Source organism: Ammodytes marinus (assembly GCF_949987685.1).
Source record: "Ammodytes marinus genome assembly, chromosome: 2".
NCBI classification, from domain to species: Eukaryota; Metazoa; Chordata; class Actinopteri; order Uranoscopiformes; family Ammodytidae; genus Ammodytes; species Ammodytes marinus.
Genome location: NC_137231.1, coordinates 11,969,389 through 12,111,247, shown reverse-complemented (window position 1 = coordinate 12,111,247; position 141,859 = coordinate 11,969,389). Strand labels below are relative to the sequence as shown.

At 42.4% G+C, this 141,859-nt stretch overlaps 11 protein-coding genes across 14 annotated transcripts; 7 read left to right on the top strand and 4 right to left on the bottom strand.

Annotated features, from left to right (window-relative positions):
* Positions 1 to 1,395: 1,395 nt before the first annotated feature.
* On the top strand, positions 1,396 to 25,869 carry grk5l (G protein-coupled receptor kinase 5 like). 2 transcript variants are annotated; one of them, XM_080051573.1, is made up of 16 exons: positions 1,396 to 1,968; positions 17,064 to 17,147; positions 17,251 to 17,363; positions 20,666 to 20,743; positions 20,968 to 21,065; positions 21,334 to 21,426; positions 22,547 to 22,610; positions 22,694 to 22,834; positions 22,922 to 23,112; positions 23,298 to 23,335; positions 23,481 to 23,570; positions 23,672 to 23,880; positions 24,196 to 24,333; positions 25,155 to 25,292; positions 25,423 to 25,554; positions 25,649 to 25,869. In XM_080051573.1, the coding sequence occupies exons 1-16, from the start codon at positions 1,917 to 1,919 to the stop codon at positions 25,730 to 25,732; spliced, it is 1,743 nt and encodes a 580-aa protein (XP_079907699.1). In that variant the 5' UTR covers positions 1,396 to 1,916; the 3' UTR covers positions 25,733 to 25,869. The 2 variants fall into 2 exon arrangements, with proteins under 2 accessions (XP_079907699.1, XP_079907698.1); XM_080051572.1 differs by having other exon boundaries at positions 17,064 to 17,159.
* An 8,306-nt stretch (positions 25,870 to 34,175) lies between these two features.
* Positions 34,176 to 36,011, top strand: star (steroidogenic acute regulatory protein; the record flags this gene model as incomplete). The annotated part of the gene is made up of 7 exons (XM_080038032.1): positions 34,176 to 34,246; positions 34,517 to 34,624; positions 34,791 to 34,921; positions 35,075 to 35,233; positions 35,346 to 35,530; positions 35,659 to 35,752; positions 35,892 to 36,011. Exons 1-7 carry the CDS (start codon positions 34,183 to 34,185, stop codon positions 36,009 to 36,011), a joined length of 861 nt encoding a protein of 286 aa, XP_079894158.1. The 5' UTR covers positions 34,176 to 34,182.
* A 3,917-nt stretch (positions 36,012 to 39,928) lies between these two features.
* elmod3 (ELMO/CED-12 domain containing 3) lies at positions 39,929 to 48,533 on the top strand. Its single transcript, XM_080046301.1, has 12 exons — positions 39,929 to 40,132; positions 40,902 to 40,973; positions 41,079 to 41,153; positions 41,264 to 41,333; positions 42,161 to 42,223; positions 42,306 to 42,394; positions 42,913 to 43,036; positions 43,160 to 43,282; positions 43,416 to 43,546; positions 43,815 to 43,891; positions 44,014 to 44,141; positions 44,493 to 48,533. Exons 1-12 carry the CDS (start codon positions 40,097 to 40,099, stop codon positions 44,741 to 44,743), a joined length of 1,239 nt encoding a protein of 412 aa, XP_079902427.1. The 5' UTR covers positions 39,929 to 40,096; the 3' UTR covers positions 44,744 to 48,533.
* A 4,916-nt stretch (positions 48,534 to 53,449) lies between these two features.
* aebp1b (AE binding protein 1b) lies at positions 53,450 to 68,073 on the top strand. Its single transcript, XM_080045296.1, has 22 exons — positions 53,450 to 53,913; positions 55,002 to 55,172; positions 55,262 to 55,324; positions 56,875 to 57,219; positions 59,246 to 59,320; positions 59,840 to 59,902; positions 60,309 to 60,413; positions 61,490 to 61,561; positions 61,653 to 61,762; positions 62,167 to 62,306; positions 62,396 to 62,480; positions 62,581 to 62,725; positions 62,817 to 62,905; positions 63,253 to 63,376; positions 63,630 to 63,826; positions 63,995 to 64,171; positions 64,415 to 64,578; positions 65,057 to 65,550; positions 65,895 to 66,034; positions 66,603 to 66,702; positions 66,832 to 66,998; positions 67,115 to 68,073. Exons 1-22 carry the CDS (start codon positions 53,670 to 53,672, stop codon positions 67,490 to 67,492), a joined length of 3,648 nt encoding a protein of 1,215 aa, XP_079901422.1. The 5' UTR covers positions 53,450 to 53,669; the 3' UTR covers positions 67,493 to 68,073.
* A 151-nt stretch (positions 68,074 to 68,224) lies between these two features.
* pold2 (polymerase (DNA directed), delta 2, regulatory subunit) lies at positions 68,225 to 71,217 on the bottom strand. Its single transcript, XM_080045308.1, has 11 exons — positions 71,071 to 71,217; positions 70,622 to 70,854; positions 70,408 to 70,529; positions 70,195 to 70,318; positions 69,947 to 70,061; positions 69,639 to 69,837; positions 69,420 to 69,500; positions 69,060 to 69,217; positions 68,809 to 68,936; positions 68,613 to 68,714; positions 68,225 to 68,455 (listed from the first exon to the last, which is right to left on the bottom strand). The coding sequence occupies exons 2-11, from the start codon at positions 70,845 to 70,847 to the stop codon at positions 68,295 to 68,297; spliced, it is 1,416 nt and encodes a 471-aa protein (XP_079901434.1). The 5' UTR covers positions 70,848 to 70,854; positions 71,071 to 71,217; the 3' UTR covers positions 68,225 to 68,294.
* A 271-nt stretch (positions 71,218 to 71,488) lies between these two features.
* On the top strand, positions 71,489 to 73,496 carry LOC307261654 (non-POU domain-containing octamer-binding protein-like). Its single transcript, XM_080042234.1, has one exon. The coding sequence runs from the start codon at positions 71,606 to 71,608 to the stop codon at positions 72,887 to 72,889; it is 1,284 nt and encodes a 427-aa protein (XP_079898360.1). The 5' UTR covers positions 71,489 to 71,605; the 3' UTR covers positions 72,890 to 73,496.
* A 6,009-nt stretch (positions 73,497 to 79,505) lies between these two features.
* Positions 79,506 to 91,062, top strand: npc1l1 (NPC1-like 1; the record flags this gene model as incomplete). Its single annotated transcript, XM_080050591.1, has 21 exons — positions 79,506 to 79,547; positions 80,968 to 81,129; positions 81,569 to 82,483; positions 82,979 to 83,272; positions 83,374 to 83,597; positions 83,725 to 83,825; positions 83,933 to 84,105; positions 84,228 to 84,356; positions 84,679 to 84,861; positions 84,973 to 85,087; positions 85,459 to 85,724; positions 85,836 to 85,925; positions 86,031 to 86,221; positions 88,246 to 88,376; positions 88,473 to 88,602; positions 88,776 to 88,831; positions 88,933 to 89,083; positions 89,255 to 89,486; positions 90,276 to 90,389; positions 90,540 to 90,702; positions 90,830 to 91,062. 21 exons carry the CDS (start codon positions 79,506 to 79,508, stop codon positions 91,060 to 91,062), a joined length of 4,095 nt encoding a protein of 1,364 aa, XP_079906717.1.
* A 1,174-nt stretch (positions 91,063 to 92,236) lies between these two features.
* Positions 92,237 to 113,837, bottom strand: LOC307255900 (rapamycin-insensitive companion of mTOR-like). The gene is made up of 37 exons (XM_080034721.1): positions 113,762 to 113,837; positions 113,589 to 113,636; positions 112,308 to 112,405; positions 110,171 to 110,235; positions 109,747 to 109,878; positions 109,508 to 109,571; positions 108,347 to 108,473; positions 108,074 to 108,243; positions 107,610 to 107,677; positions 107,092 to 107,159; positions 106,889 to 106,971; positions 106,374 to 106,461; positions 105,984 to 106,074; positions 105,806 to 105,872; positions 105,584 to 105,664; positions 105,315 to 105,415; positions 104,968 to 105,133; positions 104,397 to 104,498; positions 104,254 to 104,300; positions 103,998 to 104,133; positions 103,701 to 103,900; positions 103,476 to 103,602; positions 102,793 to 102,957; positions 102,252 to 102,328; positions 102,052 to 102,130; positions 101,805 to 101,914; positions 101,629 to 101,716; positions 101,405 to 101,497; positions 101,203 to 101,309; positions 100,376 to 100,605; positions 99,136 to 100,216; positions 96,157 to 96,416; positions 95,837 to 96,046; positions 95,550 to 95,702; positions 94,952 to 95,075; positions 94,710 to 94,848; positions 92,237 to 94,040 (listed from the first exon to the last, which is right to left on the bottom strand). Exons 1-37 carry the CDS (start codon positions 113,808 to 113,810, stop codon positions 93,960 to 93,962), a joined length of 5,175 nt encoding a protein of 1,724 aa, XP_079890847.1. The 5' UTR covers positions 113,811 to 113,837; the 3' UTR covers positions 92,237 to 93,959.
* Positions 113,838 to 115,440: 1,603 nt separating this feature from the next.
* On the bottom strand, positions 115,441 to 119,710 carry cUnh5orf34 (chromosome Un C5orf34 homolog; the record flags this gene model as incomplete). Its single annotated transcript, XM_080050580.1, has 11 exons — positions 115,441 to 115,622; positions 116,096 to 116,142; positions 116,260 to 116,357; positions 116,462 to 116,531; positions 116,679 to 116,770; positions 117,164 to 117,284; positions 117,800 to 117,898; positions 117,996 to 118,270; positions 118,647 to 118,976; positions 119,077 to 119,166; positions 119,507 to 119,710. 11 exons carry the CDS (start codon positions 119,708 to 119,710, stop codon positions 115,441 to 115,443), a joined length of 1,608 nt encoding a protein of 535 aa, XP_079906706.1.
* A 1,165-nt stretch (positions 119,711 to 120,875) lies between these two features.
* On the top strand, positions 120,876 to 129,213 carry rnf34a (ring finger protein 34a). Its single transcript, XM_080043955.1, has 7 exons — positions 120,876 to 121,007; positions 121,765 to 121,983; positions 122,917 to 123,303; positions 124,335 to 124,397; positions 125,022 to 125,223; positions 125,394 to 125,426; positions 127,386 to 129,213. The coding sequence occupies exons 1-7, from the start codon at positions 121,002 to 121,004 to the stop codon at positions 127,574 to 127,576; spliced, it is 1,101 nt and encodes a 366-aa protein (XP_079900081.1). The 5' UTR covers positions 120,876 to 121,001; the 3' UTR covers positions 127,577 to 129,213.
* Positions 129,214 to 129,952: 739 nt separating this feature from the next.
* On the bottom strand, positions 129,953 to 140,067 carry kdm2ba (lysine (K)-specific demethylase 2Ba). Of its 3 annotated transcripts, none has more exons than XM_080050885.1 (10): positions 139,928 to 140,067; positions 136,468 to 136,692; positions 135,871 to 136,014; positions 134,970 to 135,056; positions 134,281 to 134,571; positions 133,112 to 133,929; positions 132,731 to 132,894; positions 132,453 to 132,614; positions 132,098 to 132,316; positions 129,953 to 131,112 (listed from the first exon to the last, which is right to left on the bottom strand). In XM_080050885.1, exons 1-10 carry the CDS (start codon positions 139,979 to 139,981, stop codon positions 130,931 to 130,933), a joined length of 2,346 nt encoding a protein of 781 aa, XP_079907011.1. In that variant the 5' UTR covers positions 139,982 to 140,067; the 3' UTR covers positions 129,953 to 130,930. The 3 variants fall into 3 exon arrangements, with proteins under 3 accessions (XP_079907011.1, XP_079907013.1, XP_079907012.1); XM_080050887.1 differs by having other exon boundaries at positions 134,281 to 134,562; XM_080050886.1 differs by having other exon boundaries at positions 136,468 to 136,689; positions 139,928 to 140,031.
* Between the last annotated feature and the right edge of the window lie 1,792 nt (positions 140,068 to 141,859).

Here is a 141,859-nt window from a genome sequence, read left to right as displayed (position 1 = left end):
CTGGCAGACAGCCTTATTATTATTTTTTTAGGGAAACATTTATATACATGCCAAAAACGTTTTTCGGCTGGCCCCCTCTGCAACAGTGCAATGCTGGAATATGCTAAAACGACCTCTCCCCCTAACAATTCAAAATTATTGTGCTGAGCGCCATTTCCATTAGGTAGCCGACTAACTATGCATACGTACCTCATACAACCCATTAAAAACTGAACTATCCCTTTTAAAGAGGGGAGCATGGGGGGCCTAAATGAACCTATACGCCAGGTGTTATAATGTTAGATAAAGGGTCTGTTTATTTTCTATCTATGCCACATTAAAATAGGAAATATGATTAGTCTCAAGTCAACAGTATTTAGTAAACTGCTAAAGGTTCATTCCCTTATGTACCACAGCTGCAATGTCCACTTTTTTAATCAATACATAACAATTATAATGTAGTAAAGACTTGAACTATCACCTGAGTACGATGGAAGACCACTCAAATCTAAAACTGTCTTACAGGTTGTTGAGTATTGACACTCCTTGAGAGTTCAGGGTTTGTTTGCAAATATCTCAAAGGTCACATGGAAGAGGCCAACTTTCTGAACTGAATATGGCCCAGCTAAATAGATGTAGCCTAGTTGAAGATATAAACTTGCTACCAGACCCATTTAGCTTACACTCGTTGATTCAACAGAATTAGCAGCAGAATGGAAAGGCCCTCACCTGGGCTTGTCAATATGAAAAAAGCCAGTAAACACGTCAAATCACAAGGTGCATAGCCGCATAACGCAATGCAATATCAAGCAATTAAGTAATTCACACAAGGGCAGCTCTGGTTTTACGGTGCATGGAGACATCCTGCCACCAGAGGGCGACTTTACCCTTTCCCTCCTACTCGGCAGTGACAGTAAAATTCCAATTCTACTCTCGTCGTTATGTCGTCGCAACTGAAACAACAGTGTAGACCATGAGGAGAACGAGAAACTAGCATTGAATGGTATTGCACCAAAAAGTTTCAGCAAATAGGCATTTATATCTTATAATGAGAGACCCTCACATATTCTTTCAAATATACTGGCTGGTTGAAGCTTGGGTCAGATCTCTGCGCAGGTTGTGATTGGACCAATCTATGCTGGGAGATTGCTTACGTCACCCAATCCCAACCCACGCACATCCTGAGAGGAGGACTAATCAGGTAACAAGTGGAAACACCTGTGTCACAGGAGGACCATGGTTAAATGGAACAACTTTAGTGAGAGGACACGTGTCTACGCGTGTGTCTAGGCACTTTATGTTACATGTAGTGCACCACGAGTCACTGCCAGAAAGAAAAATTGTAGCCTACTGGTCCTATGCTTTTATTTTTCCGACAAATTAGTTGAACTTCTGGTGTAGGCTACTACCGTCTGTGGCTTGACGCAGCTGTGGCAGAGAGAGGCCCATCCCATTTTGATTACGCACCAACAGGGGAGGGGGGTCGCTCTGATGTCCTCTCCGGTGCGCTCGGCCAACCCCTGCTGTTGTAATGTAAAGCTGGAGGTATCCTGGTGTAGCCTACCTCCGTATAGAATCCGCTCAAAAGGACCCGGTTCGCAAACGTCGGTGCCTTCGACTTGAGTCGTTTCTGCATCGGAGGGATTCCACAGGCCAAATTACGCATGGAATGGTTTTGGGGGGATTGGAGTAGAAATGCAGCGCCGCACTTCCAGCCCACAACAAGAAGAACCATGTTCAGCTTACATTGCAAGCAAATCTATGACATTCCGTTTTACCCCCTACGACATTGATATGAGTGAAATTTGCTCGGATACCGACGAGGAGTGAAGATAATATAACAGCATACAACACGCTGAAGGACGTTGTTTCCGCTGCGGGCGCCAGTGAACCGAAAACCCCCTGCATTTAGGATTCCTCTTTTCCTTTATTTTTTGATGGAGCTGGAGAACATAGTAGCCAACACTGTACTGCTAAAAGCGAGAGAGGGTAAGTTGACACACGAAGGAGCTTTACGTGCAACTAGTAAGTAGCCTAGGCCTGGCTGTGTCACAGTTTGCGCTCCATATGCAGAAAAGGTGGGAATAATCGTAATGATGACGGCACTAGGTAGCCTGCGGTCTGTCTGAACGGCTACAGCAGGTAAATCCTATACTGATGCAAGAGAGAAGGGAGTATTATGCAATATCACGGGCAGCGTGAACACATCTCCTTCAAATCAATACATATTCACCTAAAAACCAATTAACGGATATTTTTTCTACTCGATTGTGACAGATCATAAGCGTTTTCCCACATATGTAAGGGGGGGGGGTCTATCTGCCTCCAACATCCGCTTTCGCTGTCTGTGCAAATGAATGCACTCTTTCGCAACACATTATACATGCTGAGGCACACACACTAAAGCATGCAAGAAGTATGTTCGCAGAACGGAATACATGTGTAGCAGGCTGGCTGGCATTTGAACGGTGATGTGATGACGTGACCGCTGATTGAAATATATGTACGGGGCTTGCACGGAGGAAGAGAGAGACTGGTTATCAGTGTACATGAACCAATGTCTGAGAAGGCCAGATGCAGCTTGACTTTGAAGCCTGAAATATTAAGGTGTCATTAATGGCTCTTTTTGAGGAAGACTATGGTGGGACGAAGGCCTGCAGTTAAACACCATGCAGTCTTACTGCCATGATTGTTTCTCTTAGAGTATCCTGGAGGTCCCGGAGACTGAAGAGTCATACTTGTAGCTTTTCCATACTAAATTAATTTACCTTTGTATATTCTAAAAACTAAGTACATTTTCTGTGCATGTCAAACATGAACACATCCCACAAGTGCTGCACAAGTTTGGTTGCAGGCAGCACATGGTTTCATGTGGCAACAGTCTCTGTGGAGTTGCGGGGGTGACGCAGAAGATTGCGCGCCTCTGGCAGCTCCTTCCATTTATCTCCCAAGTCCCAATGATGACATATTTGGAGTGGAGGAAGTCTACGGAGATGGCAGGGAATCTTTAATGGGAATAAAATAATAATAAAGTCGAACCGGAAGCTGACATGTTGTCAAAACCCCCATAAATGAGGACGCCTCTCGCCTGCGGGTCAATCTGGACGCTTGTTTTATGGGAATAGAGCACGACTGGGTCCGGGTGAATTAAGCCTCATGAATTAATAAGAGTGGTTAATGACCCATGACAGATCTTGCTTGTCCCAGCTGCTCCATTGGTGCTCATCCAGTCTGCACCCCGACAGTGTGCGAGAGAAAAGGGCAATTCACAATTCTCATTAAGGGATGAAATGGTTCTTTGAGTGGATTGAAGCACGCCTTTCTCAGTGGCCCTACAAACACAGCTATTGGAAAGCAGATCAACAGTTAAGAGTTAAAGACCTACTTCACTGGTGGAAATATGAAGGTGTATTGAACTCTGAGATCCTATGTAGTATAAATGTGCAAACATTTTAGAAATCGGTTCATCCTAGCCTGAGAAAAGGCAGAAAGAGTGTTTTATGTTCGCACTGTCTAACCCTACATTCTCCCATCTGTGACATCACACATGTTAAATTGTAGGGTTAGGATTAACAGGACAGCTTGGCTAAGGGAAGACAGAGGAAAGACTGAGGGAAGAAACACCCGTTGAAACATGTTACAGGTTGTTGTGAAAGTATCATTGGTTGTGTGTCCTTTTTAACCGTGTGAATCATTAGAGGTTTTATCTTACAGGGCCCAGTGCCAAAAACGGATCCCTGTGTGCCCGTGGTAACCCTCCCCAGCCACCTCTCTCACTCACATGTACGGTGGCGTACAGTATGGCGAGACGGCAGAGGCTCATTTTAGGTCACATACCAGCAACAGCGAGCGAATGTGAATGGAGCCAATAAGTGTGTTTATTCCTGTTTGTGTATGCGAGTGCATCTCGAGCCGGAGCTGAAGCGAGAGGCATGCATCCTCCGTCCAAAAACGCTCATGGGGGAAGCACAACAGGAAGGCCCCAGCTTACATTGCGATCTTCACCATGTTTTGAGCCAGTGTCCACACACACTTCCCAAAGCAGCAAAACAAGTGTGAGTGGCAGCGAAGAATAGACATAAAAAGCTATTGACGTCTCCAGGCCAGGAGCGGCCAAGTGAGCCCTGTGCCAACCTCACATGGCTTTTTGGCTCTTCTGTGTCAGCCATGACTGATCTGACAGTAGGCTACTGGTCTAGGGTTCACCGCCAACATCTTGTGAAAACTATACAGTATTGTCATATGGGTTAAACCCTTTACTTTAAAAGGATTGACTATCAATATGATCCTTCATAAGAGTCACGAGTGGAAAACATTACTGATTGATTTCCATAGAAAAATAGCAGTTCTGATCACATCCAACCATACCCTTAAGTGACCGCTTACATAAAGCCAAATGTTATTATACCCAGTGAGATGCAGCCCATAAGCTATTTAATCAAATTGATTGTTACATAACCAAATGAGTGGGCTACTGCCATCTGAGCTCCATCTTCCTGTGGAGCTGCTCTCTGGTCTCTGCGGAAGATACTTTATGGATGATGAGTGTGCGGTGAAATGAAACACCCATCTCCAGCTTGGTCATCTGAGTATCATCTCACCGCTAACGGCACTATGTTAGCCATGTCAGAGAAGTACAGGTGTGTTTTGGGATCTTAAAATGCTATGCTGTGTGAATATGTCAGCTAAGCAAATTGGGAAGGGGGGGGGAGAGGGTGGTGGTCATTCAAGCCTGATATGGTTGTTTGGATTTGCCTTTTTTAAATGTGTGCTGACATAAATGTAGATTGAGTAAGCAGGTTTAAAACCAGGGTATACTCGAGGTGTGTGTGTGTGTGTCGGTAAACAGATGAAGGGTGTGGGGATGAATTCCTTTGTTACAATGTAACTTGAACCAAGCCACTCTGACGAGAGCAACATCAGTGCAGTAGACCCTGAGCTTATTATGTGTGTGTGTGTGTTTCTGCCCATTCACAACTCTCTGGCAGCGGTCGCGGATTCCAAGCCAGGCGAGCGAACGTCATCGGCTGTCTAAGTGAATGAGAGTAAGGGGGAAAAACTGCATTGCTGCATCCAGATGCCTCTCTTGACTCGTGGAGCGGAGATGGGGTATTTGGTTTGGGCTACAACACAGAATTCCACTCTGATGCCTGCTAGCTCCGCGTTCGGTCTTTCGTGTTTTTGCAGGTTGTAGTTGCACAAGAAAAAAAAATACCCTCTGTCACATTTGGTGTACAATTCAGGACAGGGAACGGTTTCATACAGTTCATGAAAAATGATACAAACATTGATCTCCATGGTACAAAGACCCGAGTGGGAAAGTATTAGTTTCTTTTCAGGTAATGAAATCGAGACATGATAGTGAAGGAAACATCGCAGCTGCTCTCTCCATTAGATTTGCCTCTTTTTTCTTTTCTCCTTCAGCATTTTCACAAGCCAAATGTCATTTGAGAACCAGCCTTGTTGAAATATGTTTTAGAAGACTGTCAAGCCTGTGATCCTCTACATTGGTTATCAGCCTGTGGACTCGTTCTTTAAAGAGTCAAGGACCTAGTTTGACAGCCTTTAATTACAACAATTAGTCGATAAAAGAAAATAGTGGAACAAACGAGAATCAAATGGAAACTATTTTCATAATTATTTTACAAGCATTTGATGTCAAATATGTGATCATTGCAGTTTCTCCATATGGGATGTTGCTGTTTTTCTCTGTTCGATATGATTGTAAACTTGGGAACATGTTCAGGTTTTGGACTGTTGGTCAGACAAATCAAGGCATCTAAAGATGTATTTGTGATCTGAGAAACGTAAATGGGCTTTCTTTCACTCCTTTTTAACTTAGCAGGTATCTGAAATTGGTCCAGAATTATTGGGCTTTTTATATATGTTTGTGCTGAAGTGTAAATGGGAAAGTACATAGAGCAAAGTTCCTAAATATGGTGGTATCCAGTCATTTGGGATTGTTCAGTGCCCAGACAGCAACAAACCCTGAATGGATTTCGTTGTGTGTGTGCGAAACCAATGATATTATCTTTTGCAGTTGTTTTTTTGATCCCATTGCACTCAAGAGTGCTACAGGCCATCTTAACAGTTATTAAAAGATGCTATGCATGATACAAGATAAGCCTAGTTAACAGACATGAGGTACATTTCTGTACAAGCGATTTGTGTCGGTGGCTTCGAGTGCCTGCTGCAAGGAGAGGGGGGGTTGCTTCATCATGTGATGCTGCAGCAAGTCTCAGCAGGCCGGGGAGCCGCTATCGATAGGAGTAACAGTATTCTAGGGAAATGAGCTGGGTAACCTGTTTGAATATGCAACCCAAACACACAACACAGATCTTTGTTGTCCCGTCTGATCCTCCACCTGTCAGCTCAATGGTAATGTCAGTTTGAATAATGTAGAGTAGACTCCTCCACTCTGTTGTCACATACAAACTTTCTCTCCCACTTCCACTCAAACAAAAACACTTGCCTGCAGCGCTCATCCCTCAGGACCTTTCTGAAAGGACGGACCCAATGACATAATGCTGTCGTCTTTCAGTGGTTAGAGAGCCTTAATGGAGGGGAGAGTAAAATGCATGAGAGGAAAACCAGCTTGTCATTTCCTCACTGGATTCTTCTTATGGGAAAGAAGCAGAGCTGTTTGGGACCCATTCTTACACATCTCATTTTTATTACATCTTTCAGAGATGATTCACTTAAATTATTGAAGAAGCAGTTGAGTTTATTTTCATGTTTTAACTTCCTGGCATGTGTTTTAGGAGCACTCAGCCTGCAAACGTAGTCGTAGACCCCCAAGTGTTTACTGGCAGTCAGGTTAACTGATAATAGTGATAATATAAAGTTGGGAAAACTAAAATGTTAAGCCATGCCAGTGAAATATTTCAGCTGTGAGATGGATTTAAATTCATACAGACATGTATGGTCCCTCTGACTCCCCATGGGATGAAGCCTACTGACTTTGGCTCTCCTGTAGTTCCACCAGTGGGTTGACATTTATGGTTTTGATGGAAATGTCTAAACAACGAATGGATGGTTTGTCATGAAATTTGCTTCATTCATTCAACCTTTATGCATACTCTCTAGGGATCATTGAGGGCTGACCCTCATTACTAATGACCTCACTGCAAATAAAACGATGATGTTAAAACAACACAAATACAATGCAAAGTTAAAACAACCACAAAGAATAGTATAAACAAAGGAAGGCTCAGACAGGATGAACTGTAATCATTTTGGTGATATGTTAAATTTTCATTGGTAACACTTCACAATAAGGTACACAAAAGAGTAGTTACTGTTCCAAAAGAGAGTAGCTACTCTTCCAAAAAGAGTAGTTACTCTTCCAAAAAAGAGTAGTTACTGTAGTAGTAGTTACTGATCCCAGAAAAGTTTATTTGACAATTACATGCAGAGCGGGTGACTTAGAGATCGGATTTATGAAATGCGCACCCTATATATGTGATCACTGTATAAATATAGAGCAATTTAACACGTATAGTAACATAAATATATCACTTACTTCACCTTTAAATGTGTGTTTAATGTTGTATAGCAAATGTTAGCATGCTAACAAGCTAAACTAAGATGCTAAACACAAGCATGTTAGCATTGTCATTGTTTGTAGCAGTGGCGGCTCGCCCATAGAGGGCGATAGGGCGCCGCCCTCCTTGAGCCATATCAGCAAAAAACGAAAATATAATAATGAATAATAATGATTTTTTTTTAATAATCATAATTTATGATTTCAATACAGTTTTTACCTGCATCTAAGTCTGAATATCATTGTACAATCAGCGTCTGTGCTCTGTACCGTCACTCTGGGGCGATGTCGGGCTGGTTGAAAATCGCCCCCAGCGCTCTCATAGACATCAATGTAAAACTTTTTTTTTTCAAACTGCAAGCCTCGCAATGCAATCTCTATGGGTTCCGGGGGTGCTCGCCCTAACGTGTTGTCGTCATACGTACAGTAAACAATAAACCAATTACAGTGACTGATACAGTCACATGTCCAGTATGCAGCCCAGAGCGGTCATATTCAAGACCAACACAACTTTATATCAACTCAGGCTAGGCTGGCAAGCTACTTACTTGATCGGACTCGGACTAGGTCTTTCCCAGACAAAATGTAACCATCAAGCAAGTATCTACCAAGATGGATTGGGGGATCTTATAAACGCGGATTTTCACGGGGCTCGTTTGAACGGCTAACGAGGCTAGCAGGATGCTAATGCGCTAACGCTCTGTCCTGCTGCCGCTGCATGATGATATGGACTGTATACTGGCTTTTTATCCATCCTGATGGCAGCACAGAGACCGCATGAATAACTTTGGGTGTCACCCCTATGCATCATCTCTCAGAAAAGGTAAAACAAACATTAAACATCAATCTGCATATACGAGCCAGCGCCGTTCAACAGCTGATCGGCTATTGAACGGCGATCAGCTGTTGATCGTCGTTTAGCTGACAGCTGCTTTCACCGTCCGACATAAACCCGCCTACCAAGTGCTGTAGACAGTAGTAACCCAAACCAATGTGATGATTAGCACTGTTAATGTTGCACATGCTATGCCAGCATCCATTTTTGTCTCCTAACTTTTAAAGGAAGCCTATCTGAGGAGCACACTGGTAGATGACAAGTTATCTGTGATGGCCACAGCCGGATAATTAAATCATTTTAGAGCTAAAATAATTTTATTCAAGAAATTAACTAACTTAATTTCCAAAAATACTGTACAGTGCAATGCTTGTCTAATGTTGCCAGAGTGGTTATGCCAGATGAACAGGAAAAACAAACAGTTAAATGCAATATGACATTGTCATATGCTATCTGATTTAGGTTAATTTTGGGTCATATTTCCCATCATGGCAACAATTGCCCCCCCTGAGATTATTGTCAGGAGCCGCCACTGGTTTGTAGCCTATGTTTATGTTACAGCCACACGCTGCTGTTAGCATGTCTTGCTGAGGCACATTTGGTACTGGGCACAGAATTTTGATAGAAGAAGTTGAGAGTGAAAGTGTTTGTCGTTTTTTGTTTTGATAGTTTAACATTTGGATGCTGCTACATGGAGATATTCCACCCAATTCAACGATGGCAATGGAACTTCACTGGGAAATGTTTAAAGAAGAGCGTTTTCAAATTGTTGCTCCAATTTTGTATGCAAATAAATATTCCATACTGACAAGTTTTCAGCACTGTTTTCAAGTGAAATGGAAAGAAACCTGTCCACATCAACAGTTCTAAGTCAGTTTTTGTGTGTGATTTCTAAAGAAGTATATTGCACTGGCTTTTTTCTTGGCTCTCCGTCTTCTCCCTGTAGCTGATGTGCACGGAGAAATTAACCAGAGAAGAAGCTGAGATACCCATCTCTCCATCCACAACGTGCCACAAGGCTCGCTGTGTTTTGAGTAGGAGTGTGATCCATTTTTTCACGAGTGGAAAGATTCAGCTCCCTGGCTCTTACTATCTCTATTGTTATTGCTGCCGCCACTACCCACACATACAGTATACATAACTCCACTGGATGCAACAAGTGTACGCCTGTTCTCTGGGGGTTGTTGAGTGGAATTCTGGGAAATATAGGAGATAATTATCTAAAGTAGAAGTAGACAAGGTGGGCTGAAGCAAAGTGGATGCTGAAAAAAAATGTGAATTTTAACAGCTCTTCACTTAAGTACTCCAGGAATGCATTGAACAGCCAAACTAGTGATATCAATTTTCCCTGTGTCAGACAGTTGATTAGCTATGCAGCATTTTATCCTGTCTTGATGCACTACACGGCCTGAGATTGGCTTCCTCTGCTCTGCATTGCTGCCATATCTCTTCAATGGAGCATTCAATAAATATTTGATGCACATTAATCAATACTGTATCTGATGAAGCTTCCTGAAGTATGAGGAGCCAAATGTTAGACTGTGCACCTTTTCTGTATATCCATGCAAAGTCATGTACCCACACACCCACACACACAACATGGTCAGAAATTATAGTGCTCAAAATTTGAAGAGGCCTTATAATTTATGATGTTAACATTTTTAATGAGGAAATGTAGTCATGTATATTAATAAGACAATGGTTTTGTATGAGAACCTATAGCCTGAGTACGCTTTAAAGTACATTCTGAGAGAGAAATAGGGTAGTTTAGAACATCTAATATTATAAAAACTAATAAATAAAACTGTTCAAGGCTTGCTGTGAGTTTTCAAACAATTTTTAAAATTAAAATTTCACCCAGGTATGACCAGAATGCCCCCTAAAGCCAGATAAACTTGGTAAAAGCTGAAACGGCAACTTCCTCGCTGTAGTTAAGCTCAGTTAAGACCATAACACACTCTTTGATATCTTTTTTTTTCTTTCTTTTGAGGGATGTTGCCATAACAGGGACAAAAGAACATGGAATGTCAACAAAGAAGCAAGAAGTGGAACAAACGAATAAAGAGTGTTTGTTTCTGCACAAAAAGGAAATGGAGAACAGAGAGAATAGAGAATGCTTGAGAGGAGCAATGTAATCACTTTAACCCTATATCCAGGATGTGTGTGCGTTCGTGTGTGTGTGTGTGTGTGTACGTACAAGGCCTTGTTCAATACTATCTATCTACATATAGTGCACCATGTGTTTCATCAGTTTGATTAGTTGGATATCTTGTTTTCATTGGAGGCACTTTCCTCAATGTTTGCTCCGACCGAAAGAAGAAATAAAATCCTCCCCCCCTTCAGAGATTCAGGATTACATTGCCATAATGTTCGCCCTATCAAAACATTTATGGAGGTGAACAAACACGCCAACACGGCGGCAGAGCCTAGGAGCGTCCTATTATGGCCAGCTTCATGTGGACTATGCTCTGTCCTGCCATATCTTTATGGATGAGCAAACAGTGTGTATTACCTAGCCTGCCCTGCCCTGTGTGTGTGTGTGGTTGGTTGTGTGTGTGTGTGTGTGGTTGGTTGTGTGTGCAGTGCTTTGATCCGACACCCTGGTGGGTTATATAATTTTAGTTTATTGAATGCCGCCCCCCACTCCCCTCCTTCCCTCAATGTATCCAATATTTTATATATTTTTGGAACAGGAAACATGTGGCACATGACTCTTCCAAGACAGGAAATGTAGCCTGCCTTCTGCTGCTGTTGTGAGATTTCTGCCCTTGCATGCATGTTTTCACACTGAGTATCTCCTTGCATATGGTTGTTGAACTCTTATGAACACACACACACAAACATACACATACACACACACTTGCAGACACAGTTACTCTAGTCTCTAGCGACAACTGTCGCAGCTCACCAGCTCTGAGGTCATGGACCGGTTTGATCACCTTGGTTTGTATGAACACAGCTCGTGCCCTTGGGCTGGTTGCTATTTATAGAAGTAATGTTTAAAAGGACATAAAGACAGGAAAATAGTTGCACTTGTTTACTTTTTCTGAAAGCTTTTAAGCAAAGAATTTGCCCTGAGAATACATGTCTAAATAAATGTGAAACACATGGACAAGTAGCTTGTATGCTAAATACAGCAACGTTGTTAAGGTCAAGTTAGAATCATGTTTTATTGTCAATGCAGAAACCCTCACTGTGCTGGGACACAGCTGTACGCTAGCATCAATAGTGCTGATAAGATCTCCCTTTTATTGTCTATGGCTGATTTTGAGTTTATGACCCCTCATTAAGTGGTTTAACATGTGACCTCGGTTCCCCCCCACCCCAGCAGCCAAAAGAATAGTCGAGTGTTGTCAGGTAAAAGGTGTACGTCACAGATATTTGCTTTGAGTGCGTTAGCAGATGTTACAGCCGGAGTTATTATTGTGATGATAATAATAATTAGGACTATGTGGACTGAGAGGCTCGTTCAGGATGGCAATAAGGCGGCTGGACAGAGGGACCGACATGACATCATGTTGGAACAGGACAACAAAGAGCTTCTTCCTGCTATAGTCCTCCCCTTCTGCTCAGGTCTGGGCAGCGTTTCCCGCAGCTTCCTATGGCACACAGGCCACACACACAAACACACACTTGCTGCAGTCAAACTAAACCTCAGAACTAACCATAAAATGTTCCCCGTTTCAATAACAGGTTTTTCCCACATAGAAAAAAGAGGAGGATGGCGCTACTGCTTAATAAGGCCTCAACAGTTCAGTGTTGGAGTTGAATCATGAACAACTTGATTGGGATTGGTTCATTATCTTTATTTACCCCTCTTACTTTGTACAAGCAATATGCAAACATTCCGACATGTTTTGCTGTACAACCCAACACAAGCTCATCTGGAAAGGTGTCATTTATTTCCATGCATCTCTATCTCCATTTCTCTGTCTGGCTAGAGATGGATATCTAGCACTGTATCATCTAGATGATCCTTCCAATAAAGTAAAACCCAATGAATCTCACTGCAGAGAAGCAGGAAGAGGATGTTTTTGCCAATGCAAACCTCTCTCCTTTGCCAGATAATGATCTTCTTGTGTATTTATCACTCGTGTTTTGCATACGCAAAGACACTGGCCCTTACCTGCAGCTGTAATGCAAATGGGTTCCACGTAACAAGCATTTGGGACATTGTGGGAGAGGAGGAAGACTTGGAGAACAAAGGCATTTGTATCATTGGCTGGTGGCGGTTGGCTTCACTGCATTGGTACCTCGCCGACCACCATGGTGTGACTCAAGCGCAAGGCTGACATTTAACACATCACACAATTGAGAATGAGTGAGAGATGGATGATCAGAAAGCAATAATCAGTTGTTTGATGATGGAGGAGATGAGCATAAAACTTCACAGATGTCGACATAAATGAAAGTGTAAGTGTAGACAATAGCACACATTCAGAGCACTCCTCCCTGCCACTTTCACACACTCTGTCGCGGATGCTGCTGTTACATATATGCCAGATGCACAGTGAGAGTTTCAGGATGTGGTTTCGTCTGGTTGTCCATAGCAGATCTGACTGCATATCTGAAGTGACAGTCTAGGTGTGTGGGTGTGTGTGCGCACTCACTCCAGACGTGGTAATGGATTGACTTCTTTTGTGTGTCAACACTTAATGAAAATAACCTCACAGCTAAGCAGGGCGATTTTGAATGTGTTGGTGGATGCGGCCTGTAGAACTGCCCTGAGTTGGTTAAATTAAGCAAGAGGACATTACTAGAGAGAGGTCACAGTGGAAGCACTGTGAGCACGCACGCACGCACACACACACACACACACACACACACACACACACACACACACACACAGATGTTTAGGATGCCGGTAACCCCCTGGTGTCGTGCCAGACGGATGTCGTTCCCCCTTGGCCTTACTTTTTGCTTCCCTTGACATGCCTTGATGATGTCAGAGCTGCTGAGCAGAAACATAAATAATGGGCGGTGACCACACTGCCCTCATGGAACAAATTAGACTGACAAGTTCCTGTGTGCACTGTAGCCACGGTGCAGGGCATAGTTCTACTCATGTGTAAGTGACAGACCATGAGAGAATGAGAATTCCTTATAGATGAAAAAAAATAAATGGGGTTTCAAAGACAAGGAGGTTTATGGAGGAATATTCCTAAGTTTTTATGTTTTGTTAAGCAGGAACGCCAAGTTACTGATCTGGACGTGAAACAAAAAAAAACATGTAAATGGAGTTTTGTTTTGGGTTTATTCCTGCAGCATCTTACCATGATTTTAAAAATGTGTGCCTTTTCTAATGTGGATGTTGATAATCCTTTTATTAGCTTCCCCCTCAGATCTTGTTTGTTACATCCCGCCAGAATATTTCCCCTCCAGCGTGCCGATATGCAACAGCTGACGCCAGCCACTGACAATGCAAAACAGAGTCTGAACCCATTGTAACAAAATAAAAGTCCTGTTTGTTTAACCAGAGATGTCTGAGGACTAAGACCAGATGTATTCGTATATTGCATCGAGGCGGTTAATGTATGCAGACTATTTGCATGTTTGTGGGGAGCGGTTGGGTGTGTTTGTGTCTAGATGTTCAGATCAAAATTGCACCCAATAGACGTCTGATGTTCCTTATATTCATCCTGGAATCAGTCCTAACGTAGTATGTTATAGCTGGACCAATTATATGTATATGCTGACAGGGGTACTTGTGAGAGACTGCTGCTCGATGATTTCATCTGCACTTACTTTACCACACCCTATTTTTTTATTTATTTAAATAATGACGTTAAAGGTTTTATTCAACATGAATATGGAAAGAGTATGCAAGATATGAGGCCCCTTAATAATTGAACACCATCTTCACTGACTGGTAGTAACAGAAATCAGAGGGTTGTGAAATGAATAGCAAAAAAATAAAATATTGTGTTTCTCCTTCTTGATTTTCCTTCATACACTGGTCCACTGAAATACTGTAGCAGTCACCCAGATTTGTGCAACCTACTACAATTAGCCCATAAGTATACATAACATTGTTTCAATGGTCATGATGATGCTCAAAAAGTACAGGAAACCACTGACCTATAAGGATGTTCTGTTTCTATGGCCATAAAGCTGTAAACTCGTGACCTTATCCAACCCTAACGCAAAGGGGCTTGATGGGCCTGAGGCAGTCATTGGCTGGCAGCAACTTTATGGTGATGATGGAGTTGATGTTGACGGACAAAATCCCCAACGGAGTCTGAAAATGAAAGAAAGGGCGCTGGATTGCAGGAAACAGAGAAAGATTGAGAGGTGATGGCAGGAGAAAAAGCAGGAAGGGGGAGAGGAAAATGAGAAATAAATAGGTTTGGAGAGCAGTAAGAAGGAAAGAAAACAGGACACTGAAAGAAATAGGAGGAACTGCATTATTTGTGGTTGTCTCAGCATTGTGTCGGAGTTGAATGGCTGGGTGGAGCAGCGATGTTTGGTACAATTATTTGACTTGATGTTGACCCTTCACAGGAAATCAGTGCCATTTTGGTGGCCGCTTTTAGCCACAAATGCATTACATTAGCATTCATTTTTAGCTGCGAGGCCCCCGTGGGAGGATGACCTTCTCCACTCACTGTGCTCTTGCAGTTTTTGGCAGACATCATGTTTTTATTATAAGAGATTAAAATATTGGAACACACAGCAACGCGGCAGAGTGTGGTCATGGGGCATAACTTTACCTATTAGCTGGTTTTCAGAGAACAACTGGTGCCTAAATAAGGAGGTGTGCCTGTTTATAGCTTGTTTGGTCTACAGTAATGTTGATGAGGGGCAGGTGCTGGCAGCTAATGATTCTCTTAGGGGGATCCTTTGACTTGAGTTATTAATACATTCACACTTGCTGTTTGTCTGTGGTGATACCGTTCTGTGTGTTCCAACTGTGATGACGCGGGGTCCTTTGTCTAAAAGCATATCCCACACAAAGTTATAATAAAGGTTTCTGACAGGCCTTTTTTCGTCGGATCAAAGGTTTAAAGAGTGGATAGGTCTGCTCTGAAGTAATATGCAACTGTCAGCATGCCTGGCTAACATTAGTGGCCTTGTCCTTTCTTCTTTAAGCCAAACTTGTTACCTGAAAAGTAAAAGTGAATGTTTGAAACATAAAGCAAGGGGGCCTGTGACTCTAATATAAGGATATTGTTGTTTTGTGTGGTTGGAGGAAAGTGGGTGGGTGAAACACGTCTGAAATCAGTGCCGATATTTTTCTTTATTTTTTTTTATATATATAGTTTATTTATACAAATTTAATACAAATTTTTCAACACAACACAGAAAGACAAGGATATTTTTCTTTTGTATTCAACAAAAACATGTAAGTGAATAGACTTGTTATAGTAATGTTTCTTTTTCCTTTGGTGGCAAGTTAGCATCAAAAGCCCAATAGAAAGAAGAATACAATCTACCTTCAGGAAAATGAGACTGCTACGGCACTGTCACTGTACTCAAAATGGTTCCACAAGAAATAGTTACTAAACCAATGGTATTTTTCTTTTCTTTTTTTAAATACAAATACAGCTCCTTATTTCTTGAATGAGGCCTGTATGACATCTTATGTTCCAGTCCCACCAAAACATACCAATTTAAAATGTATTGCGTCGTGTCATAGAATATTGCAAAAGGAATGCGGTATATTTGAGATCAACCGATAGAGAGGAGGGAAGGATGAGGAGTTTTGTGATGCAGGAAGATTGATGGGAAAACTGCTAAAGCTCCCACTCAGAGACTCCAGCATGACGTAGTGCCTCTCGCATTCCTGACTTATTACTTAAAGATGTCTGCTTGTCGTTGCTTCTCCTGCTCTCAATGTTGCCTCTCACATCGGGTGAGCCGCTCGCAGCCAATTTCCACCACAGAGCGTGGCTAAAAGGAGATCCCTGTCAGTTCATTAGCATTTAAAGAGAAAATATTTAAAAAATAAAACCCAAACGTACATGATGTAGGGCAATGCAAACTGGGATGGATGGAAAACAGTGAAATCAGTTCTGAGAGATGTGTTTAATCCCGTGCTGTGGACCAGATAAGAGGGCGGAAAGGCTGAGGTGATTTTAACATAGTTTAGATGGGAAGTGTGGAGGTGGTTGAATGCGAAAGGCAAAGTAAATTGGATTAATGGATGACTGCACCGTATGTTTCCCATTAAAGATGCAAAAAGACATTGTGGATGGATTTCGGTTTGTGATGGTGCCTTGCTGCTGCAGGAAGCTGATGCTCGATTATTCAGAGTGGTGGAATCCAGTCTGGCAAAGTCCAGGGTCCTGATGAGAACTGGGCCGGTCAGAATAGGCTTTCTGACTGTCAGACACACACACACACACACACACACACACACACACACACACACACACACACACACACACACACACACACACACACACACACACACACACACTGTCCCACTTTCAGCTACTGCCACAGAGTGAGGATGAATGTTAGTAGAGAGAGAAGATTTTGAAGGAAGAAGTGAGACGTAATATATGAATTATATATACACACTGAGACTGTGATTTCATTAAGGGGAGAGCCGACACATAACCACCACCACTCTTTCTCCCACTCCTTTAATCCATTAGGCCCTCATTTGCTCCACTCTGATGAAAAAAAAACTTTGACAACTTCATAAAGTTCTTTGGTTATAACAATCACCTCTTGTTTGTTTGTTTTTCTCTGTCACCACAGGTGGAGGAGGAAAGCGGAAAGGGAGGAGCAAAAAATGGAAGGAGATCCTTCGCTTCCCCCATATAAGCCAGTGCAATGAGCTGGGTAACTGCATCGGTACGCATTTTCTCACCTGTTTGTCTATTGGAGTCGCAAGAAAATGTGTTATAAAGTGTGTGTGTGTGTGTTTTTTTGTTTGCTTCTGCAGATATGGACTATGTCAGCATCTGTGTGAAACAGCCTATTGGACGGCTTCTCTTCCGTCTTTACTGTGAGACCAAATTAAAACTGCATCGATGCATCCAGCTACTGGACGCAATGGTACACACACACACACACACACACACACACACACACACACACACACGTGGAATCACCACATCAAAGGGACATATTTTAACCAGATGTTTGACATTGGGAATCTGGGAATATCCTTTTATAATTTGCATCAATATAAACAAGTTTTTTAACCACAATCCCCAGTTGTTTGCAGGGCCGTAGTAAACGAGATACTTGGTTTCTGAACGAGGGTGGTGTATAGTGTTATATTTATCCTTTACAACACCAAAAGAGTAGGAGAAAGGATTGAACAGTCTAGCTCACTAGATTACTACCTAGAGTAGTAGCCTGTTACTTCCAAAACATATGGTCACATCATAAACTATAGGCCTACCACATTATTGTGTGATCTAAAGTGTCACATCATCATACGTCATCATCATCTACCGTACATCAACCCTGTGGTACTATATAATACTGTGTAATAGAGTAATGACGGTGGCTCTGCCCTGCTCTTTTTGTGAATTTCCTAGCCAAACATGCAATCAAGTGTTTCATTTTGCCAAATCCCATCAATCCTCAAATCCTCCTCTCTTCTAAAAGTGAAGCACACTATTGAACACACAAACATTAAGGCATATAGCTAAAGCATGCTGCCTACTTATCAGTATAAAGTATCTGGTAGTGTATATCGACTAATGGATGTATCGACTATGCATATTTAGAACCCTAACAAAGCCAGCTTTAGCTCTTTTTTTAAAGTTTTAGCAATGGCATTACATTACACTAGCTAGCTTTAGCGGATGAATGGAACTAGCAATGGTTGTCATTTCAGACAATAAAATCCACGGTTGTCGGATAGATGAGAAAAACTCAGTCTACAATGGAAAGCCTGACAACAACAATTACAAAGGGGTGAGACGCTTGGCTTATAGTCCCGTTACTCAAAACCTTCCCAGGTGTGACTATGTAAGGGTTAGACGGAAAAGCGCACACAACCTTTCCTGGGTGGACACAGGTCACTCTGACACTGCACTCACTTTCATTACAGCTTAACCCGAAAAGTACTCTGTTGCTGGGTCATGCAGCTAGAGGAGACAATTAAACTGAGTAGTGATTATTCAATCAGCCAGGCCCACCCTCCTCCCCTCAACCCCTTCAATCTCTTTCACATGCGTCTAGACGGAATAACTCCCACATGACACATTTAAGTCTTTATCTATGCCCAGAATATCTTTGTGGGCACGTGACAGGGCAGAAAGGACAGCATTGTTTCCCACACCAGCCCCCTCTTTCCAATCCCGACACCCCCTATCCCTCCCCCTCCTGTGCCCCCTTCAGACGCCCACCCCTAAAATTGACCATCACCCTCCGCGAGTGGGGAAACCACTTACACACTCTAAGTCTGCAATCCATGTGACAAGCTCTGAGGGCGCGCTCACTGTTGAGCTTTACACTCACACATTTTTCTGACAATAAACCAGGCCTCAGGGTGATTACAGCAAGGTGCTTGTATGTCAAGTGATCAAATAACCTGCGAGTCCTGTGCAATGATGAAGTTCACTACAAACTGTTTGATTATAATCTAGTCACAGAAACTACAACATAATAAACCAGGGAGGTTAGTGAGATGGGGAAAATGAGTTACAATCATGATACGAAATAAATATTGAGGAGTGTGTAAGCCATGAGAAAGTATGAACACGAACATCTTGTTGGAAGAGGGTGCGTGTGTATATTTGTGTGTTTCAGTCTGTTCAACATAGGAAGGAATGTGCTCGGGGGTTCCAGCAGTTCCTCTTACATCATGAGATGGTGTGTGCGTACAGTTTTGTGTTTGTGTGTGTGAGTGTGTGTGTTGGATCCCCTCTGCTTCCAAAAGGCTAAAGGGGCGTCTTCTTTTCCCTTTGGCTGACCCCCCACTGGCAAAGGGTGGGATTCAGCTCATTTACTCTCTGTGTATGTGTGTGTATGTGTGTGCCTCTGATAACAAAGCCTCAGTTAATCAACACTTGGCAGCAATCACAATTCGCTACTATTCTCCCTCTCTCTCTCCCTCTCTATCTCTCTATTTTTCAATAATATTACTATAGGCCTATATTTACATTTCTGTATGTATTTATTTCTTCCATCGGCTTTTTTCTCTAGTGTTGTGCTGTGGCCTTTTAAGACGGTTTGTCCTTAAGCTCTAGGCTTGTGTGTGTGTGTGTGTGTGTGTGTGTGTGTGTGTGTGTGGTGTGTGTTTTGTAGTGGAAAGCTGGTGACGCTGGTGTGACACACTGTGACACTCCAGGACCTCAAGGAATCCCGCCGTGTTTACTGTGTGGTTGCCAGGCAACGCAGGAGCATGTTGGAAAGAAGCCACTGTTAGAAAGAGCCAGGGCCAGCATGCAGGGCACAGGGCACCATGTTGCTTCCACCCCCTTTTTGAGAGGTTAAAAAGTGCTGGCTACGAAATGCGTCGGTGTGCTTTTGTCCCTTCTGGGAGAAGTCCAGTGTGTAACAGCCAAAGCTGTTTGTGTCAGCGGCCCAATGTGTTCACCAGCAGCACCATATGTTTATGTCAGAGTGACAGCGACACGCAGAGATACAAAGTCACGGGTGTGTGTTTTCGTCACCACTCAACGGCAAATACATATGAAACAACAAATGAACACGTGTTGTCTCATATAAGGCAGAAACGGAACTTGACAGAAGTTTGGCAGTTTGGATAGTTCACTGTTGGAAAGCAGAGCGAGAGGGAGGAAAGTTTAAGATCCGGTTGGAGTCCCTCTGGTCTATGACCGGATCCTCAGTCTTCATCAGCATTACTTAAGAGGATTGGATTTTAAGTGACATGTCCTTTATCTCAGCAGACCTCCTCTGGATAGATGATAATGAAACATTTGAGTTGTATTTATGATTCATGATTTTATTTATTTGTGTTAAAGTTTTATTTGCGGGCTTAGGGTTGGCCTTCCTGTATCCAAATCAAGGGTTAGAGGATGTTGCTCTACAGACTGCAACGCCCCTTGAGAAAAAAATTATATTTTGTTATCTTCAATGTTTTTTTATTGTATCTTCTTCACAATCACTTACAAGCACAACCAAATGGAATAACGTTCACACAAAAGGACAATTTATATATTGTTATTTTGGACTTGATATGACTAGAAAGGGAGTTTTTTTTTGTAGAAGACATTGTTATAGTGCTAAAGCATAATTGTTGTTTGCGAGAGAGGTATACCCACGAATAAATTACTGAACCTCATACTACAATGTGCACATGTGACGAAGTAAATTCAGTGCTTTCCATTTCATCTGTTCTGTTGTCAGTGATGTGATGATGCCATTGTGTCATTCAGGAAGATTATGAGGTGACGCCTGATGAAAATAGAAAGAACCACGGGGACAAGATCATCAAGACTTTCCTCTGCAAACAAGTAGGTTTCTTCATCTGATACGTTAACTTTTTTGTTTTCATTTTTATTCACATTTTGTTTTAATCGTGAACTTGATAACCCGATACACTGGTAGATAGCTAGAAAATAACAATGTAGTTAATGCACCTAATGCACTGATACCATGTTCGATGTAGTGAGTGTAATTAAACAGTAATGTACGTGTGCGAATATGTCACTGTGTGTGTTTACATGTGTTGATGTAGTCACCTCAGCGTGTAGAAATAGCCGAGGTTTTCGCAGACCAGTGCAGAGAGAACCTTGATCTCAGTCCATGTAAGGAGATCTTCAACAACTGCCGCAAGTGAGTTTTTTCTCCTCTCACCTGTCGGCATACCTTTTTTTTTCTCTCTGCCATTTTCTCAAAACACGTTAACGTATGACACAAACATCAGCGATATTACTAACTGAATTGTGTGTGTGTGTGTGTGTGTGTGTGTGTGTGTGTGTGTGTGTGTGTGTGTGTGTGTGTGTGTGTGTGTGTGTGTGTGTGTGTGTGTGTGTGTGTGTGTGTGTGTGTGTGTGTGTGTGTGTGTGTGTGTGTGTGTGTGTGTGTGTGTGTGTGGGATCAGGGCCGTTCACGACTACCTGTGTGGAGCTCCCTTCGTAGACTACCAGAACAGCATGTACTGTGACAGATTCCTGCAGTGGAAGGTGCTGGAGAGGTATGCAAATAAATCATTATCATCATGTTATCGTTTTCTAATCCCATCCCAATTGAACTATTTTACATACATTAGCAACACCTTTGAACTGAATGTGGTCCTGTACATCACCCTCACCAACTATGACCTCAATGTTAAGACATACAATTGAATTAACATCTGAAGGACTAAGTAAAGAACATCATAAAAGCAGATTATTTTGGATTGCATTAGTTTGTAGGGTATCCAATAAAGTGACCACTGATTGTGTGTAAAAATGCTTAACACTACAATCATTATTAGTCACGAGTACACGAGAAAAAAAGGAAGGTGGGTCAAAGTCTCAACTTTTGTTAAAGGCCAATGCAAAAAAAGTGAGTCTTAAGCAACGTTTTAAACTGTTCAACTTTACAGGGATCCAGGTTCCATTCATTCACACACAGTCATACCGGTGGTGGTAAACTATGGTAGTAGCCTCAGCTGCCCTGTTATACATTTACAATGTAAATATGAATAACACTTTAACCAGTTTTGTTAGAAGTATTTAGATACTTTGCTGTGTACAGTGTAAAAATACTCCATAATGCTAATTAAAATCCTACATTCAAGATTTTACATAAATTAAAGTACTAAAATAGTATCTGTAGAATGTACTTTAAGTCTTTGAACGACCCTGGGATTGATACATTATTAATAATCATATTATTGGATAATTGTCACTTGCATACATGTAGAAGCAGAATATCACTGCTGTCTTTGGTCAAACTGAAGCTAATTAACAAATTCATAATACAATCAAATCAAGCTTTATTTACAAAAAAGGTAACACATTGTGACAACAATTGGCAGGTGAAAAAACACATTTACTTGGATAGAATCACACTTCACTTCCCAGACACTAAACCGTCTAATATCTTCTGCAGAGTGCATACAGAAGGCTGTTGGAAGTAGAGAGCAGGCTCTCAGAGCAGCCTTGATTGTATTTGTGTCTGGAAAAGTGAAATTGCGTACGAAGGGGCCCCACCCATGTGAACAGGAAGCAGACTCAGGATGGCATTGAATTGCGCAGATGATATCTCCGTCCTAATCAATACTTCACGAGCTCCTATTAATGGATTTCGCTGTGTCTGTGTTCTGTCAGGCAACCGATCACGAAAGACACGTTCAGGCAGTACCGAGTGCTGGGGAAGGGGGGATTCGGAGAGGTAAGAGACGCAGTTGAAGATGATGGTGGGAAATGATAATAATGATTCCAGTAATATGTGAGATATGATCCCTCCCTTTTCAGGTGTGTGCCTGCCAGGTTAGAGCCACAGGGAAGATGTACGCCTGCAAGAAGCTGGAGAAGAAAAGGATAAAGAAGAGGAAAGGAGAGTCCATGGCTCTCAACGAGAAGCAGATTTTAGAGAAAGTCAACAGCCGGTTTGTGGTGAGTAACAACATGAAAGGTGTTATCTGGCGGTGTCTCTTTTCTCTATGGTCTAGCACCTTTCGACACGTTCTCCTCTTTCCCTAGGTGAGCTTGGCATACGCGTATGAGACCAAAGACGCCCTGTGTCTGGTGCTGACCATCATGAACGGCGGAGACCTGAAGTTTCACATCTACAACATGGGCACGCCGGGCTTTGAGAAGGACAGGGTCCAGTTTTACGCTGCTCAAATCTGCTGTGGACTTCAGCATTTGCACAGGGAGTCCATCGTCTACAGGTTAGCATTTCTCAACTGCTATTAGAGATGTGGCTCAGCCCAATTTGACTTCTCAAACCAGATTATTTTATTTGGGTTATTTCAATTTCCTACCGAATCAGGTTTCTCACATAATGAGATTAGTTTGACTAGTTGATACTTTAATTCATTGTTTAATGTTGTTTCTTTTTTCTTTTTCTTTGTAGGGATTTGAAACCAGAGAATATCCTATTGGATGACAATGGTGAGACCTTAGAGTTCGCTTTATATTATTGCACAGCATTTTCGGTTTTGCAGCTGATAAACAGTGTGAAAATACATGAATGATCAAAATGTTGAATATGTTAAATCAGTATCTTGCTACCATGCTCTCTGCTGTCATGCTGCAGGACACATCCGTATTTCTGACCTGGGTCTGGCCATCAAAGTGCCTGAGGGAGAGCTCATCAGAGGCAGGGTGGGGACGGTGGGCTACATGGGTGAGAAACACTGGCCGTCAACATTTCCATGAGTACACATGAGCTGTGTGCAATCACCATAACTTTTTAAGCACAACAACCTGTTTCCTTTTTCTGTGTAGCTCCAGAGGTGATTAACAATGAAAAGTACGCTATGAGTCCTGATTGGTGGGGGCTGGGCTGTCTCGTTTACGAGATGACCGCCGGGCGATCGCCGTTCCGTGCCCGCAAAGAGCGAGTGAAGCGGGAGGAGGTGGAGAGGAGGGTGCAGGAGGAAGAGGAGGAGTATAGCGACAAGTTTACAGAGGACACCAAGGGCATCTGTAGAATGGTGAGCATTTGATGGTGCAAAAACACAAAAATAATTTGTGTGGATGGATGGATGATGAAGATAAGGACAGCACTTCAAGTTTATTAATTTATTGCCAATGCACGCTGAGTAAGGGCGTCTGGCCCGAAACGTCCATGTGGCATCTGAATAAATGAAACTTGTAGTGCTATCTTATCTTGATTTAAATATGTGTGCTTGAAGATTCAACACCCAGTGTTTCATTGTGAGTTTTTTCATTGTGAGTTGAGTGTGTCATTTGTTTGGATGGATGATAAACAATTTGATTATTCATCTATGCTGCTGCTGCTCACCCAGCTGCTGACCAAAGACCCCAAGCAGAGGCTGGGGTGCCTGGCAGACGGAGCAGAGGGAATAGAAGTCCACCCGTTCTTCAAACACATCAACTTTAAGAGGCTAGAGGCCGGAATAATGGAGCCTCCCTTTGTGCCTGATGTGAGTTATTCATACTACTGTACACACTGCATGGTTTTTAAGGTTTGAAACTGTAGGTGAATAGGGTCACATTTTTGACTGATAAATTAAATATCATCATGACACTTTGCCAGTTGATAACTTACATTAAAGCAGTTTCTTTTTTATAAAAAAAATTCAGAAATGTTTTAATGCAAATGTGCCAATATCTAACTAATTATGCGTACATTTGTATCTCTTTAAAAGCCAAAAATCTAGATGTTAGAGATAGCCACAGTCATTTTCACAATCATTTTGTTACCAAAGTTTTTCAAAGATTTTGGATACAGGCATTTTTCATTTTATAAATAAAAAAAATTGTATGTGCAGGTCTTAAAATGCATTTTCAGCATGTTCCTAAGGAGAAAATGTATCATAAATCAATACAATTAAACAACATATGGAAGAATCTTTCTTTATTGACATTCAGAATAGTGCTGCTAAGAAGGATCATGGAAAGTTTAGTCGATGTAAGGGTTTTAGAAGTTGAGATTTTTAGTTCAGAGTATTGAAAAAAATTAGTGTTGAGATAATGGCTGTTAAAGATGGTTTTAGGAGAAATATACAGATAAAAAACCAACAAGGTTTAGTCAAACAAACACCTAAATGTACATTTTGGACCTTATATTTATACTGGTATGAAAGAAGACATTTTATGGAAGCAAAATAGCAAAATCTGACATTAAGCTGATAGTCCTACTACAAGGTATTTTCAAGAACAGCAAAAAAGATCCCATGTTTGTAAATGATCTGCTATGATAAACTTGTGTCCTGTTTTTTTCGTGGTCTTTGCCCTCTCCCAGCCTCGGGCCGTGTACTGTAAGGATGTTTTGGACATAGAGCAGTTCTCCACAGTCAAGGGAGTAAATTTGGACCAAACTGACAATGACTTCTACTCCAAATTTACAACAGGCAGTGTTTCCATCCCATGGCAGAATGAGGTAAGTGTGTGCACTTAATATGACATCTTTTCAGCTGCTCGCTCCGTGCAGTTTGTATAACTGCTAGAAGGAGTGACTTAACGAAGTTGTCTCCCCTTCTTGTCTTTTCTCCTCTCCCTCTCTCATTCAGATGATAGAAACTGAGTGTTTCAGAGATTTGAATGTGTTTGGGGCTGTAGGAACGAGAACTCCCGATCTGGACTGGAATCAGCTGCCAGAGCCCCCCAGACGCAGCCTGCTGGACAGGATCTTCAGAAGACATGTAAGTGAGCACACAAACACACACAGAACACTGATGAATCCATATAAATGAACTCACACAAAACCTTATTTATCTCTCTTTTTTTTTGCTGCAGCACCCAGAGGTGTCTATTTCCCACAGCCGTGTGCAGTCTTCCAGTGTAAACTCTGTGGACTCCATGTCCAACTCTGCCCCCTAGTGGCACAGCAACAGTGTGGGAGCCACACACACACACTCAAAGGGAAGGAGCTCCAAGGGGCTTCCCTGTTGCTGATTGGTTCACAGCTGGGGCCCTGAGCAGCAGCCGGAGATAGCCTGTCTAAAAGCCTAAATGGTCAGACCATGGGAGGGTGGGTGGGGGGAGGGGGATGGGGTGGGGGGGGTTTGACCAGGCCCCGAGAACCCCCGGGCATTTGTAGTGGGATGATCAATGTTGCGGAGACGTTTGGAACTATTCGGACAAACCTTACTTACCCTCAGGATTGTTGGACTGTAGAAATAGAGCCACTGATGTTGATGAAAACGGGAAAAGGATATAAAAGAAGCTAATATTCAGGGGATCCACTGTATAAGAAAGACCACCACAAAGGATAGAAGATGGGGTCTTGGTGAATTTTAATTTTTTTCTCCAGAAAAGGAATTTTTTATTTTCATTAATTTTCAGTGCTTTACTTTCTGGCCTGTAAAATTGTACCAGTTTCTCTCCCTCTATACACCCGCAAACCGTATGTGCAAACTCTTCCTCTTAACTTATTCTTTTTCTGTATTTCCACCTCCCATACCTCAGATCACTCCTAAACATTCAAAACACATCACCTCGACAACCTCAACACAAAATGTACAATACATTGCCTTGCGTACACTCAGGCCAAAGATTACAGTTTTCAGTTTTGTGATACCGTTATGTCCTGTTGATTTCTCAGTCGGTTTTTCAGTCGTCGTTTAGAACCACACAGAAGGATCCAAGTGCGCGTTGTACGCTTTATACACTCTCTTTAAATATGAGCCTGCAGACATATCATATCGCTTCAAGCACACACACATACAGTACAGATAGACAAACACACACAGAATTGTGAGAAATGTGTTGTGTTTTCATTGCATGGACAAGTGTAGGCCTAAGTATGGATAGCTGTATCCCTTTTGCTTCTGCATACCTCATTCCACTGACTTAACCACCGTATACCATACACAAATGTCTCCCTTGGTTTACAGTGTCACTTTATATTTGACATTAAGTGGAGTTTGGAAAAAAAAGAAAATAATGAATATGCTGTAGAGAAAAATAAATCTCTTCTTTTTTTAGCTCGATTTTTTAGCACAGTACCCGTGGAATCGGAGAGGAACACATGCACTCAGCCTGACTTGCAAGTTGCACAGTAAAAAATTAAAAATGTCATACTGTTTCTTCACCAAATGAAAAATGTTTTTACCTCTAATCGTTAAGGCACATAATAGTGTATTGATATTGTCACGTGCCGTTTGATTTCTACATCCCAAACATAAGTGTTCTTGTTCTCCCTATGCCTTTCTCCATTTTGAATATATTGCTGCATAGCCCTCGTTGTCACATGTACAGGTTTCTTTTATTTTACATGTTTGCCCCTTTAACACTTACACTGAACATGCTCTTCAAAATGCCTCACAAATCTAAAGGGTCTTCCTCTTGTTTATTTTTCTATTTTTATTTCATGTCCCAAATTTTTTTTAATCGGTCCAGTTCATTCATATCAGAGCAGGGGGGTGGGGGGGGGGGGGGCGGCAGTGGAAGATACCACAGAGGATCCCACAAAACCACCACACAAAGGAGTGGCCTTCGCTCTCTGCTGCACCGCCAATTAAAAGGGAGGAAAAGCTCAATCTCTTCTGCTTGTTCTTAAGAATGTGGTATTTCCCATAATTTAAAGTAGTGAACGCTGGTACATGCCATCATTTTAAATTACCAATCTCACTCAAGCCTGTTTATTTTTATTTTCTCTGCGTACTTGATATGACAAGAATAAAAAGAAAAAAGGATCTGAATCAGACTGAAGTGCCTCCTTGTTAGCATGATCTCCCAGACGATGCCCACACAGACTTCAGCACTTTGTTAGTTCTCTGACTGTCATGCTCTGTTCGTTTTCGCCGGGGAACCTGTCAACACACAACACACACGGACACGCATAGGTCTGTCGGAAGGGAAGAGGAGGAGGGAGTCAGTGTGGGAGTTCTCCTTCTTAATGTGATGTACAGCAAAGTGCTGAGTGCATGTGAAAGCCAAACCCACTGTGTCCTTCAAGTCCCAATAAACTATGTGCTATAGTTTGAGTACCCCAAAGTCTGCCTGTCTCTTTATTTCCTTGTCTCCTCCGTCTGTCCAGCCACAGAACACTTTCCTGTTAATATTCAAATATATTGAAATGACCAGAGAAGTTATTTTCCTACTCCTCGTTTTGCCTTAGTTACCTTGTGTAATACACAACTGTAGACAGACAAGCTCTTAACTTTACTGTGATACTACTACTGTCATTCTACAGTTTTGCAGACATCACTAAATGATGGATAGATAGATAGATAGATCCTTGTAGGTATTTATTGCAGTTGGCAGGAATGACTTTCTATACCAGTCCTTATCAAAGTGAAGCAGAACGAGCCTGTATTATTTAATGTCTTTTTAAAAAAATATATAGGGGAGAACGGGGTAATCTGAGGCACTTTTTACATTTGCTCCCCTCTAAGCGAGCTAAAATGATTTATCACTCAAATGTACACATTTCCCATTAATTCAGGATGTTTCCTAGAAATGGGCATTAGCAGAATTTTTTCAAGACAAAGGGCAGTGAAAATATGATTGTTTAAAAAAAAGTTGTCATGTGGTTCACTTTACCCCAGCTGTGGGGTAAACTGATCCACTTACTTTCTACGTGAATACATTTGCTTTGGCACAACAGTTGATTAAATTGACAGCAAGAAAATTTACTTTTACATGCAAAATACCTATTTTGGTGAAAAAAACATCTTACCACAGCACCACGAGGTCCTCTCTTTCAGGGCCATGGGGAAATGAGAGGGGCTTGAAAACATATATCTCACATGACCACAAATGTTTTCCGTTGCCTAGATACAGGGGGTGGCTCACATTACCCGATGCCTCAGATTCCCCCGTTCTCCCCTATATATATATATATATATATATATATATATATATATATATATATATATATATATATATATATATATATACACTCACTGGCCACTTTATTAGGTACACCTTGCTAGTGATGGAGTGGACATCCTTTGGCCTTCCGAACTGCCTGAATTCTTCATTGCATACTTTCAACAAGGTGTTGGAAACATTCCAGAGGTTTTTGTCCATGTTGACAGGATAGCATCACGCAGTTGCTGCAGATCTGGCGGCTGCACATCCATGATGCAAATTTTATATATGTTTTTAAGTTCAGCCAAAGCTGATGGGATGCTGTTTCAGGTAAACAATGAAAGATATTTTCCAAAGATAGTCTTTTTCAGCAACAAAAACTTCACAATTGTTCTAGGGCAAGAAGCTGATGTTTTCATCAGCCCTTTCTACCAGTCAACATTATGAAGTGATAAATATGAAACACCACTATTTTATCCATCGTATTGAAAATGATTGCCACCAATGACTCAGGTGGAATCATTGAAAAAAACGAGGGGTGTCTATTTCAAGTAACCCTACTGTTGTCTGAAACCAGAGTGCCATAACAAGGTCATATAGGCTATGTAAAATGAGCTACAGTATAGGGTTTTCCTGAAACCCTGTCAGTACTGAACAACCCTTTATTGATATGCATGCCGGTAAAAGAAGAACAACTCAAATCCAGCAAAGTTCTTTGGTCGGTTCAACTATAATACACATTATCAGTTAGTAAAGACTCAATTGGCTGGACATGAAAAATCTAAAGTACAGTCATATGAAAAAGTTTGGGAACCCCTCTCAGCCGGCATTATAATTGACTCTGCTTTCACACAAAAAAGATAAAAGTGGTATGTCTTTCATTTACCAGGAACAGCTAAGTACTGGGATGTTTTCCAAACAAAGATTTTTTGAAAAGCAGTATTTAGTTTTATGAAATTAAATAAAATGTGAAAAACTGGCTGTGCAAAAATATGGGAACCCTTGTGGTCTTGCTGATTTTAATGCATGTAACAGCATGTAAAACTGAGGACTTTTAACACAACATTGGTTGGATTATGTTGTTAAGCCTTGAACCTCATATAAAGGTCTGTTTAATCATGATAAAACTTATTTTAGGTGCCTAAATGCAAGTTCCACTTCTCTTTGACTCTCTGCAGAAGTGAGACAGAATGCGATCATCAAAACAGCTCCCAAAATATCTTAAAAACAAAGATTATTCATTGTCATGGTTTAGCGGAAGGCTACAAGAAGCTTTCCCAAAGGTTTCAATTGTCAATTTCTACTGTAAGGAACGTTGTCAGGGAATGGAAGGACACAGGCACAGTTGCAGTTAAACCCAGGTCTGGCAGACCAAGAAAAGTACAAGAGCGGCATATGCGGCGGATTGTGAGAATGGTTGCACACAACCCAAAGATCACCTCCAAAGACCTGCAAGAACATCTGGCTGCAGATTGTGTATCTGTACATGGTTCTACAATTCAGTGCAATTTGCACCAAAACATCTGTATGGCTGGGTGATGAGAAGGAAGCCCTTTCTGCGCCCACGCCACAGATACAGTTGCATGGAGTATGCAAAAGCTCATTTAGACAAGCCAGCTTCATATTGGAAGAAAATGCTTTGGACTGATGAGACAAAAATTAAGTTATTTGGTCTTTATAAAAAGCAGATGTTTTGGTGCAAATTGCGCTGAATTGTTGAACGATGTACAGATGCACCATCTGCAGCCAGATGTTCTTGCAGGCCTTTGGAGGTGATCTGTGGGTTGTGTGCAACCATTCTCACAATCCTCCACCTATGCCGCTCCTGTTTTTTTCTTGGTCTGCCATGCCTGGGTTTAACTGCCACTATGCCTGTGTCCTTCCATTTCCTGACAACGTTCCCTACAGTCGAAATTGACAATTGAAACCTTTGGGAAAGCTTCTTGTAGCCTTCCCCTAAACCATGACAATGAACAATCTTTGTTTTTCAGATCTTTTGGGAGCTGTTTTGATGATCCCATTCTGACCACTTCAGCAGAGAGTCAAAGAGAAGTGCAACTTGCATTTAGGTACCTAAAATACATTTTCTCATGATTAAACAGACAATTATATGAGGTTCAAGGCTTAACAACATAATCCAACCAACTTTGTGTTTAAAGTCATCAGTTTTACATGCTGTTACAGGCATTAAAATCAACAAAACCACAAGGGTACCCATATTTTTGCACAGCCAGTTTTTCACATTTTATTTTATTTCATACAACCAAATACTGCTTTTCAAAAAATCTTTGTTTGGAAAACATCCCAGTACTTAACTGTTCCTGTGGTAAATGAAAGACATACCACTTTTATATTTTTTTTTGTGAAAGCAGAGTCAATTATAATGCCGGCTGAGAGGGGTTCCCAAACTTTTTCATATGACTGTAGTTAATGAAAGGCACTTGCTTTTTAGAGACACTTTTCTTTTTTTATTATTCCCTTTCACGTTCTTAAAGCCTTGCCGTTCAGAGAAATGCAATCTTCCCCATACATGCAGGGCCAATGCTCATTATAACATAATGCTGCTCTTGCCAAAAAGAGAGCCATCCGAAAAAGGCGCTTGCTTGACCCACTTTTGGCTCCTGAGTTATGGGTCAGATAGTCCTAGGCCTGTGTGTTCCCATATTAAACGGGAGGTCTCACCCTGCACAAGGCCAGAGGGACTGATGGATAATTCCTGCCATCCAGCCAGAGGGACGCAAGGTTGTAGGTTAAGGTGACTTCAGTCTTTCTTTAGGATGAATTCATCATGTCCCTGTTATCTACGCATACATTCCCCTCCACTTATCAGATGGCCTGCTACTTTCTTAACAGGTTTCCATTCCTGTGTTCATGTGCATTGTTGACTCTTGAGTACACACTTTACGCAGCTCGCCGCTGAGGCAATATTACTGTTAGATAGCTTGGATTTTGCTTGGACAGAGTAAGCAAGGTTGTCAAAACATGTGAAAATCTTGATAAAACATGTTATTTACAGATGATGATGTGGCAGTTAATGACTAAGCAGGCCTTTGAGAAGTAAAACAAACTTTGAGAGTTGGACCAGGAGCGACATGGAGATGATCGGATGTACAGTTGTAGGCATTATGCAATATGATTTGTTTAACAGGAATGTTTTTAAACAATGTTAACCCTCACTGAGTTAGTTTGTGTGCACCACTTTGCCACTTGACTTTGAAAAGGGAGGTTTACTGAATAAACTGAAACCTGTTGTCTGTATCATTGGCATCTGTGTCAGTTATCCAAATACATAACACAAATATATCTAGACAAAGTGTTTAAAGAGAAGATTCTTAACTATAAAAAATATTCTTCCTGGTGTCCAGTCAAAATGTCTTTGCACAAAGTATATGATGGAATAACTGTAACCTCAAGGTTACATTTTGCTATTAACTGCCGCTGTCTGGATTCACTTTTTTACTTAATTTGAATTGGTTTACATTAAATGTATTTCCTTAGTGATTTTCCTTAACTTGTGAATCAGAATCAGAATCCTTTATTGTCATTGTACAGTGTACAACGACATTTAAGCAGCATCCAAGTATACACACAAAGACAAAATATAAAAACAGTAAAAAAAATAGTGCAAGGCACTAGTGCAATGTACGCATAAACATAAATAGATAATATGTACAGTGTTTGCCAATTATTGCACATTGTCTGTGTGTGTCCGTGTGTGTGTGTGTGTGTCAGTGTCCACTTGTATTCAGTACAGTGATGGCTTGTGGGAAAAAGCTGTTTCTGGGTCTGTTTGTTCTGGTTCTGATGGACCTGTAGCGCCTACCAGAGAGTAGCAGGTCAAACAGGTGATGTGCTTGGTGGGTACTGTCTCTTGTTATTGCCTCTGCTCTGTTGAGGCAGCGGGACGAATAAATGTCTCTGAGGGAAGGGAGGGGGCATCCGATAACCCTTTGTGCTCTCTTCACCACTCTCTGTAATCTCTTCCTGTCTGCCTTAGTGCCGCTGAAGAACCACAACGTGATATAGAAAGTTAGGATGCTATCTATGGTAGAGCGGTAGAAGGTCACCAGCAGCATCTCACAGATGTTGTTTTTCCTGAGCACTCTCAGACTCTCAATTTGAAGAGAAACAGTGGCCTACTCATACTTACCTTTTAAACAAACTGGACTTTCTCTTTGCTAGGCGATACATAACCAAAATAATAATGGTATAATGTATCATTAAAAAAATAGAAGGTATGGTGATATTAAAAATAATTAATGTTGAATATATTATTTTGGCAATGCCCAAACAAATATGTGTTCCTTTTCTCTTGGAAATGTGTGGTGTGTGAGTCTACATAATGATGGGAATTAAGTTTGGGGTCAATACACTCCTTGTTAGACCTTTTTTATATAATCCAGTAACAAAACAGAAATACAACTTTCCAAACCATTTATTCAGCAGTCTGAGACCCCAAACACAAGTTATGTTATCCATTTCTGTAGCAGACTTCTTAAATAATGTTAAGTATGTTTTTGATGGTAATTTGACTTTTGTGCTGCGGCTTCAAAAGGATAAAGGAGAGGAATACTGGAAAAAATGGGATCGCTACAAACATAAAGACTCTTAATTATATTCCATTCTATTCCAATGTGAAGATATATTTGTATTGTGTACTGTACCTATGCTTTTCTTATATTATATATTGTACCTAGTTTCAAATGTGTGTATTGTCATGTCCTGGCCCTCTTTTGTTTGCTTGTTTCTTGTTTTATGTTCATATATAACAAAAAAAAGTGTTAAAAAAAGTATGTTTTTGAACAATTAAAGAAAGCCTGGAATCTCCACAAGCCCAAACAGACCATCAGGGTTAATGGCTGGTCATTTCCACTCAGTGATAGTGAGATTCTGTAACGCGGACTATGATGAGATGGATGACTCACTCAGGGTCTTTTGCACTGACCTCTCTTTTGGGCACTCTAATCAGAGGCTGCTCTCTCTGATGTCAACCACTGGAATGGAAATGTGTTTAGAGTTAGTGTGTGTGTGTGTGTGTGTGTGTGTGTGTGTGTGTGTGTGTGTGTGTGTGTGTGTGTGTGTGTGTGTGTGTGTGTGTGTGTGTGCGTGTGTGTGTGTGTGTGTGTGTGTGTGTGTGTGTGTGTGTGCGTGTGTGTGTGTGTGTGTGTGTGTGTGTGTGTGTGTGTGATTCTGAGGCATGCTCGTGCTGTACGCAGGGCAACCTTGGCAACATGGCCGTTGGATAAGTGAGGTGATGTGTGTGTGTGTGTGTGTGTGTGTGTGTGTGTGTGTTTATCTGTGTGGTGATAGCAATGCGGCCTTGTGGGCGGTGCTCCTATATATACAAGGCACTTTCGGAACCTTCACAGACAGAAATCCAAGTCCTCCCTGCAGTAACACTGTGAGCGAGTTCCTCCACTTCCTGCAAGAACATTTACAGCTCATCTTAATATTGATTCTATTTGATCATCTTAGTTCTCTTGAAAGCTGCCAGAAACCCCTGCAACAGAAAAATGCTGCCTGCAACCTTCAAACTGTGTGCTGGCATCTCCTACCGGCATACAAGGAACATGACAGGTGAGTGAGAGAATCCTGTCAAGATTGACATTGAGAAAAAATTAGGCCAAGGCAAGACCCATGGCCTAGTTTTTCTTCCTGTTTTACTTTCGGCATAGAGATATTCTTGATGGAGATAGGCACGTCACCCAGGGTCAGAGCAGCTGAATGAATCCATGAAGAAGATATACAGCTATTATTTTCTTGTGGTTTCTTTCTGTTGATATACCATCTGGTTTTACTGGATTTAGAATTGTAGTAACAATGTCCTTATTGGCCTTTGTCTTCCAGGTTTGAGAAAGAGTGCCATGGTCGCCATTCACCATGAGCTGAACAGACTAGCAGGTCCGGGACCCAGTAACTGGATCAGTCAAGTCCGCCGACGAAGCTCCCTCCTCAGTGAGTTGCTGCATATGATCGTTTGAGTCATCGTCACAAATCAAAATAATGTGGCTATACTGGATAACGGACTCAGTATGAAACCTGAAACTGCATATTGTAAATGCGTGTGGCCAAGAACAGGTGTATTGAAGTATTCTGCTTCCTATCCTGTTTTTCTCTATAGGTTCTCGGATTGAAGAGGAGGAGGGCCTAAGTGTGCAGGACATGTCTTATGTGAAGCAAGGCGAGGATGCATTGCAGAAGGCCATCAGCATCCTCAGTGAACAGGACGGCTGGACCATTGAAACTGTGGCCGTGAGTACTGAGACAGGACACACAGAATAGAAATAAAAGACACGTGATTAAATGTCTCAAGATTGATACCTCTAACCCACATGTATGTTTGATCAAATTGTGGAAAGAGAAAGTGTGAATAATTCCTGTGCTTGTTAACATCCCCCTCCTCAGGCCAATGGAGACAAGGTCCTGAGCAAGATGTTGCCTGACATCGGGAAGGTGTTCAAGCTGGAAGTGACTTTGGAGCAGCGCCCAGACAATCTTTACGAGGAGCTGGTGGGAAACATGGAGCAGATGGGGGAGTGGAACCCTAACGTCAAAGCGGTCAAGGTGAGAAAGTGCCATGATGAACAGGGACACCTCTAGTTCACCTTTCATAAAAGAGACGTATACAAACACAAAACCTATCAATCACAGTTAACGGAAGTTCACAATCCCACAGATCCTTCAAAAGATCGGCCAGGACACAATGGTTACCCATGAGGTATCCGCGGAGACACCAGGCAATGTGGTGGGGCCGAGGGACTTTGTAAGCGTCCGCTGTACCAAGCGCCGGGGATCCACCTGCTTCCTGGCCGGAATGTCCACTCAGCACCCGGAAATGCCCGAGCAGAGGGGTGTTATCAGGTGAGAATAAGTGGGAGTCACCTGAGGGGGAAATAATGCACTTGACTATTGTGTGTGCAATAGATGAATGGATGCACCCAATAATGTTGTATAAACTGATGTTGTACATGGAACATTGTATGTTTCAGAGCAGAGAATGGACCCACCTGTATAGTTATGAAGCCCTGTGCTGGAGACCCAAACAAGACCAAGTTCACCTGGTTGCTTAACATAGATCTAAAGGTAAAAGAACACCATGTTCTGCCTCTTCCTCTCCGCAGTCAGCCACAAATGATTTGCATTTGAAATGTATTCAAGAGTTAAAGGAAATGCAGGATCATGTTACCCAATCTAAGAGTATCTTTGTCTGTGTCATCCGCAGGGCTGGATCCCAAAGACAATCATAAACAGAGTGCTCTCACAGACGCAGGTGGACTTTGCCAACCACCTCAGGCAAAGGATGGCTAATAACGTTTCTATGGAGATGGCCCATGTCTGTTGACACAAGATGCCTCTTGAGCCTTGGCACGGTGCACTTGACAGTGGCAGAAGAGCAAACGCTGCGCATTAAAAGAAATCATAGAAATCTGCTTGTAGCTGATGAACAAAAATCCAGAGAGTATCGAGGAGATGAGATGAGGATAATGTTTGACTTGAGATATTAGGAAAATATGAGCTCACACACTGGTTTCACTTTTTGTTTTTCTCTTGCCCCTCTTAGCTGAAAATCTGTAATTAGATTTTTCTTCATGGACACCAATCTCACACATTGTGTGCCCTGATTGTTTCTGATACATTCATCCGCATCACTCCACCTTGGCAGACACATAGAGTCAGTGTGTGAGCAGTAAAACGTGTAACAGACTGCTCATTGTTTTCTTTTGATAACACCCCATTTATTGTTCTTCCCTGGGCTGTGAAATTGCACTTTTATATCCATGTTTTATTTATTGATGTTGCTCAGATGCATTACATTACGATGACTGCCAAGTGAACAAACGCCTGCGATGTCATTGATGTTTATGTCTTTATGCTTTTATTATACTGTTGGAGGAGAAGACATTTGGATTACTCTGATTACTCTGTCCTTTCCTGAAGCATGAGAACCTTAATAAAAGCTCATAAAACATTTCACTTGTCGTGCTTAACTCAATAGAAACGTAGTCCACATGCACATTGGTCAAACAGACTTGAGGCAAAACATGAGAGTGAACAGAGAACCCAAAGCTCGTCTTGGAAACAGCACAGCAATAGCACATTATTCCACTTCAACAGGGAGGAGGCGGATGCATTCCAAGGTTCTTCATTAAACCCTGAAAAATGTAATTCATGATAAATGTCTTCCTCTCCTTGATGGATTTACAGGCCGACAGTTTGCCAGAAGGAGCAGGTGTTTGGCCGTTCAGATGTGTGAGGAGCTCTGCAGCGAGCAGTGCTGTCCTGAGCCAGCCGCACATTCCCTGAGATCAAGTATCAGTGGATTTCGTCCCAAACAGGAAATCTGTCCTCCATTATTGCCAGTTGTGTAACCTTTTTTCCTAACTTGTGTAGTTTCATTCGATCCAAAATGTTTTGGAACAGCTCATATTCTTGGCAAAGTGCAGACTGCAGAGGCCAGGATTCTCACTCTCGGTCTCACATGATCAAGATGGCTACACGATATTCCCCAGCGTTGTTTGGAAATGTTGTTATTATGACATATCACTAACAACCAAATTTCTGAAGGGACCTGACAGTATAACTTGTAATCTTTCGTAGCTATTTTTCACTTCTTCAACCAAACGTTTGGAGATCTTAGGCCCAAGAGACAAACGCCCAGTTTGATTGATCCAAACTCGAAATAAAATAAACTTTAGCAGAATAGTTCCAGGACTCGCTCCAAGGCTTCAGTAATGCAAAACAAACATTGTTTTCCCCTTCAAAGATTGTTCCAGAGGGTAATAATTGACATCTGCTTGAAATCCCTCAAAAAACTGAACATATGCAGATGTGAGGAGGGTTGTAGCCACTTGGAGATCTGGTTCCTTCATTTGTTTAATGAGAGGATGGAAAATCTCTGGGGCAGAGGGAAGATTACCCAGTGAAGATAAGTTGGGTAATTAGACCAGGAAGACAAAACAAGCTATCTGGCTGTCATATCAAATCCCTGGCACTGATGACGTCATTAATTGAATCCCTTTTTTCAATCCAATAAAGCTTTCCTTGTGTCCTTGAATAAAATTCTACTCCAAATATATATATATATATTTTTTGGTGTATCTTTAAAAAAATATATAGCCTAAAATAAAATAAAAAATAGGCCTAGCATAAAGAACACAATTTAGCCTAGATAGCCTACTCATAAGATAATAGTATGTTAGTATTTGTGTTTTTTTTATATTCATGATTGTGGAAAGATCAGTGTTTTCTGCTAGAAAAGGAGGTCAAGGGCTCCCTGCTCTCGGAGCCTGCAATCTGTACAGAGAGAGGGAGAGAGCAATGACGTAATGAAGCTACAGTCCGACAGGAAACCACAATTCCCAAGATGCACTTGAAATTACCGTGGCCACTGGACGGGGGAAGGGAAACTGAGATTGGAGGGAGAAACAGTCAGAAACTGAGGTACTTTTTAAAATGCTTCCTATCGCACATTATGCATAGTATAGTCAGAAATGTCGCGGCACTCAATGTTTCGTAGCGTTTTAAATCTACCTCCACGGGAAAAAGCAGGTTACTCCGTATGCCGCTTTCGGGATCGGGCACAGATTCCATCCCCGTTACAGTTCAATAGAGCGATACTGCTAGCCCGTTAGTTAGCCTGACAGCTGGCTCTTCTTGTGCTAGCCAGGTCTAACCTATTTAATTGCGCTTGACATTCATGACAAAGACGGTTTAGCTGTTTGTGGCATTATTTTGGGCCGGCTTGCATGCAGTATGTGCATTGTCTGAGGGAGCGGTGAAGCTGCGTCTTTGTGCCTGCGGGGTTGCTAGCTGACATATTGCTAGCTGGCTGGTTGCTACAGAGAATGTTGGCTAGCTGACGTTAGGCTGCTACTGTAGCTGTCAAAGCGGCGATAAGTCACAGTGCACTGTCATCTGAATAAGATTGACACATTAGTCCTTATATTTTTGTGGCTACACTGTGCCAGTGTTCTGCTGTGATTGACTTTGATAGTGTGATGTATCACAGTGTCAGGCAGTTTAAAGAAATATTTCCGTGATTCAGATAGTGATGGAGCAAATAGTCCGATATTTTACCTGTTTAAAAGTAACATTGTCAGACTGTAAAAATACTGCATTACAAGTACAAGTCATTCATCGAAAATGTTACTGAAGTGTAACCTGTAGGTTTTATACTATTGTGTTATTGAGTTTTTATTAATGTGTACATTTTGATTATATTACATGATGTTGAGTAGGCCTACTTGACTGTATAACTGTTCATTGAAGTGCATATATCTCATTATTTGTTGTATGAAAAATCTTTATTTCTAAAGTAGCTAGTATAGCTCTCAAATAAATGGGAAGTAAACAGTGAATTGTGCAGTAGTAGAAGCATAAATAAGTAGGCCTATGTCTCAAGGAAAAATGCAACTACATCAAAATGTGTATTTCAGTAGAATATGTACCTATTTAAACTACAAAATGTTGCTTTTCAAAAACGTACTACAAATTAATTATTGTCACTTATCGTTTAGCACTTATGACGTGGTTAAACCCATATTAATGTTGTTTGCATCATTATGTAAGTGATCTTTGATTTGTTTGATGAAGTGTATTAACTTTGTGTAGGTTAATATTTCCTTCTGTTCTAGTTTTCAGATAGTGTGTACATATGAGCGCCCTTCGTCAGGACCCTGGCCATAGAAGAACTCCATCCATGACCCATATGTCACAGGCCCACCTGCCCTTCTCACTCTTGTCGTATGCTGAAGACATAACACAGCTGTGGGGTGCCAGGAAATCAAACTGCGACGGCACAGGTACCTGTAGGCGCGCACCGGATTTGTCTGCAGTGCCAGAGTAATGAAGTGTCTCGGACGGGGAGAGCCTAGCCCCGAAAAGCAATGTCATTGTCCGGCTTGTGTGCACCTCTGATGGGGCTGATGAGGAGTGGACCTACTGGCCAAGCAGATCCGTGGAGGGGAGGAAGGAGGCAGGTTTCCAGGAAGCTGGTCTATTGATGGATAGCCATTTCCTCCTGTCAGCTCTGTTAGTCCGATACCTGCACATTCCTCTCGGTGTTCTACACGCTCAAGGTTAGACTTTTGGTTGGCTAGTAAAACCTGGCTGCCATCGAGAACCACACAACCAACGTTGCCATTACACGGAACAAGAGAATATGATGTGCACAACCCTGGATTTCCTCTGCCACTGACAGTTTTGTGAAATCGCACTGGTGACTGTGGACGTTGAGTTCTCTGTGTATGAGGAGGAAAAAGGAGAAACGCAAAGATATTTGCGGTTGCTACAGATGTGCACTACGGAAACCATGGTGGTCCATGCGTCAGCTCCTCAGCGCATCTCAGTCCATGACTACAGAAGGCTTTAGAGGCCAGGATCAGGAACACACACACACTCGCCAGCCAATACACACACTCATATGCAATGGAAGAAGACACTGAGGTCACATGTCACACTGAGGTAATCTTCAATTTCTTCTTTTGATCTTTTACGTTTTTGAGCAATTTAATCTCGTTCCAGCATCTGGGTTTACAGCAACTTCACACCGTTAAATCAGAGCAACACCTGCCGTGTCCGGCTAACAAAATGGAAATAGGTGCCATCTTACCACTGTTGCCATAAGGAGCCATATTCCCTATTTGTTCCACACAGTTTTTAAAATGTTCAACAATTAAGAGCTTGTTAGTGTAAGCGTTTCCGTCACACAAGTTTAATGTAAGGCCAGAGGTCAACGGTTCTCCCTCAGCTTTAGTTGTAATCACTGCTCTGGCTTGCTAAGTATGATGCCGTACTAGTGGCAGCTGACAGGGCATTTCCCTTAGCCCCAGCAGCTTGGTTTTGTACCGTAACATTACCTCTTGCCCCTTGGCCTCTAGCCTTGTGGGTCATGCTTTGTTTGGTAAACAGTTGGATAAGTACTTAATGACCTCTACCTAATTCGTATGGCCAACGTCTATCAAGACAGGAAGCTTAAAAATGAGACCGGAGAAGTGAAGCATTTGCAAGTGTGCAACTTCCGAGGCATCTGAGATTTTATTTGGCTTCTTGTGCTTGCTTTTTTTTCACAAGTTAGTTTCAGATTTCATTTGCCTAAACTACTAAAAAAATGTAATCACACTGAAGCATGCAGTGATAATGAATGATCTGTCTTAAAAGCATTGAACGCTGCACTGTTTTTCCATTGTGTACTTGTCTGAATCATATGCACTGTGTGGCTGTCCTCTGATAGGGCCTGAATGGTTTGTCCCATGAATGTAAACCATTAGAGGAAATCACCAATGGACACTCCAACCATAAGCCTGTGAGTACAGCTCAAAATGGCTTCTCATTTATCCATTGTAATGAGTATTTCCTTGCAATTCTGTAATTTACTAGTTCTTCTGTTCAAACTTTTTTTTCTTCTCAGGTCATGAACGGACTTATAATTAGTCATAACGTCACAGACCACACCAACGGCAATGCAACACTCAGATCCCTGCCGGTAATGACATTTCATTCTTTGTATCTCACTTCAGCAAACTCGGTCCTCCCTGAATGTAATGTAAGGTACTGTAAGGTAACATACTAATCCATTATTTGGTAACTGTCCAGATTTCAGCACTGAAGCAGAATGGTCTCCTTCAGACCCTGGTAGCCGGAGGGGACCAGCCTAAGCCTACAGGTAATATAGACTCTCACTGCAGCTTAGATCGAGCCCAAAGAATCAAGCCCGACCCTACCTGAGCCTCTGTGCATTCTGTCCCGTCCCATTAACTGTATTTATGGACCCGAGCCCGATTTAAAACCAGACAATTTATTCAACACAGTTGCCTGTTATAATAAAAATTTTAAAATTCAATTCCGAGTTGTTTGAATAACAGACATCTGAAGATGAGAACTAAATGAGTGAAACATGGAAGCATGTATTTTTATCAAAAACAGGGGTTGGGAGGAGACACGCCGTGCACAGTGTTGCAATTGCAAACACTAACATAGCTGTAACTTTAATATGTTTGGAACACGGTATGGTTTTAAGGTAAAGTTGTTAACATTTTCTGATTATAACACCATAGCTTAATCCCCAGTCCCCGCCCCAATTACAGTATGTAAATAAATAAATACATAAAACTAAGACTGGTTTGGGCCCAAGGGGAGATTATCTAACCTCTAACTCACACAACCTCTCTTTTGTCTCACATCCTCTTCCCACAGGAATTTGTGAGTATATCTTAGATACTACCAGGCAGCCGTTGCAAGTAAAAGCTCCCTCAGGAGTGCAGGCTGCAAGTGTGGAGGAACCACACAGTCCCAGTGGCACTCTTGAGTGATGCAAGCCTTTTAGGCAAGAGGGATTCATGAACGAGAATGAACAGGATGGGTGTCAGCTATTGCACTACAGCCTGTTTGCTAGATAGGCAATCGCCCCCTAAAACTTGAGTGTGTGACACAGGTGGAGGTTTTACTTGCTTTTCTTACCTACCTACCTTCTAATTTTTTAAATCCCTACAGAGGAAAATGTGGAGCTGGAAAAGGCCAGAAAGGAGTGGGAGGATCTGGAGAACGTCCAGCCAGGTCAGATGCACTTTGCCTTTTCACCTGTTTGAATGTGACATGTAAATGGCTGTTTTGACTTATATAATATATTATTCCACAGCTCTCACTGAGGACTCGAACCCGACTCCCCTCATCTCCTTCAATGAAGCCCTGCAGTACTTCCAGACCGCAGACCTCGGGGACTTGCTGGTAAGGAAATGCTGCGTACCCAAATTGTCCAATAAATGCCGAAATTTCAACTATTACCAACTCTCAAATAACAGCAGGGGGAGCTGTTTGTTGAAACAAACAAAGGCTGGAAAAACAAATCTAGCTGCACTATAATTACTCCTATGGTATCGCTGAAATAACATTTTCCTCCTGTATCCACACTTTTAGTTTGATGATACCACACTAAAGGTTCCCAGGAACGGGACGATGGAAGCATTTCTTGTTGAAACAGATGGATATAGTAATGTTTGCATAAACAGCGGACACTGGCAAAAGCAAATTTTTTGAATTTGAATTTGAATTTATCTTCAGTGCCATACCAGCAACAGGGAAACCTCACCCACAGCTGAGCAGTGGAATGTGAACACAGTGAAAATAGCATCATCAAGTCTCACAGTCCAGCTGAAAAATAGTGGATGCAGAAGAATTGTATTGATTTGCTCTAAGTGTGATTTTAAAGGTGTAATGTCTCTTTGAACCTCTCAAACCATCTGTAGAAGAACATCCAGCCAACCATTCGCAGGACAGGTCTGGCCGCGATCACACACTTCCTCTTTGGACCTCCGCGGCTGCACAGGGAGCTCCTGGAGGAGAGGGATCTGGTCTTTGCCATCGCACAGTGTGAGTGTGTGTCCGTTGTCATCACCCCCTTCCCCTCCCCCGTTGTGAAGCACAATAGTGTTTCTCACATATACCATTGATTCTCAATTTTGCATATTTGTGTGTGTGCGTGTTTTTCAACAGGCCATGTGGACAACAGCCAAACAGTCCACATGCGTGTCCTACAGACCATTTATAAGAGGCTGATTGGCAGCAGGCTGGACTGTCCTCGCTTTGGGGCGCACTGGGAAAACATCGGCTTTCAGGGTAAGACATCTTTACTATTTATGAAATGGTTCTGGGGCCTCTTTGTACAGAAGTAATGTTATAATAATTAATAATTTTAGAATAAGAAAAAAATGAACACCATGACTCTGTTGGTTTGTTTTCTGTCCTGCAGGTACGGACCCAGCCACTGACCTACGTGGCACTGGTTTCCTGGGACTGATGCACACGCTGTACTTTGTGATGGACCCTGAGACTCTACCGCTGGCTAGAGACATCTACAAGTTATCACAACACCCTACACAGGTATCAATCAATCACTAAAAGGCTTAACATGTGCATGCATGTTTTATTTATTTGTTTTATGTTTATGCTCATTACAGACAACTATTTCAGAGATCGGTGCTCACTGATTATCTCACAGACACACTGAAACCCCTCCCTGCACTAGAGCCAAACATACATTTCCCCATCAGGGATGAATAAAGTCGGCTTACAAGACGAGCATATTTCAGTGGCCTTTGTGAGTATTCCTCGTGGATCTACATTTCCTCGTGTGTCTTCTCTGGTTTAGAACTTTCCATTCAGTGTGATGTCAATCAACATGACCCGCATCGCTCTGCAAGTACTCAGAGAGGAAGCCTTGTCCAAGTGAGTCAGCGCTCTTCACTCTCTGTTTACCAGCATCTCTTGGAGTATATATGCAGAGTGCTGTCTATTTGCTACACATTATCTCCTCTCACAAACGTTCCTCTTGTCCTCGGTCGTACCAGGGAGTGCAATCGTCGTCAGCAAGTGGTTGGTGTGCTGAATGAGTTCTTCGTTGCCACGTATCTGCACCTCTACCAACTGTGGAAGACCCAACAGAAGACCATTGCTGACTCTGGCTTTGTACTAAAAGGTAAATCAATTGTTGCATTGTTTCTACTGTCACTGAGCCCTTTGAAATAATGCGTGTTCGTTCATTTGTAATGAGAGGATCAATCATTCTGCTGCAGATGCAATGTATTGTATTACCATTTGACAGAGCCCGGTTTGCTGTTTTCCTCTCTTTTTACTCTTCCTTCTGAGCCAAGCAAAGCGACTACTGGCTCTGGTTTCACATATACTATAATGGATAGGGGTGTGTCCACTCTTATCTAACTCTTAGCTAGAAAGCCAATGAGTGTATTTTCAAAAACAGAAATGCGGTTAAACACAGATTGTCATCCTGGTATGAGTCCCATAGTGTCTGTGTTTTCTCACCCTTTAGAAGTGGAGCTGTTTGCCAAAAAGAACCCCAAGCAGATGCTGCGCCGACTAGAGGTCTTCCTGAAAGAGAGGCGGACAGGTGGAATCCCCCGTGGGACGTCTCCAGACCTTCAGGCCCAGCAGCCCTCTCCCAGCCTGGGGGAAAGAGGGGCCAGAACCGCCACGGGACAGGGAAGCAAGGAGAAAGAGATGCACTTCACAGGAGTGTGTGATATACCGCTAGACATGGAAGGAGACGCCAGACTCATCTAAGATAGACCCTGTGTGAGTGTGTGTGTGTTTGTATGTGTGTGTTTGTTTGTTTGTATGTGTGTGTGTGTGTGTGTGTGTGTGTGTGGGAAATCCTGTTTGTGAGTATATCTATTGCGGTATGTGAGAGTGGCTTGCTCACAGAGAGCTAGAGTCCCACCAGACCCTGATCTAGGACCTGCTATCTGAACCCATTCAAACACTTCCACTCCTTCCACTGATGCCGGGGTGCTGCACTTTGATCAGATTTAAGCTTGGGGTGGGCTTTCAGAGTTATATTAGATTTTTTTTTTTCTTATTGATGATTAATTTATTTTTTTTAAACTGAGAATATAAAACAGTCAAATACAAAGAGCTGATGCTGGTCAGAAACAGAAGATGTCACAAAAGAAACGAGAAGAAATTAAAAAGTACAGTTTGCACTTCTCTGTGGATTTAGTAGCCAAATCAATAGCTGCCAAATTCTTGTGCTTAAACTCTACTTGCCTAGAAGTCTAAAACGTGCACACTTGTGTCCCTAGGATCTCTCAGTCAGGGTGTGTTAGCGGTGCAGAAACAGGGGAGGAGGGGGTCATGGCACAAAGCGGCTTCTTAACGTGCTTGCTGTTCTCTCTTACTCCAAGATACAGCTCCAACACATGAGCACGCGAACGGCTCATAAGGAAAGCTAAAGGCAGCATCGTTTTAACGCTCTATTAACTTTATGGTGATAAGAGAGAAACAAACCAGTTTAAAGCCCTGCTATGGAGCAACTAAGCAGTTTTCTTTTCTCAGCATGAGTGAAGAGAGGCGGATAGAAAAGCTCTCAGTAGGTAGACTATGAATGCAGCTTGCTTCGAAGGTGCGGTCACTTTGCATTCTCTATTAGAGCGTGAATGAAGTGTACGTCATGTGAAAGAAGAACAGACCCTCAGTCCAGTTGTTTGCGTACTCATGGTGTCTGTTGCCAGGGGTCTGATAGACTAGGTCCAGAGCTCCCGCCTAATATGGGAGAATATATTTTAAATAATTTAAAAAAATAACTATTGTAGTCTTTTCTGAAGGGGACAGCTGTCATAACTTACATAACCGTTATGATAAAAAAGCACTCCAGAACTTTGTTATGAAACTGGTGGGTGGGTGACCAAGAGAAGGATTTTTAACACTGTTAAATTCCACCAGAACATCTTAACATCTTCTGACTTCTCAACTTTTTCATGGTTAAAGCCAAGGAGACACTTCATAACAGAGTCTGTGTGCTCGGCTTGGTCCCAGCTAAGTCAAAGGTCTGGTATGAGCTTTCTCTACATTCCGTTATAAAGCATGTGATTGTAATTTCTTTTGACCAGTTCAAAATTTATTCCAGTGTGTGTGTGTGTGAGAGAGAGAGAGAGAGAGTGTGAAAGGAAATAATGAGCTGATATTGATGAAGGGTGCCTCTCCTAGGAGATGTATGGTACAGTATGCAATCCCAGCTCTCACTCAATGATAATCAAAACGATAGTGCTGTGTGACGATAGAAATCGTTCCTAACTTCAGGGTTTGTGCGCTTGTGCAAGCGAATGTGTTCGAATGGACATGGGTGTGTGTGTGTGTGTGTGTGTGTGTGTGTGTGTGTGTGTGTGTGTCGTGACAGGAACTGACTACAGATGGGGGGCTTTCCTCTGCACACAATAAGCCAGCTTTACTAATAATAAGTACTTGATCCATCAAGCTACAAAGACGGTACTTTGGTCATATAGAAAATGGTACACAACATTTCTGAGGACGAGATTAATCCTGGAAGAACACATTCTTTACTTTCCTTTTTCAAAAGCCAGATGTTGGTTCTGGACACAGCTGCTTTCAGTGGCTCTCTGGCCTGGAATGGGTAGAGCTCCTCAGCAAAGCTGGTTCCTGCTCTGTGCTAATGTGAAACCGTCTCCCATCGTCGTAGTCTCAATCTGTAGCATGTTCAGGTAGCACTAGTACTGTAGCATCCTATAGCCTCCTCCTCTTCGTAAAGCTTGTTGATGTCATGTCTCAGTTACAGTCCGTAGGGTCAATGAGTGTGCAAACTGTTACTACTATAGCACATTTATTTGGTATTTGCATTAAGTCTCCTTCAGTAGACACACATTTAGGTGATGCAGCGTATGTTTCAGAGAGATGTGGGATAGGCTTGACATGTTTTTTGAGCTCAACCTTGTCTTCTAAGAAGGTAACAGTTCAAATGGTGCCTACATCCAGTGGAGTAGCCATGTGGCCATGTGGGGTAGAGTGCTGGTTGGTCCTCACTTCCCTTTTTTTTTTTAAATCCCCTCTTTTTTTTTTCTTTGAGTCACCGTGCCACAGTAGACTTCCTCCATTCATGTAAGAAAAGTAAACGGAGATGATGTGACCCCTAAAACATGCAGGCCTAATGGACTATATACATAAACAACATACACGGGCATGTACATTTTCTACGTCAAACATCTACTCGAATTGTTGTATTTTGCCATCCTCGTTTTCCACCGTTTGACTTAAAACATGAGCTGATGTAGGTTAGCCAATCGTTTGCGAGTGGTTTTGATTGAACAGGAGAATTTGCACTGTTGTAGATATTTGATAGTATGTGTGATGTATGCAAGAGGAAACAGGCCATCTTCAATAGCCATAATGTTCATTATCGCCCACCTCATGAAAACAGGCTTCGTGGAGTCCGATTCCCCTTCCACGCTCTAAAAGAAATTGCACCGTCGTGGAGATGATCTCACATTTAGTTTTATTAAATTTTGAACTGAGGAGCAGTACAGTGTATGTAAATCAGGAAGTTTGTATATAGAGAATTAATGATTGTAACTGTATGATTGTCTGTAGGGCATTATACTGAAACACATTGCTTACCTCAAGTCTTGAGACAAATCTCTCCTTTCTCTCTCCCGATGTTGGTTTGGCCTCTCAGTCAGACTCTTTTATGTTTTTATGTCTCCTTGTACCCAGGCCTTCTCTCATTCCAATTGGACATGTTATATAATGTATATTCAACACCTGAAGCACTACGTAATAGCAAACTAACACAAAAGCTGGTCAATGTTACGTGTATTCTATTTAAAGACACATTTATAGACACTATATAGGCCCCACACACGCTCTGATGCACATTTGCCGATCTAGGGAAAAAAAGGAAAACTTTTAAAACAATCTATAATTGGCTGATGTTTACCATGTTTGAAATGAGCTGGATTTTCCTTGTGGCTTCAGTGGATAGTACAGTATACTTTTGCTGTGTTTTAAGTGTTTGATGTCCGGGAAAAACACTCGGAAACGATCCAATCTTTACAGCTACAGTCACGAAACAAACAGTTCAATATACGATTGTAAAGATATAGGCTTGATTAGCAGTCATAATGCGGTGTATGCTTTCGACCTTGGTATATATTCAGTATCCAAACAAGGCCTGATTTATCCTCTCATGTTACCAAAAGTTATATTTTCAGCCGTTGTAATAGATCATATTCTTATGCGTTGATCATCGTTCGGAAATCTCCTCAGTTGTGAAACCAGAACCAAGAGAAAGCAAACAAACAAACAAACGGGTTCTTGCAGGATGTGGGATGCTCTGAGAGGTGTGGTGTGAAGTTCTGCTTCCCACAGCAGCAGCAGCACGGCAAATACAATCACTTCTCTCAAGATCCTGCTCTTTATATGAAGGTGTTTTACGGTTGCCGTCGTCGATATGTCCCTCAGAGCATTTTATGACTGTACCTTGATTGTAGAAGCCCTATTTTATACTGAAGAGTTATTTCAGAATACAGTATGTGCTGTTGTACATTAAATGTATTGTATGGAGAAAGCTAAATAAATGCTGTTTAAAAACAAAAAGTATTTTCTCTTGGAATCAATGAACCCTTTTATTGAATCAACTCCTATTTATATTTTTTCAGCTATGAGCTGAAACCCTTCACCACATCTCACTGTGGGGTAACAGTGCACATCAGCAGTAGGTAGGCTATACAACACTGGCATTTTTGAGAACTCCCACATTTCAAACCTCAAATTTCCCTGTTGCTTTTCTGCAATTCAGCCACTAGAGTGCACACTTTGACAGATCTGCAACATAAAAGACCTAAACCACAGATTAACATAGTGTGTATACTGTATATATAGGACATCAATTTATAAATTGTGTTGAGGTGCTACAATATATACAGTTTTTTTTCCAAAGTATTGTACCACACAACACTGAGTGAACACAATCGGCAAACCAACGAGGAATCAAGTTTGACTTACACATTACTATACACTTCCATCTATTTGTCCATGCTTTAGCCTTAAATTGGTGTCACTTAACTCCTGTGAAATGTAATCCTAATCCTACTTTATTCTCCTTTGGTTGTTAAATTTTGAGTTCCTCTGGTGCTTCGTCATTAAGGCATATAACAGCACCAATATGTGCAGGCTGTGTAGACGGTCTCGGCTGGGTTCCAGAGCTTTCCAGTCTGCATCACTTCATCTTTCATGAGGGAAACAACGTCATTGAAGCCCTATTAAACATCAATTCTAGTAAACTTGCTTCCCTCATGTTGCCGTAACACAGGACCACTGCTGTACAATGTTTAAATATGTGCAAGTGATGAGAGAGGAGAGGTTCTGCATGGTCCCCCGGTCAATGAAGTTGGGATGTCTCCAAAGGAATCTTGGTGCTGCGTGCTTCTACATCTGTGCTTAATCAGAGCCGTGGCTGCGGTCCCACAGGGCCAGATGACTGGGCTGCGGCGGACCTGCTGAATCACAGCACACACACACAGGATGGAAACATATTTCAGCCAACCTTTTATCACTAATCTGGGCCAAAATCATCTTTCATATATGCTAATAGGGTGGCCTTGCTGTCTGTGCTTGTATTAGCGTTATTCAATGCGCACGTGGCTCAAGTGGAGAGCAAATGCAAGACACAACACCAATTAAATCCCTCAGGGGCCTTTTAAAGGGGTTTTAATCTAACATGCAGACTTCAGTTATGTGTCAGATGTCCTGCTGGAGTGTGTAGAGGAACACATGCCAGTGAGACTGAGGAGGAGAGAGCACTTTTCTAAAACTGTTTCCATTTGTACCTAGTGAGCCTGCTGGAATACAGCAGTTTTCTCTCACTCTTACTCTCCCTTGTCTTCCCTCCCCCAACTCTCTTTCTCTCTCTGTCTCTCTCTCTGATGTCATTGTTTCCTGCCCAGTAGATGCTGACTCTAGTCTGAAGACTTAATATTCTCTGCTAATGTTGACGTAAAGGTGTTTACAGATGCACATAAACATGATGACAGGCCCATTAAAACCCAAGTCTGCAAAGTGTGCTGCTTTTTAATAAAACTATGCCTACGTGTTATGTCTGGCCTACGCACTCCTATTTGTGTGTACAATAGTGGAAGTATTCAATTTTTTTCAAGCATTTGTATCACCACATTATAAATATCAGTATAAGTCATTAGTAATGTTTAAACTTGTAAATGTTACAAGTCAAAGTACTTATTAAACAAGCAGAATGGCCCCTGCCAATATCGGATCCTATATTAGCAGTGTTGGAATGTGAGTTAGTATATTTCCTCAAGTAAATTCTCTAGTACACTTGAAGTAAATAATTATGTAAGGCCTACACCAACACAAATTGCTAGCTGTCCATACTTATGTCTACTCGTTTTATGTCAGTGAAAAATATTAGTGTTAACTCTGTAGTATGCTACAAATGTATCTATTGTAAGTTACTTTATAAATCAATATGTATCATTACATGAAATGCTTATAACCTAGATATGACTATCTAACAATATGTAGCCTAAAATAATTTATAGAACAATGTAACATTAACAGGACTATGGATTGAGTAGAGCATTTTCTACCTAGCTACATTTAGTTGATAAAACTTTTATTGGAGTATTTTTACACTGGTATTGCAATTTTTCCATTAACAAAGAATCTGAATACATATTCCACCACTTTGTTTGATATTAATATGGGCCTAACTGTGTGATAAGAGCACAACTTAGTGGTGTTTGAAAGAACATACTAGCCAAACACATTCTCCTGAAAAGTTAGACACATAGGCTAACATAATAAGATACAAAATGCTCCAGTGTGTCACTCTCTGGTGTGACCTGGAGCATGTCTATGTTCCCACATTTCGAGGTAATCTAACTATATAATAGAGAATAGTATGTCTGTGTGTGGGTGTGTGACACTCCTATTTTAACCTCTCCCTGTCACCTTACCCTAACCCTAACCCCACCCAGCCGCCAGAGAAATGCCTTTAAACCTTATCACCAATTTCAGGAACATGTGGGACCAGGCTGTGGGAATATAGGGATGACCCCATGTGAGCAGTATAGCTAATGTTAGCTAGCTGTACATTGACATTGCTGTAGCTGACATTACAGAGTCAGTTTACAGACTTCATGAGTCTTGTCGTCTTGTGCTATACTTGTAAACTTGGTTTTGTTTTATCTCTTTATATCACTTTTGCCAGCCGTTCAGCAAAGGTTAGGACAACTTTAAATTGCTGCTAGCCACCACACTGTGGGCTACAGGTCCCACAAGAAAAAGCTAAGCTGTAGGCTACGTAGCGGGGAATGTCCTGAATGTAGCCTGACTTGTTTTATTTCTAATAACTTTAAGTTTTTATTTGTAAAAGGAAGCAGCTAATCCTCCTTTACTGTAGTTGGTCAATGTGGAGCTTATATTTGCTACCTTATAGGCCACATATTGTCTTTCATATTTTACAAATTGATCAAATATGTCCTATACGTAGCCTATCTAACTACACCTTCCAAGTAGGCTAAATGAAGAAGAGTAGGCCTAAGTATAATATTTGCATATGACATGTGGTGGGAGCAGAAATATAGCCTGTGTGACATAAATACAATGGCTTTACAATGTTAGAGTATTTTTTGGAAAAGACTCATTCCTCCAGTTTATGGAGCTTCTCCACTACAGAACAGATATTTCTATCGAGGAAGTAGCTGCTCCGGCTTTCCAGTAATTAAACTGATCCACAGACAGAGATTTTTTTCCATGCTTTCATTTGGCTTTTATTACTGAAGGCACTGCCCATATTTCTGTCTGTAGGCCATTGTAAAATAAAATGCTTGGGTTTGGAAAATGTATTTCCCAGCTAGCTCCCCTGTGTGGGTCTGTATCCTCGCCAGTTGAAAAAAAGGCCTTCACTTGACCTTACTGTAGCCTGAATTATCTGCCGCATTCTTTGCAGCCATAGTCATATCCTCCGCTGATATGACTGCATGTTGAAATACAGTTTTCTTGAAAATCAGATCCCCCACAGTGCACTTAACCTTTTTTAATGCAATTCTGCTGTCCTCATTGTCCCCGTTATCTGAGACTGTATGAGCTGAATTATTGTTTTGCATGCACTTGGGGAAATGTGCCTCAGTGTGTTTCTCTGTCTCGTCTGAAAATTCACTCAGTTTGAAACCCATTCACTGACTGGAAATCATTCTTGGACTCTACATATAGGAAGTTAATAGTACTTCAGTGGGCTGTGCAGAGCAGTGCTGTGATTGCATTGCCTTCTTCCAACGTCAGGAATTTCTGGATAATAAACCTCCTCTCTCATGGAAGATTGCAGGTGACGATGGAGTTTTTTTTTAGGAAAACTGGGGCAAAGACTTTAGCTCAGGTCATTGCATTTTGTAGGAATGTCGGCATCAGCGTGGGGTGACATGGTGCCTTGTTCCTCCCTCATACTTTGGCACTGTTTCCTTAACATAATTGTAATGGGATTTTGATGAATTTTGGAAAATTTTATTAAAATATTGTAATGTCTTGTCTTAAAACTTCCCCGGGAGTTACATTTTAGGGCCTGTGATGGATCTTTAAAACTTGTAATTTTTTCATCGGCTTTAACAATTCTTTGGTCATGTGTGTGTGTGTGTGTGTGTGTGTGCGCGCTCCGTGGCCAAAAAGCAGAAAGCAAGCACCCCAAGGAAACCATGACAGAGCACCACGGAGGCGAGGAGGAAAGCAAAGATCCATTCCCAATCCAAACAACAAGTCCTGGACCCGAGAAAAGAATGTATGTTCTGCTCTTGCCTTTTTTCAGTTTTTTTTTCTTTGAATTCCTCCCTCTGATGATTAGTGGTGTTTTGGTTTTGTTAACACACACACACACACACACACACACACACACACACACACACACACACACACACACACACACACACACACACACACACACACACAGTAATACGAAATCCCATATCCTCCCCCGTTTGCCCCGCTCTCCTCTTCCTCCTCCTCTTGCTCTTGTTGTGGAATTCAAGGTCCTCCACAAGTCACTCCTCTCTCCTGCTGTGCTGCTCTGTGGTGAGTGCGCACTTCGAGAAAGCTGCACACAAAAAAGGAGCTGTCTCCCTTCTCTGGTACAAGCCCTGTGGTCTGTAGGCCTCACCTGTCCTCCCTCATCTGTCCCCTCCCCCCCATCCTCCCCCTTGCAGTCTCCTGTCTGAGCCCTGCACCTGTTCTGACTCGTCAGCCAGGTGAAGGGGGATCCTCTGGCCTTATACACTGTTTTTTCAGCTGACCGTGGCTGTGGCAATTAAGAACCCCTGGCCTATTCATTTGACCTGGACTAATGCTTTGCTTTGCTTTGCTATATCTGTCTGTCTCTCTGTCTCTCGCTCTCTCTAAAACCCACCCACCACTTACCTCCCTGCCTGTCCCCACCCCCCTCCCACCCCATCTCTTGTCTAGCCCCACTCTGCTGCGTCTGCTTGACACTGTGGCTGTGTGTGTGGGTCTGTGTGGAGCTGCAGGAGTTTCCCCATTCTGGACTAAAAAGTGTGGATCACATTGCAAGGGAAGAAAAGGGTGAAAAAGAATTCTTCTGGTGGAAGGGACGAACAAAGATTGGATTGAGCATTGGTGCGGCCGGTATAGAGAAAGCAATAAAAAAGGGTTCCTGCAATTGGAATAGCAAGCAGGTATGAGGAGCCATACTGTGGTTGTGTGTGTGGCTGTGCTGGCCCTGTGCTGCCTGCTGATCGGGGAGAGTGCCGGGGGGATCCTTTCTCTCAGGCGGACTGAAAAGGAGAGTCAGACAGGGGATCTGCTGCCAGACGAGTCCCTGGATGACCCAGAAAGTGAGCAAGGACTCGCAGAGGTGGGTCTACTCCCACTGGGAAGCAGCAGCAAGTATAAGCGGGACACAGAGGCGGCTGCACAGGCAGGTGAGTGGAGAAAATCCTAATTGTAAGCATGTAAAAAATAAAAAAAACACTTGATTTGTCACACAGACGAGACATCCAAGCTGTTCAAGTATTGTCCAGAGTTCCAACACGTCATGGAAGAAGAGTAAAAACAGACATAAACACACAAGCGTTCACTCTCTGACAGCTCCAACTGGCAAGAGAAAGTCCAGGCGCTCACCTGTCCACTACTACTATACTACTCCTCCACAGCGAGGAATAAACAGGACAGATGGAATTTATTTTGGACTAGACGAGAGAAGGAGACGCTGAGTCAAGCAGATTTTTATTTATGACATTGATCTTTTCCACTGCCTCTGTTGCTGTGACCCTTGATAATTAATGCTGAGTCGGGTGCTGTGGAACATATCAAAGAGTGTTTGCAGTAAAGTTGTATTCTGGAGCTTACCAACTATAAGCTTCACATGCCAGTCCAAACTAGATCTTTTTAATGAGTCCCACTGATTTACACAGTTAGTGGTAGGATGTTGCTGAGGTGTTAGTGACATATTTATTGAGTATGAGGACATGTTTTGTGTCATTACAACTGAATTGTGCTTAACGGAGCACAACTAATGGAAAAACAGAGGAGTGTTTTCCATGAACGGGCCTCTGAGTTTCAGACAACCTCAGGAGGAAATACTGATGGACCTCAAGCAACCACTGAAATGCAACTGACTGTGTGGATTTTTCCCTGACTGCATTAGCGTTTGAAGAAATACATGCACAACCTTATTCTCCCAATGGTACAAGCAAACAATAACAACAAACAACAAAGATAAACTTTGAATTGTACTTGGCTATAGGCAACATGAATATGTGTTTATAGATTCATAATTTGCTCAGATTGGTATTGGCTGTTCAAAATGATTATTTTTTTACAGCTGAGAAGAGGTTCATTTTAAAACCATTTCGGATGACTGATTTGGCTGGTTGTAGTAGAATCAGGCAGCATTCTTATAGAATTAAGATGAATGACGCATGAATTTCATTCTTTGACAGTGCTACTCGCTTAATTTTATTGAAAAACATAAAAAAAAAACATTCCCGCCTCTCTTGTCTTTTTCCAGGTATTTCGAGCAGGGTGAGGAGAGCGCCAGACGAAGGCAAGAAGAAGAAGAAGGACAAGAAGAAGAACAAAGAGCCCAAGGACCCAAACGCCACCAAGAAGCCCAAAACTGACAAGAAGGGGAAAAAGAAGGACAAGCAGACGACCACCACTCTACCGCCAACAACAACAGGTGAGGACAGAGCAGAGCAGGGCAGAGAGCCACGTTTGAACTTGAAAAGGACTGTTGTTGACCTTGTGTGTCTTGTCTGCTGTCTCCAGCCATCCCAACTGAACCACCCACTGAACCAGAGACATACACAGACTATCCCTATCCTGATGTCGGTGAGTGACGCGCACTTGGGGGTGAATGAAGGGGGAGAATCCTATCTTTCAGTTTGTAGATTTGGAAGGCCACTTCACAGCTGTATTAATGTTTCATTTGGAGCCTACCCGTGCATTAGAAAGACTGTAACATCCTCCTAATATGTCAAAGAGTTGCATTGGGTTGGTACAACTCTTTCCACCATTAACAACTACAAAAGACAAATCATAAACAATTTAAAGAGACTCCACCCATTTTATTAACATGAAAGTCCAGGGGTTGAAGAGTACGACGACATATATGAAACAAGATGTATACAGCCTTCTGTGGGTCCAGCGGGACCTTGTCTCAAGTGATGTCACTTAAGGTTGGGGCTTAAGAGTACAAGTCTGAAAGTTAAAAGAAAAGAGTTTACCAGACCTAGCCTGCTCCTCATCTCTGCTTGAGGCTAGTGTTTAGAGGCTACATTGGCCACTACTAACAAACCTATATCTTCTGACCAAGTTAGCTGTGGTAAAGTTGAATTGTGGGTAATGTAGTGTGATTCATTGAACTTTTTTTTTAAAAACATTTTACAATGCAAAAAGAGTGATTAGGGAAACCACTTTTAGTTTAGAACATGTGTTGTGATTGCATGCTAGAATCACTCCTTGAAGCCTTGTCTTGTTGTCTTATTGTATCTACTTTTATCTATATAATTTCACTTTTCAATAGTTCTAGGGAGGTAACTCTGGAAATCTCCTCTATCCTTCTGTGCTCACTGAACCATTATAGCCTACCTTCTACGTAAAAACAAAAACACATTATCTATTAGAATAGCATTTTTAGTCATTAAAATAATGAGGTTACAAAAAAAAACTGTTCAGTGCTATTCAGATGCCATAATCACTTTCCCTTTTCTTGAAAGGCAATGTGGCTGCAACATGCACGAAAAAAAAACTGCTGCTGTTATCAGTCTGCTTCCAATAACAGTTGCTCGTCTTATGTATATATTTCTGAGAAATCTTTGTTTGTAATTTTGCATAGTTCAGATGCATTCCATTTAAAACAAAGAAAGCAGTGTAAAAAATAAAAGGATTTATAAACAAAAAAAACTCGATACAACCATACAACATATTTGATTCCACACATCTGAGCTTGCCATCTGCAGTGCTGCAAATTTCAGATGGGCTTTATCAGACCCGCTCCACTGCTTACATTATATGTTCCACATGCCCGATCTGAACTTGAGCTTTTAGCTTCAGTGCCCCTGACTCCTGGAACAACTTACAGCAACAAATTAAAATAAATACCTTCATATCTTTTAACAAATCTCTCGAACTCTGCCTGTAACTGTTTTAATTAGGCTATATTGTACTTTCACCCATTTAATTTTAATTGCAGCCATTCTAAATTGCTGTCTAAATGTTTCAATTGTTTTTGTCTTTTTATCAGCTTGTTGTGTATTTAATGTATTTGCATTGTATATTGTGTATGTACTGTTGTTTTTGCTTTGCATTTGTTTGACTCGACATCATTGCGAGTATAAATAATGAAACCTGCCTTGTCATTCCACCTGTTTCTCTGTCAGACACTGATTACTGGAAGCCAGAAGATGACTACTGGGACGAGGCCGAGCCCACGCCATCCAGGCCTCCTCCTCCTCCTCCTCCAGAGACTCAGCCGGAGACGTCCAGCGCTCCATCGTACGATTACTGGGATAGGGAGGAGCGACAAGGGCCGTCCACTCCAGTGCCTGACCCTTACGACGACTACTGGACCGCAGAGGATAAACAACCAGACGCTCCCGTGACCGACAACTACGACAGCTACTGGAAGGAGACGGAGAAGGAGACGGAGACGGAGCCGACGTCCCCAGCCCCCGAGGTGGATGGAAAGGCTGGCACGGATGACAACGATTACTGGGACTCCACATGTATGTCTGACTCTTTTTTATGAACACACACACACATAAAAAAAAAACATTGAAAAAAGGGGGAAAAAAGATCAAATAAAATAAACAACAAACATGACATACTCTACTATATAGGTTTCTATGTCAAACTGAAAATAAAAGGTATATGAAGTGTCAAGTAGGTCCCTTCAGTACTGTCATATAGTCAAGGAAAGGCTGCCATATTTGATTAAACTTCTTTGCTTTCCCTGAGATCTCATGTCAAAATTTTCTCCATAGGCCTATAGTACAAAGTACTGGAGAACTCTATGAGCCAGATGTCAAAACAGGGGGCTATATCTTTGTTCCAAACCTTGACAATAATTTTTTGGATTCACGATCGCGATCATCACCATCCGTATGTCTGACTCTTTTGATTGAGCATGTTTGTGGGGTGACAAGTTTATCAGACATGAAATAGCTGAGATGAAAAGTATAATGATATCTTGGGGGCTATTATTGTTGCAATGATCTTTATTGTGGTGCTGGTTACTAGAACACAGTAAACAAACAATTAGTCCAAACAACTTTATTTGATGAGTTCTGCGAATGGACGCTCAGTCAACTCCACAACACAAGTGAACAGAACGGTTATCATGACTGACTCACTGCTGGTGAAGCAGGTTTGTTGCAGCAACTGAAGAATGTAGTTGGAATTGTGATGATTCATTTTTCTAAGTCCAAACAACATGTTATTGAATGTCAACACAATGGTGACACAATTTTTATTGCAACACATGGACATTCCTCAAAATCCGTTGGCTGGTCGATAGCTTTTTTACCCACGTGTTGTTGCAGAATTTTGCTCGCTGTGTCAAAACTTTACACACTGGCCAAATAAGACACACCTTGACACTTGGAGATAAACGTCTCACTATCAAAATGAAACTCTGTAATCAATTTTCTAACACTCCTTTTTTTAAACTGTATTTTTGAATCAAAATGATTCACAGTCACCATTTGAATTACTCTTTCAAAGCAGCAACAACACACTGATGTGCTTTACATAAAACACAGCTGTTTTTAGTACGTTGTAATGTTTTTGACTGTGAAAATCTCATACAGATTGTTTTTAAAGATTCATCCAGTAGAGTACATCTCCTCACATGAAAACAAAAATACAGTGGCTTCACTTTTCTTTTTTTGCCACTTCAGGTGTTTCCTTAAAGGAACACATCACCCATACGGAATCAGCGATTTATCATTATAAAATCGCTATTATAATATAATGAATGAGGTCTTTCTTCCCTCAGGCTTCCCTTGGCCCAGCTGTCCTGTTAATCCTAACCCTACATTTTACCATGTGTGATGTCACAAATGGGAAAATGTAGGGTTAGACTGTGAGCCCATAAAACACTCTTTCTGCCTTTTCTCAGGCTAGGATGAACCGATTTCTAAAATATTTGCACATTTATACTACATAGGATCAGAGTTCAATACACCTTCATATTTCCACAGGTGAATTAGGCCTTTAAACAAAAAGAAGAGTAACATTTCAATACAGAAAATCAATTCAATATTTACTGTAAACTCACAAAATATTCAGCCCCCTGATTCTCAACACATTGATCTGCTGTTTTATAAATAAAGTGGAAAAGGTGATGCCTGTTAGAATTATCCTTCAGGATCTAATTAGCGGACTTCATGTTGAATGAAAACGTTTAATGATCATTTGCTATCTATCCTCTGTTCACCTTAGGTCAGCACGTGACTGAAGTTTTTTTTTCCACAGGCTCAGCTCAGATGTTGGAAACAGTGTGTCGTGTGTGGCTCTGTGACATTCATCTGGTCCGGATAGACATGCTCTCATTGCTCATGTGTTTCCAGCCTACTGTACCTCTGCTCTTCTCCTCCAACCTTTCCACTCATTCACTAGCACTCGCCATTCCTGCCTGCCATTTTTTTTCCTCTTACTTACTCCAGTTTCTCAGTCTGCTTCTGAAACTTGAATTATCCCTGTGTATGACCTTTTTTAAATATTACGTTTTATTTTTTTCCACCCCCGCAGTCGAGGAGCCGGATAATCTTCCATTCCCTGACGGTGAAGAGGTCACCCCTGAAATCACAATAGAAACTCTACCAGGTAAGTGCTGTCATTTGAACACAAAAAGGCAGATTTGAACCCTAACTAGTAAGACATCTCTTTAGACTTGTGATTCAGAAGAAATGCCTATGCCATCTGTGCCTCGGTGAGTAGTCATGAGCAATTCAACACATGGGAATAACATTATGGTGAGTCTGCGAGGTATCCTGCTGCCCTACTTTTTCAAACGGGAGTGGGTGGGTTTGCTTAGTTCCATAGAGTCAACAAACCTTCCTTAGTTTGATGGGGTTTTTTAAAGAAAAGAAAAGAAGCCCTGTCATCAAATGACAACTCTGTAATGACTTCTTGTAAATGTTATAAGATTTAACAACTTAATTACAAGAGTGGCATCCAAATAGAGAACAGTTGCTGTGGTTGAATAAATTGAGGGTTGTACCAATTGTAAAACTTTGCAGATTAGACCATGTAACCTCATAAAATCTCACATGTCTGAACGTCTGAATGATTGTAAGAGATGTCTGACTTGTGTTTTTGTTGTGTGATTTTTTTTTAACACAGAGGAACCCAAAGCCACTACTCCCTATGAGGAGACGTGGTATGATGATTATGACGAATACGGAGGTGGGTATGCACACACACACACACACACACACACACACACACACACACACACACACACACACACACACACACACACACACACACACACACACACACACACACACACACACACACACACACACACACACACACACGCATACAAACACACACACACACACACACACACACACACACACACACACACACTCACACAACCAAGTGTTTTATATTAGATCCATTAGTTAAGCTGCAGAGAGAGACGGATTTATAACTGATCCTCTGCGACCTTGTTACTCTTTTGTTTTGTATTGTTCCTAATGGTTTGCAAAAACCCAGAAAGACATGCACATACAACACTGCACACAAGACTGGTGTATTTTTAGATTAATTCCATAAAATAATCCCCCCCTTTTCTCATTTTCCACAGAAAGAAGAGTGGATCAGACGGACGATAAATGGGTGGAGAGGGAGAGAGAGAGAGCAGAAAGGGAAAGAGAGAGGGCAGAGAAGGAGAGAGAGAGGGTAGAGAAAGGTAAGAAAACCCAGATGGGGGATATTTCTCTCTCCTAGCTCTTACATCACACCAACCCGCTATGCACAATCATGTCGGACTGCACTGAATCATGTACTTGCCAAATCCAGAAACATGGCCTGTGACCCAGGTTCAACAGTACTAACTGATAATGGCTGTGAGGAATTCACTCCTTCGGATCACATATCTGTTATAAGTCAATGCAGATGGGATCTAACATGCTAAGGTCAGCGGGCCTTTGGTCCTTGCATTGACACGCGAGGCAGGTTTCATAAACAAAAATTAGGAAAAAAAAGTTGGGAAATCCCTTGTGGTCTGGAAGCAAAGCGAATGAGAGAGAGAGGGGGAGAATGAGCCACATGCAGCAGATTGGTGTGAATGATAAATAGGAGACAATAAGGGTGAATTAGCAGGCAGTGGATGTTGCAATGTAGGGTGTTAAGGTATTCTCACATCTATTTTGTTCTTCTCTGCCACGTGTCTGCTGTATGTAATGAGGTTAACTTGTGTTTAAGGCAAACACACTGGGGATGATGATATATAACACTGTCAGGACTGGGGTCAATAGGGCACTTCCCATGGTTCTCTGTGCACAGGGTTCAAGGTAAAAAAAATTGTATAGGTTAATAGGTGCATGTGGGAAAGGTACCCGAGTGTGCTTACAACTTTTTTTTTTTACGTTCCCATTGTCAGTAAGGCTTCTGGCTCCCATTCTATTGCAATAAACTATGTAATGTCAATGAGCCGCACAGTTCAGTCAGTGTGTCAGACTATGAATAATGAAAATGAATGATGGGATTCAGCAGTCTCCTTTAATAGTGAACAGTCCGGGTCAGGATGATATGAGCTTGATCTGAGCTCGCGTTGGACTGGGAGAAGGAAATCACCACATCTGGGTTGTTATTACACAGCACTCCGGCCCTCCAAGACCCCTTTGGGTATTCTTGGCATATTGAAATTGCAAAATAACGAATTAAGTTTCTAGATCATTTCTGGGCAGAGAGAACGAGAGAAACATATTCGGCCAAGACGGCGCAATTTATTTGGCATTAAGACTGTTATTCTGGCTCCGACAGAGAGGGCGCAGAAGCTGAAAGAGGCTGAGGAGAGGGCCAGGAACAGACCACGTGTCTTCAAGGAGCCAAAGAGTAAGTCCACTGTCTCTTCAGATTTGGAAAACGTTGCATACGCTTTTGCTCACACAACTTACATATCGTTTGATTTGTGTGCACGTGGCAGAGTGCCCTCCCCTGGGGATGGAGTCCCATAGGATCGAGCAAGACCAGCTCACAGCCTCCTCTATCTCTCAGTATATCTATGCACCTCAGAGGGCGCGCCTCAACATGCAGGTACACAACAATCAGAGCATGACTGCAGTGGTCTGAAAGCCTACATGCACTACAGCTATATCAATTTACATATTAACAGACATTTAAATGAACAACAGCTAACACAAGATGGAAAATATTGTTATTGCTGAGTCTGTCACTTCCATTAGCATGCTTTGGCAGTTTACGTTATATCTTTACAGTCTAAGAATCTCTATAACAGCTGATACATTTTCTAAATGTCTGCTTTCCTCTGCTGATTTGTGTATTCAAAAGCTCCTTTGAGCAGTACGTACTCCAAGTTAGAGTGGCATGTGTGATGTTTGTACGCGCTGAGTGAAATAACTTGCATGTCAGCGCATGGCGAGCTGATATATTTGTCAAAAAGACCCAGCAGCATGTGTTCTGGCCTCTGTGGCTCCCAGGGCTCGGATGATGAAGATAAAATGAGAGGCGGGGCGTGGTGCGCAAACGCAGAGGACAAGATCCACTGGTTTGAGATCGACGCTCGCAGGGAGACGGAGTTCACGGGAGTCATAACACAAGGCAGAGACTCCTCAAACCAGTAAGGCACAAACACACGGAAACACAAATAAATGCATTTTCCATTTCTAAATTCCACATGTTGCCCATTTACGCATTGTCTGGTTTCAGGAGCGACTACGTGTCGACCTACTTCCTGGCTTTCAGCAATGACAGCCGAGAGTGGACCACCATCCACGATGGATTCGCTGACTGGGTGGGTTCACCTAAAATGATGTCACTTCCTCTGGTGCCACGTTTGATGCCTCCATTTTTATTCACTGACTAAACGTTTCTCCCTCTTCTCTCTCATCCAGTTGTTCTTTGGAAACAGTGATACGGACACTCCAGTGATGAACCAGCTGGCAGAGCCTGTGCTGGCCCGCTACATCCGCATCATCCCTCAGAGCTGGAACGGCTCTCTGTGTATGAGGCTGGAGGTCCTGGGCTGCCCCCTGCCTGGTGAGCCTCATGAACTGTCATGAACACACTTATATAGGTGTACAAAAATCACAAAATTAAAGGATACATTTTGTTAATTTTTGTTTCACAGATCCACTTACTCAGCAGTACAGGCAGAATGAGGTGACTCCGGTGGATTACTTGAAGTTCAAACATCACAGCTACTCCGAGATGGTTTCAGTGAGTATCCGCATGTTTGCTGGCTGATTGAATTCCTCAGGTTATTCCCCAAGAATAAAACAAAATCATTTCACAAAGAATAACTGAACATCAAAACAGGAGGACAACATGACCTTTCCACACAATGCTAATTGTGAACAGTGCCCACTGATGATTTTAGCGCTGTCTCAATTAAATTGACCCACCCTTAACAAAATAAGCTACAGCGACGTTGACCTGCTGTGCCATATCTGTGAGAAAAGGTCCGATGCAAATGGTTTGTATCCTAAGTGGCTAAACAATGTGTCAATATGCGGACGTACAATACTTTGCCCACTGACTGTTTCCATCGTCTCACGTGTGTTCAGCTCATGAAGTCGGTGAATGATGAGTGTCCCAACATCACCAGCATCTACAGCCTGGGCCGCAGCTCCAAGGGAAAGGACATCATAGCCATGGTCATATCTGGCAACCCCACAGAACATGAAATCGGTAGGATTGTGTTTGTAACGACAATAAAACGGACATAAATAACTGTTTTCATTCGAAGCAAATGCAAAACCAGCTGCTTTCTGTCAAATGTTCCAACAGTCTGAAACCGGCAATGGGTGGAAATCAAAACCTGAGGACTGTTGGGGGGCCGCTGTGGCTCCACCAATGATTCCTGTAAATCCTAATAAACACCAGTTGGAAGTCTGGGGGATTAACTACAGTCTTGTCTTGTCTTGTTTTTCTTTCTTTGCAGGTGAGCCAGAGTTCCGCTTTACGGCAGGTCTCCACGGAAACGAGGCAACGGGCCGGGAGATGATCCTGCTTCTCATGCAGTACCTGTGCAAAGAGTACAAGGACAGAAACCCCAGAGCTCAGCGGTTGGTAGAGGGAATACGCATCCACCTGGTTCCCTCGCTCAACCCAGACGGACATGAGGAAGCTTTTGAAGCGGTCAGTGGTTATCATTGGGAATCACGTGTTTCTACTTGACTAGCAAAGAAAATGAGTAATGTAAACAGGACATGCCAGTGAGTAATTCACAACGTGGCATTGCTCTGGACTCTGGATTGAGTTGTCTCCATGTGTTGTTAATCCATTACCCATATTGCTCCCATGCAGGGATCGGAGCTGAGCGGATGGACCACGGGACACTTCAATGCGGACGGCGTCGACATCTTCCAGAACTTCCCCGACCTGAACAGTATCCTGTGGGATGCCGAAGATAAAGGCATGGTGCCCAAACTCACCCCCAATCACCATGTGCCCATACCAGAGAACTTTGAGTCCAACAGCTCGGTAAGGAGTAGGTTGTATTCGTTTTGTTTTACAACCAGCTAATCATAAATACTATGGGCGTTATTTGAAGAGAAAGAAGGTCACCAATTGAAAATAATCAATTTCAACATACTTTTACAATTCCCCCTCAAGCTCCTCTCTTCAAATGCATGTCTAGTTATTCTGGTTGTGGTTCTGGTATGTGCTTACGTTGGTTTTTGCTCCACTCTTTCTCTGATCCTGATGGTCCTGTTTTCGTTCCAGATTGCTGTGGAAACCAGGGCCATAATCTCCTGGATGAAAAGCCATCCATTTGTGTTGGGAGCGAACTTCCAGGGCGGGGATTCAATTGTGGCCTATCCTTATGACAACCTACGTCTCAACAAGCCTGCCGACAGCCAGAAACCCCACAGCCGCAAGAAGAGACAGTATGAATAGTTTCCACCTTTTCCCACTGTATTCTCTTGTTGTTTCCCTCACATTGCACACATAGGCCTATGTGTTCCGTAAACTCTCATTTATCACCCTCTTTTCCCCTGCATAGTTCTCCACAAAACTATCAGCTATGGGGCATGTTAAAGATCTATTTTTCCCTATTAAATAATTTTTTGTATTTTCTGGAGTGGTGGAAAATGGACCATAACAGAAGTTTGATTTTGTTTCATATGTAGACCGTGAGTGAAACAGATTATAAACTACATATGCTTTGGCTGCAATGATGTAGCTGTCCTGCCTATCGTTTGTCTTTGTCTTGTCTGTATATATTTTCATTATCTTATGCTGTGTTATGATATGGTGCTATATTGTATTATGATGTGTATGTTGTAAATTCATCATTGCATCATGCATTCAAAACAACAACAAAAATCATGTTAAAGTTCAACGAGAATAATAATTTTTTCACAGGTATGAGGAGGAAGGGTATGATGTGTCGGAGTGGGGAAGGGGATACCAGGAGGAGCCGGAGGAAGAGTATCGAGGGAGGGGGTACGCGGAGCCGGAGGAGGAGGATAGGGGCCAGGGCTACGAGCATGGTTACGAGCGTGAACGTAGCCAGGGTTACGACCATGGTTACGACCAGGGACGTGGCCAAGGTTACGACCATGGTTACGACCACGGTTACGACCGCGGCTACGACCAGGACCCCGGCTACCATCAGGGTTACGAGCGCAGAGAGGAGGAGGAGGAAGACACAGGGAGAAGCACAGGCTACGGCGGGTACGGTGAGCCCGAGGATGAGCCCCGGGTGATTCCTGACGAGTCGCTGTTCAGGTGGCTGGCTGTCTCCTACGCCTCCACACACCTGACCATGACACACAGCTACGGCTCCTGCCATGGGGAAACTGCTTTAGGGACGCAGGGCCTCGTCAACCGGGCCAAATGGAAGCCCATCACAGGAAGTAAGTAGTGGCTGCTGCTTGGTTTGGTTTGTCATGGGGGACGTTCCAATACCCATACAGCACTTCCCTGCTATTTAGTATGCCAGAAAAATATTTAGCATGTCCCGATATACATGTCAAATGCAGTTTACTGAAAAATACCAGGATACCCTAATACATCCAATTGCATTTTGCAGTAAGAACACCAGCATGCTTTAGTATGTAGTATAATTATGAGAAAAAGTATGGGATTTGGAAAGTAGGGAAAGTTTCGCAGGTATTTTGACTTTATGCACACATTTATAACGCACCCTGGTGGACAACGTGTGAACTGCATGTTAATGTGTGCATACACCCCTCTCTAGGTATGAATGATTTCAGCTACCTGCACACCAACTGCTTTGAGCTGTCCATATTCCTGGGATGTGATAAGTTCCCTCACGAGAGTGACTTGGCTCGAGAGTGGGAGAAGAACAGAGAAGCAATGCTTAGCTTCATGGAGCAGGTCAGTCACACAGCTTGACATACAGAATACTGACAGCTTTGGTCTCTGAGTACTAATGCATCATACTGAACACAGTGAAGAATTGCTCAAATATAACACCAACATTACTTAAGTAGCACTTTTAAAAACTACTTTTAGTAACATTTAGTCAAACGTAACCCATTCTATAGGACTTGTAGAAACAATTGGCCACTGTGAAAGGCCATAATAAGACAACATGACCATAAGCAGCATAGCCCCAGGGATGGCGATGTCAGTCTATATTGAGCAGACATTCTTTTTCCTCAGTGGATGGAGCCATCTGACTTTGGTCTTCTTTTGACTTTTCCTGTATAGGATTGGCATTAAATCTGGTATTCATTCCTTGGGCTATAAAGTCAGCAAGGGATGAATTTTAGACTTGATCCCATGACTTTTGATATTGCGCTATCATCACAAATTAGACTTACCGGTTTTAGACTGTCCCTTAAAAACAGATTTATTAAAATGGTAGTTGGTCATAGTAACGAGACAACTTAGTTAGCTATTTATTTCCCCTCCCTTTAAACTAGTCCTCCTTTCTGTCTAGGTGCATCGTGGCATCAGGGGCGTTGTCATGGATCAGCAGGGGAACGCCATCACAAATGCCACTGTGTCTGTAGAGGGTGTAAACCATGATGTCACTACAGGTCTGTTCAAAGACCTCCTCTCTTCACTTGCTTCAGTGTCACTGAATATTTTACGTCAGGTGCTTTGAAACACAGTATAACTCCCTCTATGCGTTATACTAAATGTCTTCCGACTCTTCGTCATTGTAGCAACAACAGGGGACTACTGGAGGATGCTTAACCCGGGGGAGTACCATGTGACAGTTCGAGCCGAGGGCTTCACCCCTATGACCAAAGTGTGTGTGGTGGGTTACCAGCCAGGAGCAACCACCTGCAGCTTCAACCTGGCCAAGTCCAACTGGGACCGCATTAAACAGGTAACTGGTAGTTGACATCTTGAACTGACTCTCAATACGCGTCTATCTTGTACTTAATAAAGTGTCTTATAATGTCTCTCTGTAGTACTGAATGAAGTGCCTTAATGTCTCTGCAGATCATGGCCCTCCATGGCAACAAGCCAATTCGACTCAGCTATGGCAACAACAGAGTACATCAGCCCGCAGTTGGTAACGGCAACAGGCGTGTGGTTGTTGGCAACAACAGGCATTCACACAATACACAGGTAAGCGCCGAGCAACAGAGGAGAATCAGGATAGCTCGTATCCGCCGCCTTCGGCAACAGAGACTCATGAGGTTAAGATCAACGACGACAACGACGTTACCCCCGACAACCACAATTCCCACAACACCAGAGACAACCACTTCCTGGTATGACTCGTGGGTCATAGGGGAGGGACAGTCCTCTACGCCCGGCGGCTTCACGGACTCTATCCTGGATTATAACTACGAGTACAACATTGATGACTATTAAGCTAAAACACCCACAGTTTAGTAAACACACAACCGCCCTTCTTCTTCTTCTTGTAGTTCTCATCGCTATGTTGTACTTTGAGCAGGTTGATGAAGAATGAATACTGGAGTCCTGTCTTTGTGCAACATAAAAACAATGGGAAATATACAGAATACTACTAACTATAGTAATTGTATAAAGATACTGTATCTTTTACCTAGCAAAATGCCTCTTCACAGAAAATTGACTGATTGATGGTTCTTCAGTTTGACAGTTCACGTTACATTTTTCTGACTTGTAATTCAGTGGAGTTTTTTATGAATGCGTTTTTGCTTCATGAAAATAAGTTTATTGTGGATGCACATTAATAAAAGTCACGTTTTTTTTTCTTTTTTTCTTCTTCACCAGATGTATCATTATACATTGTCTTTATCCATGACAGATATTTTTTTACAGTATGAACAGTTACAGGGTTTAAAAAAAATACATTTGTTCAAAGTTGGTAACAGAGAGTCAGGAGGGAAAGAGTCTTCTGTCATGTTTCCTCAGGCACCACTGGGGTAGAGATGTTCTTTTTCAAATAAAGGCTTGTCAAAACACAATGCTTGTCTCCTACTTTTTTTAAGCACCTTTGTAAACACTGATTTGTGATAGTGAACAGCCATTCATTGACCATAACGATACTGGACGGTATCAGTTTAGCTAATTCCTATCTCAAACTTGATGTGATTAGTCTTTGGTCAGGAAAAATGTATTTGAATAAGCGTGGATATTGTCAGAGAATAGTCAGCATGATGTGCATGTACATGTGGTTATGAAGCCCTCAGTGGCTGACGTTCATCTCACTTTCTTCATCGTCGTCGGCGGAGAAGGCCGAGAAGCTGACTGGCTCACATTCCAGAGTGCGTAAATTAACAAGACATACTGTTTGGGTGCTGTTGAACTCTGGGATGGTGACCAAAAGGACCTCCTGGCCATCGGGACCTGGAAAGGGAGTGAAAAAGAAAAAGAAGAAACATATAAGCACACTGATAAGGAGAAAAAAAGAATACGCAGAAAATAATGCAAAAGTTTTGTCCATCTGGAGTCCAAAGAAAGACTAACATCATTTTATGTGTAAACTAACACGTCACACACTGACCTTTGACAAGCTTGGACTGAAAAGTTGGGGCGTTGCCGCTGAAGTAGACATCGGGACAATCTTCCAAGATGAAAGGGTCTTTTATATAAAATGGGTAACAACCTGTCAAAATGTACCGAAAAAACAGTGTGAACTATTTGAAACGCTATCAGCCAAAGGGTTTGTGTTTTACTCTGCATCTAAACATCTGACTAACCCAGAGTATCAGGTGCCGTAGGGGCCATGTGCCTGAGTCGTAGCGTCTCCTCCAGGATTTCCAGGTGATTGTCCATGCTGCTGTACCTCTGAATGTCACAGACATTCTGGCCTGACGTGCCCAGGAACCTTGGTGGAAAAACACACACACAAAACAGATATACAACCTTTTAAAGATTACATTTTTTTATCTTCTTTGTTTTGAAGCTAAATGCAGACTGGAAGATGGTTACTGTGTATAGTATTGCTTACCTCACTCCGTCAAAGTTAGCTTGGAATGGATTGGAGGCCAACTGTAGTGTAGGGTAGACAGAGGACAAGGGGAACATACAGCGGTGGAGGGGCTGTTGTGGGAGGGTGAAGTTGGTGGGGTCATACTGGCCCGGCATCACATCCACTGGAACTGAGGCCTAGAAAAGCAGGAGGCGTATCATCATCATCATATAGTGAAGAAGAAAAAGAAAGGGAACCCTCAGCTATATTGTAAATGTACCTCAATATATTACCAAGTTAAAATAAAGGTTATGAATGAATGAATGAATGAATGGATATGGACTAATTATACTCATATACTTTTTTTGCAGGATAGGCACATTAAAAATCCAAGCTCACCACCAGCTGACGCAGCATCTCATCCAGCAGACGTACGGCCTCAACGCTGCCAGCCTGAGTCTTCTTGGTGAGGTACTTGGGCTTGATTTGAGAGAGTTATATTTATATGAGGGTTTTTTTTGCCAGTACTGGAGCTACTAGAGTACATGCCTATTTTCCTGAGAAATTCAAACTAATGAGAGATGTATGTAAATAAATGTGTGAACCGGTGGTAGTCACCTTAGTTGCTGCGTCACTGTCCTGGGTGCTTTGGCTCAGGAGGTTTCCCGCCAGCAGGACCCTGGAAATTTTGGCCGCCCCGCTCTGCTCGCCCTGGTCACCGAGCTGACCCGTTACCATGTCAACCATCAACTGTAGCCCCAGCATGCTGTCTGCATTAGTACTGCCAAGACCAAGTCCTGAGGCCAGGAGCACAAACCTGAAAGAAGACAGTCGACGCCGTAAGAATCCATAAATCACAACAGGCTGGGACTAAGGCTGTTAATGCGGGTGCGGGTGCGTGTGCGTGCGTGTGTGTTCGTGTTTACCTGTCTGAGCTGAGCGCAGGTCTCTGTGTCTGTGGAGGAAGATCAGCTATGCAAAAGTCCTCAACTGTGAACTTCCCATCATTCCTCTCCGCTCCATATATTGCAAAAACACTTCCTGAAAGAGAGAGAAGATCTGCCATGACCTACAAGGTGACATGAACACAGCTGTATGCGGGTGATGCAACACTGTGATCCTTTAGTGATGGTGACATCTTCCAAAGTGTCTCAACCTAACGAAACATCCTCACCTGTGACACATCTGTCTCTGTCAATCTTTCCCTCTAGTTTGATCCTCTGGAGCTCGTCCTCAAGGATCAGCTCGTCCGTGTCACTGACGTATTTGGCTCGCGCAGGCTGGGGCAGCAGGTTGTGCTGAAGACAAAAAAGAGAAAGACAAGACATGTCAGCAGCTGATTTCATTTTGTCTGGGATGCATGGTGAATTTAGCATGACTGCCCAACCTCGTCACTGATCTCCCTCAGAATAGATGGCTGCAGGTCCATTCGCTTAAACAAGGTTCCCACAATGCAACACTGCTCCCCCGTCTGAAGATCACACAACTTCCTAATACGCACATCTGACCCTAGCAAGAACAGAAAAGGGACAACAACTTTTAGAAAAAAATATGGAATCATAAATGTGATCATGCGTGTAGGTAAAAATATCTTAGCCTACCCCACTTCTGCTGGGCTCTCTCTGAGAGCAGGGGCCTCATTTGCATGAGTCGTGCTGCGTAAATATGAGCATACTGGCGACTGAAGCTCCGCTCCCCTAGTTTGTAGCGCTCGTTGCAGGGAGTGTAGGCCAGCGACGTCCTCTCGAACACCGGCCCCTGGTCCTCGGAGGCCGGGTGGCAGAGCAGAGAGGAGCCCTCCTTCTGGGCGCTGAGGTCGGAGAACATGACTGACCTGAAACAGAGAGTAAAGTTCAAACTATTCCACCTTGTTACACAAACACACTTAAAGACTGCAGTGCATGTGCATGTTTATGAAGATTGTTTTGTATGATGATAGCACGTTAAGGGTTAACATAGCCTCACTTGTCTTAGCGTTGATGACAGCTCTTCCAAACCATGCCGACATTCAGAAAACATGTCGCTAATGTAGCAGATTTAACCACCTTACCTTAGAAGAGCGGTGTTGAGTTTCAGCTGTTGTCCGTCCAAAGTTAGATGATATGTTATGTTTGCAGAAACCCCTGATTGTATTCCTTGTTTTCAGTCGGAAAAAGAGAAACTATTCCCGCGAAATCATCCGCTCAACATCACTGGTTTAATCAAGGTGGGTGTGTAATCTCGCGAGAAGTGTGTGCACGGAGAGAAAGAGAAATGGTAAAATATCAGAGTAAAAAATAAACTAAACGTACCATAAACCATAAACAGAGTAACCTACATCAACTAAAAGAGGTGAGGGGGGTACTGAGTATATGAAAAATAAGATTGTACAAAAGTAGAGACCTTATTTGTTTTGGCTGCTCTGTCGCACAGATACCGCGTCACGGATTTATATACAACGGTCGCACTGATTTGAGGTCACAATAGCGCCGCGGCAGCACGCAGCCTCGCCATTTTCGCAGCTCTTTGTGCGCCACCGCCTGCGTAGAGTTTGCGTTGTTTTGTCGAGCGATTCGTCGTCTCGGCTCTTAAATTCTGTCGCTAAAATGCAAGGAAACAGAGGCTTTCAGTACAACCATGGCCCAAACCGTCCAGGAGAGCAGAGAAACACCAACGGGCAGCAGCCTGAGTCCGGCAGCGAGCATATTATCAACCCCAACGAGGCCTTAACCCTCGACCTGCAGAGCTTCAGGAAGCCCGGGGAGAAAACCTTCACCCAGCGCAGCAGGCTGTTCGTAGGCAACCTGCCGACCGGAGTGACCGAGGAGGATCTGGAGAAGCTATTTGACAAGTATGGCAAGGCTAGCGAGATTTTCATTAACAAGGAGAGAGGCTTCGGCTTCATCCGGCTGGAGACCCGGATCATAGCAGAGATCGCCAGATCCGAGCTGGATGATGCTCCGTTCAGGGGCAGACCCATTCGGGTGAGATTTGCAACACACGGTGCTGCCTTGACTGTGAAAAATTTGCCAGATTTTGTATCCAACGAGCTGCTGGAGGAGGCCTTCTCGGTGTTCGGCCTGATAGAAAGAGCTGTGGTCATAGTGGACGACAGGGGCAGACCCACTGGGAAGGGAATAGTGGAGTTCACCTCCAAGCCAGCTGCCAGGAAGGCTTTGGATAAGTGCGGAGACGGCGCCTACCTCCTCACAGCTTTCCCCAGACCCATCATGGTGGAGCCCATGGAGCAGCTGGACGAGGAGGAGGGCCTGTCTGAGAAGATCATCAACAAGAACCAGCAGTATCACAAGGAGCGTGAGCAGCCGCCGCGCTTCGCCCAGCCGGGCTCCTTCGAGTACGAGTACGCCATGCGCTGGAAGGCCCTGATGGAAATGGAGAAGCAGCAGTACGACATGGTGGACCGCAACATGAAGGAGGCCCAGGAGAAGCTGGAGCAGGAGATGGAGGCGGCCCGCCACGAGCACCAGGTGGTGCTTATGAGGCAGGACCTGCTTCGGAGGCAGGAGGAGCTGAGGAGGATGGAGGAGCAACACAACCAGGAGATCCAGAAGAGGAAGCAGGCCGAGCTCAGGCAGGAAGAGGAGCGCCAGAGGAGAGAGGAGGAGATGATCAAGAGGCAGCAGCAGGGCTTCAGGGGCAACTTCGCAGAGGGAAGGGAGCAAGAGATGAGGATGCATATGGGCAACCACGGGATGCCCATGAACAGAAACTCCCTGGGTGGTAATCCTGGTGGCCCCACCGCCTCTCCTGCCGAGAACGCTCCGATGGGCCCGGGAAACAACAACATGCCCGTAGGAGGCCAGGGCGGCTTCCCCAGGGGCATGCCAGGAGCCGGAGATTATGGACCAAACAAGCAACGCAGATTTTGAATGTCATGACGTCTATTCTTTCTCCCATTATCATACTTTCTGTATTTTAAAAGTTCAAGTAGCCAGCGTTACTCAACGAACTTTGAAAACTGTTGCATGTATTTCCTTTTTTTTTATGTTTATTTGTACTTTTTTGAGTTACGTTTTAGAGCTAAAAAGTCCTAACTTTCCAAATGAGCCATGTTTTACTTTATATTTCACCTTGATAATGTGTTTTTCATATAGGGATAGAAACAGTTTTTGTCCTGGATATGTTGACTTTTCTGGAATAAATTCATGATTCCCTGAGTTTGATATTTACGTGTCACTATTTCAGCATGTTCTGTTTATTTGCTAAATTGACTAAACTTTTGTCTACATGATGGTTATGAATGCACAGGGTGTGTCTCACTCTGGTTGTTTAGTGTATAATCACTGCTGTCAACTGGATTTCTGACTCTGTATGAGAATTGATTTAATGAACACTGGCGCTAACAAAGCAATGACCTGAAACACAATTCAGTGATTTTTTGGAAGAATGCGGTACGTAGTGTAAATGAGATGCAGCTCATACTGTAACAATGGTTTTCATACATTTTCAAAGTAACTCAATTAAACTTGCTAATTGATTGATCATTGATGGTATCGAGTTGAGCTGTGTCTACCCTGCAGTGATACATTGGTGAAATGGGTCCGGTGGCCATAAAGATGTCTATATCATTATAGGCCTTATGTGTCATGATATTACATTGAAAGAGAACAAGTCTAATTAATATTAATAATTGCACCAATACATTTAGGTGTGTCTGTGTCACAGCGTCGGTAACATAAGGCGTGTTCTGTTGAAATTGATTTTTATGGAATGCTGACTCCCCTGGCAATTCAGAACAACCAAACTAGCAGTATTGTGACTCATCTCCTATCTTGCCATATAGGAGCCTGAGAGAGCAAGTGATCTCAGAATAAATAAACGATCAAAATAATAAAGCACAGCCCAAACACTCGTGCCCACACAGTCTAAAGTCACACTGCATGCCTGCACATTGACAGCCACAACCCAAGCATGAATGTACAGTCAAGAAGTGTCAAAACTTCCTCAGCACTGATTCCGACACCCACTTTTTTCTCCTGCTCAGTTAACAGAAGGGATCAAGGGTTACCACACCAGGAAATTACAACCAATTTCAAGTGAATTATCAATCGTGCAGAATTTCCATGTAAGGCTAAAGCTTTGTGCATTGCTTATAAGCACAGTTTAAAATTCATTGATTTGTGCAGTGTCATACTAGAAGTATTACATGTTTGTAAATGCTGTTTTGGTACGGCTCCATGCCATGTCAGCAGTCTGAAACGCGCATCACGCTCAAGTGTTTGAGTTTCATGAAGAAACCCCCTCATCCAGTGACCTGGGGGAGGTGAAACTCATATAGAAAAACAGAGAAAGTCTGATTTGTGTTGATGAAAGTGGACAAAGTGTGTAGGCTTGCATAATAGTCAAACAGTTGCTGGCTGCACATGAACCGGGTACAGCTCAGTGTAGAGAGCCAGGTTATGTCATCATCATACTTTCTGTTGTCATCTTTGGGTTTTGGCTCCCTGTGTTTAAATAGCATGCACTGTACAAACCAAACATCCATACAGAAAGCTTAAGAATAAAGACAGTGAAGGCAGTCTCCTGCTAAACATCTGTAAAAACATCCAGTTGTAAGATGAGGATTTGTCACCCTGCTTGATAGACTTATGGTGTAAATTGGTATGGTCATTTTACCTAGTTTTGTAATGGTGATGTACTTTTAACATAGACACACACATTGCTTAATTCTCGTTATCCAGAATTAAAAACATAGTAGGTTATTCCGAGGATAGGATTTCTGTGCCCAGGACGGAAAAGTAAAATAATGCCTTCAATTGATTTTTGTTATTGAAATACTTAATCAATGTTTTAACTGACATATATAAGGAAAATCTTGTAATTACCTTTAATTACTGATCCAGATGTTGTTAATAGTTCAGGGACTCATAAGAAAGTAAAAATAAGAGATACATTAAATCATCACTGAATAAATGAATGCACTGTCATGCTTAAAAATGTAGTACATTTTACAAAGTACGTATTCCAAGAGTCATCATTGTGTTTAGTTGTTGTTAGCCTATATTGTATTTAAAGATCAATAAGTGCTTTTACATGGGAAAAAAAATTAAAGCACTAAATCATAACACTTAATAAATTGCTAGGGCATTAGAAAAGGTTTTAAAAATGGCTAGACATCTCACATGTCAAAACATCCAGCTGTTAAATGAGGATTTGTCTCCCTCCTTGATAAAAGAGACAATCTGACGGTTATCGCGGATTGTAGAGGATTGTCCTGGCTATCTCCGGCACGCCAACTACCCTTCACCCGTATCGGAGTCCAAATAGCCAAGATAATCAGCTCGCTCCATCATCCAGCGGGCACAACGAGAGACCCATAAATAATGACCGATAAGGCGCCATCATAAAGAGGGGATCAACAAGGTCTTAAGACGGAAAAGGGATTTAGATAGGTACTTTTTAAACACTCTCTATCTCATGGCAGAGATGGCAAGATATGTCATACAGCTCTCTCTCTCTCTCTCTCTCTCTCTCTCTCTCTCTCTCTCTCTCTCTCTCTCTCTATCTCTCTCTCTCTCTCTGCTTAAGGTTTTCACCCTTTAGAGTTGTTAGCATAAATAAGTACAATGAATTTAGTATTAGGTGTTGGAAGGAAAACATTTCACACATATGTTTATATATTACTAGTCTGGACAACTTTACAGGGGGAAATGCTACACGGCTTCAATGCACATAGTACCATCTCTATCTGATGATCAAATGGGTCAATATCGCTGTAGGGTGCCTTTCCACCCTTACAATACTTGAACATTTTGGTCCTAAATTCCCATATACTTTATGCTTTATCATGAATAGTGGATTCTGCAGTTGTGGAAATATATATTTACGGAGCTCCCACACCTATTTTTAGGTAGCCTAATTATGACCTGTTTTCAGAGGAATGAGTGTAAGATATGTCCACCCTGTCGTTTTTTAAAACAGTAACTACTCTTTTTGGAACAGTAACTACTCTTTTTTGGAACAGTAACTACTCTTTTTTGTGTACCTTATTGTAAAGTGTTACCAATTTTACTCTTGTGTACTGTACAATAAGATGTAATAAAAGTGATTCTGATTTTGATTCTGATGATTCTGCTCTGGGTAGTTTAAACGAACAATGATATTATGTTTTATGAAATTATATATTTAAAACTGTATTCTATTGGATTTCAGCTGTCTGATAAATACCAATTCAAAAATAGTCAAATCAAAAAATACATATATATTTATATATGTCTCTTGAGTAAGTGTGGCAACCTTCATGTCTTATATCATCTTGGCTCTCACAGCATTAACCTATTTTGAAAGAGGGAGCACATTGAAACTCAATGAAAAACTTGGGTGGTTCTTTGAGATGAGAGCAAGTTATGTTTAAATACATTTAGCAACGTTTGTTTAAGTTATAATTAGTTAAATGTTAAGTTTAACTGCATGTAGATTTCATTTGAAAAGGACTGTGGGACATGAATACTATGTTCATGAGTAACAGAACTATACAAATGAACAGAATGTAATTCATATTTATCATACTGTCTCAATAGAAATGTTATAGTCTCAAGGTAAACACAAAGGGAGTGTTTATATGTATACATACTAGTTTTGTGAAAAAGGTATGTATACAAGGGGCGCCCTTAGCTCAGTTGGTAGGGCGTCCCCCCCATGGGCCTCGGCCAGCAGCGGACCCGGATTCGATTCCAGCCCGCGGTCGTTCTCTGCATGTCTCTGCCCCATTTCAACTCTGTCTCCACACTATCGATAAAGCATAAAAAATGCCCAAAAAATATCTTAAAAAATAAAAAATGTATGTAGGGGAGAACGGGGAATCTGAGGCATCGGGTAATGTGAGCCACCCCCTGTATGTAGGCAACGGAAAACATTTGTGGTCATGTGAGATATATGTTTTCAAGCCCCTCTCATTTCCCCATGGCCCTGAAAGAGAGGACCTCATGGTGCTGTGGTAAGCATGTTTTTTTCACCAAAATAGGTATTTTGCATGTAAAAGTACATTTTCTTGCTGTCAACTTAATCAACTGTTGTGCCAAAGCAAATGTATTCACGTAGAAAAACTTCTATTATACGTGTTGATGAACTACCAACATATGAAATCATGTGATGCTGATGACTGAAGATTAGCCTGAAATGCTAAGAAAGGTAGTTTTTTCTCAAATTGTGGTGGTGGGGGAAAGTGAGCCAAATGCTGTGGGGGAAAGTGAGCCACTGTCTCACTTTCCCCCACCATGAGGCACAAGTTAAGTTTAGTCTTAAACATATTTTAATGTAATATTACATGACATATGTTTTATTTTAATGTCATACACATTGTAGAAAAGCCATAATGCCAAGGAAATACACCAGGAAGACGACCTGGGGCAACCACACGGAAATAACACCTTCTCATCTTTCCCTGTAACCTTCAGGGCTGGAATGTAGAGTAGGCCTAGTTGTAGAGTATGACAGGCTGATGTTATAATCCAGTTGGGTCTTCTCCTGTGTTCTGAATCCCAGGCTGTTCTCGCTGGTTCTGATTTTCCTATGCTTTGACCGCCAGACACTAGCTGGCTCCAAGGGTCCTGTGTTCTGACCCCCAGACTGTGTTCTAATCTAACTGGTTCTATCTTTCATTTGAATCTTATTAAAACCTTTTTAATTATAATATGTTGTATTTGATTTTGTTCAGAGTTACTTTCAAGTGTTTAGAACATTTTCTTTGCTTAATTGACCAAACCCCATCATTCTTTTACTAGTCCGACATTAGTTCTAGAATGTGTGGCTAGCTTTCAGGATTCTTACTGTTACAATATGTGTTGTTATGGTAGTTTCAGAGTGGAAAAAGCAAGTGGATCAGTTTACCCCACAGCTGGGGTAAAGTGAGCCACATGACAACTTTTTTTAAAACAATCATATTTTCACTGCCCTTTGTCTTGAAAAAATTCTGCTAATGCCCATTTCTAGGAAACATTCTGAATTAATGGGAAATGTGTAAATTTGAGTGATAAATAATTTTAGCTCGCTTAGAGGGGAGCAAATGTAAAAAGTGGCTCAGATTATCCCGTTCTCCCCTATACATTGTTGTTGAGACCACGATAGCCATGATTTGACACCAACCTCATTATTTGTGGTTTTTGAAGTATCTGCAAAGTGATCACATTACACATTAATCAGGTGTTCCTGTTATGGTGTCCAACCCCTGAATTGCTTTTGTCAATAAATTCAGGTGAAGCAGTTCCACATTAAAAGCTTTAACATACATTTTTACAAATTTGTAAGTTTGCTCCTCAATGACCAACTGGTTATATAGTGGGAATTATACGTATAATGATGATAATAAGATAATAGCTGTAAAGTAAAAAATAAGAATATAAGAAAAAAGTGAGGTACTTTTTAGATGAATGTAACTAAATGCTGCACAGCCACTGTCATGGTGCTTATGTTATTGCAAATTCATAAATGGTAAATAAAAAGATACAAATTATTGAAAAAAATAGATGATTTTACGTTTTGTTTTGTGTGGCACATTTTGGTGTGCAGGCCCAAGTTGCAAAATGATACAGGTTGTCGTGACTTATCTGGTCAAGAAGGAACAAAGAACATCCTCATATCTGCCCCATTTTTCTTGTCTTTTTTCTCATCTCTGTTTATCACAAATCTAAAAGCGTTTGCACCTTCGCCCTGATAGACCTGATGTCTCTGGGACAAGACTCTGGAGCCTTGGATTACATTTTTTTTTATCTTAGCTTTCGACCTTGACAAGTGTGATAAGAATATTAATAACAGAGTGGATCTCAGATTGTAGGCTGTGATCATGTTGTGTTGGCATGGCAGACAGCTGTCATCTTCAGGCTGTAATACTGGGTTCAATTTTCACACCAAACATTTTGTGTACGACAATACAGTATATTAGCAATCATAGCACTGTCCCTGCCCCATTAGACAATGTTCCATATGTCCCGTCCAGGTCTACTGTGGCGTACTGTACTTATATAATGCCCAAACAGCAAACAAGAAAATAAATTCCTATATACTGCTGGCTGTGAGTGGATTTATCTGCTTCAGGTCAATCAATGTCTTTATGTTTTACTGTATATAATAAAACATTCAAAGTTGCAGAAGGTCAGTAACAATGCATGACTCCAGTGAAGATTGTGGGTGCGGTTGTTATTACTGTATAGTTTCTCCCTGATGTGACGGATCTCCACAGAAACCCTATCAGAAGCGCTCACATGTTAATTTTTAGACAGAGAAATTGATCACCCGTGGCTGCAATTGGCCAGCCATAGCATCACACCAGATAGGAGACTCTGACATCACAGGAGCAGGTGTTCCTCCTACCCCAACCCTGACACCGTCAGACAAACAGAAAGAGGACATTTGGACGCCACAGAGCAACTCTCCCTGTCTTGTTTTGCCTCATGTCTTATCCATAAGGGCAACTGTGATTAATATACACTCCATTTTACTGTACCTGTGGACCCTGACTCCTCTGCTCCAGAACGACTCTCAGGAACCATGGTCCGTGTGGCAGCCCTGCTCACTTTTCTGACTTTTGTGGTAAGTTAAGTCGGCTCACTTTTATTCGTTAGGAGCATCCATACCTAATTTTGTGATGTTGTATTTTTTTAACACATTGCTATATTGTCATACTCGACAATTTAAACCTTGTTGGTCTTTCCGAGGATTGGATCTGTGCCCAGGACAGGACGGAAAAGTGAAAGAATGCGTTCAATTGTTTTTGTAATTGAAATAAACGTTACAGCTTGCACACATAGGAAAAGGTTATAATGAACTGTAATTACAATTCCAGATGTTGGTAATAATAAGGATTGCTGTACATTTGTTTTAATTTAGGCATTTCACAACTTCCATACAGCAGGAAGTTCAGATAAATAGTGACATTTATGTTTACATAGTCTAATGTAAACAGGCTGTAATCTTTAAAACATGACATTTCAAAAGTAATGCTCTTTACCTTGTTATCATACTTGGTAGTTTTGGTTGAAGTCTACAAAGTGAAATTGAGAGATAATATAAATCATAAATTATATCTCTCAATAGAACTGAATAGTTGCTTACACAGGTTTTTATACAATTTATAAATAACCATTGGGCGTTCTGATAGTGACGACCATGTAGATAGTTAAATATTTTTTCTAGTTTACAAAGTGTTGATGAAAGTGTAACTATATGAAATATCGATCAAGTATCAATTTTGTACCTGAATCTTGGATATTGTTATCTCCTACTGTAGTCTTAGATGTGCTTCCTGGTTGTAATCAGCATAATCATCCAACAATAAATAAAAGAACTCACGCCCTTGTATTTGTCTTGCAACGTGCAAAGTGGCATAGCTGACATGGCAGGACGTAGTACAGTGCTAAAGTCATTAGGACACAATTATGAAATGTATCAGTGGGGGCACCCATTGCTCAGTTGGTAGGGCTTCCCCACCCTGGCGAAGGCCCTGCAGCGGACCCGGGTTCGAATCCTGCCCAGGTCAGTTCTCTGCATGTCATCTCCTCTTTGCCCCATTTCAACACTGTCTCCCCAATCTGTCTAATAAAGCAAAAATCCCCCACCAAAAAATAAAATAAAAAATGTATCAGTTAATACTGTAATGTAATGTAATTTCTTCGCAAAAACTCTACTGGTGGTAAAACTGATAGAGCTAATCAAACCTCGATACTAGTTGCAACGTTTTTTGTTGTTGAAAATATCAACCTAAACCTTTTGTTTATGTTAACTTTCCATGTAAAATACATTGAGTTGGATGCAAGGTAATGCCAATATATTGTACATAGTATACATCAAAATGACATTCTAATATAACAAAAAAGTCCGTGTAGAGAAGTATCTTTGAGTCTAGTAGATACTGCATTTAAATGTGTAGCTGTTACAAGTGTAACTTTTTTATTAAACCTGCAACATGTTCTTGTGCTGTCATTCATTTTTGCTAACTCTGTCTTCCATGCAGGTGGTGTCAGAGGCCCAGCATGAGCCAGGCTTCTGTGCCTTCTACGAGGAGTGTGGCCGTAACCCATCAGTAGAAGGCAGTCTCCTTCCTCCCAATGTCCCCTGTCTCAACTACAGTCCTGCTCGTCTGCTCAAAGGAAATCACTACAACAAACTTAAACAGGTCTGTAGATCCTGCTGTGCTTCTGATTCAAGCTGGGTACACGACTGAATAAAGTGTGGTAGAGTAGGCGGATTCTTACATCTTCTGTGTCTATTCTTAAGGGGAGACACTGTAGGTGATTTGGGTAAAAGGTTTGATTTATAGCTATGATCAAGGAACTTTCACTGTTTATTAGCCTACTAAAATTAAAACCATCATTTTTTCTACTACAATTTTTTCAGAAATGTTTGAATAACTTTGCAAATTTGCCCATATCTAACATTCAAATAATATCAACTAAATGTACATTGTGGACCTTATATTTATACTTATACGAAAGAATTGCGAAAATGTCTTTGCCTGGTTCGCCTTAAGGAATCCGTAAAGGCATTCTTTTGATGAAAATCGAGATGAAGCTTGAGTCTATCCATTCTTAAAATGGCACATGTTCCCGCTGCAGGTGTGTCCCATGTTGGACCAGGGAAAGGACAACACATATGCCTGCTGCTCCACCAAACAGCTGTCATCCCTGGAACTGAGTCTGGGCCTGTCCAAGGCTGTGCTGGTCCGCTGCCCTTCCTGCGCAGAGAACTTTGCCCACCTGCACTGCATCACCACCTGCAGCCCCAACCAGACCCAGACAGTCAAGGTCACCAAGGTCATGAACGTCACAAACGCACTGAACAAGACCAGGGAGGTCGTCACGGGCTACCAGGCATTCCTCAGCACCACATTTGCGGATGGCGCCTACGACTCATGTAAAAATGTCCGTATCCCAGCCACAGGAGGATTCGCCGTCGCCACCATGTGTGGCAGGTACGGTGCCAAGTTGTGCTCCCCCCAGCGCTGGTACGACTTCCAGGGAGACTCCAGCAATGGCCTGGCTCCACTGGACATCGACTTCCAACTGAGAAAAGAGGGAGACACAGAGGGACTGCCAAAGGGTGCGGTTTCCTACAATGGACGTGCTCTGAAGTGTAACGAGACCACCCCGTCCGGAGGGCAGGTCTGCTCCTGTCAGGATTGCCAAGCGTCGTGCCCAGCAATGCCAGCTCCTCCGCTGCCCCCCGGCCCCTTCAGACTGATGGGGACGAACGGCTTCCTTGTGATTTCCATTATCTTACTCTGTCTCTTGATATTTGCCTTCCTGTTCTACCTCCTGGTCGCTTGTTGGGTGAGCTATAGGAAAAGCAAGAGTGTAGAGAAGGGCAGGAGCAAGGGGAAAGGCAAAGACCAGAACAGTAATGAAGTGGGCGAGCGACTCATTGATCCGTCAGAGGTGACGTGTGCAGAGAGGAACAGCCTGGCTGCCCAAGCTTTCCTAAGTTTACAGTTTCAGCGTTGGGGAACCTTGATGGCGACGTATCCCCTAACGGTAAGCTTGACCACAGTATTCTTGACAAACAAACAGAAACTTTGCATAAACCTATTTGGGTTCCACAATGATGCCTTTAAAGCTATAGTGCGTAACTTCTGTTGCCCCCATGAGGAATTCTGAGTAATAACAATAACACTTTCGGCAAATCTACATGAGGTAAGCCTTCAGTGATCGCACACAGATGTTATACCTTCTGCTGTACACCCTTGCTTTTTCCTATGAGTGAATTTGTGGGCTATTCTAGGGATTTTCCTGAGCTCCTGCACCAGTGTCAGGGGGCGACACCAGTTTGTAAACGCTGCAATATGGAGAAATGCAGAGAGAGTTTTGTCGAGCTGATCCGCTTAATCCGCTTTGTGTCAACTCGTTTGGCGATGACTTGAATGTAACCGTCATTCAATTTTATGAAAAAGTTACGCACTATAGCTTTAATAAAATATTTGTCAGCGTGATGAAGAAAATATATCTCAATATGTGATCTTCCCTCTCAAGGTGCTCCTGTTGTCTGCTGTAGTGGTGGCTGTGTTCTCTGCCGGCCTGAAGGACATTGAGCTCACCACCGACCCAGTGGAGCTGTGGTCTGCTGCTAACAGCCGCGCCCGCCAGGAGAAGGACTTCCATGACACAAACTTTGACCCCTTTTTCAGGACCGACCAGCTCATCTTGACAGCACCAGGCAGACAAGGCCACATTTACGACTCTTTGCTGTTTGGCCCGCAAAACTTCAGTGGGATCGTATCCAAAGATCTACTCATTGAGCTGCTGGAGCTCCAGACACGTATACAGGTAAAGAACCCACAATCAAAGTTGACAGTTGTTTTCTTTTCCAATGCTAACCCTATATGATTTTGACACATCGATGCATCTTCTTCTATGCCAATTTGTAGAACATTGAGTTCTGGTCTGATGACTTGAACCGCACGGCAAGTCTGAAGGATGTGTGTTTTGCACCGCTGAACCCGTCCAACCCATCCCTGACCGACTGTGCAGTCAACAGCATGCCGCAGTATTTCCAAAACAGCGTGGAAAACATTAACGCCAAGGTGAACATGACAGAGCTGGGAGTGACCAAAGAAGTGGACTGGAGGGATCACTTAATCTACTGCCTCAAGTAAGGATTCATCAAATAGAATTTTAAGACAAACTTGGAGAGAAGAACAAATCAATTCATCTGCATCTTGCTCAGGAACTTTGACGCAACCATCCCTTCTCTTCTTTTCCCCCCATCTCTTCTCTAGCTCTCCCCTGTCCTTCCAAGACATCACAGATTTGCGTATGAGCTGCATGGCCGATTACGGCGCTCCAGTCTTCTCCTTCCTGGCTGTTGGAGGCTACGAGAGTGAGTGACTTTCAGTGCCACATTAAAGACGTGAAACATACGTGTACAGAAAAACCACTTAAATAAGAAACCCATTAGTAACATTACACGCCTTGCTCTTCCCCCAGATGATGACCTAACCAACGCCGAGGCTTTGATCATGACCTTCTCCCTCAACAACTATCCACGGACCAGCGTCAAGTTCAAAGTAGCTATGCAGTGGGAGCAAGAGTTTCTCAACATTGTCCAGGCCTACCAGAAGAGCCCTGCATCCAAATTCACCTTTGCATACATGGCGGAGGTAAGGGTCAAATCAGCGGATGACCTGCTGTCAAATGCTTTTTCAAGGGATGGCGTTTTCTCCTGTTTTATATCACTGCTTCACACCCCTAATTCTTTTTTTCTGTCTCCTCTCCCTTACAGAGGTCTCTGGAGGACGAGATTAATCGAACAACGGCAGAGGATATCCCCATCTTCATGATCAGCTATGCTGTCATCTTTGTTTACATTGCTGTGGCCCTGGGGGAGTACTCTTCATGGAAACGCATACTGGTAAGATACGGCTACTTGTAAAACCTTCGCTACATAACTTTTCCATACAATTAGAGGTATACAACGTAACTGGGATACGATAAGCCTGCAACAAAGACGTAAAGAATTGTCGAAACAGTACTTATCACATACAGAATATGATAAGGGGAGACTGCCGTGGTATAGCTGTGTCACCTGTATAGCGCTTATCTCTCGCTGTGACGTGCTGGTTTATTGGCCATGGAGTTATACAGTACTAAAGACACGATACAGCAAAAGATATGCGGATACGGGTTGCAGAGTTGAATGTACCTATGGATTTATATCTCTGTGTGTCCTGTAGGTGGACTCTAAGTTTCTGGTGGGTCTGGGTGGGATCATGGTGGTGGGCTGCTCGGTGCTGGCCTCTATGGGCTTCTACTCCTGGATCGGCGTGCCCTCCTCGCTGATCATTCTACAGGTGGTGCCTTTCCTGGTGCTGGCTGTGGGAGCAGACAACATCTTCATCTTTGTTCTGGAGCATCAGGTGTGTATATCAGTGTGCAGTGCACCATGCGTGAGTGTGCACTATTGTTGATGTTGATGTGAAGTATAGGTTTTAGTGATGCTACCATACCCTTCCTTTCTTTCTTTGCAGAGAGATGTAAGGAGGCCAGGAGAAAAGAGAGAGGAGCAGATCGGTCGTGTCCTTGGAAACGTGGCTCCCAGCATGCTCCTGTGCAGTGTCTCCGAGTCCATCTGCTTCTTTCTAGGTAGCAAGCTTTATAGTCTTTGTAAAAAAATAAATACATAAACAAAGTGAAACAGGTAGCGTCGTTGTAAAAGATAATGGTTGTAAAAAACAACACGTCCCTACATGTCGCACTTATATGTGGCACTTTTTAGTTTGGCTTGTTTGAAGGTAATGTACTTAAATGATTCTTGCTGTTCTGAGTGTGTACCTTTTGTTGAATGCACTTATTGGAAATCGCTCTGGATAAAAGCAAATGTAATGTAACATAGCACTGGCCAAGTTGTCGAGTCGACTGTGATACAGTTCTGTGTACTTGCTGTAAGTAAGAAGGGACTGTTGGCTTTCTGTACAATGTATTGATCTCTACCTGTGTCTGTTCTGCTACCAAAGGGGGCCTGTCCACCATGCCAGCAGTAAAGACATTCGCTCTGTACGCTGCTCTGGCCGTGTTCATGGACTTTATCCTCCAGATGACAGCCTTTGTGGCCCTGCTGTCTCTAGACGGCCGGCGCCAAGACAACAACCGCTGTGAAGTGCTGTGCTGTGCCACCGTGTCAACCAAGCGTCCCAACAAGCCAAACGAGGGCTTCCTCCTGCCCCTCATGAGGAAATACTACGCCCCTGTCCTCCTGCACAATTACACCAGGATCGTAGTGGTAAAGCTGCTTACCCTTTAGCTATTACATAAGACACATTCCTTTACTCTCAACCTGTGACCACTAATGTATTTGTATTGTCTTCTGCATTCTGTCCTGTGTTCTCTTTAGATGTTGGTATTCATCTTCATGCTCTGTGGATCCATATTCCTCATGTTTAATGTGACTGTGGGTCTGGATCAGGAGCTGGCAATGCCCCAGGTCAGTTATCGCTGCTATATAAACACAAATGAACGCAAGAGCAGTCCTTCCTCTTTCAGCCAAACCTTATAAAGACTTGTTGTTTTTTTGTTTTGTTTTCTACAGGACTCCTATATGCTGGATTATTTCAAGTACCTGTATAAATACTTTGAAGTCGGAGTCCCTGTTTATTTTGTCACAACAAAAGGCTTCAACTTCACCTCTGTGGAGGGAATGGACGCGACCTGCTCCAGCGTGGGCTGCGATCAATACTCGCTGACCCAAAAGATCCAGTACGCCACCAACTATCCTCATCTGTGAGTTTTTTCATCTTTAAATGATCTGGACAGGAGAACGTAGAGGCTTTTAGAAGAGTAGGCCTAGTTCACTTTTGATTCGTTCTTAACATGCGATAGCTCTGGTATAGCAACAAGTGATTTACTGTCCTTGAAATCAAAACGTTGCACGGACGGATCCTTGAACTCGCTGATATCATAGTAGTACATACTAGCTAGTTTATCAGTTAATGATAAACTCAGTTACATACCAGCAGATAAAGGGTGCTTCTAACTGATTGTGCCAGTGAACACCCATTACATCGCTTATAGCTACGGTTCAAATAAGCTGAGTTCTATCCAAAGCACTTTTACATTTTTTGGAGAAGGTAAATTAATTGGAACAGTTGCCTGTTGAATATATATATATATATATATATATATATATATATATATATATATATATATATATATAGTGTTTCCCCCAGCGCTTTATACGCCAGCCTCCCGCCTTGACTACCAACCGACCCCCCCCCGAAAAAAAAAAAAAGATTTAATTTAATTTTTTTTTTTTTTTGTGCTGCACAATTAATGTACTAGCAAGCGCGATGTGTGTGTTGTGCATGGTCATAACTGCGCGAAAGGCCGCGATTTGCGGTAAAAAGCATGTGTCTCCAAGCGTTTCCCTATCAACTGCTCTGTGTCTGCGGCTTTGCGCGCGCGCGCGACACCGTACCGCACCGTGCGCGACTACGGCATGCACGCGGGAGAGTTAAACGAGCAGAAGCAAACCGAGATTTAACTGGTGGCGATAATAAACGCAGTGCAGTTCTATGGGGATATTTAGCTGAACAGAAAGAAGTGCTCTGCAAAGCTAGAATAGTTTAAGACTCCACATCACTGTGGCAACACAACCTATCAGCGCAGAGAAAAGTTTGAAGAAGGCATGAGAGTGATGGCCCAGGCAAGTTTCAGTAAGTGTTTACAGAAGTGCCAAACTAGGCCTACTGTCTTTGAAATGCATTTAGTCATTTTAAGGGGAAAACACATTGTATTTATTATTTAAAGTTATTTTTCATTGTCATCTTTGAGGAAAATACCCCTAAAAATTTCGCCAGTGACCACCTTGACTAAGACATTTTCTGGGGGAAACACTTATATATATATATATATATATATATATATATATATATATATATATATATATATATATATATATATATATATATATATAAATATATATATATATATATAAATATATATATATATATATATATATATATATATATATATATATATATATATAGTATATATACTGTATTGTATATACTGCAGAATACTTTACTCAACATAAGTATATATTATATACTATATACTGTATATATATATATTCCAACAAAAAGATCAAAACAACTTTTGATGCATAAATGAATCCCAACACTAGCAGCAGAGAATTATATTATTATATTACCACTTTAAATGTGTACAGCATGTCATTATGACATTGAGTATTCCTATCAGATATATTTGACTTAAAGGGGATTGTGGCCAAGGCACATAATAGACAGTACACAGTTGTTACAGTGAGATTACTTATCTTTAGCATTATCAGTTAGTTTACTGGCAAACAGGAAAGCTCTTCCCCTTAAAGCGAGATATTCCAGAATAACAGCATCCTATGAAGTATAAAATATGAAAAATGAAATTGAAAGATGTGAGAAGAGTTGCAGGCAGTGGGCAAGAATTGCATTAGCCAACGCTCGGTATGGATTCAAGATATCTTATTTATCCGTGCCAGAGCTCAATAGTTGTCAAAATCTGTCTTAATCCACAGCTGGAAATAGTCCCCAACAAAGTTGCACCTGTTTTAGGAAGTGACTGAGACTTCTAAATAAATAAAACTATTTATTTGTGACCTGTTTTTTAAAATTTAAATCTCATTCCTATCAAGTGTTGATTGACGGACTAGCACATCGTTTTTTTTTTAATCCATTCATGGGACAATAAGACAGTAACAGTAGTATTTTCCTCTAACACTAACATGTGTCTGCTTGTATGCTGTGTAGATCCTACCTGGCTATCCCTGCTAACTCCTGGGTAGATGATTACATCGACTGGCTGAACCCTGGATCCGGCTGTTGTCGTCTGTACAACGCAGGCCATCCTAATGCTTCACAGTTCTGTCCTGCAAGCAAACGTGAGGATCCCCTCTGAGGAAACACCACACATTCTTTACTGTTAATGAAAGACATTTAACGCCTTAACCTTAACACCTGCTCCTATGCCTCCATAGCTACTCTCCAGTGTATCCGGAAGTGTATGCCTATTCCACCCAATGGTGTCCTAAGGCCCAGCGTGGAAAAATTCAACCGCTTCCTCCCTGACTTCCTGGGTAACAGGCCCGACCTGAGTTGCCCCAAAGGGTATGTATGGTAGCTGCACATGTAGACACACACACAAACACACACACACACACACACACACACACACACACACACACACACACACACACACACACACACACACACACACACACACACACACACACACAGACTCATCACCAGCATTCTCACTGCTTATTATCTCTCTTTAACAGTGGTCTTGGAGCCTATGACAAAGCAGTGGTGAGAGATCAGAGTGGAGAAATTATAGGTAAGTCATCTCAGGTTATTTTAAATCTGTCTAATATCTTACATTAAATGAATAGACATGGTAACATGAAGTGAACCCTATTTCCCTCGCTGTTTTCCCAGCCACCCGCTTCATGGCTTACCACACTCCTTTAACCAACTCTCAGGAGTTCACTGCTGCGCTGCTGAAGTCCAGAGAGCTGGCCCACAACATCACCATGGGCATGAGGGCAATACCGGGCACCTCACCAGACTTTGAAGTTTTTCCTTACACGTATGTTCTTTTATTCCCAAACTCCCTCATCCCCCTACTCTAAAAGAGCATTTCTTGCTTCTGAGGCTCTGTGAATGGCCACATTCTTCACATCATTTATATGGCAAAAGCCATCAAATCTAATGCGGTCCATGTTTGATGACCATTGTTCTTCTTTCCTCATTCTTCCAGAGTGACTAATGTATTTTACGAGCAGTACCTGACCATTGTGCCAGAGGGACTCTTTAACATCTCCCTGTGTCTCCTGCCCACATTCGTGGTGTGCTGCCTGCTGCTGGGTTTGGATCTGCGCTCCGGCCTGCTCAACCTAATCACAATAATCATGATCATCGTGGATACCGTCGGTGTCATGACGCTGTGGTCCATCGATTACAATGCAGTGGCCCTTATCAATCTGGTCACGGTAAGAAAACGTTTATAATGAGGATTTAAGAGGCACTAAGCCAAATTAACAAAATATGATCATTGTACCCTTCATGAGAGGTACTAGCATGGTGTATTCTGTGGCTGTAGGCAGGGCTCTTTAAATGCGAGGCAAAAATTAACCTCATCAATTGCCATAATGATGGCATCAGGTGTAACAGTAAGCCTGCATTACAAAGTGGAGGCTTGGAGTTTGGAAGACGTTGTTGCTCAACAGTCTGATGCTTAATCAAGATGCATCATGGAAAATGTAGGATACTGTGTTTTTGGTGCTTGACCCACACTAGGGGACTTCTACTCTCAAGATATTTTAGCATTGTGAACTTCATTTCCTGATCTTTGGTCTCATCTGAGTCCCAGAACTTAATGCAAATGTACTGCATACTACTTGCTGTAGTTTGGTCTGGCTTTGCGAGACTAATGCAAATGCAATGCTCAATTGCTGGAATATTTTGCATGTCCCGCAGATATATGTTAACATTTGCTCTCAGTAGAACAACATGTTTCTGATCCATATCAGCTCAGTTATGCATCATAGTTTTACAAGAGCTTGTTTACCTTTTATTGCATGCAGATTTACCTAAACCGCTTTCATTTCTTTTGAAATGCACTAGTAGAATTCTAGTTGTCCCTTTCAGAGGTTATTACCATTTATGAAAATGAATCATGGTGGGACAAGCCATAACAGAGAATTTCAATCTGTAAACAACAGTTACGGTAATTACATTTTTATGGCAATTCCTTACTTTCCATTCTCCATTGTTTGCAGGCGGTGGGCATCTCTGTGGAGTTTGTGTCCCATATGACGAGATCCTTTGCGCTCAGCACTAAGCCAACACATGTGGAAAGAGCTATGGAGGCCACGGCCAACATGGGCAGCGCGGTAAGTAAACTAAGAGGCAAATATAGAGCAGATATTGTTAGTTGCTCACAAATTCATTGCAGAAATCATTCACTTTGAGTGCCACACACAGTTAAATGTAGAAATATCCACATAGAGTAACAAGTGTCTGTTTATTTTTGGAACCTGCAGGTGTTTGCTGGTGTTGCTATGACCAACCTGCCAGGCATACTCGTGCTGGCGTTTGCCAAAGCACAACTCATCCAACTCTTCTTCTTCCGATTAAACCTGGTCATTACACTTCTGGGGATGGCTCACGGACTCATATTCCTTCCTGTGCTGCTCAGCTACTTTGGTATGTACCTTATAAGTGCTTTATTGTGTATACAACAAAGATGTTTGACGAGTGACTCAAAAAAATTAAAATAATAATAAAATAAGATTTTATTTTCCACAAATCTTCATTAATTTCCCCTTCTCAGGTCCTAGTGTGAATAAAGCAGTGCTGCTGCAGCTCCAGCAGGCCAAAGCAAAGGCCCAGCAGGAGCTACAGATGAGAAACCTCAATATGATACAGAGCTTTGAAAATATGAGCTACGAAGACAACGAGGTGAAACAGGACTCATACAGCACACAGGCCCCCACAGACGCCAGCGTAGATTCACAAGTTCTAGAAAAGCAAGACAAGGAGAACCCGGTGAGAATTGATGAGTAAAATACCTGTGTAACAAACTGAACAAGAAGATGGACACTGAAAAAGGACAGAGCTAGCAAACAGGGGGAGTCATGTATTTGTCTCCGTATGGAAATCATTAACTATGTACCTCGATCAGAAACGGAGCAGCGGGACTGACAGGCAAGCAGTGCAATATTTCTGAGCAATTCAACAGTGGACTACAGCCATGAGAGTCAACCTTCCTGCACTGTAGCTGGGCAATCGTCGCTGTTCCATTGTGGAGCTATTTGACAGGACAGGAGGTCGAATGAGTTCTTGAATGAGTCTTTTAGTTTTTTTTTTATTGTATGTAATTATTTTGTATAGTGAATGCTTTTCATATAAGCACTGTTTTAGAGGGATTTCAAGGGACACACACTCCACCGTTTCATATTATAGTTTTTATAAATAGCAGTATGGTGCCGTTGCTGTAAAATGTGCAATCAGTGAGGAGATATTCAATGTGTTTAAACATTTTTCATGCAAGTTATTTAAGGTACAACAAAAAAAGAAGCCACACACTAGGTTTTGCACCATCAACAACAAAAAGGCTCTATGACTGTAAGCTTGTGTACTGTATATAATTAAACTGTGCAGATTTGATTGTGCATACGTTTTTATTCCTAACACCTGTTGTTGTTAATCCAACCCCTAGCAAAGCCTTTCACCCAGGTGAGAGGTGGAGACAAATGTTTGCAAGGATTTTTATTTATAGAAAGACTCTTCCCGAACATGAGCTATACTGTGCCGAGCCTTCACATTTTTACTTCAGCCACACTAGTTTCCTGGATGGGGTTTTGTTTGGGGGCATCCTGGTCTACATATCACCACTATTCACTTGGCCTTTAGATCCCACACAGTTTCTCTCAGTTTACCCACTTTGTCTTGGTTGGAGCAAGTCTCAACATTAAATCTGACAATATAACTTGAGCAATACCACAGTTTATGTGCCTACATTTAGGAATTAGAAATACTGGAATTATGATATTCAACGTTCCTGCATCTATTGCAGTAGTATCACAGCCACAGTACAGTACATGACAATACACACCACGACCCATTGTACATGGCATACCTGACAGGACATAGACATGCCCAGTACACAAGTAAATTCAGATTTAAGTTACAAATGAAAATAAATGAAAACAGTGTCAAACATTTTGGGTATTTCAAATGTTTTGTTTTATTAACAATGCATCCCTTTGATAGGATTGTATGTTTCTTTAGGTCATCAATGCCCCCCAAAACATACTGTACACATTATACAAGGGAAACCACGATTCAGGCAAAAAGAAAAAAAAAAAAGGAAAAAAAATGTTTTTTAAATTATAATACAGTCTTGAGGAAAAAATATAAATAACCTTTTTTTTCTTCTCTGGTCGAGCTCACTCTGTGGTACAGACATATAATAAATAGATCAGATCTGACATCACTCAGCTGATCTATGAATCATCTCTCTATGAGTCCATTTGTGTAGCAGCATTATAGCGGAAAAAAACAAGCCAATGGAAACAGAGATCCCCGTTTCCCTGGAAACCTTTTTTTTTTTTACAAATCATTAAGTCACCGCACCAACCCCCTCTCCTCCACCATCTTAGCCAATGACAGACAGTGATATTGCATTGTAGAAACAGATTCAGGGGTCATTATATTCCTACGATGAGATGGCAGCATGTAATGACAACCTTTTAAGTTATTTTTCTCTTTAAAAAAAAAAAGTCTTACAAGCAAGAAACACGTTAAGTTGACATTACAGCTTTGCCATGCTTTGTTGCACATGCAGTGGAAGTGAAGCACAGAGGTAAGAAGGCAAAGAGTTGGGTTTAGTTGCTGGGCTTTATGCAGGTTTTGGAACAACATTGGTGAGCAGAGTTTGGTACTAAATCTGTAATGTATCAATCTACAGATAACTCGCCCTCCTCCTCCTGAGAAGCTTACTTATAATGCGATGGCTGAAGAAAAAGAAAACATTTAAATAAGGTCCTAAAAACAAGTTAAGGGATGGCATAAACTAGCATGAAATGACATGCTATTCTCCTCGTGTACTGTGTAAGGGTGGCATATATAGTGCTTTAGTTAGTACAATACTAGTGATGTGTTGATTGTCTGAGATAACAAGAAATAGAAAAAAAGGAATTGGCTGTCCGTGCTGACAAGAGGCTACAGGTTGTGGAAAAGTGGTGAGGCAAAGAGAAGCAGAAGCACATCATCTGGCTAGAACAGATCACAGGTCAGGAGATGGGATATGAACTAGGGATGATCCACATACGTTTTGAAAAAAACCAAGCAGGACCTCCCTTTGTAGTGTTTTGTTTCATAAAGGAGAGAAGAACGCAGGGTTTGAGGAATCACTGGGTAGACACAACAACATGCCTTATTCATTTCATTACAGAAAAAACACAACCTCTGGAAAGAGATGAAATGTTGAGAGGAATTCCCCCCCCCCCCAGTTTATTTATTTTTTCTGTTTAGTCATCTCTTAAACACACAACATGAGTCTTAATGATCCGGCTTGTCCTTAAACATTATGTCGATGTATTATTGAGTGTTGCTCAGGAAAATCTGAAAGCAGTATTTGGTTAAACTGCTCCCCATTATTTCCCGTAAAAAAAAAAAAAAGGTCTGGAACAGCATTAGGCGCGTGGGGTTAAACTTTGTTTGCAGAAACTGAAGTCCTTCGTTTCCAGCTTGTGTTTGCCAGAAGAAAGGCCGAGCGATGATGACCAACTCTTCCTCTTCCTTGAGCTACGGCAGTCTGTTATGAGCAACAGAAACATGCCAGATGCCTCCCCCAATCCTTATGGCCGTATCAAAGGTTCTCTCAGTCGTTGTTTTCCATGTTTGTAGGGCGGTGGGACCGGGGGGGCTGTGCAGGGAACACGTTGGGGAGAGGGGGATCAGGACTCTGCAGGGGGGTCCACGTCCTCTTCAACAGGTTTTGGTTGCTTCGTCAGGATGGCCTCCGCTTCCTCGTACATCTGAAAAAGAGGGGGCAAAAAAGGGAATGTCACACTTAATAATAATAATAATAATAATACTAATAATAATAATAATAATAATAATAATATTTTTATTTATATAGCTCAAAGTGCTTTGACATAAAATACATAGGAGCAAGTACAAATCAAATAAATACATACTTAGCAAAAAACACGTATACAATTAGATAAATACACATACTCATATATACACACAATAAAATCATCAAACAACAACACAAATCAAACGGGAGCTAGCCGGAGGGAGGGAGGACACTGTCTTTCCAGTTAAGACATACAGTACATATCAGTGTGTTAGCCACTGAGCTATCCAAAGCTAAACCGGCTCTGCTCTGTGCCCCGTTAAGTAGCAGGGAGGAGCTTGGGTGGAGCTTTGCATAGTAACTATGCCTTTAAAGTGAAGTTGATTAAATTAAATTAGATCAAAAGCTAAATAAAATGTAATAAACATTACATTGGATGAATAGAAATTGAAAGAAACACTATAAGGGAAGGTGTTGAGTGTGCCTTTTCATATAAACATTATGTGTGTGTGTGTGTGTGTGTGTGTGTGTGTGTGTGTGTGTGTGTGAACATTGTATAGTAAACGTGAAGATGTAACGTTAATGGAAGTGAAGTGTATGGGGAGGGGGTGGTATAAGGTCTTACTGGCATGAATAGCACGTCCTGGAAAAGTTCCTGTATGAAACGTCGGGAGGTCAGGCGGAACATACAGTTGGCTAAGAGGTTAGAGACTTCAGAGTACAGGCAGATGTCGTCAAACGCATAGGGAAACTTCTCCTTTATCCTAAGGGGGAGAGGGAGAAATTAAACAGGGGCTTTAAAAAAAAATCTGCAATACATCTGAAAAAAATAAATGTCTGGAGAATAAGGAGGAGTGAGAGCTTTACGTCAGTAGTCCTGTTTCGTGGCCTTTGGTTCCCACAGAGGAGCTGAGGTTGATGATGAGACGGAGCACCTCCTTCCTCAGCAGCACCCGGGAGGCTGGGCCGTCTTCTGACAATGACTTGCCACCTTAAAAAGGGACACATATTCAATATTCAGCACACAAAAAATAAGCAGCGCATCGCCTTTACTTAATTCCATTCCCATCATCCCATCATGTTCACTATAAGTCTGTGCTTATATAATTCTACCAATACTCAAGTGTTTTTTAAATTTGATGTAGAAACATTTGATTGGATCTTATAGTTCTGTCAAGTCAATGTCTAATTGTCTGTAAATCATTGTAATTGGTGCCAATCCTGATCAAGTAACTCTTATAAAACACATTAATACATTTAAAATAAATTCATGTTTGAAGTCCAACTAATGTTGTACTGAAATGTTGTTTTCATGGAAAAAACGAATGAGAATTTAACACATTTCACAGCAGCTCTAAGTGCAACAATAAGACAACGAAAAGGGAGCTTCACAAAGTCAATACGTTTTTGGATTTCTTCTGTAAAGACACACATCCCTGCAGGTTGTGCTAATCTGTGGACTAACCTATGACAATGTCAGCAGGTGTGGGCGTGCTACAGACCGAGCCCTGTGACACGGCGGCGTCGCTACAGCCCGACACGCCTGAGAACTTAGACTGAGGCATCACCTCCAAGCGATGGCCGCTCTGCCCTCCCCATGATGGGAAGTCCACATACTCTGTCAGAAAAAAAGATAATTCGTTACAGGCTGTGCTGATTAAAAATCATGACTGAGTATGTGTGTGTGTGTGGGTGTGATTGTGAGTGTGTGAGTGAGTGTGTGAGTACGCGTCTGTGTCCGTGTGTGCTCACCTGTCCGTGGGTGTGTCGTGTTGTTGTTCTGTGGCTGTAAGGGGTATCCCAGGACGATGGCCCCTACACAGTAGAGGCAGTTTTCATCAGTGTGGTCCTGCAGTCCTGTCTCATCGGAGCCCACCGTGTGGTTCTGGCTGTCACCTCGGCACACAATCAGCTCAGTGATACTGAACTGCGTCTTCAGCACTGGAACAGAAGGGCGGTCCCCTACATATGGAAACAATGTGGGTTAGCACAAACAAATGTGACTGTTTCATAAAACCTTTTTCCTCTCACATTTTCTGTGATGTCATTTATCATATAAATCCTGGAGTTACCATCTCCGTCGTCAAAGAGGAAGCGTTTGCGCTCTTCGGACGGCGGGCTGATCCTCTGCTGAAAGTAGGCGGAGTCTCTGATGTGGAACATGTCGTTGATGTCCATGGGCAGAGCCAGGCCGATGTAGTCGTCGTTGCAGCCGTAGGTGGCGCTGGAGACCATGGAGCGCACCGAGGAGCAGCGGTGCAGCGTGCTTTGGTTGATGGGACTGAGCAGCTCCTCTTTATCCAGAGAGGCAAAGCTCAGGGCCTTCAGGAACCTAGGGAGGGAGAGAGGAGAGGAGCGTGAGAGGACTCGGGGGGAGAGACTGGGACAAGGGGAAGGAACGAATGAGAAGTGAGTGAAAAAGTGTTGAGATAAGAGAGAGACACAGACACGGTGACACAAGTGAACAGAGAGCGAGAAGGTAGTCGGGATCACAATGGCCTCTAAAGCTCAATGTACTGTAAGGAGCTATCAGGGCAGCAGTAACAGGTAAACTCACAGCAGGAGGAGCAACCATCACAGTAGCATAGCTTTAAGATACACTAAACAAAGCACACAGTTATCATCAATATCTGCTTGTAAAATACTACGAGGAGTCAAAGCACTGGCAACGAAAACTGGGAGCAAATAGCTGTAGTTGCTACTAAAGTAAAAGCAGTAGGGAATCTGTTTGGATGGGTGCTAGAAGCTACATCTGTACTAGGGAGGACACTGGGTGGTCCACCCACCGCGGTACGAGTGTTCTGGACAGCCTGCGGTATGGACTAAGGCCTGTGGGCTCTGGACAGGTCCCCCTCCTGTCTGATAACCTGACAGACACAGCACAAGGTGCACAAAATCACACACACACAAACACACACCTGGCATAGCCAAGATTATTGCTTAAGCTATGGCAGCACAAATTAAGGTCTTTTTGCATATATTTGCACACAACTTTCAATTATTACCACAACAAATGATAAAAAATAACCAGATTTATGTTACATTCAGCTATAACAGTCTGCCCTGCTTTATGTCATATTGTCCCCGTAGCGATCCACTTGACTTTTTTCTGAGGTTTTGTAGAGTCAAGTTAATTCAATCAAAATGATTTAGACTGCAAACACTCTTTGACTATGGCTGTCTGAAAACTGACCAAACCATTGATCAGGAAAAGACTTCACAGCATAATATTTCCTCCTTATTATTTCTACAAAAAGGGATATAAATGCAGTGACTGTAAATCTATCACCTTTAAATTTGAAGTTATTATCAAATAACAACGATGAGTACTTTTCCACTCGTCTACTAATGGCCACATGTACACAGTTACACTTATCACTATAAATGTGTGCTGTTTATACTTCCAGGAAGGCTTACAGCTCTATGAAGAGGGAACAAACTGACACAAACTGACCAATAGACAGGAGTCAAATCACTGGCAAAAAAACAGTGGGTCTGTGCTAAAAGCTATATCTGTACTAGGGAGGACACTGGGTAATCCACCCACCGCGGTACAAGTGTTCTGGACAGCCTTCGGTATGGACTAAAGCTGTTGGGCTCTGGAGAGGTGCCCCTCCTGTCTGATATCCTGACAGACACAGCACAAGGTGCACACAATCATACACAACACACAGGTGTTATTGCCAAATGAACTGCTTAAGTTACAGTAGCACAAATGAAGGTCTGTTTAGCTTATTTGTATACACACACAACTTGCAATTCTCGCGACAACAAATTATGACAAACTATTGTGGGTCTTTACAATGAAAATTAATTTCATATGGTAACATTATAACCAACACATTTACACACCGAAGCACTTATCTCTAAATGTGTGATGGTTATACATACAGTAACTTACAGCTCTATGAAGAGGAAACAACCACAAACTGACCAATCGACATGGGGCAAACTCATACTACGGGACTACAAGAGTCAAAACACTGGCAAAAAACACTGGGTCTGTGATAGAGGCTACATCTGTACTAGGGAGGACACTGGGTGGTCCACCCACCGCGGTACAAGTGTTCTGGACAGCCTGCGCAATGGACTACCACTGCTGGGCTCTAGACAGGTCCCCCTCCTGTCTGATAACCTGACAGACACAGCACAAGGTGCACACAATCACACAGATGTTATTGCCAAAATAACTTCTTAAGGGGGGGACACTCGTGGTGTAGTGGTTAGAGCGTCCCCCTCGAGGCTCAGGCCTCGCAGCAGACCCGGGTTTGAATCCTACCCGTGGTCAGTTCTCTACATGTCATTCCCTCTCTGCCCCATTTCATCTCTGCACTGTCAATTAAGCCTTGAAAATTCAAAAAATAATCTTAAAAAAATAAATAATGCTTAAGTTACAGTAGCACAAATGACGGTCTGTCTTGCATACACACAACTTTCACTTCTTGCGACGACAACAAATTATGACAAAAACTATTGTGGGGCTTTACATTGAAAATTAATTTCATATGGTAACATTATAACAAACGCATTTACACACCGACGCACTTATCTCTAAATGTGTGATGGTTATACATACAGTAACTTACAGCTCTATGAAGAGGAAACGACCACAAACTGACCAATCGACATGGGGCAAACTCATACTACGGGACTACAAGAGTCAAAACACTGGCAAAAAACTGTGGGTCTGTGATAGAGGCTACATCTGTACTAGGGAGGACACTGGGTGGTCCACCCACCGCGGTACAAGTGTTCTGGACAGCCTGCGCAATGGACTAACACTGCTGGGCTCTGGACAGGTCCCCCTCCTGTCTGATAACCTGACAGACACAGCAAAAGGTGCACAAAATCATATATACACACACACACACACACACACACACACACACACACACACACACACACACACACACACACACACACCTGGCAAAGCCAAGACTCTTGTCACAACAAATTAGCAAAAAATTAAACAAAAGATTAATGAAAACATAGGAACAATTCATTCAGCTGACAGCGTCTGCTTTCTGTCATATTGTCCCTGATTGATTTACCTGCGAGGCGTTAATCTGGAGTCCAGGCTCCCGGTCTTCATAGTGATGGTGTCAGTGAACAGCACGTCTTTGGCCGGTGAAGCCAGAGCTTCACTGTGAGACAGAGAGGGGTGTATCCTCTGCTGCTGCAGCCTCCTGAGTGTAGCATAGCCCAGCGCGTCCCGCTGGCTGGTGTACATGAAGCTACAGTCGGCCAGGCTCTTGATGGTGGTGACTGAAGGAGACTTGAGGGACTGGGCTCGGCGGGGCAGAGTGTGCGAGGAGCCGGGCGGTACCAGAGAGACGCTAGGGGACTTGGAAGAGTTCATGTGGTTGGTCTGAGCCTGCGGGGAGAGGGAGTTGAGCGTTTTCACAGTCTTGGCCGATACCACCGTGTTGAGGCTCACGCAGTCGGAGGAGTCCGGTTCCTGGTCGGGATGCTCAGGGTTTCCCACGGTCTCCCTGGAGGGGCTGGAGCTCATGGAACTGATGCCACTTGTGGTGGTGTCCGTGTTAAAGCTCTGGCTGCGGCTTTTAAACTGAGTACCTCCGCCGCCCACTACCACGTTACCTCCACTAGACGAGGATCCCCCGTCTCCTCCCGCCAGACGCTCTCTGCTGCTCTGCTCCCTCTCCCTGCTGGGCTGCTCTGCCAGACCACTGAGTCCCAGGGCTGAGCCTCCTCCTCCCCGGGCCAGCCTGCCTTCCACAAGCTGCTCCTCAGAACCGCCCCTGGTGCCCACAAAGGAGGTCTCCAGGCTGACCGTGGGACTCTTGGGCATTCCTCTGCCGTTGAACACAGAGGTGAATACGTCTCCCTGGTTGGGGCTATACACAGAGGGCTCCGTCACCGTCCTGTTCCGCCTCATCCCCTTGAGTTCAGTAGGGGTGCGTGAGCCCGTGGGAGTCTTGGGGTCGCTGCTGGAGCGCAGCTTCTTGCTGGGGAGGGACAGCGAGTTGAGGAAGCGAGTGCGGACAAAGCGCGTGGAGGCCAGGATGGTGAAGGGGCTGCGATCCTTGATTGGTTTGGAGTGTAGATAGAAAGAGGCCTCGTCCGACTGATCCAGAATATCACACTTGTCATCGTCCAGGATGTACATGTCTAAAGAGATCAAGAAGTGGAATAAGAACACAAACACATATCTACCAAAATGTATATATCAAACATACATGGTTACCACGATGGTAAACATTGTAAATACAACTAGTAGTCTTTCCCAGTGCTTACAAATAAACCATAGTCAGAATAAGTCCTACTTACTTGGCTGAGACTCACTCTCACTGTTGTGTCGTGAGCTGGTGGATTCAGAGTTCAGACTGAGTGTGCTCGGTACTGAGGACAGTTCAGCGGTCAGCTGTGCATCCACCTCTTCTGGAGTGACAGGCCACAGCGTCCTGCGACTGTGTCTGACGGCATCCCAACCATACTGCTTCAACACCTCGCAACCCTGCCTGGTCTTGGAGATCACACCCAGCACATAAACACATGTCCTGTGGGTGGGAGAGTAAACACATCATATGTCCTGTTAATTGATTATGTACTTCAATATGTTCCAATGCTTGATTTGTTTTGCTGGAGAGATGTGTCACATCAACAGGACTAATAGAATGTAGCTGAATAAAAGATAAAAGTCCTTCCTTCTGTAAATAATGAGGGGCAGCGTACGTGTCAGTTCACAATAGTTTGAGCACCTAAGATATATTGTTACCACTGGAGGAACCAGAGTACTTGGATAGCAAAGTTGGTATTAAATAGAAAAATAACTTAAAACAAATATATACAATATATATAAGATTTAATTTAAAAAAATAAAATCCAGATATCTAGGTGAAATTTGAAAATGTTTTAAAGACCTTGGAGGCTTGCTTAACTACACCATAATAAGCAACTCACTTTAATTTTTTGTATTATACTGTTCAGTATATACAATTATAAAGTGTTCTGTCCTCAACAACAGAAAACCTTGTTTACTTGTAAGATAATGTTATTGTAGGAGAAAACAAAGCAGCTCTTTGATGCATGGGGACATCACATCTGGGTGAACACCAGTTTAACATGATCTATTCCTGATCAAATAATAAGCTTACCCTCGTACTGACAGCACCTCGCAGTGCTGAGCCAACGTGAGGATGTCAGGAATGACATTCTCCTCCTGCAGGAGATTCAGACCCCAGTTTGAAGAGCCAATGTTGCCCTGCAAGGGAAACACACACACACACACAATCAGATCCATGACTCTTAACATAACTGTAACTGAGGGGACATACATTGGTATTAAGAAATACAAACCAGAGCCCAGAGAGCAGCCTTCAGCTGTTTAATGCCCTCCCAGGTGTCCAGCATCGGGGAGCGAACCGTGTAGCTGAGGTCAGGAACCACACTCTGGAGACACACAGAGAAACACAGGCATTAGGAGGGAAGGCTGCTAAATGTGCACACACCACTACTCCCCAGAGCAAAGAATGTAGAATGTTGAAGGTGCCCACAGGCTAGAAATAAACTACAGCAGTTACCTGAGCCTCCAATAGATGACAGCCAGTCTTATCGTGGACCAGCTGGCCATACAAGTGCACAGGGAGATAGACGTTTGGTCTTTGTAACCTGGAGACACAAAACAGAGGAATTAGGCTCAACGTCTGCACTGTTTCCTGTTTGTCCAGTGTATCCTGACACAACTCCAGCGTCTCACCTTTGGTTGCTGCGTCGGACATAGTTGTCTCCATCAACAGGTTTGCGGTAGGTTGTTAGTGCTTCGTTCAGCTGCTCCTCTATCAGGTCCACATACTTTAGGTTGTATTCCTGCCATCCACAAAGGCATTTAGGTTAAAGAGGGACTCGATAAGTGACCTCAATTAGTGTGTGGTTCTATTACAGTATCACAGGCAAATGAAATATGACTGAGTGGATTGTATAAATAATGGAAACAATGATAATACCTTCTGCCATTTATCCAGCTGTTTGCTGACGTAACCCCTCTCATTGAGGTAGGAGAAACCTTTAGGAATGGACAGGAATCTAAAAAGCACAAACAACAGTGTATTTAGGAAGGAATATAAAAGGCTACAGGACGTAGGAACATATCATTTGCTTTGCATGGTGTCTTGTGAACAGTGTATTGTTGTGGTAAAACACACACCTGAGCAGCAGCAGGAGGCCCTTGTCTCCCAGGTGGGACAGAGCTGGTTTGAGCTGGATCAGAGCATGGAGGTTGGCCTGTGTGTGAACCAGCACATTATACAGAGTCAGACAACAGGAACGGCCAGGTATACAACACCACTGTTATGCAAACACTATCAAACCACTCTAACTGCCCTTTCAACACATTAGTATTTCAAATATCCAGTGACACTACTTAAAAAAGGTGCTCCGAGGAACTATCAGTTTTTGTTCATTCTTGCACCCCCTTCGGACAAAAGCGGTAGTGTTTTTACTACACCAGCTGTCGGTGAGAGTACCCATGACAAAGGCATTAAGACGCTATCTATCTATTCAAAAGCATCCTTTGCACTGATGGTCTTGTTTGCTGTTACATGTCATTTATGATCATCAGAGGAAAAAACAAGACTGTTTCAGAAATATTTCAAAGTTCCTCGTAGCACCTTTAATGTACCCTTATCTGACAAACATCTCTTCGGGCCTTGGTTTGTATGTGTTTATTTTTTTCTCAAAGCAGTCACCTTGTCCTCGCAGGCCTCGTCCAGTATGTCCAGGGCCTCCATAGACACAGCCTTGCTGTGGTCGTGGAGCTGAGTGACCAGCAGCTCCATGCCCCAGCTACTGAAGAACTCCACACTGGCACGCAGCAGCACACGCAGGTGTTTGGTGGCGTACAACCTGCACAGCTGCTCAGTAGGACAAGGTGCATTGTGGGAGATAGAGGGGTGGGGGTCATTAGGATGTTACTGGCATGTGCAGTAATAATGCAGTTATTTCCAATGTAACTTAGATTTTATTTTTTTGGTGATAGATGAAAAATGTGACAACCAAATCCCCCAATATGATAATGATAATACATTGTAATTGTATAGAGTTTTTTCAGGATACTCAAAGACTTTACATAGGCATCACTTAAGGATATAAACATGACATGCAGGTATTTTAATAATAAATCAAAAGCATTCTTAAAAAGGTTTGAGAAGTGGATTGTATGTTGGGGAGGTCGGTGCAGTTTGAAATGTGTTTGGGGGAAGGAGTTCCATACACCTGGGCCAGAGAATAATTACATTTTTGGTAGTAATATGAATTTCTATGTAATGACTAAGGGTCCAATGCTTTACATCAAGCTAGCAACTTGTGAAACTGCACTGTTTTGCCCATTACCACTTTATAGACATTTTGGTGTTTGAATATCATGTCTTACATCAGTAGCAGCAGTGAGGATCTTGGAGAGGATCACTCTGGCCAGACCGTCTCTGCTGTAGTCCAGTGTGGATACAGCCAGTTTCAGCACAGCATCCTGGTTCTTCACAGAGGATAGATTCAGCAGGCTGTAAATGACAGAAGACAAAGGGAAAACGAGTCAGTTCACTGAAACAAACATTACAAATAAATGATAAATATAAATAAATAAAGTGAGTGCACTCACCACTGAAACAGGCCACATTTCTCCAGCAGTTTGACTCCCTGTGGGTGTGCAGAGAGTGTCCCCAGGAAGAGGAAGTAGTGTTGGCTGAGTGTGGTGAGGAGGCCGTTACTCTGCAGAGAGCGCTCAGGCTTCAGCCCTGAGGACGAGGACAGCCATGACACCATGTCCTTCACCAGGTCCTCTAGGTAAACCTGGCCGTCCTGATCACATAAGAGAGGGCAGACAGGAGTTAGAAACATGTGCTGAAAAGGTCAAATCAGAATCTGTGTTTTTTCAGTATGTGCACATTTCTCTAACCTCGTCAGAGTCCATGAGGAACTCCACAAACTGACAGCCGACCACAGTGAGTTGTCTGGCCTTTGTGTGATCCAACGGCAGCCCTGCGTACAACTTACTGCTGGGCTTGTAAAAGTACAGCAGCCTCCGCACAAACCTGCATTGCACAGAACACAAAGAAGTATTAAAAAAAAACAAAGATGTCAGAAAAAAGGGTGTCAAACTATTTGAATGTTACAATGGGGCTTTTGATGATACTAAAGGAGCATCTACCTACCTGTGCATATGTTCATCTTTGTTGTTCCTGAGGTTTACATTTGGCCACTGGGAGAGAGAAAAATGCATTTAAACATTAGACAGGAGGGAAAAAAGAATATTGACAGTGACAAGTAGTGTGATGTTACATGAGAACAGCCTGACCTTTAGAATGGTGGCAATAAGCAACCAGTTCCACTCCAGGTTCTGCTTGTGGTTGAGAATTTGACTGTCTCTCAGATTCATCATCAGTGCATCTTCTGTGTCCTGAACACAGACAAAGAAAACATTGATTTGACAAGGTAAACAATTAGAGGACAAATAAAAAGCATGTGATAGCTTTCCAACAATTTTATTAATCTAATTTTTTTTTTAATCCATCTGCTTAACATTGGCCCAAACAATACATCTGTCCTGGTCACTCTATGGGGCAAGTTTTCTTTCTATCAAAATAGAACATGTGGGGGTGGAAAGGGTTTTCCTTTTTTCATTTGTGATGGAAGCTGACCACCCCCTCCCCTCCTATCAGTGTTTTTGCAAAGCTAACACAGCCCAGACTTTTGGACTGAACACACAAACGTGCACCCAATATCAACTGTGGATACGAAGGCAAATACGCACATGTCCCTAAATTGAACCCTTTTAACTACCGGTACCTTAAATGTTGCTGAGGCACTGAGAGTAGCTACACTTCCAAAAGAAAAAAGTACAATCTGGAAAGCATGTTCATATTTACCTTAATGACATAGATGTCCCTGTGGGAACGCGAGTGGGTCTCTCTGCGGCTATGTGAAGACTGAGACTTGCGGATGATGTGGTCCAGGTACAGACTGTGTGGCTTCAAACCTTTCTTCTTCTTCTCGTGGAAACGCTTCAGATTGTTGACTGCTGCGCTCGCCCGACTGGAACAAGCATACACATGTTTGGCTTTTTTGTGCTGTATTCACTGTCACAAGAGCAATACTGATCAGTACGTTAAGATGTAAATGCAGTGTATTTTGAGACTATAAAAAGAGGTGCAGTAGATACTGGTAAATAATTTATAAATATTAGGACTCAATATCAATGTCTGCGTGTACTCACTGTCTTTTCTGCAGTTCGATGTCAAAGGAGGCAGCCATGTTGATGAGGGTGGGGAGGCAGTGCAGGTGGTGACTGTGATAATGCGGAAGGATGGTGTTTGCCTAGACAATAGAGCAGCAGGTGGAGGAAAGAGAAAAGATGCATTTAGTTTAAGAATCACAATAACCCAAATAATTAGAAATTGTAGTTTCCCATTGAGTGTGCCAGGTAGTAGTGTGAGAGACTATACAATGTTGGTCAGAGATACTATGCCGCATTTTTAATATTACCATGTGTAGCAGTTCTCCCAAGAGGATGGTGGCTCTAATGGCAAGCTGATCATCGCTACTGGTCACAACTTCAACCAGACCCTGTTTGATAGAGATAAGAGAGGAATATGTGCTTAATTGGCAACAATCAAAAACAGTTTTAACAATTGTGGCACACATGCACTGCTATCAGAGAATGTATGATGTGTGATGATAGCCCTAAATAAAAAAAAATCTGCTCACTTCTAATAGTCCACTGGTGATGAAAGCAGAGAGAACAAATGCCAGGTAGTTGTCCATCAGATCAGGCCTAATGAAGCCAACACAGAGGAAGAAATCATTTCATGGTTCATGTATACACTGGACAGACAGTCGCTATAGTAGAAATTTAATTCAACGTTTTCCATTTCTATTCTCTCACCTAGAGCGGGCCCGATGTGGCAGGATGACTTTGGCCTCAGCAGCAACAAACCCATCCGACAGTCTCCAGGTGTCCTGGAACCTTGCGGGGTCTAAGGAAGTTCAGAGCGGAGCGTAGCGTGAGTGTGTGTGTGATGTGTGATGTGCGATGTGTGACGTGTGTGTGTGTGTGTGTGTGTGTGTGTGTGTGTGTGTGTGTGTGTGTGTGTGTGTGTGTGTGAGAGAGAGAAATACAGATTTACTTTGGATTATACGAGTACAAAGGCCAGGCCTGACAAACTCTCTTTGCCAAACTGCAGTTACATGAAAAACATTTCTAGCTACCCGGATAGTGTGTACAAGATATAGGAAGTATGGAAATGAACCCTGAAAAAAAGATGTGTTTACTCACCAACACTTAGAAGAGCTTCCGTGAAGTCTTGTGTTACAATGGGCAAAGGGAGCCTGAATATCTCATATAACACCTCCAACAAGCCTTTCTGCAGGGCAAATGATATTAGAGCAATCAGATACACATCATATACAGCACCAGCTACATTTGCCAGCACTCAAAAGGAGCACTTAAAATATCTCAATGTTACTTCTGGAGCACAAGTTGCTCTCGAGGGTAGCCCTAGTTTTTCTCTAAATCCACAGGAGACGGAGTGATAATATGTGATTAGATCTATCTGTGCCATGGCTGCCTGGGAGTATGTCTCACTCTGTGCTCTGATACTCCGATGACTCCAACCAGAGCCCACCTTAAAAATAGGATTTGGCTTTTTCTTTTTTAATTTGAAAAACTCTATCTTATAAAAAAAAAGACAGGGCAATATGGCTTTTGTCATTGCCAGCACGAGGTGTAGCGGAGGAGTTTGACAACCAGGTTATACTGTATATAAATTAGGCAGCCGTTTCAATACTCACCCTAACCTCCATATTTGGTATGCAGAGTAAGCCAATTAAGGATTGGATTCCAGAATTTCCAGCCTTGCATAGGTTGATAATCCCTGAGTAAAGAAAGAGACATTAAGTAACATTCAACAGCAAAGGACAAGTAATATAAAAAAAAATTTTTTGTTACAATTGTCATAGAATAACTACATTTAGTACTACATCTAAGTACTTACCAGACCAGGAGCGAAAAGCTGCCACTATGGCCATTCTACTCGACAAGAAACGGGACTCTCTGTCCTCCCTGCCAGAAAAAAACACGCACAAATTAGGAAAAAAACAGGACACCATGTTCCATACACATCATGTCATTATGATCACTGTGAGGTATAACAAAAATAAAATAAAAAAGCATTTCAAAAAGGAACAAACTACACCACAAGAAGTAAATCAAAAACAAAATGTCAAAGGGGTAAAGGAGAATCAATAAGATCTTTATTATTTTATTTTATTTTATATATAATGCAAACCTTTCAGAGGATTGTCTAACACCTCCTCAGGCTGGTTATGCTGTAGTCAAGCAGCCCATATCACAGTAACACTATACAAGCCCTGGACTTTCTCAATGCATGATGTTACCAATATATAGGAACACAACAATGGTAAACAAGAGGGAATTGTGAGAACAGTGTCTTTTTGTTTCTACTGTGACACTCTTGACACCCCCCGCACACACACACACACACACACTCACTTGAGTTGCCCTTCACTCGTGTCTGCGTTGTGACGGTAGTGAAAGTCTGTGAATGGGGCGAGGATTTGCTGGAGGAGGGATCACACACACAAAAGAAGGGTGAGTACAAAACACAACTTCAGAGCTCTTTCATTAGTTCTTGAAAGTGAGGTGGAAGCATTTCTCAAACGTCTCGCGGTAATAGTTAACCTGCTTTAGATCTCATATGACATCAAGGTGGACATTGTGTGACTGTGGTGATGAGATGTCCCAGGTGTCTATTTACAGACAGTGAGGCTTTGGAGAAAAGCTGTAACTGATTACTGTAAGCTCCATGGGAAAGGCACAGGAAACCAACCGCTGCTAATCCTGACTTGAATGACTCCCAGTACACCAGCAGCATCCCTTGAACTAATATCGCTATACTGATAGTGTGTGTGTGTGTGTGTGTGTGTGTGTGTGTGTGTGTGTGTGTGTGTGTGTACCTCCAGTTCGACGTCAACGCGCACATACTGACGGGTCCGCGGATGGTTGAGTAGATGGAGGACAGTGGTGATCAGAGCTTCGTTGATGCGACTCAGCTGACAGTCAATCACACTCTTCAGGATGGTGGTGAGGCCTCCCCGTTTGGCCACCACCTCTGGGTTCTTCAGTGCTACATAGGAAACAGACACGCCCCAAATAGATATTAGAGGCTTTTTATTTTTCTCCATAACGACCAAAAGTATTTCTGTCAAACCTTCCGAAGGGCTACTCACCTAGCTCACAAACGATGGCGATGGCTGCGCGCACCATGCGGTCTCGCTCCTGTAGTCCATCAGTGCCCACCGCAATAAGAGAGTTTGCAATAGAGGTGGGAAAGAGCATCGCATTGACGGTGATAATCTGTAGAGGGAGGGAGAGGAGGACAACATAAATCATCCAACAAGAGGGAACAGGGCGACTATCATGGTCGAACATGCGCCTAAAGATCTGTGGAGTGCGACCTAATGACTGCATTGGTTGCACCAGTGTGCCTCAAATGTTGGCACCTTTGTTTACATACCCTTTGTTTACACATCAGTTTACCATTAGCCTAGGCTGTGTAAAACACCAGATTTCTTTTCAACACACACACACACACACACACACACACACACACACACACACACACACACACACACACACACACACACACACACACACACACACACACACACACACACACACACACACACACACACACACACACACACACACACACACACACACACACACACACACGCAAGGATTGTGAGGAGATATTTAATATTTGTTTTTAAAGCACTAAAAAAAAACACGAAAATTAAGTTTGTTATGTCGTCAAATCTTGTGATTTAAATGAGATAAGGATTACCTATGGCTATGGGAACTGACAAAATGGTAAACGCTGAAAATTTAATATTGGGTGCACCTAAATGAAAATGTTAAGCGCACTGGTGCAAACAATGAAAATGTTAGTCTGGAGCCCTGAAAGGCAAAAACATATGAACATATTCTGAAGGTCGTTTATGTCAGAATTTACAATTCAAGAAGAAATCAAAAGAATGTGTTTCACGATAGGAGATCCGACTCTATCTCCTGGAAGGAACACAGCCGTTGTCTTAATGGCAGGATGGCCAATAGTCCTTCCCTGAAACCAGACCCTGACTCTAAGAGTGTGAGTGTGTATGTGTGAAGAGGGTTTACAGTAAACTACAGAAGGAGCTATAAATAACCTTGCCTGCAGAGCATTCGTGCACACCATCCACACACTGACACAACGGTTTTTGTGGTGGCACTAGGACTGAGCAGTGGGGGCAGAGTACAGCAGCAATACGACATTGGCTCTATCTAAATGGAGAAAAAAAAACTGCTGTGGAGGAAAATAAATAGAAAATGAGAATTAAACATTATCTTACCTTTCGGACTAGTCTGAGAGCCTGAGTCCTCTCCCCCTCATTGCTCTGCTGGATGTCAATGCATCTAAACAGGCACACAAGCACAATTAGTTATGTTGTTTTTCTAGAAAAATTCATGGAAAGGAAAAACAGGTGTGATTGAAGCACAGCATTTCAAAGGACTTGTCGTGAAAAAAGTAATACTTTTCAGCCAGACAGCACTTTTCTGACTGACAGGTACGGTCAACGCAAGTTCTCACCTGGCTACCAAATAGTCCACCTGTAGCCTGAGGACCTTCTGCAGAACAACGGTGTCTTTGATGAGGTAGCGGAGTGACCGCAACCCTGCGGCTCGCACTTCCTTAGCCTCATTTAGAAGAGCAAGTCGCAGACTGGGGAGGAAGCAAATCAAACACTTATAGATGGGTTCCAAATCTTAGACATACTGCAAATTCTTTTTTTTCCCCATTATTATTTCACAAACAGGAACATTTCTCTGATTCCTGCTGATTTTCAATTGAAACTCCTCAAATGAATGTTCCAAATGCTTAACATCCCAACTGACTAACCAACGGCTCTGACATTGAAATGTTTCCCCTCATCTGCATAAATAACAAACCCGTGAATAGGAAACAGTGTGGATAAAAAACTATGTACAATTGGTAATTACTGGTTGGTACTTACCAAACGATGATTTCTTCGTATGTATACCCAAAGTTTTCCTCACGGTGGTTAATGTTGCATAGCAGCTATCAAGACAGAGACGGAGAAAAAAAATTAGGAATGAATTGATATCTAAAATAAACATAAACAATTAACATGTTTTCTTAGATAACAGTAAGCAGGCATTATTGTGGCGCTAGGGCCTCTAAGGTGTTTATAAGGGAGTTCAGTGACTCCAAAATTATTCCATCCTTTACCTGCATCAAATTAAGTGACTATCCAAACTAACAAACAGCACAACACTTTGCTGCAGGCTGCTGCAGAGGCCATGCAGGTGTGTTTGTTGTATTTTTCCACTTGTCTGTTACATGCTGACTGCTCTGTAGTAGGTGAATCGTGACTGGATAATGTTGTGCTTTCACTGGTGCTAGCGGGAGGTTATAATTACAAAAGCGTTGGGGCAACACATTCACAGGTCCAGTAGTAGGTGTTGGCACGTACCACCTCCATCATTTGTTGTTTATGAGAGCATGCACATATACAGTTGGTGTTCACATGAATGAAGAGGGTGATAACAGAAAATAAGCAATAGGTTGACTAATTAACTGTTGTTTTCTTTCCATTCATAAATGCTCCTGCTTTTTGTAACCCACTGGCAGTGGATTCCTGTTTCTAGCATGAATTGCCACGTTTAACAATTCCGTCAACACACAGGTCCGACTGTAAATCTAATTCCTGGAGGCCAACACACAGCTGCTGTATACAAGATTCAAATTGTATGTACACACAAAAGCTCATTTTAAAAACCATTATGAAAACCTTCAGCAAAAGTTGCCAACTGGCAAGCCACAGCTAGCAACAGCACAGTCTGAAATACCTCCTTGGACAAAGGATGTTGCCGTTATGGAGTTGTCACCTTTCTTATTGGCCCCTCAGCACGAACAACAAGTCAATGCTACTCAATCAAAGTAGTTCAATCTACCCTTGCTTATCCTGATAAGCACTAGCACGGGAGTGAATTCAACTACCTTGTTAAAGATGGATGGAAATCTCCACCGGCATAATCCGCAGATGGTAAATAACTAGATGGAGAAGGGATGTCGGATGGGGTTGGTGGTAAAGCTGCTTTAATCACAATTATATACTTTAATATTACTTAGTATTATGTCTAAAGCTTGGAATTCGACAAGTGTTTGATAATATTGATTGAAACATTTAGACTTTCTGAGCTGAGGTTTGTTTTAAACCAGCTGTGATGTCAGACACCATGCAGGCAGGCGGATTGGAGAGGAGATGGGGAGAGGGGCATGTGACACTCTTTGGAGGGGGTTGGGGGGGATATTAGGTCACCCTCACTGTCCTAAGACCCTTATAAGGAATCAGAGGCATGGTGCTCTAACAGACACACACGTTATTACCCTCCTGTCAGTTGTAACCAAGAGAGTTAGGTGTACAGACGGATTATAGAGAGGCAACTTAGGCCCACACGCAGCCTGCAACGGTGCCAGCTGCACACGGCCTCAAAGCGAACGGTCAAAACATGCCACCGACAGACAGTCAAAGTAGCTTTAGGGCAGCAGCTCGCTCAGCAAGAATCAGCAACTGTCTAAGCAGGAATCACTGGCCAGGGATGGTGAATTGGAAAGCTGTTTGAATGGATGTTTTACTTTTTTTTTTTATTCATTTTTTTTTTTTTTAAATCGAGTTGCTAGTTAGCATAAGCAATGAGCTGAAAACACGTTTCCCCTCTCACATTTTGTTTTGCAAGTCATTGTCAGTCTAGCTAAATCCTGTGCAAAATAACAGGAAGGCTGGAGATTATGCAAGTATGTGTTGGATGGAAGGTAGAGAAAACAGAGGAGGTCACTAGTCCATCATTCGTATGCTCTGAAACTAATCAGCTTCTGATAAGTGGGACAGTCACAGGCCAGTTATTGAGTTTGGAATCTTCATTTTAGACCTCTGTTCTGATGCCTCCTACTATCCATGATCATGACTGTTTTAGGCTTCCCTTCTCCTGAACACACACTTTAGTGAGAAAATTGGATTTGATAACAACCTAGCAACTTTGGAGCTTCACTGATTCTCAGTGTTGTCAATGCTTTAATGAAAAATGAAGGTGTGGTGAGGAAAAACATAATTATTTTCACAGCGTTACCTTTATGAAGTTGTTCAGGTGGCCCAGCTTTCGCATGTTACTGACCCCATGCGGTTTGGCCACATTTTGAAGGATTTCACGGAAGTTTTCTGATGGTTCTGGAGGAGAACAGGGAAGGAAATGCAATGTAACCAAGACAACCATTAAGCCATATTGCCATAACATCGCTCAATGAACCGTAATTGATGTGTTGCAGGAAGGAAGTTGGTTTAGCTGGTCAAACTAATTTACTGTGTACAGTCAAAACAATGTCTATACAGGAAAAGAAAGACTCAAGGGGAAGTTTTTTAGTTTTTTCAGTTCCTTTCAACTATTAGGCGCTTACTGTAACTCAAAAATCTTAGAATATAGATGACTTTCAAACCACACCGCAGGAAACTATGAGAACACTGTCTTATTGAATTACACACATTACTTTCTGGACGTGGGCTAGTTAGAACATATGTCCCATGTAAGAATATAATTTGCAAGCAAAAACAAACTTTGCATGAGAATGTTGGGCTTCGATATCTTGGACTCTTGGGCACATGGTTTTCTGAGGATAGTAAAAAACATTGTGTGGCACTGCACACGGCCATCCTGTAATAAAGCACAGGCCTAAATTAAACATGACCATAATCCTTTACATAGTTGTTTTGCAAATCTATGATGAAACGCCTTGGCCTTACATGCTGCATTCATGTGCCAATTCAGGGACAAATTAGTCGACGATTTACATGGTTGGACTAAAACCAGCCGGTGCCTGGGTACCACTAACTGAGACGGATGTAAACAAACTGGTTTGCTGTGCTGCTGATGATGGGGTAAATGTAACCAGGCTGTACAGCTGTGTATCAGATAACCACCGAGGAGAAAAAACCCACCCTGCGTCCCCTGTGCCTTCTGAATGCTACTCAGCTAGCAGTATTGAAAGCCAATTTATCACACGGCTAGCGGTGACCAAGCATGACTACAGCTTTTACTATCGGTCGGCTAAATAACAGGCTTTCTTGCCCACTCACACCAATCAAAAACAACAGAGCGTCGTCATAGCTGGTTAGCCGTGGCTGCTAACTAACGCTAACTCAGCTAGTTGGTTAGCTCGCTGCCGCCTGTTATTATGATATCGTTAGCAATGTTATTAGAAGAAACAGAAAGGGAATGCTGACGGTGTACCAACAGCAATGGCAGGCCAGGTGCACTGACTAAAGGGGATTTCACTCCACAAGGCCGGTGTTTGCAGAACAGCTCCCCATCCATTTTGAACAATAATGGCTCTGACGGTGCTGTGATGAAGCTCACCTCTGCTCAGATCCAGCGGTACGTTCTCCTCCCCGCTGTCATTCCGACCTGTCACAAACACACACCGCGGACAAGGAGGGAGGTCACGCCAAGGCCATTACGTGCCTCATAACATGTATTTTTGCAACATGCCGCTATCGCAGCTAACACTCCATCGAGTTCCACACGCTTACCTCGCATCCGAAGACTCCGGATAGGACGGCCGCGGAAGCTGGCCGCCATGTTTCCAGGAACATACACAACACCGGAAACTTCGCGGCGTCTCGCGAGAAGACCGACTGCCGGAGGGGTTGTCGTGACACAGCCGCAGTAGACCTCCCACCCACAGACCTGAGATCAGATGGCTCCTCCTTAATCCCCCGAAACCCCCTCTAATCTAATCATCAGGGATGAAAACATCCTCTGAACCTGGCAAAGAGGGAGGTATTCAACAGCAAGACAGTGCATACTTCTCAACCCAGATTTATCATAATTTAAAATAGAGGTCAAAATTATGAATTAGCCTACTTCCTAAAAATTGTATCAACGGCTAAGTAGCCTACATTTAGTTATTTCCCAGCTGGTTTGTTGTTAATATCCTATTTTGAGCAACCACAACATATCTTCTTCTTTGATGTCATCATCATAATAAATACACCTGTGTTAAATAAGAATCATATCTACCCAACAGACATTACAGCTCATTCTGACACCAATGACATTAGTAGGCTACCTGTCAAAAGGCAGTGGAAGATGCTGGATGTCAGTTATGAAAAGCTGAATTTGTGGGAGCAGAGACTAAGTTTGGAACACAATAGTGCCCCGACCCCCACATAAATTTGTACAGTAGGCCTAAGTACCAAACATTTTTGAATAAATGCTGGCATATTTACCAACATCTATGATTAGTTATGGCAGAGGAAAAACTCGGAAAAGAGAAGAAGCATTATGAGGGTGCAGTTTGTGGTGTGGTTGAAGCAGATCTAACGGCTGTATTAATCTATTAAACTAAATGATAAAATATATACTGTTGAATTATATACACATACAATTGTATTGGTATTTATAATTAATTTTACTCTAAGTCATTGTCATTTTTGGGGCAAAATACTGACCTCTATTGGCTCTCATATTGTTAGCATCTACTTTAAATGAACCCATGCTAGATCTACAGTACAAATGCCCCAAACAGACCCGTCCATTCAAAACAAATACTAGGAGTACAACCTTGTGCCTTAATAATCCATTTTCCTCATAAACATTATCCTCCAGACTATTTCAAAAACAAGAAAGCCGAAGTGAGATAAAACCTATGCTTTATTTATGTTTGTGTCTGCAAAGGGCCCTTGTGTGAATGAAAACTATGTACAGGTATGTACCAAACAGTATGTATTTTTGGAGCATACAAAGATTGTAGCCCTTTGTTTTCAAATGCATGACCACAGCTTAATTCTATAAATTGATTACATTAAGTTTTTTTTCATTTATTATTCTCAAAGTCACACCTTGGACATTATACCAAATTTTCACATGGGTGTAGGGAGGAAACGTTGAGGTGTTGAAGTCATGTTGCACCATTGCAAGCTCTTATCTCTAACCCTGACAGGAAGGGACTGTGTGGAGACAGAGTGATTGTAATTAGCAGCTGGGAAATCCCTTTCTGTGTGAATGTTGTTGGATATAAAGTCACGCCGGAGTCGGTAGTTCATGTCAGCAGTTCAAAAAAGTGCCAGCAATAACAAATAGAAAAATATTTTTATTTCAGTCTCTGCAGTCAAAAAAACTTTCTATATCTGGAGCATCGGAATGCAAACTCAACTCATACATTAGGGTTGGTTATTCTCTCACAATAGCTTTCTGAATAGGGACCTTTTCAAGTCAGTGTGGCAGAAGAGATGAGAGCATCAATGTCCTGTATGGCTTTGGATGTTCTCTGCAGAGCTTCGGCAATGCAGTTCTCATTCAGGGCTTCGCTGGTCACCTCTTCCACAGAGATACCTTCCAGTTCCACACGTCCTTTCTCACTTCTCAGCAGGTGGCTGTTGTCCAGCAGAACTGAGCACAGGGTGTTAAAGAGCCCGCACCATCCTCCAAAATATTATCCGTGTATTACAACAATACATGATGTCACTACGTACACTACCAGCTGATTACACAGTACACATTAAAAAGGTGGAGCCAGCAATAATGGAGAACACTTGTTGTCAAAATCAGTGAATAACTCCTCATGATCCGCTATCTGTCCATACTGTGTGCGCAATGAAAAAAAAAAAATCACACCCTATAAACTTGTTTGTAAAAAAAGTGGTCTTAAGTAGCTTGCAACATGCCCGTTTACAGAGCCTAGGCTGTGTATTACACCTGATTTTTTTTCCCAGCACACACAGTATGGACAGGTAGCGGATCGTGAGGAGATATTCACTGATTTTGGCTAAAAGTGATTTGACAACAAACGTTATCCAGAATCGCTTACTCCACCTTTAATGTCAACAGAGCCATAGTGCCATCATCTCAGTGTTTAAGGATACAGTTGAATCGCTTTATCTTCTCCAGTTCTGCAGCTACAAGATCTGACCTAAATTGAAAAGAAAGAGATATAACAATGTACAAGATTGTTAACAAGATTACAAGATTGAGCATTTAGCTTTCAGTAACAGAATACCAAAGGAGAGATCAGAAAAACAATACAAACCGGCTCTCGACTGTCTGTGCGACATACACATGCTGCTCATCAGATACAAAGCTGAACAGATTTTCTTCAATCGTTGCTGGTGTCGAGAAACAACTGCCCTGGAAAACAAATCATTATTAAATACAAACATACGCTTGTATACCATGTAAAAACTGCAGGTGTTAACAGTTGTTGTATTATCAGCAGGGACTACTTCCTCGACCTCTTGCAAGCAGCTGGGTGTGGCGGGGAAATTCAGCGATTGCTTTGCCTCAAGGTAGCAAGCGAGGATCCTGCGAAAACAGTGATGTGATGGTCAGGGACAGATGACTGTGTGATTTTATGTGAGTCTTATGTTGTTTTTATGTTTTTCGAGCCACAAACTGTTTTCTGAATTTAATTGAAGTTAGTCAGACTGTGGTGGTGAGGCAGTGGCTCACCTGCTTGCCCGACCTACAATGGAGCATATGGAGTACAGCTGTCCGGGTACGTCAGGTGGAAGGTTGTTCAGGTGGTACGTTACTTCTTTCACCTATGAGATGGACATGGACATGGACATGGACGCGCACGCGCGCACACACACACACACACACACACACACACACACACACACACACACACACACACACACACACACACACACACACACACACACACACACACACACACACACACACACACACACACACACACACACACACACACACACACACACACACACACACACACACACACACACACACACACACACACACACACACACACACACACACACACACACACACACACACACACAAATTCATTAGTGCGGTTGTGCGGTCATGCAAAGATGGCAGACTGGTATTTTATTTGAGCTCCAATGCTACTTTAAACGTAGCGGATTAGTCTGTATGACAGTACATGATGACGAGAGACTGGAATTTACTTGGCCTGACATGAGCTCCGGCTTGTGATGGGTAAAATAAGTGTTGAGGACACCATTAGACCGGATGACGGAACCATCGCCCGGGGAAATTTCTACAACTGAAACGGCCCCACTCAGAATTCTACACAGCAGACAAACAGAAAAGCACACAGACCCAGTTTTACACATCACTACATAGGGTTTCTTAAATAAGACAGGTTAAGTTAAAAAATAAAGTTAAAAACTAAAAACTTCATCTTTTAAACTAAGAAACACTTTTAAAAAAGGTGGAGTCAGTGATTCTGGATGATTGTCAAAATCACTTTTTTGTCAAAATCAGTGAATATCTACTCACCATCTGCTACCTGTCTGTACTATGTGTGCTCTGAAAATAATCCGGTGGTAATACATAGCCTAGGCTCTGTAAAATGTTATGTATAAGGGTATGTAAACAAAGGGGACCCACCGTAGCCAGCAACATGCTCATTTACAGAGCCTAGGCTGTGTATAAACACTGGATTTTCTTTTCAGCGCACACACAAGATATACAGGTAGCGGATTTGACAAAAATTCTATTTTGACAAACAAACTTTTTCCAGAATCACTGACTCCGCTTTTAAATTCCCTCTTGAGCCTATACAAACCTGCATACCTTACCTGTAGGTGATACCTTGACACCACATCACTTTTACCAGCCCGGTTGGAAGGTCGTAGTCTGAAAGTTCTTTTTTGGCCAGGGGGTCTTTCACGTTCCACCTTAAATAAAAAAGTAAGGCGGCATGTAATCAGTCCAGGAGCAGTATTAAACAGTGCCCTACATATCTCTGTTACTCAAGTCAGTCGATGGTCCCACCTGTGCCAGTGAGGTGATGGACATGTGAGGGGCAGCGCCTGGGGAAGGTGAGACGTCCTTCTCTCTACAGTGGACACGTCCAACATGTTTTTTCTCCCGTGTTCCCGGATGATATCGCTGGCTCCGTCTCCCTCTGCTGCAACAGTGTCAGGTTGGGAGAGACGAGCCGCCTGTAGACGCTGAGCTAAGGTGAGGGGGTAGCGCCAGATGGGGGCGACAGAGCAGCAGGAGTGATGCTGGACCACTGTGGTGGACTGGTACATTTCCTCTGGTGGCTGGGAAGGAAAGAGAAGAGAAGTACAATATTGAATTCCACAAGCCTTCGTTGGACAATTATCTTGTGCTTGTTGTCAAATGGCCTTTTGTCAAAATGGGTGAATAAAGCGGTCAGTCAGCATGGTGTAGCGCTCAGTCCTCCGCGCAGCAGACCTGGGTTACAATCCTGCCGGGGTCATTCCCCTCTCTGCCCCATTTAATCTCTGCCTCTGTCAAAAAAGGATCTTAAAAATAAAAAAATAAAAACAGTGAATATCTCCTCACTATCCGCAACCTGTCTGCACTGTGTGTGCGCTGAAAGAAATCCAGTGTTTATACACCTTTAAAAAGGGAAGGGATAATAACAAGCACAGAAATATACTTAAGAAGCGCTACCTTTGGGTGAGTATTGCTGTCGACCAAAGGAGAGCAAGACCTTGATCTGGAAGGCTCATTCCTTCTGCCGCCTCTTCCCTGCTGATCAATCTCTTTGGTCTCGTCACTGGCAGTGGTCTGACGGACCGGGACGCTGCCGTGCTGACCTCGAGTCCGACTGAGGCCGCACGTGAACTGAACACAGAAGTCTTGACCGGAGGGCGACAGCATCAACACGGCTCGTCCCTCCTTTGACCTCACAACGGTCTCGCCTCCAGGTCCCAGCTCAGCATCGCGGGGAGACCACTCTGACTCAGGCCACTTCACCTCCGAGTCCATGCTGAAAAAGGGCTTCAGGAAGAAATGCAAAAGAAAATACTGAGTTTGATATCCCAAAACGTTTACTGAGGGAGCAGGACTACTGGCTTTTATTAATAGTTCTTCTGGGTACCTTCTTGTGGTCAGAGGGGATGAGCTCCTCTGGCAGATACGGTCGACTTGCATATTTATTCCTAAATGCCAAAGCGGCTACCATTGACTCCTGTAAAATAAATGACACTATACATTAAAATACAGTGGGGCCTACACCTATCATAATACAGAAGAGAAACAAACTAAGTGTACATTCAATGTTGATAGGCCCACATAGTGTATGTAATTTAACAAGATTGAAATACATAGGCTTACTTTAACTTGTAACAGAGTATGTTCACATTGTGGTCTTCCTACTTTTACTTCAGTATAAAATCTGGTCACTGCTTCCACCAACACCACAGAAAGCCTTTAACGTAACACAGTTTTAGCCTCTTAAAATACATAAACTGGGGCTACCAACAGCCTTGACTATTTACAAAGGACTCGATCGTGCTTCCTGCTCACACCTTGTACGTGCTGATGGTGAACTGTGTCCTCTGTCGGACCCTCTTGGTGGTTTGCAGAGGATGACCGGAGGGGTCCGCGGGTTTGACCAGCGTGAATTCACAGCCACAAGGTGACAGCTGAAAGTGGGCTCCGTCTCCGTGACGAACATCCACCGACTCATCCTCATACAGGATCATCAAACTGACAGCGGGGCTGGTTTCCATGGTTAGGACCAGACTTGCCTTCACAGTAGACCGCTGAAAAGTCAAAACAAAGTGACGTCATCGGTTGGAGACGTTTGTTATTGGCGCGCTCAGCGAGAGGGAGCCAGCTCGACCGGAAGTGCCATTTTTAGACTATCATAGGCGATAATATCATAATATGTCCATTATTAGACAATTAATTGTAACGTTGTCCCTTGTAAGGTTTTGCCAGGGACAACGTTACAATAACTCAGTTGAAATAAAGTTTCCCCCCGAAAAAAACTTTATTTTAATTTTCAAGGGTCATTATTCACCGTCCATATGATAATATTGCCCGCTAAATTAATGCTGTTTTAGACCATTCCACTGCATTTATTTTTTAGCATGTAAAGGAATCCAATTGTAATAGGCTACACACACACACACACACACACACACACACACACACACACACACACACACACACACACACACACACACACACACACACACACACATAAACACACACACACACACACACACAGTCAAGTCAAACTTTATTGTCAATTCTTAAAATATGCAGGCATACAAGGATCGAAATCGTTTGTCTCTGACCCACGTTGTAATAGGAACAATAATAATAAAAGTAGAATAAGATAAAGATAAAAAAAACATTTACATTATATACATTCTAAATACTAAATAGTGCAAAAAGGGTGCACAATAAAAACGGTATATTAAATAAAATAGAAAGTAAAAAGTAGATCAATTAAATTGAAATGTGCAATGTAATGAACGAATGAACAATATTTACAATATGTGCAATATGCAGTCGGCTGGATGTACATTTAAAGCATTTTGATGTGCAGGCTGAGAATGATTGAATATACTGAGTTATACACAAGAGTCTCACACACACACACACACACACACACACACACACACACACACACACACACACACACACACACACACACACACACACACACACACACACACACACACACACATACTTGGAAAACAAGTTTACATAAATACAGTAACCCCTGAATTCCCCCCTTTATACAGTCATCATGATTCCCACTGTTAAGTAAACTTAATTCTACATTTGACCAGTGGAGGGCAGCAATACACCGTCGCTAGGGTGCAGGCTGCAGCAGCATAAGCAGAAGAAGTAGCAGCAGCAGCAGGAGCAGTAGCAGTAGTAGCGCTCGGGGCTCGGCTTTCATCACATCGAGACGCATTCAGGCAGTTAAGCTGAACCAGTGACTCTGGGTATTGCAATGGTTTCTCCGTCAGCCTGCCCTTTCACAGTAGATACGCCGCAGCTGCAATGAAGGTAGCGTCTTCTTTACATAACCCTCTGTTCCATATTAAGCTCTGCTTAGACGCAGATGCTAGCTCCTACGTTAGCTTGAGAAACGCAAGCTTCAGACCACTGTTGTATCGGGGCTGATCGGGGGAGCCGACGTTATGTTACCTAGCCTGTGCTAACCTAAGCTAATTGTCAAGACTGTCCGACAGGCAGATACTCTGGCTGTAGCTGTCGCCAAACATCGACTTGACAGCAACATTAAGCACGCCATTGTTTAGGTAAATGTTTCTTCTTTCTTGCAACATGACAATCAGCTAGTTATCATCAATTTAAGTAACTGCAGGTAGCGGAGTCGTCTGCTTTTGTTGTGCAGTGTTTTGACAGTTGTAGCTGTGTGCACGGTGTGGGTTTACTGTGTTAAACTAAAACTGTGGTTAAGGCTTTCATCTCATCTATACATTTGTATAAAAAGAAAGACTGGTCTCTGTGGTAACCATTTGCATACATGTATGGGTGCATCTCGATCAGCATCATGTATGATGCTGATCGAGATGCACCCATTATATACACATTCATCCATGCTGTATGTATAATGTACATGTTTATTTAAAGTGCGTGTGTGTCTCAAGGAAATAAACAACCAATGCGCACATACACACACACACACACACACACACACACACACACACACACACACACACACATAGTCAGTGTTTACAATATTAATGTGAGGCTAGGAATATAATATTGAAGTAAAGTTATGTTATGTTGTGACTGTCAGGCAGGGGCCTCGTCCATGTGGGCTTCATGCTGTGGTCTGCTGAATGAAGTCATGGGTACTGGGGCTGTCAGAGGCCAGCAGCCAGGGTTTGGGGCCGGCGCTGGACCCTTCAGATTTGCCCCCAGTGCGGGATACTCCACTTACCCGCCCACCAGCTCAGGGAGTCCCAGTGTCGTATGCAAAGCCTGTGCTCAAGCTTTCTCAGTCTTCAGGAGAAAGGTAGGTATCCAAATGTTCTTCTGTATTACGCGGGTGCATGTTAGTTTGTCTACTGACTTAATGAGAAGGGAAAAGTGTGTGTAGAATCCGAGGGGGATATGAGATTAATATTTTAGACAGAAGTGCTAGACTAGTAGGCTGTGGAGAAAGGAGTCACCCAGCGTTTGGCATGTGTGCATGTTGTTGTCTACATTTGTAACAGGTTTTCATTGTACAAAAAAAATTTGTCAGACCAAATAATCTTCAAAGTGAAATCGATGAAGTCAATATAACCATAGGACATCAATAATTCATTTTTTTTTTATAAATTATTCATATCTTAAATCTTCGTGACAACTACAAAGAACATTTTCAAAGCACTTTTATTGAGCAGACCATAATTGCCTACTGTTTTCCTAAGAGCTGAAACGATCACCTGCTGTGTTGAAGTAAAAAGGTAGTTTTAATTTACACCCAGAGGCTACTAATTTCTCCCGAAAACATTGTGCTGTTCTAGCTGATTGCAGAGACAGATGGAGAACACACTCATGCTCGTGTATGGCTCAGGTTCTCATTCTGTGTGAACCATGAGCTTCACGTGCCAGTCCACAAATCCCACGTCATGCATTTATTACTGTTTGATGTTTGTCACTTAAAAGAAGATAGCTGCCTCCTGCAGAGGCAGAGCAGATGTTAAGGGGGGAGGGGGAGGATCCAGGAAAGGTCAATTGGCATTGATATGCTTTCCAGTAATTTGTTGAATATAATCTAGTCTCCACTATCCTTGTTTTCCTAATTTGTCACTAAATAATGTCTAAAGTGTTGAATGAAAACATTTGATATGTAATGCTATATTCTTTTAGGGGGAGTTTTGGAAGAAGTTATGGACCACCTGTCCCAAATTGCCTCTTCATCATCTTTCGTTCTTTTTTTTTCACTCTTGTTTTTCCGCAGCATATTTGCTATGACTGCAAGAAGAGCTTCTGCTCTCTGTGCTCCGTGCTCCAGGAGAACCTGCGCTTCTGTTCCACATGTCATTTGCTGAAGGCGACGGCCTTCCAGCGGCCGCGGCTCATGCGCCTACGCGTCAAGGACCTGCGTCAATATCTGCTGCTCCAAAACATTCCCACCGATACCTGCAGGGAGAAAGAAGACCTGGTGGACTTAGTGCTCTGTCACCAAGGCATCGAGGAAGAGGAGGACCCCGACATAGGCAGCCTCCACTCACGCTCCCTCTACACCACAACACCTTCCACCACGCAATCTGCCTCCGAGCTGTCTGCTTTCATCGCCTCTCAAGAGGAGCCACTCAGCAGGAGTGATAGCTCTGATACCAACCAGGTGAGGACCGTACACCATCAGCCAAATTCATGTTGTTATTTACTCAAAGGTGCACTAAATAAATGAAGGTGTGTCCATAAAAGTGAACATGTTCTAAGGTATATTTTCATTACTGAATAAACAAACTTTCCTCACAAAAAACTGGTTCCTCCCTGGAACACTGTTTGAAGTTAGAAAGCTTCCTTAAAAGTTGCTGTTTAACTGTCGTTGTTTACATCAGCAGGGCCCACAGTTTTGCTTGCAAACTTGTTCTAGTCTTACGTTATGTAACAGGGGCCCCAAGATAATGTTTTCTTCTTGATATATGATGATATCATTATTCAATAGTAAGAATTACATGTAGAGAAAATATTTATTGTAAACCAACTGCAGACTCTGCAAATACATTATAAACAAATCCCCCTCCCCTGGAACTGCATAGTGCACCTTTTAAACATGTTAGTATCTCAGCGTTTAAACTAGGCATCACATGGCTCTCCATTTGTTCTTAAAACGTATTCAGCAAGTAAAATGATGAACTACTGTAAATTTGGATATCCAGGAATGGCAGCCTGTGGGCACAGACGCAGACGGACACAGTTCTGTCCACACGTTTTTTCTTACGTTATTTGTGAAGATCATAGTACATTGTGTGACTTCAAGCAGACTCTTTGTTGAGCTACAACAAATGAGTCTACGGGTATCACTTGAAATGTCTCCATAGACCGATATAGACCCAATCCTTTCATCCTTTAATCCTGGCTTGACTACAATTTGTAAAAAGTAAATGAGAGAACAAGGAGCGCCACAACTGGCACTTGAAACAGGAGCTCAGCTGCAAGCAGCCAGGATCCACTATAAATACTTGTACTTGGCCTGCTTTAGGCCGCAGTAAGCTCTTCTATGAATGGAAGTTACGAGACATTGTTGTTCTTTCTAGGTATCAATGTGCTGGTTTAAGAGTGTCTAATCCTAATCCTCAGTTAAAATGGCCTCCTCTGTGCATGTAGTACATACTGGTGGTGATTGTCATTGCCTCTGATGTGTTGCAGGATTTAGGTGATGCCACATCTGTGTCTCTCCTCAACCTGGAGCCCAGTGAACACACCCCTGAGGTGACTGATCACATTTCCTGCTGTCATCATTCATTCATTGTGAAGTATTGACCAATGCGTTACAATTCTGTTGCTCTATGCCGATACTGGAGTTTACTTGGTGACACAGCTTCATGTATCATTTGTGTGTTGCAACTTTTTGGAGCGCAAAGACACCAATTGAAGGCTTAGAAATGAGATGCTAATTCTTGGCATTTCTTGGCTGGATCTGAAGGAGGAAAAAATGAAACCCTATTTATTGGCACATTCTTTTTCTTCTGCTTTTCTGAAACTGCTCTCTACCCTCCCTGCAGCAAATGAAAGTGCAGTGTCTAGCAGATGTTGCAGTACTCAATATACTTAATTGTATTCAAAAAGTGTGAAACGTGCATTCTTACCACAAAACCCAACACACAGAGGATTCTGGGAAGTATCGGCTGTATTTTAATCCAACCTTCATACTGACTGTTTCAAGTTTTAATTGATTCCGAGTGCAATTTTCATCCCCGAGTGCCACGCCCTTCTCCATTTCACTGTTATGCATGAGGCTGCCTGTTAAGCCAACTGTAAGGAGGTTGTCATGAGAATCTCAATTTCCATTTTTATTCATTTGGTCACTAATGTCTTTTAATCCTGCTCCTTCAGGTGAGTCCTCAGACGCGGCGGCGGGCCAGAGCGTCTCTCTCGGACATTTCCAGCTTGAGGGACATCGAGGGCCTCTCCGTCAGGCAGCTCAAAGAGATCCTGGCCCGCAACTTTGTCAACTATTCAGGGTGCTGCGAGAAGTGGGAGCTGGTGGAGCGCGTCAGCAGACTGTACAGAGAGACAGAGGAGAACCGGAAATCATGTGGGTATTAACATTGTGACTCTTGAGTAATTACTGGTTGATTTTGTTAAGCAGTTGTGTCAAACAATTGGAAATGAATTATATCTATAAAAGGATGTATCAACTGAACCATAAAGACTTGTTTCTATTATAGTCTGATTTATTAAGTTGCCATCTCCTTTTTCTTGCAGTGGAAAATGTGAGCAGTACTGTAACAAAAACAGGTAAGCTGTCACTCATCTTTTGTGTGCGGTTTTTTCCCCTGTCTCTGACATCACACCCTGTCTTTTTAACAATAGAAACCTAATGCCTCTGCTTCTTCTGACAATATTATATGCTATTAGACTAACATTGATTTGAAAATGAGCCGCATTGATCACACACAGGGACATTCAAATGATTTTTCTCACTGGGAATCATGTTTAAATGTCTCTTGCTTGCTTTACTCCTCCCACACTTTAAAGTGGTGGCCTTCCCTCCTTCCCCTCCTATCTGCAACGGTGCCATTGGAGGTAAGGCTTAAAAATTACTTCGCCACTGTCGCCGTGGTCACATGACCATCCATAACATCACACTAGCTAACCACCATATCTGCATTCACCGTGATCCCATTATCATTGGTTATACAACTGTCCTCTTTGTGAAATCCCTACACGTGGTCCTCCCTGTCCAGTGGTGTTCACTGTGAGGGTCTCTCATTTTTCCCATTCGATAAGACATTTTTCAAATGTTTCAGGAACATTGATCAACACCCCTCCCCCAGTCATCTATTCATGTGTTGGAACGTGTGAAGCTAATTATACTGAGGGAACTGCAGTATTCACTCTCTTACCAAGACCAGCACACTTCCAGTGATAAAGACGGTGTGGTTGTCATAGAAACATCTTGGCACATAGACAATACAGGCATTGACATTTTCGAGGAGATTGTCAGCAAGACCTTTCCTAGATACAGCGCACTGGATAATATGAGGTGTTTTTATTGGAGTTTTGAGTATTTTGCTGCCCCCTTGTCCCTCCTCAGGGTATGATATATTGGTTCTGTTTTTCAAAAGCAGTTTCTTAATAAAGCCCCTGTAAACCCAAATCCACAGAATCCTTCTAACTTTGTCATTTGGGGAGTTTGTTGCATGATATTAAGCATTAGCATCTGAAAAAAAGTATGCATATTTATCAATCCAAATTAAAGAAGGTGTCATTTAAGTTTATAAACTTCACAGAAATTTGATTTAGATGAGGCGAGAAAGTGTTTTTAACCAATCACGCCAGATCTCTGCCCGAATGTTCTATAAAAACAATGACTGTTGCCATCGAGACCATTTGATACGGCCACGCCCACACAGTCCTTTCAAATGTTCTAGACAGTAAGAAAGCTGTTATTTAACTAAGTTTAATATTTATGAACATTCATTTTTTAACCAGAATTTTGTAAAAGCTTATTAAGATGCATTTGAGCATTACAAAGTTAAAGCACATCATTGGTTTTTGCTATGGCTCAACAGAAAGGTGGGTGTTTCAGGGGGCTAATCATTTTGACCCCGGTAGTTTTTGGTTTTTGTGAAATAATTTTCTTTCTGTTTGCAAACTAAAATAATTTAATCATCCAAAATAAAAGTAGGATGTTTGGAAAAGTTGTGTTGCTCTGTTTGACAGCCAAAAAATAATAATTCAGTAAGCGGAATGGTCAGTTTAGCCAACTTCCTGTCAGTTACCGCAGTTAGCGGTCCCCTCCCTCGTCCCTACGTCACCACATTAATGCACTGCGGTCTTCACTTATCTAGCATCATCTCAGTTCCATAAGTGTAATAAAACATGATGAAAACCATCAAAACAGACATTGGGAAGGATTTTTACCTGATCCGCCATTGTAGGCGCATACACATCTGTCGCTCTGCACGTGCACCGGCAGTGAGACGGGTGCCAGTTTGTAGCGTTGTCTCTTCTGATTGGTTATTAGTAGTGATACGCGCACACTATATAAGTGTTCACTGTACGAATAAAGAGCGATTTAACACTTTTATTAACATAAATAAATCGCTTACTTCACCTTTTTAAGAAGTTACATTTTCATGGGGGGTCTAATAATTCTGTCCTCAACTGTACATAGATTTTTTTCTATTTTGGACCAGGTTCCCAGAGGCTTTAACATTCCCAGTCACCTTTCTGTCTTTTGTTTCTATCTAGCGGACAGCGAGAAGGTTCCGCTCACCCTCAATGACGACAGCCTGTGCAGGATCTGCATGGACGCCATGATCGACTGTGTTCTCCTGGAGTGCGGTCACATGGTCACCTGCACCAAGTGTGGCAAGAGGATGAGCGAGTGTCCCATCTGCAGACAGTACGTGGTGAGGGCCGTGCACGTCTTCAAGTCCTAATGCAACAGACTGACACCATACCTTCAATCAGCCATGCAGCTCACAACCTGTGGATCCCAAAAAAATACTTATTTTTGGGGGGGTTGTTCCATGTTTGTATTACCTAAAATGCTCACACTGTTTGCAGATTGAAATATTATTTGAAATGTTTTATTTTTTTATTTTATTTTTATTTGGACTCCAGTGGACAGAGCGTAGGATTGTTCCCCCTCATGAGTCATTCCTTGAGTAAACATAATCTTGTGTTGATTCCTTAGTTTCAGTGTGGCTTTTTGTTACAATTGTTCAAAGCGAAGAATGTGTGGCCCTCAGCCACGTTCCAGTCTTACTAAACACAACTCTTCACCCTCAGCTCTGCCTATATACTGTAGCAAGAGCACTTCTCTTTACAACTGCTACAAGCAACTACATATCTTAAGTTACACAGAAGACGGACACATACTGAACCTCACCACGGTAGAGGGAGGAGGGGTGAATGAACTAGGTGCCAAATAATGGGTCATGCCCTCATGCTTCTCACCCCTTTTTTCTCCCCTACCACTGGGTGGGACAGTGTGTGGCTGTGGATTGTTTAGCTTGTTTTAACACAATGCTTTTTGTTCACACTGTGTTAATGCACCACTGCTCACAACCCAATGCAAACTATGACCGGTAATGGTGGCTGAGGAAGTCATTGAATACTTATCCAAACATGAGCCTGACTGATGGACTTTTGAAGGCCACTAACTTTCTTTAGGTCAGTAAAAAAAAAATGTGATTGGAGGATATTAGTGATTTATGAAGAAGTTTATCAATCCATTATTAGTTATTATATTTAATACATTACACATTTGAATGGACATACAAAGTCTGTCTTTACAGCAATAGCTAACCTCCGCTGACACCTCTGTCATGTCTCAGCACTTTAACGGAGACAAACGACAAAAAAAAACACGGTGCTATCTCATCCAACCATCGTCCCTTATTTCCATGTGAACTTTGGATGTGAAACTGAATGTTTTTGTTGTGTATTGTCTGGAGTGGAATGAAGTGTCTTAATGCGTTTTGGTTTGTTTTGTCACATAGGAGTAATGTAATGAACTAATAATCAAAGATATAGCTATGAGTTTACTGACACCCGTGGTATAAAACCTATATATAAATAATGACTTGCTCATGTAAATTTGCATATATTGATCCATATGAGATGTATATATCTATATATTTTTTTCCATTTGATTGAAATTGTGTAATATCAGATTATTGAAATGTCCCTTTAATTGGGTTAGTTTATTATTACAGAGTATGTTTTTTCCTGTGAAGTGGTTTGAAATATGTTTATTCTGCATAGGCCTGCTTAAACTATCTGTCCATCTTGAACCAGAGCATGACGAGAACTTGTAGGACACTGGTTATGTTATTCCCCATTGTTTCCCACCTTTTGAAATTTAATTTCCTGTTTTCTGCCTCCCCCAACCCTTTTCATTTAGAAGTAACCAGCTCTGTACTGTACCCACACACAGTCAACATTGCTGCTGACAGCAACAGTAGCGGAGTGCACTTTTCCTTTAGAGAGGGTGTCATTGTTTGCAATATTTGGTATTTGTATTTTGGGAATGTTGAACTTTTTATTTTGGTAATTAAAACTTTTGATTAGAGTCTGTTTTTGTGTCATCATGCATCACAAGCAATGTCCCTGTACTATCTTTGATAAAGTAATTATTACACCTGAAATTTACCAGTCAGTCAATTGGCAACTGGAAGGGAAGTATCAATATATGTATTTAAGAGAAAAAAAATGAACTTTTCCTGACATTTAAATAGGTTTGTGCAGTATTTATATTTTAAATATGCATGTCTTCAGGCACAGCAACACTAGCAGTTCTCTAAGACTGTCATAAATCAAGTTGTGCTTAGCGCAATGTGCCAACATCCTGATATGTAGCAGGTATAGTGTTCATCATGTTAACCGTAAGTTAAGTGTAAGTGCTAACTTTGCTAATTAGCAGCTAACCGAACCCACAGCTGTGCTAAGGCTGACAAGAATGCCAGTTTTGCATGGATTGAGCCACAGGTATTGTCCAATATACACATGAGGATGGCATTGTTACAGTTAATGGACCACCCTGAGGGGACTATGAATGTGTGTAGCAAATCTCATGACAAACCTACCAACAGTTGCAGAGAAACCTCCCTAAAATGTTAACCGCACATTGGTGCTAGAGAAAAAGTCAGGTGATCAGTAATTAGTCAGTATAGTAGAATGTATCCTCCTTGGGGACCATGGACATCTGTACAGAATGTCATGACAATCCATTCAGTGGTTGTTTAAATATACTGGAGCCATTTCCTTTGCATTTGAATATGCCAATGAAAAAAGTAAACGCTGAGTGATGGTACAAATGAAATTATTTTAATGCATATTAGCACTTAGGTTTTGGATTTACAAATATAAACATTGTCACATTCACCTGAGGTGATGACGGCACAACACACTCGAAAATACACACAACACCAACTTCATGGAGTGATTACTTAAACATATCAAAGAGAGTTATTTTGCAAATGTCTGTCACGTAGTTGCTTATTTCAACCTGTATGGAGAACCAGATGTATGGGGATGACTGCATTATAGAAAGTCAGTGTAAGGTAAGTTGAATGCTGCGACAGGCTAAAAACCACCCCGATAAATTATTTGCAAGCATTATTTGACCCAGCTCAGAGACATCCACGTCAAGTTACTGAAGTAAAGAATAAATACAAACTGTAATGTAAAAAAAAAGGCAATAAATTAATATTGAAATGTTGGGAGAAAACCCAACACTCAACAACTCATGAAAGTATTAAGGTAAGTGAAGACATGAGGGTGTAACAGGAATCGCACATTTGCCAAAATATTTACTACAATAAATGCTAAGTCTGATACTGAAGTTCCATTGATGTTAAAAAACTGATTTTGGCACATGGAGGACACTGCTGTAAGAAGGCAAACTGAGGGAGTAACATGCCATACAGTTTTCTCTGTGATGTTGAGCTCCTGAGACACTGTACACTCATGAAATGTTGCTTGTATAAAAATACTGTGTTTTCAAAATATTCAAAGAATGAAAATAAACAACCCAAAAGTCAATTACAAGCACGTCTTTATAAAAGTACAATCTCAACACAAATACATGCACGCCGTTTTCCTCTTTTTTCTGTCCAGTGGATGTTAGTCATCTCTTAAGTGTCTAGGATCTCCATCCAGGAATCCACCTCTCATTTCAATTTGTTTACCGCTGCACTTATACTGTGACCATTGAAGAAAAAAAAAAGAAAAAATAGTTCCATTAAGTGCAAAACAAGTCTTTTCAAGCATTTCTGTCCCGTTAGAAACTAGCTTGACTTCTGCAGCAGTTTGTCCTCTTTCAGTCTGAACGGTACGCTCACGGACATCTCCGCTATGAACCTTTCGCAGGCCGTCTTGGTCACCTGCTTGCAGAAGCGAAGGTCGATCTGACAGATGCTCCCGCAGCGCTTGAAGAAGTTCAGCGAATGGTCTGTGACCCGGTTACAAACTGAAAGGGGAAACGAGAAAGGAAAATAATTAGTCTCAAGCTTGATATTTATAAAAGGGATGTGCAAAGAAAGTCTGAATTAAAAAAATTGATTCTGGGAAAAGCTTGTTGTCAAAATCCTCCTCATCCTCCCAAGGCGTGCCGTTAATTGTACGTACTTTGTGTGCGTTGGGAGCCTAGGCTGTGTAAACGGGCATGTTGCTAGCTACGGTGGACCCCTTTGTTTACATACTAGTTTACAAAGCCTAGGCTGTGTGTTACCACCAGATCTTTTTCAGCCCACAAACAGAACGGACAGGCAGCAGATCGTTAGGAGAAATTCAATGATTTTGACATAAAGTGATTTTGACTACAAGCGTTCTCCAGAATCGCTGACTCTCGAGATCGGGATCTAACACAATGTAGATTGTGTCAGTAGGACAAATGTATAATATAATGCCGCAAACAACTCTTACACGATCCTTTCCTAGTTTTCAGCAATGATCCCTGATCGGACCCTTTCTAAGGACTTTGTTTGAGGTTGCTCAGGCTCTGCTTCATTGACAGCTGTCTGAACCGGTTTGTGGTTTTCTTACACTTGTACAGAGCGGTTACACTTATCATTTAAAATCAATAAAATGCAGCCCACTGCATTAAAATGATTATGTGATTAAAAGCAGCTGCAATGCATTTATGTAGAAAAGTACTCAATCAACTTGCTCTGCGGTTTCCACTCAAGCACTTTGAGAGTGCACAGATTATTAGTGGACAACTCTGTTTCCATTGTTTATATCAAGAGTGGCCAGTATTCATTAATAAGCACATTGTTTTGCCTTTTCTCCCTGCCCAACCAGGAGCTTCCAAAGAGTAATTCAGTGTATTGTGACATAAAAATTGTGGGGAATAAAAACCTAAAAGCCATTATTTGTCAGTGCCCTTTATAACTCAGGAACCCCCCTGATATTGAGTGTTCCTATGGTGCAGTTGCTCAGGTCCCAGTTCTCACCTGACAGGTTGATGTCTGTGAGGGAGTCCCTGGTGGTGGTGCCTGCAGCAGTGAGCAGGTTGACTGACTGGTCATTGATGTGGTTGCAGTAGCTCAGGTCCAGACTGGACAGAAAAGGCATCTGTCGACTGATGAGACGTAACGACGTGTCAGTGATGTCCAGCCCCGCCAGACGCAGGTCCTCCACGTTACGCAGCTTGCAGCGGTTATCCAGCTGGCCTGTGGGGCGGGTCACATAGAGAACATGTGTTGTATTGTGTGTGACACCGTAGGATCCACAAAGCGTTCATACAGTTTTAGCATGGGAGCGCAGGAATATAATCTCTCTCCAAGGCTGTGCTTGTGCTTTGTTTACCTGGTCTGTTGTCTGTGGGGGGTGAGAGGAGGTCCCTCATCTGGGGGTCTTTGAGTCCCTCCACCCATTGGACGTCCAGGGAGCGCAGCAGAGGACAGCTGGAGGTGCAGAGTGCAGACACAGCAGCCCAGGAACACCCGGATAACTTTAACACTCGCATCCCTGGAAGAAACAGCAGCACTTTAAATAAACTGATGTAGAAAGAGTGAAACTAAATAATGAATAGAACAACTAATATAACTCGTCTACAGATCAAGAATCCCTCATAGTTAAATTACCTGGCAATCTGTTTATAAGCCAGCTTAATTGTTTCTTGGAAATGTTGGTCCAACTGAGATCCAGGTAAACTGGCTGTCGACGGATAATCCCACTTAGCATGAGTGGGCTGATGGAGGTGCAGCGGTTGAGGTCGATCTTTGTCCAAAGTCTCTTGTCACAACACCTAGAACAGAGAGAGGGATTTTTGTTGCATGTTTTTTGAGCAGAGCACACACACCACTTCCCCAAAAAAAGCAAAAACAAAACAAGCAACTTCTCCTTCACACACAATGGAAAGTAGTTTCTGTGCAGCAACACTTTAACATACTTGTTTGTTATGCCTGTGATGTTTACCAAAAAAAATGTAAACTTGCTAGTTCAAGTCTGTGCTGTGCACTTACCATCTGTTCCACGTCTTGGAAATTCTCATGCAGACGCACAGTTCCTGGTGTGTGAGATAGCCAAAGATCTTCATCCAGACCTCGCGCTGCAGGATATGCGTTTTGCCATCTTTCAGAGGCAGTCTGTCGGGAGGCGGGCTGATCGGAGGGGGCCGGATGACGTGCCGCTCCATTTGGACACACTTGGGCGGGGAGTGTGGTGGCACCGGCCGGTTGGTGGGCGTGCTCCTGTTGAAGCCCAGCGGAGTGATCTGACTGGGGTAGAAGTGGCGCAGCTCCCAGGGCGTGCCGTTCATCTCTTTGGTCTTGAGGTGGGGCCGCTGGTCCCCGTGTTCACTGCCGTTGCGGAACAACCTCTTGGGTTCCTCGTTCTCCGTCTCGGGCTCCACCTTGAGGGGCAGGCGGTTTTCGTTGGCCAGGCAGTCCTCCGTCTTCTGGATCTCCTGGTTGAGTGCTTTGCTCAGCTCTCGGCTCAGCTCTCGGTTAGGTAAACGCTTCTTGCGGCGAGCCTTTGGACGCGGGCCTCTGTCCTGGGTCTCACTCCCGCCCTCACTGCTGGGGCCGGCCTGCGGAGAGCTGCAGTGAGACTGGTCGCTGTCTCCAACAGGCGTTTTGATATAGGTGTTCGACAGTTCACTCTTGGAGTCCCTCTCGTCTCCTTGGTCCTCGGTGTCTCCTAGGCGCCCTCTCCTCTCTGCACCGCCCCGGTAGTGAGGCTCCCTCGCTTCTCTGTTCTCTTCCTCGTATGTGTCTTCGTCCTCTGCTTCCGTCTTGATGTGGTGTAGAAGCTTTGAGAAATAGGGATCATCTGACTTTTCCTGCAAGAAAAAAAAATTGTAAGAAAATTACTTAGTTTGGTAGCAAAGCTACCTCTTAAAGCTATATAGTGCGTACCTTTCGGTCACCCCCCATGAGGAATTCTGAGTGATTACAACAACACTGTCGGCGCAGCTACATGATCATGCATGGATTTAATTATTTCTAATGTTTTTTTTCTTAGCAGTAAAATCAACAACTGAAACATTTCAGTTAGATACATTTGTGGAACTGATAGGCCTAATCAACTTTGTGTCAAATCGTTTGTAACCAACATTCATTTATATGAAAACGTTACGCACTATAGCTTTACATAAATTTTTTTTTAAAGAAACTCAGTAAAAAATACAAACCTTCTTCCTCACGCCGAGGTCCTCTTCCTCATCATCATCAAACAGCTTCCTCTTCTTCCTGAGCTTGTCCTCGGGCCTGGGTCTGGGCAGGTTGCAGGGGGACAGCAGTGGTGGCTGGCGGTGCACAGACTCCTCTGGTCTGTAGCGGGGCGTCTCGTCTCTGTCCGGTCTCCTCTTGGTGCCAGAGGACGCGTCCCCTCCCTCCTCCTTCACAGGCTTCTGCTCCCTCAGCAGGGAGCCGGGGAGGTTGGACGCGTACTTGAACCCTGGACCCCTTTTTTGCTTCAATGCCAAGGGGGACACAAATTGCGAGACAACTTTATACCTTTAGCCTATCGTGACGGGTAAAAACAAATCTACTGTGCTACTAAAGGTTTAATGAACACATTGTGACCAAAACACACAGAGGTTTCCTGTTTTCTGTGACAGAGTCACATGGGAATTGGTTTCACAAACTAGAAAAAGTATAAACAGGAAGTGGCAAGCTGATCAACACACAATAAACTGAAATACTAAAAGGCACAATGAATTAGAAATATAGACTTATCTATGAGTAAATCTAAAATCCGCAAAATCTCAGGAATCTCAAGTAATAATTGTTTTACCACTTGTCAGAGTGAAAACACTTTCAACACACATCTAGTTGTGTCATAATCTAAATCCTCTGCCTCACGATCATTTGTACTCACTTTTCCACTTTTGCCAGCATGGTTGCACTTGGGACACTCCCAGCAGTTAGGCAGCTCCTCGTTCACAACTCCATTGGCATCGTTCACCTAAAAAAACAAAACAAGCAAATGAGTTGGATTTCGACAAAAACAACAAGCTGCAACAGAGTCCTTTGACAACAAGGGAAGTGAAAGTGACTGTTGTGACGCGCGCCTGTCAGACAGGTCAACTCAGTTTAACCTGAGCAATAGCTAAACATGCACACTCTTGCCTCATGCATTAAATAGAAAAAGGGAAGTCAAGATAACGACGCCCACTTGAGGAGCTTAAATATACATTCCTGAATGGCTGTAATTATTGTCTCGATTGGTGGCGATTTCACATATAAAACTGAAAATCAAAGACACATTATACTTTAGTTGTTTTATGCCACATAACAACCAGACAGTGCTTGTCTGAAAAACTGGTTTGACCAACCCCATGCAAGCATCCCTGTTTTTGACATAACAGTTAAACACAGGGTGTGTGCTGCTCTACCTTTTGTTTTTCCTTTACCATAAAATACTTTTAGCACTAGTAAGGCTTACAATCTCACATCATTAAGACAATGAATAAGAGTTGTGCTCGTTCAGTAACTGTTTGTACTTGTGATTCATGATGCTGTCACACACCACCTGAAGCATTACAACATCAGAACCACACGAGGACGATGACGAGTGTGTTCAGAGTTGTATAAACAATACCAAATTCCAGGTCAATTTACCTTGGGTGACCAAGTTCCAACAGTCTGAGTCACTCACATTAGGTTACAATGTCCTGGGATTCCTGGAATACTACTCTAACAGAAACCAGTCAACGTGTAAGTGACTCATCTGAAAGGTGGAGTTCTTTCAACCCCGTTCCCAGCCCGGCCCTCTCTACCTTCAGACAGTTGGGATGGGCGATCTCGTTGCAGATGGAGCACTCCATCAGCATTAGGTTGAACTTGTCCTCCTCTTCCTCCAGCGTGTCCTCTTTCCCCGCTTCTTTGCACACCACACACACCGCCGTGTGGGGGAGAACCGGCTGCAAGGACGGAGAAGTAAAACATCAAATACATGCAAGAATAAATACATGTAAAAAAGAAGGTGGAGTCAGCGATTCCGGAGAAAGATTTAGTAAATATCACTTTTTGTCTAAATCAGTGAATATCTCCTCACTGCTCTGTAAAGTGGTATTGCAAACAAAGGGGACCTAGCGTAGCTAGCAACATGCCCATTTACAGAGCATAGGCTTTGTATTTACACTGGCTTTTATTTTCAGCACACACACAGAGAGAGTACAGGCAGGTAGCAGATAGTGAGTATAATATCTATTCACTGATTTTGTCAAAAAGTGATTTTGACAACCAGCGCTCTACAGAATTGCTGACTCCCCTTTTATTGAATAAACCCAATTGTATTAACTTCTGATTTATGGTTATTTATTTTGCTGTTGTAGCAAAATATCTCTTTATTTGTAGACGGCAAAGCAGCTTACCGCAATGCACTGTCTCATAATGCAAGACTGTTTCATGCGGCCGGGCCCTCCGAACTTCTTCATGTCCTTGCAGAAGTGACACTCTCCACACTCGGTGCGGAGACACGCCTCGCACTTTCTGCAGCGCGTCCTCCTGCGCCGCGCTCCAGACGAGCTGCGGTTGGACGGCAGCTTGACGGCTGACGTGGAGCCCATCTTGGGTTTGGGCCGGTTGGCTGCCCGCTGCTAACATTCAAACAGAGAGACAGACACAACACGTTTACACCTGGAAACAACATGTCAGCCACTGTGACCACCGCCTTTAAGCAAGATAAAAGGGAGGGGGGGGGGAATACTGTATTTCAGTCAGATTACACAATGATTTGTTGGTATGTTTAAGTCAGAATAGGCTGATCCCGCTTTTTCATTACACTTACTTAGCCGATTTAGAATCTCTGGTTGTAATTATATTTCTAATTTTCAGTGTTTTTTGACAGTTAAAAACTAAGAGAAGCTTTCAAGGAGCCTGCTAGAATACAAGACCAAGCATGTTTCCTACTTTACAGTTGTTTTTACATGTTCAAAGCAAAACTAAATTATATTTATAGGGCTCCAAAGAAGTCTTGATCTGTGCAGGTCACATTTATTCATTTGTCCCAGACGGTTTCGTCCAAAGCAACAAACAAATGAGATTTCTTTCATGATAATCAATTGATTGTTTGCAGTCTATACAAAAATAGATTTTTGTTGGACCAACACAGTAACCGTTTCATTTACAATAAAAAATAAATAAAAATAGCAGCAGCAGAACTTTGCATTTCAGTAGCTGGGACCAAATAAAATGATTTAATGGCAAACTGATTCTCTGTTGATTGACAAAATCAATGAATTCACCAATTCTTCAAGACCCAGATTTGAGAATCTTAAATGATGGTGTTTTCAAATCCAAAGCCTGCATTTATCTAATGAGAGTGTACCCTCCCCCACACCTTTGACCTCTGTGTTCACACACACTCTCTGTGTGACTCATCGGAGAAAATGAAAGAGAATGTGACATCTTACACATTTATGAGGGGGAAAAAAAACACATACACAGCAGCGCACACACACATAACTCGGCTTTGAATCTTGGAGGATCTAGATTTTTTTTCCACGTTTGAAAATGTTCTCACATTTATTTTTAGTCTCTTCCCTGTTGCCATGGCGGCAGGATGGTAAAGCACTACGAAAATAAGACAAATCATAGAGCATTACAGTGATTCTTCTTCTAGCTGGGGAGGTTACCTTGGAAACACGTTTGCCTAGCTGCTGGTGGCAACTGTTTGAAAAGAGGACTGCGAGAGATGGATGAAAATAAGCTCACAGGAGGAAGCTGTGACACAAGAGTGAAGCTGTGTTGTTATTCTAAATTCTATTAGTGATTACTATGTGGCGTTCAAGATTCAAGCGAATGATTTCGTTCAGGGATAAGAATGCTAGAGGACAGGTCAAACGGGGAAAACAAGAAGCCGATAATAGAACAAGACATTCCGGACTAGCGCTTACGAAATGATATTACGTGGAAAGAGAGGAGAAACCTGTCCTGAACACGCTGCTGACCGAGAAATAAAAACATCTCCGTTAGAGCGTTAATGCTGTCCTGATTTTTTTTTTAAGTGTGACCTCAGAAAGATGTGCATTCTATTTAATTGCTCCAGCAAAATAGGTCGACAATGTGCACTGCTAGTTACTGATGGGAGACGGGGGATAGTCAAGATGGGGAATAATCTATCTGACAGCCTTCCATAAATCCCTCTGACTAGCATGGAAATATGGGAAGGAGACATCAAAGGAAGGGCTGCTGGTGCTCCTGCAGGGCTGGCTGTGTGACTGTCAACAACACAGTGTTTTTTTTAATACTTCAGCAATCTTGTTATTTTCCTGACCTCGTCTGACATAACTGTATTTCTGATATGATATCATATCCAAAGTTTGTTTGAAAGTAGTTTTGATTTGAAGTGTGAATGCATGCAAAGGTTTTCGGGCCACAACAACAACATTTCACAAACATATTGGACCCCTACCGTGCTACTTTACTGGGATTATAAGAAACAAGTAGCGTACAAGCGTGGCTGCAAACCCATGAGAGCATGCCAAGCCGTGGCCACTTTGCAGAGAATGGTTGCCCCAAGAGACTGTCAGCTGACCCCTTCTTTACTGTAACTCCTTGCAGTTAATATGACAGGAATTTGGGATTGGCCGGCTAGGCACGTGAACAAAAACATGTCCTATATTCTTTCTGAGCGTGGTCTTCTGACTCAGCTTCAGTGTGGATTTTAGTGGGAGGAAGTCACTCACAAAAGGCGTCATCATGTACAGTACAGTCAGGCCCTCAATACAAACCAAAGGCAAGTGTCTTACAACCAAACAGGTGTAAAAAAAAAAAAAAAACACTCTCTGATGAACTGTTGGTGGATGTTGTAGTAGGTAAAAACATTGTGAAAGCACAGCACAAGGAGCAGGCTCGTATGTCAGCATTTCTCATATTACAGGGCCAAATGTCTAATGGGAGTCTTCCTTGTGCAACAACTCACAAGACCTGATATAAGGAATTCAGACTGTGGACAATTCGTAAGTACCATTCATCTTAAACTTTGTCCTAAGGAAACCATATATCCCCAGCCAGCCCTGTATATTAATTCCTCCTACTGGTGCCAATACAATAATATTGTTGAATTCTTGCTTGGGGTTTCAGGAGTCAAGTCACTGTCTGGACCCCTAATTTTGGGAACCACAGGACTACCAAGCAACAAAAGTAGAGCCACACTGCATTGTTCCCACTCCCCATCCCCCCTCTCTCCCTCCTTCCTTAAGCCCCTGCCCTAAACAACATTTACACTAAAGTCATCTTAAAAAGGCACAAAGAGTGGCGAGGGCAAGTTTGAGGGAAATTAAATCACAAGAGCATTTTCTGAGAAGCCATGATGTGAGGTTAGAGTAACATGTGTAAATCACAGCTTCTTCTGTAGCACTGACAGCTAAGGCGAGGACACTGCAGTTCTGGTCAGTGTTGTGTACCATAGCTGGATGAAACTGCTCTGTATTTAAGACATGGGTCAGTTGTTGTTGTGGCTAACATGATAGACGTCCATGGTAGAGAAGATACGGCGTGTTTGGACGCTCGCGGTATCGATACTGATAACAGCCCGCGTTAATTATTTCACCCTGTATACAGAATAGCTAGGTATGTTTTCCGTGTAACCTGGTTAACTGAAGAAGGAAGATTAAATGACACCTTTCCCATTACCAATCGACCAGATAGCCTACAGAAGGAGAAGAGCGGGTGAAAACCTATCATTGACCTGAAGCGACTGAGGGAAAAGACCATACCGCTCACAAAAGGCTTTCTTTCACACGGCACACCGCGACAAACAATCCAGATACACACACATATCGAGCGTACACACGGAGAGGTCACGTAATGAAATGTAGGAGCTCTGACCTGCTCAGACTCTGAATCATATTCCTCCTCGTCTCCGCTTAATGACAAGGCCATGGCTCCTCTCTCTCATCGCTCGTGAACACCAGAGAAAACTAACATGGCTGAACAAACCTCTCCAGCTCTGCTCAACTCAGCCCCCCTCCCTCCTGTTCACATCACAGCAACACAGGCGGCTGCTGGCTGTGCTCACTGTGTTGCGTTCAGGAACCATGGGAATCATAGGAAACACCAACTTCCTGCTTGATTTATGTAACCTACAATGTTGTACAACTGTTAGTAGCCTATGCTATGCCCTATGTCACTGGACACTGTAATGTTTGTATAATTTGAATACAGATTTTAAAAAACAAAACACAAACACACACACACACACACACACACACACACACACACACACACACACCATGTAAAATACAGACAAAAGTAGGCTACTTGTAGCACCCAATAATGTAGCCTAATAATTACCAATAATGTAATAACTCTTGAAAATGTAATACATTTGGCACTTTTAAAAAGTAGGCTAATAATAACATAATGATGTAATGAAAACAATGTAATAATATGCTGACTGATATTGTAATACAATTGAAAAGTGTTGGGGGGACCATACTCAGATGTAAATAACACTGGTACAGTATCGAACATATGTGTCTCGACTAAATGGATGTAAGCCACCCAGGGTTTTAAGTATCTTAATGTTAACAGGTGATAAAACACAAAATTTAGAACTGTGGATTGACAATAAACAAGGTATTACATTATATCAGTCAAAATTATTACATCATCAGTTAGGATAAAATAGTCAAACTGAAAACATAATGAATTCCCAATAAAGTAATAAGATATGAAATTATCTGGAAAATCAGTATCAGTGAGGTCATTCTATTACATTAGGCTATTGGTTATGTTATTACATTATTAAATTAGTATACATTATTGTAATGATGACTAGCCTCAAACCAAGAATGTCCTGAAATGTTCAGCTGGTTAACCCTAAATGTGTTCATTGTTGCAGTGGTGGGAATACTGATAGCTGATACGGTCCCATCTGTTTTTAATATGAAAGGAAACGGTAGCGTCGATACTGACAAGAAATTAAGCTAAAACAGCAGGTAACACAAGAAGGTTCACTCCTCCACACGTCTGTCTTCCTCCTTTATTTGTTTGTTGTGGGACGTGTGAGTCAGCATGTGACGGAACAGTTTCAATTCTTCAAAGGTGATTCATTTAACATGGTAATCTCTAAGGCCTACTTGAGTTACCAATGGTCTTATAATACCTTGGCACACATTAGAATCATGTTTAGTAAACACTAATAGGTTTGTGTGTAAGTAATGATTGATCCCATTTGGATATTTTTAGCTCAGTTGCCAAACAATGCAATACGTTTTGATTGGCTAAGACAGTTGTCCACCTGAGCAGATGTTTAAACTGCACACCAGACAGAAGACAAAAAGCCAACATAGGAAAGAGCTGAAGAAGGTATCAATATTTTAGTCACATACCTCCTCATTAAATGTGTGAGAAAAGCTATTAAGTTTTGTATTTCCCATTTACAAATAACATACCGCAGATCCAATGTTGATTCAGCACTTTAAATCCAATGTGCTTGCATACAGAACAGCATGAAATAAGAAATGTATCCCTGGCTTACTCAGGACTGAGTGATATGATGATGATGATGATGATGTTGATGATTATATAATAATGAATAATAAAGCCATAATGGTCAGGGCTTAAATAAAGGTCTTACTTTGGCGTCATCCAGTGGTAGTATGCGGAATAAGTCAATGGCTGTAAAATATTTTTTCAAATGAATGATGATTCAGTTGTATGATAAAATGCCAAAAAAAGACTGTTATCGTTTTTTAATTCCTAAACTTTAATGCAAATCACTAACCATACTTTATTTGAATTTTTAGCAAGAATTTA

Bases quoted from the DNA above. Each gene is read 5' to 3' on its own strand.
- rnf34a (XM_080043955.1), top strand. The intron at 121,984-122,916 runs GTAGGTATCCAA...GTTTTTCCGCAG, and splicing joins TCTCAGTCTTCAGGAGAAAG to CATATTTGCTATGACTGCAA. The intron at 124,398-125,021 runs GTGACTGATCAC...CTGCTCCTTCAG, and splicing joins CCAGTGAACACACCCCTGAG to GTGAGTCCTCAGACGCGGCG.
- aebp1b (XM_080045296.1), top strand. From the start codon at position 53,670: ATGAGGAGCCATACTGTGGTTGTGTGTGTGGCTGTGCTGGCCCTGTGC. The intron at 57,220-59,245 runs GTATGTCTGACT...CCACCCCCGCAG, and splicing joins CGATTACTGGGACTCCACAT to TCGAGGAGCCGGATAATCTT. The intron at 61,763-62,166 runs GTACACAACAAT...TGTGGCTCCCAG, and splicing joins GGGCGCGCCTCAACATGCAG to GGCTCGGATGATGAAGATAA.
- grk5l (XM_080051572.1), top strand. From the start codon at position 1,917: ATGGAGCTGGAGAACATAGTAGCCAACACTGTACTGCTAAAAGCGAGA. The intron at 24,334-25,154 runs GTGAGTTATTCA...GCCCTCTCCCAG, and splicing joins AGCCTCCCTTTGTGCCTGAT to CCTCGGGCCGTGTACTGTAA. The intron at 25,555-25,648 runs GTAAGTGAGCAC...TTTTTGCTGCAG, and splicing joins ACAGGATCTTCAGAAGACAT to CACCCAGAGGTGTCTATTTC.
- pold2 (XM_080045308.1), bottom strand. From the start codon at position 70,847: ATGTTCTCCGACCTCAGCGCCCAGAAGGAGGGCTCCTCTCTGCTCTGC. The intron at 70,530-70,621 runs GTAGGCTAAGAT...TGTTCTTGCTAG, and splicing joins GAGAGCCCAGCAGAAGTGGG to GGTCAGATGTGCGTATTAGG. The intron at 69,501-69,638 runs GTGACTACCACC...TCTCAAATCAAG, and splicing joins ACAGTGACGCAGCAACTAAG to CCCAAGTACCTCACCAAGAA.
- kdm2ba (XM_080050885.1), bottom strand. From the start codon at position 139,981: ATGGCCTTGTCATTAAGCGGAGACGAGGAGGAATATGATTCAGAGTCT. The intron at 136,015-136,467 runs GTAAGCTGCTTT...CCGTCCTTGCAG, and splicing joins TTATGAGACAGTGCATTGCG to CCGGTTCTCCCCCACACGGC. The intron at 133,930-134,280 runs GTTTGTATTTTT...TTTTTCTTGCAG, and splicing joins ACCTCGGCGTGAGGAAGAAG to GAAAAGTCAGATGATCCCTA.
- LOC307255900 (XM_080034721.1), bottom strand. From the start codon at position 113,810: ATGGCGGCCAGCTTCCGCGGCCGTCCTATCCGGAGTCTTCGGATGCGA. The intron at 107,160-107,609 runs GTGAGTGTGTGT...TTTTTCTGGCAG, and splicing joins ACGAGTGAAGGGCAACTCAA to GGAGGACAGAGAGTCCCGTT. The intron at 105,873-105,983 runs GTGAGAGAATAG...TGGCTTCATTAG, and splicing joins CCACATCGGGCCCGCTCTAG to GCCTGATCTGATGGACAACT.
- elmod3 (XM_080046301.1), top strand. From the start codon at position 40,097: ATGGAAGAAGACACTGAGGTCACATGTCACACTGAG. The intron at 42,224-42,305 runs GTCAGATGCACT...ATTATTCCACAG, and splicing joins TCTGGAGAACGTCCAGCCAG to CTCTCACTGAGGACTCGAAC. The intron at 43,892-44,013 runs GTGAGTCAGCGC...CGGTCGTACCAG, and splicing joins AGAGAGGAAGCCTTGTCCAA to GGAGTGCAATCGTCGTCAGC.
- LOC307261654 (XM_080042234.1), top strand. From the start codon at position 71,606: ATGCAAGGAAACAGAGGCTTTCAGTACAACCATGGCCCAAACCGTCCA.